The 106,586-nt window shown below is 40.1% G+C and overlaps 4 protein-coding genes, 1 long non-coding RNA gene and 2 other non-coding genes across 8 annotated transcripts; 3 read left to right on the top strand and 4 right to left on the bottom strand.

Moving 5' to 3' along the window:
- Positions 1-14,962: 14,962 nt before the first annotated feature.
- Positions 14,963-35,003, bottom strand: LOC122665679 (cyanidin 3-O-galactoside 2''-O-xylosyltransferase FGGT1-like). Its single transcript, XM_043861828.1, has 3 exons — positions 35,000-35,003; positions 28,736-28,737; positions 14,963-16,381 (listed from the first exon to the last, which is right to left on the bottom strand). The coding sequence occupies exon 3, from the start codon at positions 16,379-16,381 to the stop codon at positions 14,963-14,965; it is 1,419 nt and encodes a 472-aa protein (XP_043717763.1). The 5' UTR covers positions 28,736-28,737; positions 35,000-35,003.
- LOC122666428 lies at positions 17,374-17,464 on the top strand. The gene has a single exon (XR_006333618.1). It is a non-coding gene; the product is annotated as a small nucleolar RNA Z157/R69/R10 (small nucleolar RNA).
- Positions 17,603-17,768, top strand: LOC122666438. Its single transcript, XR_006333627.1, has one exon. It is a non-coding gene; the product is annotated as a small nucleolar RNA snoR80 (small nucleolar RNA).
- A 15,979-nt stretch (positions 35,004-50,982) lies between the features above and the next one.
- Positions 50,983-70,585, top strand: LOC122664558 (ribosomal RNA small subunit methyltransferase NEP1). Of its 2 annotated transcripts, XM_043860423.1 has the most exons (7): positions 50,986-51,315; positions 51,501-51,593; positions 51,874-52,018; positions 52,142-52,252; positions 52,331-52,413; positions 52,551-52,608; positions 70,090-70,585. In XM_043860423.1, the coding sequence occupies exons 1-7, from the start codon at positions 51,037-51,039 to the stop codon at positions 70,167-70,169; spliced, it is 849 nt and encodes a 282-aa protein (XP_043716358.1). In that variant the 5' UTR covers positions 50,986-51,036; the 3' UTR covers positions 70,170-70,585. The 2 variants fall into 2 exon arrangements, with proteins under 2 accessions (XP_043716359.1, XP_043716358.1); XM_043860424.1 differs by lacking the exon at positions 52,551-52,608 and having other exon boundaries at positions 50,983-51,315.
- LOC122664560 lies at positions 56,198-77,590 on the bottom strand. The gene is made up of 4 exons (XR_006333352.1): positions 77,428-77,590; positions 75,700-75,707; positions 56,396-56,400; positions 56,198-56,210 (listed from the first exon to the last, which is right to left on the bottom strand). It is a non-coding gene; the product is annotated as an uncharacterized LOC122664560 (long non-coding RNA).
- LOC122664557 (pentatricopeptide repeat-containing protein At4g39530-like) lies at positions 67,712-75,562 on the bottom strand. Its single transcript, XM_043860422.1, has 2 exons — positions 73,159-75,562; positions 67,712-67,911 (listed from the first exon to the last, which is right to left on the bottom strand). Exon 1 carries the CDS (start codon positions 75,497-75,499, stop codon positions 73,166-73,168), a length of 2,334 nt encoding a protein of 777 aa, XP_043716357.1. The 5' UTR covers positions 75,500-75,562; the 3' UTR covers positions 67,712-67,911; positions 73,159-73,165.
- On the bottom strand, positions 76,870-77,314 carry LOC122664559. Its single transcript, XM_043860425.1, has one exon. It carries the CDS (start codon positions 77,311-77,313, stop codon positions 76,876-76,878), a length of 438 nt encoding a protein of 145 aa, XP_043716360.1. The 5' UTR covers position 77,314; the 3' UTR covers positions 76,870-76,875.
- Positions 77,591-106,586: the final 28,996 nt, after the last annotated feature.

Raw genomic sequence — 106,586 nt, 5'->3', positions numbered from 1 at the left:
CATGCTCGTACCTAGAAAAATGGAATCGATCAAACTCGGGTTCCTCCGAAGAGGAATCATCCCTAGGTGAAGATGGAGGTACCGTAGATGAAGATGATGATGAACGTTCAGTCTCAACTCGGAGTCTCTTCTGGGCTACCGATTTCCTAGCTGTACGGTGACTAGTAGACATTTTGCTGCAAGAAGAGAAGAAAAAGTGATTAGGGCAAGGAAATCTAGCAAAAACCCTAGCTAGGGTAAGATAGAATAAAAAGAAAACCTAAAAAGGGAATGTAGCCAAGGAATCTTACCTAGGCACACGTAGATTCGCAAAGAACTCGAAGAAATGCGAGGATTTGGTGTGGGAATAGTCACACTACCCTCCAAGAACCTTTCCTAGGTGTTTAGAGGAGTTTGGGAGAAATTAGAAATGAAATGGGCCCCTCTCGGACTCATATACCTGCGCCCCAATTCTCTGGGCGATGGCACTGGGCGATGCAGGCAACGCCCAGAGACATCGCCCAGTGAATGTATTTTGCTGGATTTTGTGTTTTAACGCATAGGAACTTGGGTTTCATCTATATTAACCTTGTTGAATATAAAAATAAAAAAAAATAAAGATTTTTATTAATGATCAATAAAATATATATATATATATATATAATTAATTAATTAATTAATTAAACGAACATAAGTTTCATGGAAATAAGGGAATACAACTCTTACTAGGGGGCCTTAGTTAAGACACATAGGAAGTTGAAAATTCTTTGCTACATGTTTAATCTAATTACCTAAATTATGTAAATATATATACATACTTATGGGAATTGGTGTGTGTGTAATTTATTTAGTTATTATGTGTTGATACTGTGATGTACAAACTGAGTGGTTTGGTGCTATGTAAAACTGGACATAGATATGTAGGTATGTTGTAATACGTATTTACTACGTGCAGGGAGTGTAGATCTTACCCTATCCAAAGACTAGGTCAGCCAAGAATAGGGTTTAATAGGTTGTCTAGCCAATCAAAACACTTTAGACGCTAAGGTACCTCAAGCCAACCCAAGTATATTCTTATTGATTCTTAGTCATTTAAATTCCAGTAGACATGTACTTAATTTTTTTAATTAAGTATGACCTGAGGCCTAGAACCAATTTCCATGACAGGACCTATTACCTCAGCCAAGGCTGGAGACCCCAGTATCATGATCTACATTAGACAGCTACGAGAGAGACTAAGACGGATACGACTAGTACTACCCCGAGCCGAGAACCGATTGGACTTTTATTTAGCTCTTGCTGCCATTAGTGGACCGGGAGAGCGAGACTATTTTATGTCCTTAGCTACAGAAGTAAGAGCCGACATAGAGTACCTACTTGCGATGGAGTTTGTAACCAAGAAGAAGCTGGAATTGCTCGCTTGTTAGACCAGGTAAATAATTAAAAGCCTTCTACTTAAAAATTTGAAGTCTCTCATATAGTGTCATGCATAGCAGACCATTACATAAAATACGTAAGAAAGAGAAACAAGACACAAAGCGAAAGAAACACCTCATAATAAACGAAGAAAAAATATCTAACAATCCACCTTACTGGTGCGACTCATGAAATTCACTGGAACTATGGACTAGGTTTGTACCTGTACTAGCTAAGAAATAATTGTTGACCCCGATGAGCGATATTGGATTATTGAACATGCTCCTCTTTTCAGAGAAACAACAATGGTCAACTCCAGAATAAGTTCACATGGTGGTCGCAAGGGAAAGCAACCTCGAGTTGTACCGGAGGTTGAACTGCCAAATGGGACTGAGGCTCAAAATTCTGGAGCATCGGCTGCTTCGTCAGAGGCACCAACGGTTGCATAAGCCACTGCTACAGCACCTCAGCCAAATGTGGCAGCCGGTGATGTGACTGCATTCATGACCACAATGATGCGGACCATGCAACAACAACAATAAGAATTGCTTAGTCAGATGTCTACACAGTTTGCAACCATGATGCATGAACGTGTTGCACCACCACCCCCACCCAATCGGCCCGTACTATTTCCACCACCAGTGCCTCAACATTTAGTGGAGAACTCTACCACCAAGGTTATAGAGAGATTCAAGAAACTCCAACTGCCTACGTTTTCCAAAATAACCTCCGAGGCAATACAGCCGGAACAGTGGATCAATGCCCTAGAGAAGGCATTTAAAGTACTTGAGTACACAGATGCACAGAAGTTGATATGTGCGGGTTATCAGTTGCAGAATGAAGCTGAAGCTTGGTGGAAAGCTACCAAGCCTAACTTGGAAGCTACTCACCCGAATCCCACGTGGGAGCAATTTAAAGAAGTTTTCTATAAGAACTACTTCCCAGAGAGCTTCAGGGACAGGAAAGAAGCTGAATTCATCGCATTGGTGCAAGGGACCAAGTCAGTATTGGAGTACCAACAACGATTTGAAGACCTGTTCCATTTTGCTCCAGAGCACCTAAAAGGGGAATTTAGTAAGGCAAAGAAATTTGAGAAGGGACTCAAGACTGAGATCGGGTCAGTATTGTCAATCATGGACATCCGGGATTATGCTCAAATGGTTGACAAGGCGAAGACAATGGAAGATAGATTGAAGGAAAAAGAGAAGGAGAAGGCCGTGACGTCGCCTGGGTTAAACAAAAGGCTAAATAATTTTCAAACTTTTGGGTGGCCAAACAAAGTTTATCGAGGAACAAGTTCAAGCCCAAATCCAACTCCTTATCGTAGGCCGAACGTGGGTCAGAACCCTTTCCACCCCACATTCAATCGACCTGCTCAGCCACTACGAATCAAGCGACAACAGCAGCTTCACCAGCCCGACCGGCAACAAGTCAAGCGAGCCAAGCCTCAACACCTGCTGTTCCACCCTATAAGTGCTATGTGTGCAATGAGGAAGGGCACATGGCCAGAGATTGTTGATCACATGGGTATAGCAGCAACTCGCCAAATCAGCCCTACGCTAGACCTTTTCAGCCACGAGACAATCGAACGCGAGGAAAGGAGTTTGCGATGACGAATGAAGAAGCTGAGGCGAACCCCGATGTATTGATAGGTAAGTTTGCTGAACACTACTAAATCATAGGGAATAACTGGCTTGCTTTAAGTAACCTAAACTATTTACAAACCCTAGGTACCCTGAATGTCTCAACCATCCCTGCACGAGTATTATTCGACTCAGGCGCAACCCACTCTTTCGTTTCTACCACTTTTGCGAGTAGGATGAAAGATCAACCGAGAGACATCGGGCACGAGTTAGTAGTCAGCACACCGACAGGTAGTGTTGTAAGTTTGAAGGAGGTCTATGACCCTTGTCAGATTGAGATATATGGGAAGAATCTAGCCGCACAATTGATAAAGTTGGATATAAAGGATTTTGAAGTAATACTAGGCATGGATTGGTTGTCTGCCTATGGTGCGAACGTCTTGTGTGCGGAAAAGAAGATAATGTTTAAGTTAAAAGATGGGTCAATTTTCACCTATAAGAGTGAACCAAGAAGGAAACCCAGAAGGATAACCTTATCAGCCCTTCAAGTACGAAAGCTGCTTGATGATGGATGTCAAGGCTTTTTGGCCACGGTGATAGACACGAAGGCAAAGATAAAACCCTTGGAAGAACTTGAGGTCGTCAGAGAATTTCTTGATGTTTTTCCAGAGGATCTGACGTAGCTACCTCCTGACCGCGATATAGAGTTCGCGATTGATCTGATTCCTGGTGCAGTACCGGTATCTAAGGCACCATATAGAATGGCGTCAATCGAACTGAAGGAGTTGCAGGTTCAACTTCAAGACCTGTTGAAGAAGGGATTCATACGACCCAGCGTATCACCCTGGGGAGCACCCGTGTTGTTTGTTAAGAAGAAGGATGGTAGTATGCGGCTGTGTATCGACTACCGCGAGTTGAATAAGTTGACTATTAAGAATCGATATCTGTTGCCACGCATCGATGACCTATTTGATCAGTTACAAGGAGCAAGAGTTTTCTCCAAAATCGATCTTAGGTCGGGATACCATCAATTGAAGATCAAGAACGGTGATATTCACAAAATGGCGTTCCGAACTCGATATGGATATTACGAATTCCTAGTTTTGTCGTTCGGACTAACCAACACCCCCGGCAGCATTCATGGACATGATGAATAGAGTATTCCATGATGTGTTGGATAAGTTCGTCATTATGTTTATTGACGACATTCTGGTGTACTCCAAAAATGAGGATGAACACGCTCGACACCTTACCTTCGTGTTGCAGCGGTTGCGTGAGCACCAACTTTACGCCAAGTTCAGTAAATGTGAATTCTAGCTTCACCAAATTGGATTCTTGGAACACATCGTCACCAAAGACAGCATTCAAGTGGACCCAGGAAAGGTGAAAGTGGTACTCGAGTGGGAAACACCAAAGAGTGCCACTGAGATTCGAAGTTTCTTAGGTTTGGCCGGTTACTACCGATGGTTTATTGAAAATTTCTCGTGAATTTCGGCACCCATAACAAAACTTACAAAGAAAGGAGCCAAGTTTGAATGGAATGAAGCGTGCGAGAAAAGTTTTCAGGAATTGAAAAACCGATTGGTGACAGCTCCAGTCCTGACCATTCCAGACGGCACCGGAGGAATGGTAGTGTATACTGACGCATCTCGGACAGGATTAGGTGGCGTCTTGATGCAGAGAGGTAAAGTAGTTGCCTACGCCTCTAGGCAATTAAAAGAACACGAGAACTACCCCACTTATGACTTAGAATTGGCGGTGGTGGTCTTCGCGTTAAAAATATGGCGACATTACCTATATGGTGAAAAGAGTGAAATTTTCAGTGATCACAAAAGTCTGAAGTATTTCTTCACCCAGAAGGAGTTGAACATGAGACAGAGGTGGTGGTTAGAACTGGTGAAAGACTATGATTGTGAAATCCAGTACCACCCTGGGAAGGCCAACGTTGTAGCTAATGCATTAAGTAGAAAATCTCAAACTGCATCTCTCGCTTCCTTAGCCGTAAGTGAGCAATTGATAGAAGAAGTTCAAAAGTTTGATCTGGAACTCGTGATTGAAGGAACGGCTATACAGCTAGCGGCCATGGATCTACAGCCGTCGATACGAGAAGAAATAATTGCAAAGCAACCATTGGACCCCGAGCTGGCCAAGATCATTTGGGAAGTACAACAAGGTGTTCATAAGGACCTAGACTTTTCTTTGGCCCAAGATGGTGCATTGAAGTTTCAAGACAGACTGTGCGTGCCTGACGATTATGATATCCAAGACTGAATTCTTAAAGAGGCGCACAACTCACCCTATACAATCCACCCCTGGAATACAAAGATGTACAAGGATTTGAAGAAGTATTACTGGTGGATAGGAATAAAAGAAGCCATAGCAGTATACGTGTCCAAGAGTCTCACCTGTCAACAGATAAAAGCAGAGAGACACCGACCGTACGGTTTATTGCAGCCACTTCCCATACCTAAGTGGAAGTGGGAAAGAATCACTATGGACTTCGTGATAAATCTGCCCAACACCAGGAAGGGCATGAATGCGATTTGGGTGATCGTGGACGGACTAAAGAAGGCAGCTCACTTTATACCAATCAAGATAAGTTACTCTATGGAGAAGCTTGCCCAACCATACATAGAAAATATAGTCCGCTTACACGGTGTGCCTGTCAGTATCATGTCTGACAGAGATCCTCGGTTTACCTCAAGATTTTGGAGGAGTTTGCAAAAGGCATTGGGATCTCAACTGAACCTTAGTACAGCTTTTCATCAGTAGATGGACGGATAGTTAGAAAGAACTATACAAAGTTTGGAAGATATGCTTAGAGCCTGTATTTTAGAAATGAACGATAGTTGGGATGCCCACATACCTCTGGTGGAATTTGCCTACAATAACAGTTATCACTCCACCATTGGCATGGCACCATTTGAAGCTTTGTATGGGCAGAGATGTTGAACTTCGCTATATTGGGATGAAGATGGCGAACGAAAATATCTCGGACCCGAGATGATCCAAGCGACCTGCGACAAGGTGGATGTCATAAGAGAAAAGATCAAGGCAGCCCAGTCAAGACAGAAAAGTTATGCGGATAATCGAAGGAAGGACATTGAATTTAAGGTTGGAGAAAAAGTATTCCTTTGAGTGTCTCCAACTAAAGGATTGCTACGTTTCAACAAGAAGGGCAAGTTGAGCCCAAGATTTATCGATCCTTATGAAATACTCAATAAAGTGGGACCCGTAGCATATCGACTGGCACTACCACCATCTTTGTCAGGCATCCACGATGTTTTTCATGTGTCAATGCTACGGAAGTACATTAATAACCCGACACATGTACTATCAACTAAACCTGAACAGTTGGATGTGGATATGACCTACGAAGAGCAACCTACGGAGATATTGGACAGAAAGGAGCATAACCTCCGTAACCGCACTGTCGCTTTTGTAAAAGTTCATTGGGGAAACAACCTAGTGGAAGAAGCTTCATGGGAACATGAAGAAGAAATGAAGGAGAAGTATCCTCAACTCTTTGGATTGCAAGGTAAGCAAATTTTAAGGACGAAATTTTTGTAAGGTGAGGAGAAATGTCAAACCCTGCTCCTGACAGGCTGGAATTTTGATTGAAGGACAGGAACCCTGACCAGGCAACCAGGAACACTGTGGAGCATCACTCCAGTGACTTGGATCAATGAGGAAACTTTGTGCATGTCCTCTTATATACCTATCAGAAGGTGGATAGCAGACCCCTGCAGTTGCACAGCTCATAGCATGATGTATGGCCTGGACTCCAGGTAATCTCTCTCCTCCCCATAATTGTGGGACCCACCTCTGAAAAAGTGTGTAAAAACCTATAAATGGCATGTGGGGACAATGCCCTAGCCAAGGGTCAAACCCCTGTGCAAGCCCCACTGAGATTCAGCTTGCTGAAATCTCTAGGCGATGGCACTGGGTGATCCAGAAAAGGCCTAGAGGCATCGCCCAGTGGGTAAAATAGCATATTTTATTGGATTTAAATTATGGGGACCACCCATAATGGACATGGGCACCCTCCATAGATAGAGGGGAGTCTGAGGGACCACCTCATACCCTTGGTTCACTGTGGACCCCACCAATGTGCCCAGAATCACTGAAAAATAGTTTAAAAACTCATTCTCAAAAGGGGCCTTAGCAGCCAAACAGACCCTAGTGGGGGCTGGGCCTATAAATAGGTGAACCATGGGCTCATTTAGAGCTCTAACTACTGCTCATTTAGTGGGAAAGAAAAGGAGAGAAAGAAGAGAGAAAAGAGAGGGAAAGAGAGCAAGAAGGAAGGACTGGGTGGCAGCTTTGCATCCAAGCTTTGGATTGAGCTTCTCAGACCTGGGCAGGTATAAACAACATTGTTCCTACCTGTTGCTACTTTTAAACTCATATAGTTGATGTGTTCTTGCTCTGTGGCAGCCTAGAGCAGTTGGGAAATGCTATGGATGGCTCCAAATCTGCCATGCAAGCATAAAGCATGGGAGATCTGAGGTATTTAGTAAATTTCACAGGTCTGATATGCTATTCTTGGAGTCAAAATCTGGCTGTGCACAGCTGCAGCAAAATGGTGGGCCCAATGGGGAATCCACTTGGACCAAAAAGGAGATCACCCCAGGGGCCACCTTATGCCCTAACATAAATGGGGTGATGATTTGATCACTGCCCATGAAGACCAACCTTGGAATCTCAGCCCTTTGTCAATTTGAAGACTCTGGGCGATGCACCCAATGCCCAGAGCCATCGCCCAGTGAGTGAAACATTGCTGTTTTGGCATTCTGACCTGGGGAACCTTACCCAATGGCCTTAGAACAGTGTGGGAAGGTGGGAAATGACCTAAATGCTCTTCCCCACATCTGTCCTTATATATGGAATGCTTGGGAACCCAAGTGGGCCCCGCAGGTGATGGAAACCCTACCTGTGCTTGGTCCTGCAGCACTATCAGGCTGTGGACAGCACAGTAAGCCTATTATGACCTAGGGTCAGGTATAATTACTGAGAATGACCATTTTACTTTTAGACCACCATCTCTGGATGATGCATTGGGACATAGTCCTAAGGCCCAGAGAATTCCAAGTGAGAACCAACTGAACACCGGGTCAACCCAGTGGGCTTAGGTTAACCCTAGGACTACCAGAGATAGATTGGAAACTTAATATGACAATTTCTGATTTACATCTAGGATTTGATCCCGCGCTCGAGGTCAACAACCAGACTGCTGTTGGAACTGAATTTGCAACCGAGTTCCTAGAACCAAACCCAGGTGAGTGAAATATTATCATAAATGTACATGTAACTGTGATGCTATGCTGGCTATTAAATTTAAATCATAAATGCTGTGTTATTTAAATTCTGCTCAATTATTCAAATATTACACATTGGTTGTTTGTTGATCAACACTGTGAATCTTATCTGATGATTGTGATTGTTAGTCTAGATGCCGTAGTCGGCTTGGAAATGAGGCTTGTGGTAGCCCGTAGTATGGGATGCTGTTGACGCCACCTAACTCATACGATGCCATATAGACATGGGGTTAGAGTTTCATCACCCGTGCTACGCACCCTTGCCAACAAGGGTTAAGGTGTTGGATGCCTGTGAGGTTGACCATATGTGTATATGAGAAAAGAAAAGACATGAAATGAAAAGAAATGAAAAGAAATGTGCTTGCACCGGAATGGTGATTATGAGCTATATGCCGGGCTATGTGCCAGAAAAGAAAAGAAATGAGAAATGTGATGGATTACCCCCACAGGTTAATCACAGAAGGTTGGTCGGGCTGACCTTGGTGAACGAATGCGAGAGCTGACTGGTCCTCTCCGACAACTCAATGGGTGTATCGCGGGAAGGGGTAACCAAGCCCGCACCAGGGATACATGTATTGGGGATTGTAGTAGCACAGACCTAACTTAGTTGTATTGCTAGGTGGCTAATAAATAATCTGGACTTGCATTTCATGTAGGATCATGTGGATTGTGGTTGTACGTGCACGCATGATGATATGTTTTGCACACGAGCTCAGTGGGGCTCATACTCTGTTATACATTGTTTTGCTTTAGATGATTTTGCAGATCGATGCCACTGTGGCATGGAGGCTCATTGCGAGGAGGAGAGCCCTGGTTATTATGATGATATTGGTGTGGACCCCGACGGAGGTCGTGCCGATGATGCGTGCATTCTCGGTGGTCATTGATGAAGACCGTTGAAGAGTGCTCTTGATGCTTTTTGTCTTGGGGACTCCTTTTTGCTTTTGTTAGGAGTTTATCCCCGTCTTGCTTGTGGTTTAGCTGTAGTTTTCTTACTTCCTTTTTGGGGTTGAGCCAGTTCACCCTGTATATATATATATATATATATATATGTATGTATTTTCTTTGGTTTTGTTTCTCGTCAGCTTTCCTTTTCAGTTGGTGGGTAGTTTGGGAAATGTACCAGAACAATCTCATGTATGTATATATTATCATCATTTCCTGTATCGCTATGCTTCTTCTTTGCTATTATAATTTTAGTTTATCTGCAGCACTCTGATCTTACCTGTAGTAATGAGATGAATGTGAACCCATGAATGTAATAATTGCTTCTAGATCCATAGGATTTGGCGGATTGCCGATGCGCAATTCGGGTCACCTACCTAATCCTCCCAGGGGGTGGTTTGGGGTGTGACAACTACGGCAACAGTCACATACTAGACCCCACAAAATCCGCCTAGACACTTAGGCGATGCCTTGACGACTATAGTAGGAGCACCAGATGGAGGGAGGACACCGATTAAAGGGATGAGAAAAAGGGATAGATTTCCACTTCCCGCCCCTCCTCCTCCTTTCTTAATGCTAGTAGTACGGTTGAGTCCTAAATTTTGTCAACATGTCCAAGTCATCATCCTTGATAAGAGTTTTAGACCAATTTAACATCCCCAAGTGTCATTATAGAGGCTTCTCAAAAGCTGATGTATGAAGTAAATTTGACCACAATTGTTTAAAAATCAAAGGGTAAGCCCTACGGGGTAGGGGTAGGCTATACATTACAGATAGTCAGATCTCAAATGCTGAAGAATGTTATTATCTATATAAAATTTTCAAACACTTTGATTTTACCTCATGTAGCAATATTTAAATCAATCAAAGGGATGGTTTAGAGTTACCTATTAATCCCTAAACGCAAATTCTCCTTAAGATTTTAGTACTTGATCAATCTAGAGATTACATGATTTGTAAAACACCTACCTTGAGCAACTATTGAGTAGACAAAACAATTTTTCTCTCCAGAAAATCTTTGGTTTCAAAACCTAACTGACACTTTTTGTATGAACTGGATGTTGTAAATACCTTGTTCATTCCCTAGTTTAATATATTTTTCTTTTCAAATAAAAAAACAAAGAGAGAGAGTGATAGAGAGCAGAGGAGAGACAGAGTTTGAGAAAAACATGGGAGAGAGGGGAGAAAGTTTTTCCTGTGTTGGAATTCCCCCTCTCGTCTCCTTATGTTTTTATTTATAGAGAGTGGTGTGTCTAGTTTCCTTGTATCTCTTAAATTGTCTTGTATTGGGAATTGGGATCCTATTGAGTGATCTCGCCTAGATTTCTTTGTCTGACTTAATATTTATTCTTAAAATAAATATAATTGCAAACAAGGACATCTAATAACACTAAAGCCTCCAAAACATGGTTTTCTAGCGATTTAGTTCCTCCACTTTACAATGTTGCATAATGGACAGGTGAGCATTCGAATTTATTACTTTCTCTACCTTAGTTCATCAAGTCGCCATATACAAAGAATTTGGACCATCGATTAGACATAAAAATAATTTCTAAACCTTTAAAATGATTATAATGAATAATAATTTAAACATTTTGTATTCAAAAGAGTTACCCTGGACGCCAAAATGCGAGGCAGCTTTTGCCCACCTCAAGAACTATCTTTCATTACCACCCTTACTCTCTAAGCCCGAGCACGGAGATGTGTTACAGCCTTACATTGCAGTCTCGAACACGACTATAAGTGTGGTCCTCCTCCGAGAAGACCAAAAAGTCCAGAAACCCATTTATTATGTTAGCCACCTCCTACTTGATGCTGAGACCCGGTACAAGAAGATTGAGAAAGCAGCCTACGCTTTAGTCATGGCGGCCCAAAAATTGAGGCCATACTTCCAATCAGACACAATTGTTGTCTAGTCATCTCTGCCCCTAAAACGCATTCTACAGAACCCTCATCTTTCTGGGCGTCTTGTCAATTGGGCGGTCAAACTTGACGAATTTGATATTCAATATAAGCCAAGGACGACCATCAAAGCCCTGGCCTTGGCAGATTTTGTGGTCGAATGTACTTTCCCACCAGAACAACCCCTCATTGACACTCCCACGCCTACTTGGACTCTCCATGTAGACGGATCGTCTGGTCCTTCTGGGAGCGGTGCGGGCCTGGTCCTTACAAGTCCTAACGGTTTCAAGATTGAATATGCTCTTCGCTTTTCCTTCTCGGTATCCAACAATGAAATTGAGTATGAGGCACTCCTAGCCGGTATCTGTCTGGCCAAATCTAATATGGTCACCTGACTATCCGTATACAACAATCTCCAACGTGTTGTTCAACAGTTCAACGGGGAGTACGAAGAAAAGGAAGCACGCATGGCTGCTTATCTTTCTGAGGTTCAAGCTCAGGTTGTCTCTTTGGACATTTTCACTCTCCACCAAATTCCTCGGTCAGAGAATTCCAGTGCCGACCTGTTATCTCAGATATGTAGCTCATCTCCCGATGAGATTGGCCGCGCAGTATATACAGAAGTTTTGCCTCACATCAGTATCTCAGTCCCTCATCGTGTTCTTCCAATCCAGGATGAACCATCCTAGGTAGACCCGATCTTGGCTTACTTAACCAACGGCACTCTTCCAGAGTCTAAGCTGGAGGCTGAAAAGCTTCGTATGCGTTCGGCCAACTTTACTCTCATCGGTGATGTACTCTATAAGAAGGGACGAACCTTGCCCTGTCTACGCTGTCTCCGCCCGTCCGAAGCCGATTATGTCCTCTGTTAGATCCACGAAGGCATTTGCGGCCAACACTTGGGAGGCCGCGCCCTCGCATAGAAGATCCTTCGTTGTGGCTACTACTGGCCCAAACTACAACAGGAGGCTATTGCTTTTGTGCGAAGATGCACAAAATGTCAACTTTTTTCCTCTATCCCCCATCAGCCTGCCATTCCGTTGCTCCATCTCGCCAGCCCTCTTCCATTCGCCATGTGGGGCATGGACATTCTTGGCCCTTTTCCTATTGCCTCCAGGCAACGCAAGTTCGTTGTCGTCGTGATTGATTACTTTACAAAATGGGTAGAAGCCGAACCATTGGCCACCATCACCGAAGCACAGATGGAATTTTTTTTTCGTGAATTGGTTATCTTTCGGTTCGGCATACCCCATATCCTCATCACTGACAACAACAAACAATTTGCTAATCCAAAATTCAATACATTTTGCTCCACCTACGGCATTCAGCATCGCAACACCTCGGTCGGTTATCCACAGGACAACGGTCAAACTGAGGTGACAAATCGTATCCTTCTGGACGACATAAAGAAAAAGCTGGACGATTCAAAGGGTCTTTGGGTTGAGGAACTACCCAGTATTCTCTGAGCATACCGTACCACTACTAGAGAAACCCCATTTCTTTTAGCATATGGCACCGAGGCAGTCATCCCCGTGGAAATTGGCATGCCTTCCTTCCGCGTTCAACAATATGACGAGCTAATCAATTCTGATGGCCTCCGGACTAGTCTTGACCTCCTTGATGAAGTACGCGATCAGTCTCAGATTCGTCTTCAGATGTATCAACGATGCACAACTAAATATTACAACTCGTGTGTCAAGGAGCGAATTTTTCACACTGGCAATCTGGTTCTTCGAAAGATAGGGGTCTCTGATCCACGATACCAGAGGAAGCTCCTCTCCCCAATTGGGAAGGTCCTTACAAGATTGTGGAAATGCTTCAACCTGGTACTTATCGGTTGGCTACCTTAGAGGACACACCTATTCCTCACACATGGAATTTCGAGAATCTTCGGCGCTACTACCAATAGTTGTCTTACGTTTTCTTATTTTTTACTTATTTAAAGGTTCACCTTTCCTTTTTGGAATGTAATCCTTGTTTCTATTTAAGCTGCTTGGTTTGGCATATACAAATCTCAAACTCTACACTGCTTCGGCACTTTAAGCCGAGCAGCGTTTATTAGTTTTCTTGATATTTTTGTTTATATGCATATCTTTCATGCTGCGGCACCAAAGCCGCGCACTATCATCCGGGTATACAAACGCTCGATTCAAATTCTTTCACATGTTGCGGCATCGAAGCTGAGCATTATCTACCAGGCATACAAACTCTCGGCTCAAACTCTTTCATCTGCTGCGGCATTGAAGCCGAGCATTATCTACCGGGCATACAAACGCTCGGCATCAATTTCTTTCACATGCTGCAGCATCGAAGCCAAGCATTATTTGTCGGGCATACAAACGCTCGGCTCAAATTCTTTCACATGCTGCGGCATCGAAGCCGAGCATTATCTATCGGGCATACAAACGCTCGGCATCAATTTCTTTCACATGCTACGGCATCGAAGCAGAGCATTATTTTTCGGGCATACAAACTGCTCGGCTCAAATTCTTTCACATGCTGCGGCATCGAAGCCGAGCATTATTTGTCTGGCATACAAACGCTCGGCTCAAATTCTTTCACATGCTGCGGCATCAAAGCCGAGCATTATTTGTAGGGCATACAAACGCTCGGCATCAATTTCTTTCACATGCTGCGGCATTGAAGCCGAGCATTATTTACCAGGCATACAAACCCTCGGCTCAAATTCTTTCACATGCTGCGACATCGAAGCCGAGCATTATCTGTCTGGCATACAAACGCTTGGCATCAATTTCTTTCACATGCTACGGCATCGAAGCCGAGCACTATTGGTCGGGCATACAAACTCTCGGCTCAAATTCTTTCACATGCTGCGGCATCAAAGCCGAGCATTATTTGTCGGGCATATAAACGCTCGGCTCAGATTCTTTCACATGCTGTGGCATTGAAGCCGAGCATTATTTGCCGGGCATAACCTGTATGTCCAAACATCATCTCTTTTTATTGTTCTTCCCTATAATCACCAATACCTTCAACAAATTTTCTAAAATTTTAATTTCATTACCGACCATTTCCTACCGAGCATCCAAACGCTCGATCCAGCACAACACTCAGTCATCAGGTAATCTCACTACCGCGCATTTCCTGTCGAGCACTCAAACCCTCGGTCCAGCGAAATACTCGGTCATTATGTGAACTTAACTACCGAGCACACAAACGCTCGGTCCAAACAAAAATGCTTGGTTGTTCATAAATAATAATGTTTGCCGGCCAACGTTTGTTCGAATTTCCTCCTTATACTCCCTTACCCTTATCTCACATAAGTCTAGGGAGTGGGGGACATTTGATATACATAAATATATACCCATACAGGTGTCAATACCATCACAAAAATCACCGATACCGTAGAGACTGTGGGTCCCCTATCATAATACACCTTCAAATATCTACGTCAAAGGAGACCGACATAGCAACAGTGTCGGTCTATTATAGCTCACCATCCACTCAAGTCGGATCGTAGGAACAAACCAACCTGGACTATATAAAGAACAGTACCTGACAGAAGCAGGTAAGAGACATTACTGCTAGCACCCTTATTTTCACTACATTGCTCATTGCTCATTTCTGACTTTACCATTAGAGTTACCACGAGTTAGCCTCGTGGTTGCCCAACCACTTATTGTCTCCTTTACAGGTCATCAATTTCACCTCGGTCAGAACAAAGCAGCAACAAATACCATTTATAACTCTTGTAGTTTTCTGATATGGGACTAAAGCACTTTACTAAAATAACACAATATTTATTTAATCTCTCATCTTAATACAATCTATTGCGCGTAACAAATTTATTGTTGAGCATTATGTAGTAGTGTAAGGGTGACGGAGGGGGTTTGTTATATCAAACAGGTTCTGCACGAAACTGTCTAGATAGGAAGACTCGAGGGCTGGCCTTAACAACACGTCCTTCCACCTGGAGTGGTTGGCTCTCACTTCACTTCCAATCGTGCTATTTTCTTCCATCACGAGATTCACCGCCTTACACACGTCCTTCTTGGTGTACCATCCATCCTCTTCCCTTCTCTCCACCTCCACAGCGACCTTCAGATCTCCACTCAACAACCTCGCATTAAAAAACTGATCCGCTATTTGAGGTAACACCACCACTTGACAATCATTCATCAATGATTCCCAAGTAGAAGATCCCCCACAATGTGTTATAAAACACCCCACCGATGGGTGCCCTAATATCAACGTCTGTTGTACCCAACCCCCATGAACCACTCCTCTTCCTTCCAACCTTTCTTTGAACCCTTCAAGCAATGCTTCTTCCACCGTCTCACAACCAAATGGAGGTTTCAGTGCAGCTAAGAAAGGAAGCCCAATGGAGTCTAGACCCAGCACCAGCTCTTGTAACTCCTCCTTCTTGAGAACCCACTCGCTCCCAAGTGCGCAATACACCACAGATCCATTCTCGAACCCTCCCAGCCATTTCTCCCACTTTTCTTCTAGCTTGGAGATGGGTGGGTCAGGCAACGACGGTCCGGCCAGTAAGATCCGCTTCCCATGCTGGGTCTTCAAGTAGTCGCAGTAAGGACCCTCAACCTCGCTACAAGTCCTAAAAGAGATGGCATCACAATCCCTCATGGAGGCCATGATGACGTCATAGAATGTCATTTCATGGAGGTAGTCTCTAGTCATCATTTCCATAATTTGGCGACCCTCGTATGTGTGTAGTTGAAGAGATGAAGAAGGGAAGCCAGGCAAAAGATGCATCAGCTCGGTGTAGTATTGACCTTCTCTTATATTACGTGTGGGGACCAAATGGTGAGCCACAGACGAGGCCCAAACGGTGCAGTGGTGGATGGAGGCAATGCCAAAGCGGTGGGCCAAGGGTGGAATCCAGTGAGCAATGTCAAAGAAGATTAAGTTGGGTTGGATTGAGTTGAGAGCAGCTTCGACCTGGTCTTGCATTCGAGACATGGCAGTGAGAAGTAGAGGACCCATGGCAATGGGGATGTCGGACATGGTTGCGGCCCCAGGTGGAAGGCCAGGGACTTGAGGGACAACGAGAGGTACGAAGGTGATGAGGTGAGGGTGGTGGTTTAATTGCTCCAATTGAGGTTGGACTTTGGATGGGATCAAGAAGGAGATGCAGTGGCCTCTCTGGGCAAGCTTGTCTGCAAGGTGAAGGAAGGAGTGAAAGTGGCCAAATGCAAACCAAGGAAACATGGCTATGGTTAAGGAGGAAGAGGAGTTTGTCTTTGTAGTAGTCGTCATCTTCCGAATCACAAAACTGTATGAAAAGTTAAAATGTGAAAGCTGCAACAACTGTCAGCTACTATATATGCCCTCCCGGCCTCTTCCAATCCTTGATACGAGTAATATTGGTGATCGATTTTTATAAGAAAACCGAGAGCTTCAACTTTGAGGATATCACAGAAAAAATATTGTGTGATAGGCGTTAGGACATGTCACTACAAGACTCCCCAATTGTACTAGACCCCCCCCCCCCCTCTCTCTCTCCCACCGACATAAAAAGACTTCGGAACAAGAGAATATGCTGGCTTTGATACTCACCATCATCTTTTCGAATTAAATTGGCTTAAACGGGCTATAAAAGGTTGGTCATTGGTCATAACTCATAAGGGTGTCAATTTGGAGGATTTTCCTCCTCTCCATTTCCTGATTGATTATTTCCTAATATTTCCACCTTGGGAGTGCGACAAGTGACACTCTCAAATCCAACGGTCCATATTTGAAACTCTCAAATTAATTAAGAATTAATCAGTTGATGTAACCCAGGGACTAACTAGGGTTGGTAATCAAACCCACCCTTCAACCATGGTTAACCCAAGTTTAAACTCAATCGCCCCATCTTTTTCTCTCTCCTATTTTTCCTCATTCACTCAACCCTAACGGAACATTCTTACGATTTCTGCATTTTTCCGGCGACAACTATATCCCAAAGTAAGTTCAACGGTTCAACCTCACCTCCTCTAACTAAAGACTCACAAAACCCTAATTCTATTGTCGAACAGAAACTCTATAAATAAAGGCCGATCCCTCCTCTTCCATATCTTCTCTGTTCTCAGCCTCTGCGGCTCTTCTTTGTTCTTCGAGGTTTTTCTCTCTTCTGGTTGATTTTTCTTTTTTGGTTCTCTCATTTTTGAGATCTTAAATTATTTGTTTTTCTTCCTTCTGATTAACCCCTCAGCATCAGCGTTTTTTCTCTCTGTTTTTGTGTTCAAATTTGTATTTTTTTTTCGTATATCTGTGCGGTGATGAAGCTATTGTGGACTAGAGTTTCTGATCTGGGCATTGCCCTGAATCTGAAGACAAACCCTTGGCTGTCTGAGCAATCTCTTTTCCATCTCCTCCGTATCTGTTCGTGCCCTATTCTTATCTATTCTATAAACCCACCAGCTCTAACAGTTGATGATATTTACTTGAACTTTTTTATCTTTTTTTTTGGTTAAAAGGAAAGGAATTGCGCCCATTACCAATTTTGGGGGAAAAAAATAATCCTCTTGGTATAATGGCTTGGGCGCTAGATCCAAATTGTGGCTATCCTGATCTTTGGCTTCATTTTTCATGCCATTTTTTTTTTTTTTATTTGATAAAGCATTTTTCATACCATTTGATCGTGGAAACACCTCATACATTTTGAACATCATTGGGAGAAGTAAATAAGAAATCCACAAAACAAGTTCCCAACTTTTCATATCTTGGGCTAGGAACGAGATTGAGATAGGGATTGCCCTATCCTTCAAACCAATCAAATTCACATGTCGTAGATGTCAAAGGAGTTTCAGTTCCCGTAGAGTTCTCAGTGCATCAGAATGATTCTCAAAGGCATTATTAATATTCTTAGTTGCAACTTTCTCATTCGTTTCCTTATTGATAGAAGAGCACACTCTAAGATAAGCTCCTCTTCCAATGGGCTTAATAGGCACATATTTTGTGTCAAACTCAAATAAGGTAGCTACATCGAGTAAGTAAATGAACTACAACCCACAATACTGAACTTGACCTTGAGACTATTCCCTCACTCAGGCATATATTGAGGTAGAGAAATGATTTCAAAAATTAAATTGAGAGATAGTGCTATTAAATTGTCAACAGTTGGATCTTGATCAAAACGGCATCCATAACCATATGCTTCTACATAAATTCCCTTCAAATGCCTACCCAACTGTTGACGATTCGACAAAACCCACAATGGTGGTGATTACAGAGTCGATCACTCTTGGAATGTAAATATATCAGTCTAGTTTCTGTACTTGGGAGTCCAGCCAAATCAATATAGAGTCAACAGTCCCAGTTAGAACATCAAATAATTTTTCATTAGTGTAGAGTGTGGGACGGCTTTTTTCAGTCATACAAAATTGTTCTGAAATGGTTTTCACAAAAACAAAAATTTGTGGAAGAAATAAAATTGCAACTTGCAATGAATACAAAATATAAATTACCATCCACAAGTGGGAAAAAGAAAATGAGAAAATACTAAACTTCACATATTTCATAGACGGAGCATATGTTGACCAGTCGCATCGGATGGCATTAGGATTAGGATTCTTCCTACTATAATAGCAACAGTGATAGAGGGATCCTCTTTGTTGCAATTCCCATCTAGCGGACACAGTAAAAGATGGACATAACTTTAATCGCATGGTTGCAATGATCCTCCATTAATGATACGAGCTCAAACTAGCTTTTCCTCTCAAACCTGCTTGTCACAATCAAAAAGGATATAGGAGAGTCAAAAAGGATATAGGAGAGGAGAACAGCGACAATTATGGAGCACTAAACTCTCCGTCATCACTCTCCTAGAGTACAAGACCGATCACTAAAGGTATTTGAGAACCATGAACCACTAATATCAATTTGTAACCAATCTAAATTTTTTAAACAAAATATAATGTGGAATTGCCAACTCTTATTTCTAACCACATTTAGAATTGTGACTACGATTCAAGCAAAGAGCCAGTCCAAGTGGAACATAGAATCGACAAATCATGGGAGGAGATAATGAGTAAAACAGCTTACCCTTAAATTGGAGCGTTCAATTAGACAAATAAGAAATCCTGTGAAATAAAGTCGACGATCGAAAGCAAAGCAGAATCCAACAAACCCTAGTGCAAAATCAAATGTATCCATCAAACATAACAACTCGATAACAACAAATGCAAACGTTAGGAGAATTAATCTGGTGATATAACAGAGAACTACCAGGTAAAGAAACAAAAAAACACTTATGAACCAAAGGATCTAATAACAAGATGGACAGGATCCTACGCATGAATTTTTTTATTTAAAGAAAAACATTGAAATCCAAAGATCAACAGAAATTGACCGTCATTAATGGAATAAGAGTGACAATACCTGGTTACTGGTTCTTAATTTGAGTAATATAGGACGATGCATAAATCAGCAGGAGATTCGTATATTTAGTTTTAGGGAGAGAGAACGAAGGAAATCGTGTACAGAGGGAGTGGGAAGAGGATTGGATTTGGAAGATTTGACGAATAAAGAAAGGATACGAAAGGAGGATTTGGAAGTTCTGATGAATAAAAAAGGGTACTTTTGATAACCAATAAGAAAAAGAAAAAAAAGAAACATTCTGTTCGATGGAGATGAAGTTATATACTTTTTATTAAAAACAATACAGATGGATAATATTATAAAAATAAGATATTTAAATAAGAAAGAAGGATAAAATAGTCAAGTGAAAAAGTAGCCAAGAAACATGAATTCATGCATTTATATAATAGTATGATATATATATATATATATATATATATATATATATATATATATATATATATATATATCATTCCAATTAATATATTTTTTTTTTTAGTAAAATATAGATATATCTAAAAAACATTTAAAAAAAATGTATTTTGAAAGTGGAATCCGATGACATTGAAAACAAGTCAATCGGAGTTCCAGGGAAAAATATTCTATTTTGAGGGCCGCAATTGGCTGACAATGATATGACCAAAAAATTGTTTAGGGACCGTGGAACATTGCTAAACATAAGTCTAAGCTACCTATTTTTGAATATGATATCTGATGACATTGAAATCGGGCAAAAAAATATGTAAGAATCAAATTTTCAGTTCAACTCAATTAGGGTTTATTTCAACTACTTTGGCTACACAAAATCTGTTTTGCCATTTCATTCTAAGCTAAAGTGCCCCCCTTGCAGAATGTCAAAAGGTTAGAATTCCAAGATTTTAGTCCTGGAATTTAGAATATAAAGATTGGATAGAGTTGAGTTACAATGTAGGACGACGAGAAGGGAATTATATTATATAATCTAACATAAAACTAACCAAAATATTCATGGAATAATATGAGATTAATACCTGAATGCTAACACTTCCACAAATTTTGTGTTAATCTGCCACATCAAGAAACAAATTACTTAAATGCATCATCTATATTGGTCTGAAATTTGGGTTGAATTTTGAATGAATGTAAGATTGCAGGTTCACTTCAGACAAAAATTTGAACATTGGTCACTTACTCCAGTCTCTTCTTTGACTACCCTTACTGCACCCACACAAATATTCACACCCTGTACCATCAAAGTTCAGAAAATGGTGGGAAATTTTTTTTTCCAGAATATTCTTTATGCAAAATCTAAAGAGCACTTGCACATACTTCATTGATCACTCTAGTTGGGTACTTCCATAGATATGCCCTATAACTTGCCAATTTCTTTCTGGGATAATCAAATTATGGAGCAAAAACACAAAAGCTATCTAGCACTCAGTGTACTATAATAATTAAATCAGGTAGAAAGGTAGAAAGCTATACTCCTAACTCCCTCCCACTGTTGTATACAATGTAGCCATCAAGCAAGTTGGGTCTTCAAGGCTCCTACAAAGAACATCTTCTAGTTCAAATGTTGATGCATTCTTAAAGTAACCATAAAGTCTAATGCAGCTGGAAGAAAATCCAAATAATAGAGCTAGACTCTTCATAGAAGACAAGAACGAAGACAATTAATAGAAGACATGTTGGCCAAACAACGGTCCAGGGATCAAACCATGATTTTTTAGGGGGACCAAGATATTTATTCTTAGGGTTTTGCACGCCCTGGGTTAGCCCATGGTGTCCCATGGGTGCCCCATTTTAATTTTTAGGGCTTCCCATGGTCGCCCATGGGAACCCTGGTGCATCCCTGTTAGGGTTTCTCCGTCCCTCATGTGTCCCATAAAATTTATTATCACAGTAGGGACGAAGAAACTCATCCCTAGTCCATCACATGACAAGGGGGATCCATCCCTAACTCGAATGCGCAGAGGAAAAGGTCGATTCGAGTTTCTTTCTCATCCCATAAATATTAATAATCAATAAACTGAAGGAATTAATGAAGAACTGCTAACCTGGTGAGCCTCAAGTGTTGCTCCTCCAATAGACAGTGGTTCTTCCTTCAACGAGCGCTCCAAGCAAACAGATCTTAACCTCCAATGGTGCTACCAAGGTTCTACATGCCAGTCTCAGATGCCCTCAAACTCCTCAACACAGATCTAGGGTTTCACAAACCCTAACTCTCAAACACAGGTGAGAGAAGCAAGAAGAAGAAGAGAGATCACAAGAGGGAGAGAGAGAAACCAAAAACGTAGGAGAGAGAGTGTCTGCTCCAAAAACATGGAGGGCTACCTCTTCTGCATTTTTTGGTCTCCTATTTATAATAATAGGGTTTAATTAAATCCTAGATAGATTTAATAGAGCCCTAGTGAGAGTCTAACTCTCTCTCTCTCAGTCTGGCAGTTCTGTTTAAACTCAAAGTGCTACACAGGTGAAGAAGCAGAATCTAATAAGGAAAGTATTAATTAGATTTTTTATTTAATTATTAATGGATAATTACAATTAGCACCAAATCCATTAATTAAATAAAGAGCCAATTAAATTAGCAAATTTCAAATAACTCCCTATATGATAACAATTTATCATATACAACCCCCCCCAGTAATCAACACCATCATTATGGAATCTAGGGCATGTACACATGTACTGCCAAACCCCAATCCATAGTACATGTCCATATAAGAGCGTCTGTTCACCCGATCGAGTCCCGTAAAACTCGATAGAACACTTTATTTGAAATAACTATAAATAATGTAAAATAAATTTTGCAAAACCATTTCCAAAACGGTACTGGATCCAGATTCTGATCCGACCATGAACAGACAGTTTCTATCTTGGTGTTCCCCAATCGGGCAGTGGTGACCGTGTTGTTTAACTCCTTCACTCACAAAGTGTTCACGCATTCCCAGAACACCGGCTTTGACTCGCTTGAGTCTCAGTCATTGATGAACCAACGAATGCGATCTCACTTTGCGAGTGACGGTTCCCTCAGTACAAGGTGTCGGTGACACATGTCTATCCCTTCCTACATCCGGCGAATACATGAGGGAATCGACAAAGTAGATTCTTCGCCAATGCACACATCAAACATGTGAGCACTCGCATTCGTACCCTGACATCACATGTCTAGGCATACCCAATGCGACGATCATATGATAAGGGTGCCCAGCCCAAACCCTAGTCGTGACTGCCATTTTAAGTATAACTTACGGACACATAATGCTTAAAAAGTTTATATTGCATGTGACAATATTAAACTAAAATGTATAAATGTTCAATACAAAGGTGAACCGGGTTGAACCGGACTGAATCGGGTTTGATGGACACACACTTGTCCAACAATCTCCCACTTGTACATCAAAACCAATTCCCCATACATTTTAAACCCATGCCCTCCATGTGTTTCTCAAACACACCTGGTGACAAACCCTTTGTCATGGCATCAGACACATTTTTAGTTGTGTCCACTTTGGAGATACTCACGTCACCCTATTGGATAATCTCTCTGATGAGGTGATATTTCCGCTGCACGTGCTTGTTCCTCTGATGAGCCCTAGGCTCCTTAGCTTGTGCAATGGCCCCTCTGTTGTCACATAACAGGGGAATAGGGCTCTTGACAAGATCGGGGACTACCTCCAAATCTGATAGGAATTTCCTCAGCCAAACACCTTCTATTGCTGCATCACAAGCTGCAAGGTATTCTGCTTCGGTAGTAGAATCGGCTGTAGACTTTTGTTTCGCACTCCGCCACACAATGGCACCTCCACCCATTAGATATACCATCCCAGACGTGGATTTTCTGTCATCCTTGTCAGTTTGGAAATTCGAATCTGTGTATCCCAATACTGACAACTGATCAGATCCAAAAACCAAGAAATATTCCTTAGTCCTTCTCAAGTACTTGAGGATATTCTTGACAACACTCCAATGCTCGCGTCCAGGGTTAGATTGATAATGACTTACCATGCCTACTGCATAGAAAATATTCGGCCTCGTACACAACATGGCGTACATAAGACTCCCTACTGCTGAGGCATAGGGAATCCTCTTCATCTCTTCAATGTCTGTCTGAGACTGAGGACATTGAGATCTGGAAAGACTGACTCCATGTCTGAAGGGAACACTTCCCCTCTTGGAGTTCTCCATACTAAATATGGCCAGGACTTTGTCTATATAGGTAGCCTGTGACAAGCCTAGCATCCTTTTCTGGTGATCTCTTACGAGTTTGATCCCAAGGATATAGCTAGCTTCACCAAGGTCTTTCATCAAAAATGTTGTGGATAACCACTGTTTTACTAATGGAAGGAATCCTACATCGTTACCAATCAGCAATATGTCATCTACATATAAAACAAGAAAACATACTGCCCTCCCACTGATCTTCTTGTAAACGCATGGTCCATCCATGTTTTGATCAAAACCAAACGATTTGATTGATTGATCAAACCTGATGTTCCAGCTCCTGGAAGCCTGCTTCAGCCCATAAATGGATCTCTGTAATTTGCAGACCTTTCTTTCTTCCTCCAAGGAAGAGAACCCCTCTGGCTGTTCCATGTAGATTTCCTCTTGAAGGAACCCATTTAGAAATGCAGTCTGCACATCCATCGCCAGATTTCATAATCAAAGTGTGTTGCGATAGCCAATAAAATCCTGATGGATTTCATCATCGCTACTGGTGAAAAGGTTTCCTCATAGTCTATACCCTCTTTCTGGGTATAGCCCTTTGGTACCAGTCTCGCTTTGAATCTTTTGACCTTTCCATCTGCGCCCTTCTTCCTCTTGAAGATCCATTTGCATCCAATTGGATTGACGCCAAGTGGTGGATCGACTAGAGTCCAGACCTTGTTGGAATGCATCGAATCAATTTCAGAGCGCATTGCCTCCAGCCACCAAGTGGCATCAACATCCTTTAGAGCCTCAACATATGTCATTGGATCATCATCCGATTCAACCGATACCATATGGAACTCTTCCACAGTTTCCTCTTTGGTTAGAAGAGTTAGCCTGGTGGGTGGTTTAATAGTCCTCCCACTGTGTTGAGGTTCCTCAGGTGTTGGTATTTCAGCGGGTATGTCAGTTGGTCTCACTTTTGGAAGTGACATTTCTGAGCCATCTGATAGCTCTTTTATGACTACTGGTTCGAACCTCTGGGTCATCATTTCTTCCTCCAAAAATGTGACATGTTTACTTACAATGACCTTTTGGTCAACTGGGTCATAGAATAGCCTATCGTGCCTTTGGGGTAGCCTAAGAAATAGCATCTCGAAGTCCTGGATTCCAACTTGTCTGTTTGTTGCTTTCGCAAATGTGCTATGCAACCCCATACCCCAAGGTGTTGAATACTGGGCTTTCGCCTCTTCCACAACTCAAAGGGTGCCTAGGCTACAGACTTAGATGGAACCCTATTCAAGATATGCATCGTCGTCTCTAAAGCGTACCCCCAGAAAGAAAGAGGCAGCTCACTATAAGTGAGCATCGTCCTGACCATATCCAATAGGGTCTGATTGCGTCGTTCGAATACACCATTTTGTTGTGGTGTGCCTAGATTAGTTAGCTGACTAACTATCCCTTGGGATATGAGATGTTCTTTAAACTCATCCGATAGATACTCCCCTCCACGATCTGATCGTAAGGACTTGATGCGTTTATCGAGCTGTCTCTCGACCTTAACTTGGAATTCTTTGAATTTATCAAAGGCTTTCAATTTCCTACACATCAAGTATATGTAACCATATCTAGAGTAATCATCGGTGAATGTGATAAAGTACTCATACCCATATCTTGCTTGTATGTTTATGGGTCCACACATGTCAGTGTGTATCAACTCTAACAGATCTGTGGCTCTAGCACCTTTATTGCTAAAGGGTTTCTTGGTCATTTTGCCCTGAAGGCATGACTCACAGGTGGGGAATGGTTCCACCCTCAGACTCTCTAAGGACCCATCCCTCACCAATCTACTGATTCGGTCCACATTAAAGTGACCCAATCTTAGATGCCACAGATATATTGAGTTCACTGGAGCTGCTTTCCGTTTCAAATCAACATTTGAAACAACATTCGTTCTAATAGGGCAATCTAGAAAATACAAACCACTTTGCATATATCCGAATGCCACACAGGAATTATTAAAACGAATAATCAATTTAGAATTAAAGGAAAAACTATATCCGTCCAAAACAAGTTTTGAAACTAAAATTATCTTTCTCTTGAAAGAGGGTACATAATAGCAATCCTTTAAAACTAAACTAGCAGAACTAAAATTTAAAATAAAAGTTCTCACAGCCAACGCCATGGTCTCAGCTCCAGTGCCCATCCGAAGACGCACTTCATTTCTTTCTAGGTTCCTTGTCTCCTTGAACCCCTACAAATCATTGCAAATGTGAATAGTGGATCCACTATCCACCAACCAAGAATTGGTCGGTTCAAAAGATAAATTAGACTCATAAAGAACGTGAATATCATATGTACCTTCTTTAGTAGCCTCTATTTCATCCGGCTTCTTATCTTTCAAAGTTGCCAGATAAGCACAATAGTTTCTTTTTCAGTGACCATCCTTCTTGCAATAGAAGCACTTGCCTTTGCCTTTATTGCCAGACTTCCCACCCTTGGCTTTCAGGGTCTTACCCTTACTTCCCTTTTTCTTCTTCTTCCCATTTGAAGAAGGCTTTGCCTCAGTTGCATTGACCTCAGCCTTGTCCTTTTTCAAGGACGCTTCAGCCTCTACCAGTGCATTAGCAAGCTCGGTGAGCTCCATCTCCTTCTCAGACATCTTGTAGGACATCCTAAAAGGTGCGTAGGCAGAAGTGAGTGACGCTAAGATCACATCAGTCTTGTATCGTAGGCTAAAATCAGTCCCCATAGATTCCAGTTTTTCAAACTGATTGATCATTTTCATTACGTGATCCATCACTGGAGTCTCCTGGGACATCTTGGAGTTATGGATTTGACTCACCACATCAAAATGTGAGTGTGTCAACTGCCTATTGAACAATTCAGCAAGCTTATTCATTATACCCCCAGCAGTGTGTATATCCTTGACTGAGTCTACAACTGACTTTTTCAACGATCCTAGGATATAGAGTGATGCCTTGGAATCCCTCATGAGGAATTCTTGCATCTCTTCATTTGCATCAAAATCGTTCGGGTCGGGTTGAGGAGGAACTTGTTCATCTAGAATCGTGTACAATCCTTCAAGATCAGAGCAACTTAATGCTCCGGTACCAATCGACATAGTTTGTACCATTAAGTTTGTATTCGCTAATGAGTGTTAACAGGTTGGAATTAACGGCAGCCATCGTATATTAATCTACACATGCACAAGTAAATAACCACATGCTAATTAATGACCATTGAAAATAATAAATTGAGCACACACATCAATGGTCTTTCATGATTTGGGTTTCCCTCATAACCCAAAAGATGAATTGGATACCTACAACCCTTGCATGCATAACTTACCCTGTCGGGAGTCATTATACACACCATGGTAGTGTGGACTAAGCTATCCGCCTCATGGGCTTCCAATATTTTTGGCCACCTGGGTGTCATGTCCAGATCCTGTCGGCTGACATACACCCAAGTCATGTACTTACCTATTGCATTAGTTAGAATCATGGAATCATGAAAGATGGCCCACTGTCGCAGTGCCCTCTCACTATCCATACCCTAACGTATCTAGATAGAGGTAAATATAGATAAATGTGTGACAGAGGTCCTGGCAATGTTCTGTCGGCTTATGCGGGGTCATGTCACACACTTTCTACATTTATCTTCAATAGGAGGCCATGGACATGTCTACCGATTAAGACTAGTCCATATCATACATGTATTGTGAATAAAGAGGGATTAATTAACTCTCACATACATGGATAGATTTAAACAACATAATTAATCAACATTAAATAAAAGTGATTATGGGATGGCGGCATTTTTATTAGAAGCAATTAAAGAACCCTCCCAATAAAAATAAAATTAATAACTTTGGATGCATTTATCATGCCATGGATGCCACGCCTCGATCATCTCCTCCGCCCGATTACGACTTCAAAGTAGGTGACTTGCATCTCAATAAGCTTTGAGCACCACATGTGGATCACCATCAACATGCCCTGGGAGTCCTAACTCCTCTAAAATTACAATGGAAACCTAGGAAAAATTCTACACACTTTCCTTTCCATAATAATAAAGAAACCCCACATGGAGAAACCAACCCACCATTTGGGCTGCCCATGGGGTGGAGTACATTTGTTTATAAAAAAGATAGGGGGAGAGAAAGAAAGAGAGAGAAGCATCACATCCACCCACAACCCCATGTATCACATACATAAACAATCCATCCATTTATTAGAATGCCATTCCCATAATAACATCATAATATAATTTCATGCATGGGCATTAAAGCAAGTAAACCAAAAATTAAAACATGGATTTCTTCAATTATTGAACCACCACATCGCATGTGATAACATGTATCCAAGCCCATAAATTTAAAATCACATTTTAATTGCAAATGGGTAAAGAGGGAATCTCTTCACCCATCATCATCCTCCAAAAAGAAAAACAAAACAAAATAATAAAATTTTGTTTTGAATTTTTTTTTTTTGGTTAAACTAGAGGGAAAACAAGGGGGGTGCATGCAGCCCACATGCGCAGGCTGCAGGCACTCCCTGCGCAGCCCATAGGCACAAGGCCCACAGACAGCAACCTTGGGTTGTAGGCCGCAGGCTTGCTGCCCGTAGGCTAAAGCCCACGGACAGCAGTCTGCAGGCCTGCAGCCCACAAGCTTGCTGCCCACAAAGGGATGCGCACATAGGCTGGCAATAAGGGGAGGGCGTGTGCAGAGGCTTGGCAGCGTGCGCTCCCCCCCTCCCCCCCCCCCCCCCCCCCACATATAAATTATGATTAAAATTTTAAATTACTAAAATTAATAATCACCCCTTAATTGGATACATGCTTCAACAATTGGAATAAATAAAACAAACCAAATCCATCATCACATGGGTAGGTTGTTACACTAACAACTTTGTAACTACCCATGTGCACATGGGAAGGTTGTTACAACAACCATAATTTTAACCACCCATGTGCCAATTTGCATCCCACTCATGATAATCATATTAACCATTAATTATTCAATATTCATGGGTGGGAAAGGTGGCTCTGATACCACACTGTTGGCCAAACAACGGTTCAGGGATCAAACCATGGTTTTCTAGGGAGACCAAGATATTTATTCTTAGGGTTTTGCACGCCTTGGGTTAGCCCATGGTGTCCCATTTTAATTTTTAGGGCTTCCCATGGTCGCCCATGGGAACCCTGGTGCATCCCTGTTAGGGTTTCTCCTTCCCTCATGTGTCCCATAAAATTTATTATCACAGTAGAGACGAAGAAACTCATCCCTAGTCCATCACATGGCAAGGGGGATCTCTCCCTAACTCGAATGCGCAGCGGAAAAGGTCGATTCGAGTTTCTTTCGCATCCCATAAATATTAATAATCAATAAACTGAAGGAATTAATGAAGAACTGCTAACCTAGTGAGCCTCAAGTGTTGCTCCTCCAATAGACAGTGGTTCTTCCTCCAGCGAGCGCTCCAAGCAAACAGATCTGAACCTCCAATGGTGCTACCAAGGTTCTACACGCCAGTCCCAAATGCCCTCAAACTCCTCAGCACAGATCTAGGGTTTCACAAACCCTAACTCTCAAACACAGGTGAGAGAAGCAAGAAGAAGAAGAGAGATCACAAGAGGGAGAGAGAGAAACCAAAAACGTAGGAGAGAGAGTGTCTGCTCCAAAAACATGGAGAGGTACCTCTTCTGCGTTTTTTGGTCCCCTATTTATAATAATAGGATTTAATTAAATCCTAGATAGATTTAATAGAGCCCTAGTGAGAGTCTGACTCTCTCTCTCTCAGTCTGGCAATTCTGTTTAAACTCAAAGTGCTACACAGGTGAAGAAGCAGAATCTAATAGGGAAAGTATTAATTAGATTCTTTATTTAATTATTAATGGATAATTATAATTAGCACCAAATCCATTAATTAAATAAAGAGCCAATTAAATTAGCAAATTTCAAATAACTCCCTATATGATAACAATTTATCATATACAACCCCCCCCACTAATCAACACCATTATTATGGAATCTAGGGCATGTACACATGTACTGCCAAACCCCAATCCATAGTACATGTCCATATAAGAGCGTCTGTGCATCCGATCGGGTCCTGCAAAACTCGATAGAACACTCTATTTGAAATAACTATAAATAGTGTATCATTTTATGTAAAATAAATTTTGCAAAACCATTTCCAAAACGGTACTGGATCCAGATTCTGATCCAACCATGCACAGATAGTCTCTATCTTGGTGTTCCCCAATCAGGCAGTGGCGACCGTGTTGGATAACTCCTTCACTCACAAAGTATTCACGCATTCCCAGAACACCGGCTTTGACTCGCTTGAGTCTCAGTCATTGATGAACCAAAGAATGCGATCACACTTTGCAGCGGGGTCCCTCGTGCAGGGTGTGGGTGACACATGTCTATCCCTTCCTACATCGCGTAATACATAAGGGAATCGACAAAGTAGATTCTTCGCCAATGCACACATCAAACATGTGAGCACTCTCATTCGCACCCTGACATCACATGTCTAGGCATACCCAATGCGACGACCATATGATAAGGGTGCCCAGCCTAAACCCTAGTCGTGACTACCATTTTAAGTATAACTTACGGACACATAATGCTCAAAAAGTTTATATCGCATGTGACAATATTAAACTAAAATGTATAAATGTTCAATACAAAGGTGAACCGGGTTGAATCGGACCGAACCGGGTTTGATGGACACACACTTGTCCAACAAGACAATCAGAGTGAGAACGAAGAGATGTCGTGGACATAGCGGAAGCATCAGCCTTTTCCAAAAGAACCAGAACCTTTAATGAACTCACAGATTATAACTAAGAATACTGTAATAAAGACAAAAAAGACTAGAGACGAAAATAATATGAAACTACTTAGGAGCTGTACTGTAGGAGCAAAGCCTGGAGAGAGAGAGAGAAAGGGAGGTGAGGAACACGTGTTGGAGAAGGAGAGTGCGTGCCCTGCCACCACATTTCTACTAATTCCTTTGTTCTCTATCACTCAAAAACTCAAAACCTGTGTGGATCTTAAAGGAGATTGCTTAATTTCAGGTGAGGATGTCTGGCCTGTAGCTGCACTCACATCTAAGTCATTTAATTATGAATTTTTCCAGTTTTTCACCCACTGGGTTAAACCCAATGCCAGACGTTTCATTTAATGACATTACCAGGCTTACAATCCAATAGGAATGTACCATATTTGCTGAAAAGGGCTGAACATTACTGTAGTCAAGAACTTTGAAATTTGGCTACTTATGGAAAACAACATAACCAAAATACATAGCAAAACTGATGGAAATCCAAGACAGGAAAGCCCAAAAACAGGGCTGGACCCATTTGAGAAACAATATGAATGCAGGGCCATAAAATGAAGCTAGTTGAATGTGAAGGATCCCATTCAAAAATGCTTTAAAGGTGGAAAGAAATGGAGTTCAGATGACAGCAAAATGCTTATCATCCTTTACCTCTAAAACCATTCTTGCTTTTCTTCAAAAAGAGATTTTAGAATTGTTTATGAGTTGGAAAGAAATGGTTTGGGTACATGAGACAAAGAGAAGTAATACCCTATCCCCCAATCCTGCCAAAAAGACAAAAAAAGATAAAAAAAGAAGAAGAAATATTCCTATCTAACATATACTAATATTCCTATCTAACATATACTAATATATCCATGATAGAAATCCTAATCTGATGGTGTTGAGAACCATGCTAAAGATGGTTGCATGACTTGACTAAAATGTTCCTAAGACCAAAAGAAACTCAACTAAAATTACCATGGCGGGTGGGAGACACCTTACTTGCAGAGAGCGGGAAGAGTGAAGGAGTAGAAATCAGAATGGGCAAGCTAGAAGTGCATGTGGGGAAGGCTGGAAAGCAATCAACTCAAACACTACATGTGGTAGTAAAGATGCTTCAGCCAGGAAAGAAAGTGTGACTCAATGGTAGCACTTGAAATCTAGTCAAAATAAAAATCCATAAATAAATCGAACATATCATGTGACCAACTATGTTACTTTTCTTTGATATCTTCCGAGAAGGCATTCAGTAATGGAGGAGAAAAGCCCTAGCAAGAAGTGGGGGGAGAAAGAGTGAAATTAAAGAGGGAGTAAGAGAGACATGGACAAGTGAATGAAAGAGAGTGTAGCTAAGGTCAACTTTGAAGTCCCTACATCCATCAACAACCCATGTCAAATTGGTGATAGGATCATATTCTCATGTCCAAAAAAGTCAAAGAAATAGCAATGGGATTGAGATCATACTTATCATTCACAGAATAGTTTATGCATACTTGATTACCTAAAAAAAAAAATCAATTAATCCAAATTAACTCTATAAGTGAAGAAAATAAAATATCCACAGAAATCAATATAAACCCTTACCACTTTTGGGCTTCTGGTTCAACTCTGAGGACCCTTAAACTTGGAAGAAATCAATAATCTCAGTTTCGATTAAGCAAAGTATAAAACTCTGCAAAATTTGAACAATAAAAAATGAAGAAATAACTGGTTATATCAACACGATCTAAGTGAGGGCGGGCATTGGTGCAACGGTAAAGGTTGCTCCATTGTGACCAAGGGGTCACGGGTTCGAGTTTGGAAACAGCCTCCTTGCGAAAGCTATTGGTCAAACAACGGTCCAGGGATCAAACCATGGTTCCCTAGGGAGACCAAGATATTTATCCTCAAGGTTTTGCATGCCCTGGGTTAGCCCATGGTGTCCCATGGGTGCCCCATTTAATTTTTAGGGCTTCCCATGGTCGCCCATGGGAACCCTGGTGCATCCCTGTTAGGGTTTCTCCTTCCCTCATGTGTCCCATAAAATTTATTATCACAGTAGGGACGAAGAAACTCATCCCTAGTCCATCACATGGCAAGGGGGATCCATCCCTGACTCGAATGCGCAGCGAAAAAAGTCGATTCGAGTTTCTTTCGCATCCCATAAATATTAATAATCAATGAACAAAAGGAATTAATAAAGAACTGCTAACCTGGTGAGCCTCAAGTGTTGCTCCTCCAATAGACAGTGGTTCTTCCTCCAGTGAACGCTCCAAGCAAACAGATCTGAACCTCCAATGGTGCTACCAAGGTTCTACACGCCAATCCCAGATGCCCTCAAACTCCTAAGTACAGATCTAGGGTTTTACAAACCCTAACTCTCAAACACAGGTGAGAGAAGCAAGAAGAAGAAGAGAGATCACAAGAGGGAGAGAGAGAAACCAAAAAACGTAGGAGAGAGAGTGTCTGCTCCAAAAACATGGAGAGCTGCACTCTTCTGCCTTTTATGGTCCCCTATTTATAATAATAGGGTTTAATTAAATCCTAGATAGATTTAATAGAGTCTTAGTGAGAGTCTGACTCTCTCTCTCTCAGTCTGGCAGTTCTGTTTAAACTCAAAGTGCTACACAGGTGAAGAAGCAGAATCTAATAGGGAAAGTATTAATTAGATTCTTTATTTAATTATTAATGAATAATTATAATTAGCACCAAATCCATTAATTAAATAAAGAGCCAATTAAATTAGCAAATTCTAAATAACTCCCTATATGATAACAATTTATCATATACAACCCCCCCCCCCCACTAATCAACACCATCATTATGGAATCTAGAGCATGTACACATATACTGCCAAACCCCAATCCATAGTACATGTCCACATAAGAGCGTCTGTGCATCCGATCGGATCCCGCAAAACTCGATAAAACACTTTATTTGAAATAACTATAAATAATGTATCATTTTATGTAAAATCAATTTTGTAAAACCATTTCCAAAATGCGTCTGGATCCGTTCCGATCCACCATGCACTGAGCAGTCTCTATCTTGGTGTTCCCCAACCGGGCAGTGGTGACCGTGTTGGATAACTCCTTCACTTACAAAGTGTTCATGCATTCCCAAAACACCGGCTTTGACTCGCTTGAGTCTCAGTCATTGATGAATCAAAGAATGCGATCACACTTTGTAGTGACAGGGTTCCCTCAGGTACAGGGTGTCGGTGACACATGTCTATCCCTTGCTACATCTGGAAATAATACCTGAGGGAATCGACAAAGTAGATTCTTCGCCAATGCACACATCAAACATGTGAGCACTCGCATTCGTACCCTGACATCACACGTCTAGGCATACCCAATGCGACGACCATATGATAAAGGTGCCCAGCCCAAACCCTAGCCGTGACTACCATTTTAAGTAAAACTTATGTATACATAATGCTCAAAAAGTTTATATCGCATGTGACAATATTAAACTAAAATGTATAAATGTTCAATACAAAGGTGAACCGGGTTGAACCAGACCGAACTAGGTTTGATGGACACACACTTGTCCAACAATCTCCCACTTGTACATCAAAGCCAATTCCCTATACATTTTAAACCCATGCCCTCCATGTGTGTCTCAAGTACTCCTGGTGACAAACCCTTTGTCATGGCATCAGACAGATTTTCAGTTGTATCCACTTTGGAGATACTCACGTCACCCTACTGGATAATCTCTCTGATGAGGTGATACTTCCGCTGCACGTGCTTGTTCCTCTGATGAGCCCTAGGCTCCTTAGCTTATGCAATGGCCCCTCTGTTGTCACATAACAGGGGAATAGGGCCCTTGACAAGATCAGGGACTACCTCCAAATTTGATAGGAATTTCCTCAACCAAACACCTTCTTTTGCTGCATCACAAGCTGCAAGGTATTCTGCTTCGGTTGTAGAATCGGCTGTAGACTTTTGTTTTGCACTCCGCCACACAATGGCACCTCCACCCATTGGATATACCATCCCAGACATGGATTTTCTGTCATCCTTGTCAGTTTAGAAATCCGAATCTGTGTATCCCAATACTGACAACTGATCAGATCCAAAAACCAAGAAATATTCCTTAGTCCTTCTCAGGTACTTGAGGATATTCTTGACAGCACTCCAATGCTCGCATCCAGGGTTAGATTGATAACGACTTACCATACCTACTGCATAGCAAATGTCTGGCTTTGTACACAACATAGCATACATAAGACTCCCTACTGCTGAGGCATAGGGAATTCTCTTCATCCCTTCAATGTCTGTCTGAGACTGAGGACATTGAGATCTGGAAACACTGACTCCATGTTTGAAGGGAACACTTCCCCTCTTGGAGTTCTCCATACTAAATTTGGCCAGGACTTTGTCTATATAGGTAGCCTATGACAAGCCTAGCATCCTTTTCTGATGATCTCTTACGAGTTTGATCCCAAGGATATAGCTAGCTTCACCAAGGTCTTTCATCGAAAACGTCATGGATAACCACTGTTTTACTGATGAAAGAAAACCTACATCGTTACCAATAAGCAATATGTCATCTACGTATAAAATAAGAAAACATACTGCCCTCCCACTGATCTTCTTGTAAACACATGGTTCATCCACGTTTTGATCAAAATCAAACGATTTGATTGATTGATCAAACCTGATGTTCCAGCTCCTGGAAGCCTGCTTCAGCCCATAAATGGACCTCTGCAATTTACACACCTTTCTTTCTTCCTCCAAGGAAGAGAACCCCTTTGGTTGTTCCATGTAGATTTCCTCTTGAAGGAACCCATTTAGAAATGCAGTCTGCACATCCATCTGCCAGATCTCATAATCAAAGTGTGTTGCGATAGCCAATAAAATCCTGATGGATTTCATCATCGCTACTAGTGAAAAGATTTCCTCATAGTTTATACCCTCTTTCTGGGTATAACCCTTTGCCACCAGTCTCGCTTTGAATCTCTCGACCTTTCCATCTGTGCCCATCTTCCTCTTGAAGATCCATTTACATCCAATCGGCTTGACGCCAAGTGGTGGATCGACTAGAGTCCAGACCTTGTTGGAATGCATCGAATCGATTTTAGAGCGCATTGCTTCCAGCCACCTAGTGGCATCAACATCCTTTAGAGCCTCAGAGTATGTCATCGAATCATCATCCGATTCAATCGATACCATGTGGAACTCTTCCACTGTTTCCTCTTCGGTTAGAAGATTTAGCCTAGTGGGTGGTCTAATAGTCCTCCCACTGCGTCGAGGTTCCTCAGGTGTTGGTATTTCAGCAGGTATGTCAGTTGGTCTCACCTCTGGAAGTGACGTTTCTGAGCCATCTGATAGCTCTTTTATGACTACTGGTTCGGACCTCTGGGTCATCATTTCTTCCTCAAAAAATGTGACATGTTTACTTACAATGACCTTTTGGTCAACTAAGTCATAGAAATAATAGCCTATCGTGCCTTTGGGGTAGCCCAAGAAATAGCATCTCAAAGTCTTGGATTTCAACTTATCTGTCTGTTGCTTTCGCACATGTGCTATGCAACCCCATACCCTAAGGTGTTGAATACTGGGCTTTCGCCCTTTCCACAACTCAAAGGGTGTCTTGGCTACAGACTTAGATGGAACCCTATTCAAGATATATATCGCCATCTCTAAAGCGTACCCCCAGAAAGAAAGAGGCAGCTCACTATAAGTGAGCATCGTCCTGACCATATCCAATAGGGTCCGATTGCATCGTTCGGATACACCATTTTGTTATGGTGTGCCTGGATTAGTTAGCTGACTAACTATCCCTTGGGATATGAGATGTTCTTTAAACTCATCCGATAGATACTCCCCTCCACGATCTGATCGTAAGGACTTGACGCGTTTATCGAGCTGTCTTTCGACCTCGGCTTGGAATTCTTTGAATTTATCAAAGGCTTCTGATTTCTTATGCATCAAGTATATGTAACCATATCTAGAGTAATCATCGGTGAATCTGATAAAGTACTCATACCCATATCTTGCTTGTATGTTTATGGGTCCACACACGTCAGTGTTTATCAACTTCAACAGATCTGTGGCTCTAGCACCTTTATTGCTAAAGGGTTTCTTGGTTATTTTGCCCTGAAGGCATGACTCACAGGTGGGGAATAGTTCCACCCTCAGACTCTCTAAGGGCCCATTCCTCACCAATCTACTGATTCGGTCCACATTAATGTGACCCAATCTTAGATGCCACAAATATGTTGAGTTCACTGGAGCTGCTTTCCGTTTCAAATCAACATTTGAAACAACATTCGTTCTAATAGGGCAATCTAGAAAATACAAACCACTTTGTATATATCCGGATGCCACAAAGGAATTATTAAAACGAATAATCAATTTAGAATTAAAGGAAAAACTATATCCGTCCAAAACAAGTTTTGAAACTGAAATTATCTTCCTCTTGAAAGAGGGTACATAATAGCAATCCTTAAAAACTAAACTAGCAGAACTAAAATTTAAAATAAAAGTTCCCACAGCCAACGCCATGGTCTCAGCTCTAGTGCCCATCCAAAGACGCACTTCATTTCTTTCTAGGTTCCTTGTCTCCTTGAACCCCTGCAAGTCATTACAAATGTGAACAGTGGATCCACTATCCACCTACCAAGAATTGGTCGGTTCAAAAGATAAATTAGACCCATAAAGAACATGAACATCACATGTATCTTCTTTGGCAACCTCTGTTTCATCCGGCTTCTTGTCTTTCAAAGTTGCCAGGTAAGCACGATAGTTTATTTTTCAGTGACCATCCTTCTTGCAATAGAAGCACTTGCCTTTGCCTTTATTGCCAGACTTCCCACCCTTGGCTTTCAGGGTCTTACCCTTACTTCCCTTTTTCTTCTTCTTCCCATTTGAAGAAGGCTTTGCCTCAGTTGCATTGACCTCAGCCTTGTCCTTTTTCAAGGACGCTTCAGCCTCTACCAGTGCATTAGCAAGCTCGGTGAGCTCCATCTCCTTCTCAGACATCTTGTAGGACATCCTAAAAGGTGCGTAGGCAGAAGTGAGTGACATTAAGATCACATCAATCTTGTATCGCAGGCTGAAATCAGTCCCCATGGATTCCAATTTTTCAAACAGATTGATCATTTTCATTACATGATCCATCACTGGAGTCTCCTGGGACATCTTGGAGTTATGGATTTGACTCACCGCATCAGAATGTGCGTGTGTCAACTGCCTGTTGAGCAATTCAGCAAGCTTATCCATTTTTTCCCTAATAGTGCGTATATCCTTGACCAAGTCTACAACTAACTTTTCCAACAATCCTAGGATATAGAGTGATGCCTTGGAATCCCTCATGAGGAACTCCTGCATCTCTTCATTTGCCTCAAAATCGTTCTAGTCGGGTTGAGGGGGAACTTGTTCATCTAGAACTGTGTACAGTCCTTCAGCAGTCAGGAGTAACTTAATGCTCCGGTATCAATTGACATAGTTTGTACCATTATGTTTGTATTTGCTAATGAGTGTTAACAGGTTGGAATTAATGGCAGCCATCGTATATTAATCTACACATGCACAAGTAAATAACCACATGCTAATTAATGACCATTGAAAATAATAAATTGAGCACACACATCAATGATCTTTCATGATTTGGGTTTCCCTCATAACCCAAAAGATGAATTGAATACCTACAACCCTTGCATGCATAACTTACCCTATCAGGAGTCATTGTACATACCGTGGTAGTGTGGACTAAGCTGTCCGTCTCATGGGCTTCCAATATTTTCGGCCACCTGGGTGCCATGTCCAGATCCTGTCGGCTGACACACACCCAAGTCATGTACTTACCTATCGCATTAGTTAGAATCAAGAAAGATGGCCCATTGTCGCAGTGCCCTCTCACTATCCATACCCTAACGTATCTTGATAGAGGTAAATATAGATAAATGTGATAGTGGTCCTGGTAATGTCCTGTCGGCGTATGCAGGGCATATCACACAATCTCTACATTTATCTTCAATAAGAGGCCATGGACATGTCTACCGATTAAGACTAGTCCATATCATACATGTATTATGATTAAAGAGGGATTAAGCAACTCTCACATACATATCATGGATGGAATAAAATAACATAATTAATCAACATTAATTAAAAGTGATTATGGGATGGCGGTATTTTTTATCAGAAGCAATTAAAGAACCCTCCCAATAAAAATAAAACTAATAACTTTGGGTGCATTTATCATGCCATGGATGCCACGCCTCGATCATCTCCTCCGCCAGATCACATTTTCAAAGTAGGTGATTAGCATCTCCATAAGCTTTGAGCACCACATGTGGATCACCATCTACATGCCCTGGGAGTCCTAACTCCTCTAAAATTACAATGAAAACCTAAGAAAAATTCTATACACTTTTTTTTCCATGACAATAAAGAAACCCCGCATGGAAAAACCAACCCACCATTTGGATTGCCCATGCGGTGGAGTACATTTGTTTATAAAAAAGAAAGGGGAGAGAGAGAAAGAGAGAGAAGCATCACATCCACCCATAACCTCATGTATCACATACATAAATAATCCATCCATTTATTAGAATGCCATTTCTATAATCACATCATAATATACTTTCATGCATGGGCATTAAAGCAAGTGAACCAAAAATTAAAACATGGATTCCTTCAATTATTGAACCACCACATCGCATGTGATAAAATGTATCAAAGCCTATAAAATTAAAATCGCATTTTAATTGCAAATGGGTAAAGAGGGAATCTCTTCACCCATCATCATCCTCCAAAAATAAAACAAAATAATAAAATTCTATTTTGAAAAATAATTCCCTTTATTTTTTTTTTAATTAAACTGGAGTGAAAACAAGGGGGTGCATGCAACCCACTTGCGTAGGCTGCAGGCACTCCCTGCGTAGCCCGCAAGCCCAAGGCCCACGGGTAGCAGCCCATGGCCAAGCCCGCAGGCCTGCTGCCCATGAACAGTAGCCTGTAAGCTGCAGCCCGCAGGTAGCAGCCCACAAAGGGAATGCGCACACAGGCAGACAATAGGGGGAGGGTGTGCGCAGAGGCTTAGCAGCGTGCGCTTCCCCCCACATATAAACATGATTAAAAAAATTTAAATTAATAAAATTAATACTCACTCCTTAATTGAATACATGCTTCAATAATTGGAATAAATAAAACAAACCAAATCCATCATCACATGGGTAGGTTGTTACACTAACAACCTTGTAACTACCCATGTGCACATGGGAAGATTGTTACAACAACCTTATTCTAACCACCTATGTGCCAACTTGCATCCCACTCATGATAATCATATTAACCATTAATTATTTAATATTCATGGGTGGGAAAGGTGGCTCTGATACCACACTGTTGGTCAAACAACGGTCCAGGGATCAAACCATGGTTCCTTAGGGAGACCAAGATATTTATCCTCAGGGTTTTGCATGTCCTGGGGTAGCCCATGGTGTCCCATGGGTGCCCCATGTAATTTTTAGGGCTTCCCATGGTCGCCCATGGGAACCCTGGTGTATCCCTGTTAGGGTTTCTCCTTCCCTCATGTGTCCCATAAAATTTATTATCACAGTAGGGACGAAGAAACTCATCCCTGATCCATCACATGGCAAGGGGGATCCATCCCTGACTCGAATGCGCAGCGGAAAAGGTCGATTCGAGTTTCTTTTGCATCCCATAAATATTAATAATCAATGAACAGAAGGAATTAATAAAGAACTGCTAACCTGGTGAGCCTTAAGTGTTGCTCCTCCAATAGACAGTGGTTCTTCCTCCAGTGAACGCTCCAAGCAAACAGATCTGAACCTCCAATGGTGCTACCAAGGTTCTACACGCCAATCCCAGATGCCCTCAAACTCCTCAGTACAGATCTAGGGTTTCACAAACCTAACTCTCAAACACAGGTGAGAGAAGCAAGAAGAAGAAGAGAGATCACAAGAGGGAGAGAGAGAAATCAAAAATGTAGGAGAGAGAGTGTCTGCTCCAAAAACATGGAGAGCTGCACTCTTCTGCGTTTTATGGTCCCCTATTTATAATAATAGGGTTTAATTAAATCCTAGATAGATTTAATAGAGTCCTAGTGAGAGTCTGACTCTCTCTCTCTCAGTCTGGCAGTTCTGTTTAAACTCAAAGTGCTACACAGGTGAAGAAGCAGAATCTAATAGGGAAAGTATTAATTAGATTCTTTATTTAATTATTAATGAATAATTACAATTAGCACCAAATCCATTAATTAAATAAAGAGCCAATTAAATTAGCAAATTCTAAATAACTCTCTATATGATAACAATTTATCATATACAACCCCCCCCCCCACTAATCAACACCATCATTATGGAATCTAGAGCATGTACACATGTACTGCCAAACCCCAATCTATAGTACATTTCCATATAAGAGCGTCTGTGCATCCGATCGAGTCCCGCAAAACTCGATAAAATACTTTATTTGAAATAACTATAAATAATGTATCATTTATGTAAAATCAATTTTGTAAAACCATTTCCAAAACGGTATTGGATCCAGATTCTGATCCGACCATGCACAGACAGTCTCTATCTTGGTGTTCCCCAATCGGGCAGTGGTGACCGTGTTGGATAACTCCTTCACTCACAAAGTGTTCATGCATTCCCAGAACACCGGCTTTGACTCGCTTGAGTCTCAGTCATTGATGAATCAAAGAATGCGGTCACAGTTTGCAGTGACAGGGTTCCCTCAGGTACAGGGTGTCGGTGACACATGTCTATCCCTTCCTACATCTGGCAATAATACATGAGGGAATCGACAAAGTAGATTCTTCGCCAATGCACACATCAAACATGTGAGCACTCGTATTCATACCCTGACATCACATGTCTAGGCATACACAATGCGACGACCATATGATAAGGGTGCCCAACCCCCCTAGTCATGACTACCATTTTAAGTATAACTTATGGACACATAATGCTCAAAAAGTTTATATCGCATGTGACAATATTAAACTAAAATGTATAAATGTTCAATACAAAGGTGAACCGGGTTGAACCGGACAGAACCGGATTTGATGGACACACACTTGTCCAACAAAAGCAGGGGTAAGGCTGCGTACATTATAAACCTTCATAGACCCCGGAGTGGCTTGAGCCTTGTGCACTGGGAAAACTCTTTTTTTTTTATCAATATGATCCAAGTAAAGCTCAACAACAAAAAAAAAAAAACAGTTGTAATCAAAGAAAACCATCTGTTAGTCATTAAATCTTCTTTAGTAGCAATAGCAATTACCCCCACCCAAAAAAAGGCACAATAACAGGCAGGTATTAGAAAATGGACTATAAACCTCTCTAATCCATCACAACAAATTTTGCAATAGGCATTCAGATTTAAACAGAAGGGCGATTGGAGGAAAACATTACTACCACAAAAGAAAGAAAAGAGAATGAATATCGAGTGCAAGGAAAGCACTATCTATTAACATCAGATCACCTTCTATTTCTTCACCACCACCACCACATGTTTCATGAAGTTTAACCATATAATTTTAAAAGCAGAAGCAAACAGACCTGTTGGAACAGTAGACTTACTACGTACTCTATTATTATCCACCAACCTTGATCAACAACAACAATCCTTGTAAGTAAATATCAAGGACATGTACAGAAGACAGACAGTTGAGAGAAGAGAGATTGGATTACTAAAGATTTTGGTCTCCAAATTCTGATTTGCCACTAATTAAAAGAAATAATAATTAATACTAAGGATACCTAAAATTATGAAATTATAAGAAAAAATGACATAAAGATTAAGAATTTAAGAATGGAATTTTAGATAAGAATGAAGGGTAGAATAGGTAACTGAAAGATTTGCCACAACGTGCTTTTATATAATAGTATGATAGTATGATATGATATGATTTACAAAGCATGGCACTGGGTCCTGAAATTTCATCCAATCATAATATGATATTTCTCTCTTGATATTCTCCCAATATGGGTAGTGGATTCCTTATCAAACATCTCTTTCATTCATAAGTAAACACAAACATTTTTTTTGGAACAAAATATCATAAACTCACTACAGTGATATAAAGAATACTGTGGAAGGTACTGATGTTGGAGTTGAGATTTTTAAAAAACTTTGTTTAAGGGATAAGGTACCTACTTGTGAATTTTGATGAACTCAGAAGGTATTTAAGTAGGTGAATCTTAAGACTTTTCTGGGCTGTTACCAAGGTACCTACCGACAGAATTTTTATTAGACTATAATGGGGAACTTAGGGGGTATAAGTGTTTAATTGATGAAGGATCATGTTAGGCAAAAAGTAATGAAAGTAGTTACATGTATGTGAATATAGGTAGCTGATATTTTTTTTTCTATGGGTAGTGAAATTGTATTTGAGTAGAACTGTGAAAGCCCAGTAGACACTAGGTGAAGGGAATTCTATCATATCCTTGCATGTTTTCCCAGTAATAGTATGTTTATCATTTCCTCTGAGATTTGTATTATGTTTTTATTAAATGAAATGTGATTTTGTGAATTTTATAAAGTAAGATGAGGAATGATAAACTAAGAGAACAGTAAAGAGAATAGAAAAAGACTCAAACTGAATGTTTCATCAAAATCTACTTTAATAAAAATAAATGAGAGGGACGATGGGGTCCCCTAAGGTCCACTTCACCAGCTGGGAGAGGACAACAGGGAATCCATCAATGTCCATTTCATCCTAGAGTTGAGGTAGCCAGTGTGAACTAGAAGTAAAGTTGGTTTATATAGAAAGCAAAGGAGCACTAGTGGCTCAAGAAAGTAAAGCACAGAAAAGTACAGTAAAAATTCTATGGTTGCCACCCCTTTCCAGTAGGGGTTAGGTACTGGATGAGGTACACAAAGATAATTGGATCTTCTCAGATCCCCATAGTACAGATTGTTGTATCCTCTCCCTTACAGAGCTTAGCGATAGTTCACACAGATAAACAAACAAAGTCAGCCATAGAAAAAGAATAACAGATAAAGGATGTTTTTATTATTTAGAGTAATCATGCATGCCAACTAATGTATGATCAGATATAATATATCAGTTTTTATTAATTATGATAGTAGCATGTTCCTAGCATGATTTATCCAACATAACATGATTTGTTACATTCATGAGCATGATACGAACAACGTTCTTTCTGACTAAGCTAGTTGAACTCACCACATAGTTTATGATCTTTTTAAGTGCCAGTGTTCGGATTGCATAAGGAAAGCCAGGGGAAGGGTACCAGACCCTTTGAGTAGGTGATCAGAGAGAGATCACTGATTTGAGATGTTTTGATACACTTTGAGATGGATAACTTCAAAGATGATATTTTGATGTTTTAATATACCTTAAGGTGTATCTTAACAGATAGTATTTTGGTGCGAAGTACAATTGTACTAACAGACCAATGTTTAACGTAAGATGAAACCGGTGTTATATAAATGTTTTAATATTACCGTTATGATATTCTAATGTCATTGACATATTTAGAGTTTTAGCACATAAAACAGAAACTAAAGACCAACTGTTACTTAATGGCAGCTCGTGAGGGCCAGCACTCATATCCTTTACTCGGATTTGGGGGGCTACAAATAGGCTTGCATAAAGCCACAAAATTAGCCATTGTAGAAAACTCATTAACCTCACAAGATGAAGAACCATAATTAGCATCATTCTTTGAATAAAAACTATGAACATCTTCCCCTTGCTTTGGATGCAAATCCAATACATGTTGAAGAGGCCGACCCTAGTAGATAGATGGGGGGGGGGGGAAATCCTCTACAGTGCCTTGCAGTTCAGGCCTGAGAGCTCAACATGTGGAAGATGCGACATCCAATAGTGCTAAGCTCGAGAAGAAAGGAAAAAAAAAACTGGGTCAATCGAGCTCGCCCCGTTGGATGAAACATCTTCCACATGTCAAGCTCTCATGCTTGAACTTTAAGGCACTGCAAGATGAAGGAATTGTAGAGGATTTTAATCTAGATAGATAAGGCACCAAATAGTCTTCCAAATCAAAAGAAATTGGGCCTCGAGAAAACCATCAGATGTTCTATGAAAAATCTTACTACAAATCTCAAATAAATTGTGTAATGCATACATATTAACAAAAAAGCCTGCACCTTTGTAGATTATAGATTTTTGTAGTGCAAGGCTCAAGGTTTCACTTAAAATGGATGATTTTCACTTTAGTAGAGTAGGGAGAGAGCCCCCTTCCCCCCCCCCCCCCCACCACAAAAAAAAAAACTCCAATCTATTACAATAGAAAGAGGGTGGTCTAGATGCTTTACAACGTGCCATTTAGACATTTCAGAGAAACAAGAGTCAAGAATACTCAAAATGTGAATCCAAATTAGAAGAACCTCCAAATCAGAGTTTATATGATTGGAATATCTAGGGAAACTTGGAGAAAATGAAGTAGGTGGTCGTTAAACCACCACGGGTAGCTTCCAAAACTATATCACTGTCCTCTGCAGTTAAGAAACATTGGTGAAAGAACCACCGCACTATGAAACCATAAATGTTGAATGGCTTCCCTTTCACCACTTCAGAGTCACAACACAATTAGAGACTTAGATTTCGATCGTTGGGAAAAAAAATCAAACCCCTCGAGTATTTCATCAACCACAGCCATGAGCCACCAGACACTCTATCAACAGGGCTTGCTACCAGTTTGGAGAGGAGCCATGAATGTTTACTTGACTGGGTTTGATGAAACCCTAATTTAGAGTTTTATTTCTTGCATTCATAATACGATCGACATTGCCCTAGAAAATCACTCTCCACTTGACAAGATGCAGGAACAACTATTGAACCAAAATCATCCGCGGGGTAGATTATTCGACACTGGGGAAGATGATTTCCTCAGCCTCGAAGTAGATCGAGATGGACTTAGCATGCCATGCTGGAAACGGTTGCTAATACCCCGTAGGCTGAGGAGCAAAAGGAGGAATCCGCCCAAGGAGGGGCTTGCGTCTGATTAGCTAGTTGGTGAGGCAATAGCTTACCAAGGCGATGATCAGTAGCTGGTCCGAGAGGATGATCAGCCACACTAGGACTGAGACACGGCCTAGACTCCTACGGGAGGCAGCAGTGGGGAATTTTCCGCAATGGGCGAAAGCCTGACGAGCAATGCCGCATGGAGGAAGAAGACCCACGGTTTGTAAACTTCTTTTTCGGGAGAAGAAGCAATGACGGTATCTGGGGAATAAGCATCGGCTAACTCTGTGCCAGCAGCTGTGGTAATATAGAGGATGCAAGCGTTATCCGGAATGATTGGGCGTAAAGCATCTATAGGTGGCGGACTTGCTTCGATTCAGAGAAGGAACAATAAGTGTGAGCTTTGCGAGCTCCACCTAGAAAAAAAAACCTTGTTTACGAGATAATCAAGTTGCCTAGTATTAGAGACCACCAAGAGATTGAATCATTGGTTACGAGATGACTCCTATAATAGAACTACAAATGAAGATAAGGGAACCTCTAAAGAAAACTTCTCAAAAACAAACCTAAAAATAGGAAAAGAGATTGAAATAGAGAAATAGAGAAGGAGGGTTACCAAAAGAAGGACAAAGCACATAAAGAGTTAAAAAGAGAAATGAGAAAAAAGTGTAGAACCCCATATTCGTGATACTTCCATGCCCCAAAAAAATAAACGTTAATACTAAGAAACTCTTCACAAGCACTAGCTCTGAATCTTTAAGGTTTTCACTTGTGGGATTCTGATTGAGAGTTCTTTAGCTCTCAATTGAGCATTATTTTGTTATGCATCAATGTTATGCCCCCAAGTCTTTGGCGATCTAAAGAAAAATAATAGTTTTTTTTTTTTTTGGAACGAGGAGATTTTATAATAATAAGAATAAAGAATGGGATTACATTCTCTAATAAACCTTCCCTCTGGCATCATCCTGAATAAGGGAGGTCAAACCATCAGAAAGGCCATCAATAGAAAAATGGACTTCATTGTAGGAGCTGACAAACCCGATAAGAAAATCAACACGTGTTTAACTCTCGCATATGATGCATGAACACAAAACTTCTAAACCATCTCTGTGTGTTGTGAATCTCCTCAAGAATCCCAAGAGTATACCAAGGGGTTGGTAGGTACCTAGAAAAGCTTGGATAGCAACAAGGGAATCAGATCGAATCTAAATCTGAGAAAACCCAAGAGAATTGGCTTTGAGCAAACCGTTCTTGATTGCAGGGAGCTCCATTATTAAACTATTGTCTTCTCTCATTGCCCCTCCAATAGCGAAGAGAGCCCGCCCTCTCTGATCACGACCAATAACGCCATATCCTCCAACCTCGTCCTTGATAGACCCGTCACAATTAACTGCAATCCAACCGATGGGAGGATGAGGCAACGTGAGGGGGAGAGACTGACCAAGGGTGAAGGCGATATGAATCTTCCATCTGGAGATGAAAACCCTGTGAGCAGCTGAATCAAGAACATTAAGGGCCAAATCCACGAATCTAGCATGGGTGCCATGGATTAAGCGGTAGAGAACAACATTTGAATTATAGTCCTTCAGCTGAAAGATCTTCTCATTACAGGCTGTCCATATGCGATAAATTGTTGCAATCATGCTAAATTTTTGAACTTGGCTGCATAAAGAATTGTCAGCAAAGTGTTGAGGAGCCCACATGATTTCTTCATGCCATGATCCCAGGGGATTTCTATTGAAGCCGTTAATCTTTAGAACATCCATCCAGATCATCACTGTGAAGCTACATTGAAAAAAGAGGTGATCCAGGGTTTCCGCTGCTTCTCCATACAAGCAATAGGTAGGGTCATGGGTTCCACCCCAGGCAGTAAGGCGAGCCAGGGTTGGGAGACGTTGACGGTAAGCCAACCCAGCGATGAATAAGAAATGAGGCTAGGCATTAGGGAACCAAACCAGCTTGTGCCAAGCAACCTTTGTATCAGGTTCTCTAGTCGCCTCCCAGGCAGACTTGAGAGAGAAGATTCCAGTAGATGTGGGAATCCAAACAACCAAATCCTCTTGAAGTTTGAGATGGGTTTGAAGCTGGATATTTCCTCCGTTCTTGAGGCGACTGTAGGGTCTTGAAAGGGCAAGTTCTAGCCATCCTCGTTATTTGCGTTGCGGGTATTGACACGATCTAAGGTACGACGACCAATACCCTCAGCAATCAAGACGCCAGGTTTGAAAATGGGGCCTCCAGGTAGCCATGGGTCGAATAAAGCAAAGTGTTTGGCCCCCTCCTTTAGAAGATGACGGACACAAGTCGAGGCAACCAGTCTGGTTTTCAGAATGGATTTGAAGGTGGGAGAGCAAAGGGTTGGGATTGATAATGACCAAACCGAATGCTTATGTAACCACCGATGCTTGATGAAAGCCATCCGATAGTTAGGGATATTACCAGCCAAACTATACACATGTCTCATCAAAGCAGCCCTGTTCTAGTCATCCAATCGTTGAAGTCCAAGCCCACCCTCATCTTTGGGTTTGCAAACTGATTTCCAATCAACCTTGTATGATCCCGTATCCTTGTTCCCTTGCCATAAAATTTTTTCCATTAATCTTTCTATGGAATTGAGGATGCTTTGAGGTATACGCAACACATTTAACCAATATGCCACAATTCCCATGACCATCGACTTGATCAGAGTGAGGCGGCTAGCATATGACAGAGCCTTAGCCTTCCAGGAGGTGAGGCGTTGTTCAACCCTCGAAAGTAATTCAGCAAAGTCCTGAGGGCACAGATATTTGGATGTCAGAGGGACACCTAAATACTTGATTGGTAAGCTTCCTTTAGTGAATCCCAAAGTTATACAGAAATAATCCTACACTTCCAAAGGATTGTTGGCAAAAAAGACTCTGGATTTGTCCTTATTTATAGTGAGGCCTGAGAGAGAGGAGAATTGCTGAAGGAGCTGATCTAGCATCTTAACATTAGAAATGGAAGTTCTTCCAAAGATGAACAAGTCTATTGCATAAGTAAATCTTAATAATAAAGATTTCAGTAGGTGTTTAGAGCTTATTTGATCCTTTAACCATGTAAGTTTTAGTTTCTTCTTTTGTATATTGCGTGTCTACTAAACATTGTTTTGTGGCAATTGGATTCAAGTGAGTCTCCTTCCTTCCTTTATCTTTCATATTTTATAATATCTTATGTTGATGTTTAGGTTAGAATATTATCATCTTATAAAACATACCAAATAAATATGAAGATAGGTTTAATCAAGAGTAAGGTGCCTAATTCCTTCCTTGATTCACAATTTTGACATGTTCCCATTCTTTGGATAGGCCTATGTCTCTATTGGAGTCATACTTTGAATCAAATTAATGGGTTCTAGACTTTAATCTATGCGACGACTCTCAATTCAATCCATTATTTTCTGATAGTAAGATGTTTCCTACGGGGTAACAATTTGCTGTTCCCACACCTAAAAGACTTGGTATAGCTTAGTGCGCGTGCCTAAGATTTTTTCTTGTAGTAGAGATACAAGATTATTTCAATATAGCCCATAGACTTAATTACCCCAGGAAATTGAAAGCAAGAACTACCTAGCATGGGAGACCTTATTATGCATCTATTAAAAATAGTGCCATGGACATTTTCATTATTGTTTTTTGAGGAAATATTTTCTACAGTGGGGGTATATGGTGCACCTAGACACATGGGAAGTAAGCGAAATGATTGCCACCCCATGAATGGCCGAAATGATCTACGCATCCTGTTGCATGTGTTTGGGCACAACGTGCACCCCCTCGCGCTCCTGGGCTTTTTGGTAATGCATTTTCATTATTGTTGAAATCCTTTGGAAAAATTGTCGTTGCTTATCCAATTACTATAGTTTTTAATTATTTTGGGAGAAAATTTCTTTGTGAGGGAGTGTATTGGCCATGCCTAGACACATAGGTAGTGAAATGGTTTCTCGTCTCCTATAAAAGGCAAAAATCCCACCCTCATGATACCAACACGCATGTCCTTATTGACCTACAAACATGCGCAGAGAGTACACTCCTCCACAGCTAACGCAAACCCTAATTTTTTATGCCTTTCCATTTTGTAGTAGGGTTTACGACCCTAGGTTTTTATACACAAATATCACAGGATGCAAAAAATAATGTCCGAACCTTAGTTAGTAAGTTTGCATATTATATGCATATTAAATGTGTATTTGAGCGTTTACTTCAAAAAAACGTATTATGCCGTATCTATTCATATATTTGCTAAAAACACGTTTTTTGAGTGTTGCCGTTTTATACCCGTATAAATATGTATTAAACGCGTATAATATGTTAAAAAAAAGCTAAAGGTAAAGTGAGAAAACACACAAAACCCCTTCAGTTCGCAAAAAGGGCAAAAAGCTCTGGTCTATTCTTCACTATTCGAACCCTAGCCGTCTGCTGCAGTGCTGCTCGATCACCTGCTTCGTCTCGGTCTCCATTCAACGGCGGCCGGCGAGACTTCATATAAGGTTCAATACCCCCTAGCCCCTGCTCCCTTCCTATTCTCCGTCTCCGTTCAAGGTTAATTGCAGCGGTGGAGTGGCGGACAAGCTCTGTTCCTCTGCCATTCTTTGCCCCTTTCTCCTCCTCTCGCTCCTGTAAGTTATACTATCTGCTGTGTGAATGTAAATAGCATTATTGAATGTTAAGCCCTTTGTATTTTTTATTTTGGTCTCATGTGACCATGTCGTCCTGCCGCTTCTTATTACTTTACTCCTCAACCCCCTTCTTTTTTCTCTTGGTTCCATTGTTGTGTTAATCAATATAACATCTTTTGTATTTTTCAATTCGAAACCCAGATGTGAATTAATGAAAGAACCCAAGTTCTGATCATCATTTCAAACCCAATAAGTTCTTCAATCTTAAAACAGCTTTCCGTTTTGGAAGTATTTGAAGCTTAAGTGGCCTGAGTGTTTTGACTAATTTTTAATCAATTATACTCAAATCAAGCACCATTGCTTTAGAGATTTGGAAATGGGAATTGCAGATTTGAAGATTTATATAGAACAAATAACCCTGCTAAGCTATGCTACAGGACAAAGATCTAAAAGAACCACCTACTTTAACCCAGAATAAAGGTGTACTTGCATTGGTTCGATTTGCTTTTTTTTTTTTTTTTGAAGTACATTGAATGTTAATCTGAAGATTTAAGCTTAGCTCTCTGATTAAGGCTGTAATTAGTGGAAGTAACACAAGTTGAGAACAGAGAAGGATAGAAAATTCTGGTTCCCCAATGCTTCAAGTATCTTGGAGATACGACGATTGTTTCTGATTTTGGTTAAAAGATTCTAAAAGAACCACACACTAAAATCATTGTGTATATGCTATTATTTTGTTTATTAGGTGGTAAATGTCTGTTACATAGTGAATATATGCCCGTATTTTTACTTATAGAATGGTCGTATTAAATATGTATTAAACGCATATCGTATTATTGCCGAATGCGTTTTATTACGCCGGATTTTTTAAAAGTATTATTGCCGTTTAGTCCATTTAATTGTCGTATGTATCCATTCCTGTTCAATTGCCGTTCCCGAACTTACTAACTAAGGTCCGAACTCAAGGTGAAAGGGTTTAAGCAGGAGTGAGAAATAGAGCAACACAGCGGCCGCGCAGACGCATATACAGAGACAGAGAGAGAGAGAGAAAGAAGGGAAGGATGGTGAGGCCTTACAAGGTGAAAGGGTTTAAGCGGAAGAAGAGAGAAGAAGAAGAATACTACGAAGAGAAAGAAGTGAAAGAGGAGGAGAATGAACGGGAGAAAACAGCAGCAGAGGTAGAGGAGGCAGAAGGAGAAGAGGAAGAAGACGAGAGGAGAGCAGAGGAGGCCGTGGATGAACTTCCTGGGATTCCAGTAGTGCCCTCCAATGCAAACGCTGGGGCTGGGGTTATAATCATTCTAGAGAGGGCTTCTTTAGAAGTCGCGAAAGTGGGAAAGGTTTATATAACTACCCACTACCAGCTTCTTTTTCTTCTTCAAGGCTTTTGGTTTTAAGGATTAGGTTTTCTCTTTTGAAAATTTGGGTCTTCCTTTTGTGGATTTGATTTTTCTACTGGATGCTAAGTTTTACCTTTTTTTTTTCCCCTTTTGAAAATCATTATTATTTGTTCTTGTTTACGCAGACTTACCAACTTCTAAATTCGGACGATCACGTCAACTTTTTGCTGAAACATGGGAAGGATCCTAAAAATTACAGGCCTGACATTGCTTTCCAGGTTTGTTTGAATTTGGTGTTACGAGTCTTCATTTGTTCATCTATTTTTTTTTTCTTTGTTGTTGTTTTTTAATGAGTACCAATTTATTCAAAGTGAAGAGACCGAATTCATACCTCTAATGTGGAAATATTCAATTTTTGGAACTAAGTTTCAATGCTTCCTCAAGTGGTTTTCTTTAATGTGAATTGAGTATTGGATGATGTTGGCTGAATTCTGTTTTCATGAATTTATAACCGTTTCTGAGTACTCATTATACTTTGGAAATTGTCGAATTCTTTAGGCTATCCTTATGATTTTGGATAGCCGACTCAACAAGGCTGGAAGACTAAAAGCCCTCTATGTGAAGACCGAGAAGGGAGTGCTTTTTGAAATTAAACCCTATGTTCGTATGCCAAGGACATTTAAGCGGTTTTCTGGCTTAATTTGTAAGTTCAGTTGATTCAGCTACTCTTTTTTGTGTCTGTCTGTCTATGTACAGTATCTTAGTTCTGCTTTGTTTTACTTATTATTCATTAACTTCTTTGATTTGTATCTTAAATTTGTTGCAGTGCAACTACTGCAAAAGCTCACTGTAAATGCTAGCGGTAAGCGTGATAAACTTTTGCGTGTGATTAAGAATCCTGTAACACAATATTTACCTCTCAACTCTCGCAGAATAGGTAAGTCTCTTATTTTGCAAGTATTTTGACTAGACCCGAGTATCTTGGTTAGGATCTGAAAAGCTCTTGATATTTCAGGACTCTCACACAGCGCAGAAAGGATGGTTAAGATCCAGGACTATGTTAATGCTGCCAACAATGATGTTAACCTCGTTTTTGTGGTACATAAAAAATTGTTTTTCTTTGATCAGGTTCCATCTTTTTGTATTCCTTAATTTTTCTCTAATGTATATGCAAGTTTTCGATTTTTTGGTTGAGACGATGTGTCATTTACTTAGATAATCCTATGTGTGTTCAGGTTGGTGCAATGGCCCATGGGAAAATTAATACTGAGTATACTGATGATTTTATATCAGGTAATTTCCGCTTTAGATACTTAATTTCCTTCTTTTATAGAATATTCTCATAATTAATTAATGGACACAGTCGGAAGTTTTTTATTTTTTTTTGAGAAGTTAAAAATACAATTTGCATTGAAACATACTGTAGACCTTTGATATGATTTTAGTAATCGGAATCATTTCCGATGAATTGTGATTCGAATAAGAATTCGCGGAGCCTGCATTTTCAGTGGTTGGTTTCGTTTGACCATTTTGGTGGTTAATGACCATATTTTGGCTTGAAACTTCAGACGGGCCCTAATTAAACATCTCCAAACATAATAGAACCTTTAGATTATTAAAAAACATCCAAAATGCTAGTTTGGTTTCATACCCTGGGTTGGTATTGTTCTTAGCTGTATACTTTTTCAAATACTCGCCAACCCCATTAAGTTGGGATAAGGCTGAGTTTTTTGTTGTTGTTGTTGCTGTATAATTTTTCAAATATAGCCTATACTACATACCCTAGGTTGGTAGTGTTGTTGGTTGTACACTTCTTCAAATATAGCTTATGCTACACTTAATTTATTACTAGAACGCATAAAATTCAAAAAAAACAGCTAAATATGCATTACAATTTACAAATGAAGAAAAACCATTTAATATTAATAAATGTCAAAGTGTTACAACTTACAAGTATATGTACAAGTGTTACAACTATAAATGTTCAATTGTCAACCAATGTGAAATTCAAAAAGACCCCTACAAAGTCGTTTTTCATACTATATGTCAGTACCACATAGAGTTTCGGGTGGGCTTGAAAGATGAGGAAGATTGCTGCCACTGCAGATGAAATCATTCCTCCGACTCTATCACAAAAGAAGACCATGTCATGCTATGTTTGAGGAAACGCTCAAAGTCCATCACAACTGCCTAATAGGCCTCATCAACCAAAGGTGTCTAACATACATAAAATTGAGCCCTAACCAATGTAAATTTACCCTATCTTTTTTTGTTTAAAGAAAATCAATTTTTTCAAACCAAAAGTTTAAACAATAATTTTAAAAAGGCGTACGCAATACACAAGGCTCCCGCCACTGCGGGGTCTGGGGAGGGTCATAATGTACACAGTCTTACCCCTTCTTTCACAGAGAGAACTCTCCTTTAGCATCAAACGTTACTTCTCTTCTTGAGGATTCCATACTTGCTCTGTACGATCTTCATCAGTGGCATCGTTGGTTGGGTCATCCTTCTTTAGGGACTTTATTTAAATTTTTTCCAGCTTTATTTAAGACATGTAATCCAAATAGTTTTGTTTGTGATGCTTGCACTTTGGTAAAGCAGACTAGACATATTTATCCCATTTCTGATAATAGAAGTTTATTTTCGTTTGGTGTGGTTCATTCTGATGTATGGGGCCCTGCCCGTTGTATGTCTATTTCTGGTTTCCGGTGGTTTGTTACATTTATTGATTGTTTTAGTCGCACCACTTGGATCTACTTAATTCATCAGAAGAGTGATGTTTCTCATTGCCTTAAGTCCTTCCATAAGATGGTGCACACTTAGTTTGGTGCAAAGATTAAAATTCTCTGCATTGATAATGGGCGAGAATACATGGTGGGAGATCTCCAGTCAGTCATATCTTAGTGAGCATCGCATTATCCACCAGACTAGTTGTGTTGACACACCGGCTCAGAATGGGGTAGCTGAACGCAAGAATCGTCATCTTCTGGAGGTGGCTCGCTCACTGCTATTTGCAATGTTTGTTCCTCCATGTTTTTGGGGTGATGCGGTTCTCTTGGCTGCATACTTGATTAATCGAATGCCCTCTTGCATGCTTGATGGTCGTTGCCCACTGGATCTTCTCATGGGTTCCTCTACTTTTACTATACCCCTAGAGGTGTTTGGCTGTGTAGCTTTTGCACGCAATCATCCTGTGCAAGGCAAGCTAGATCCCAGGGACTTCGTTGCATTTTCTTGGGCTAATCTGCCACTCAGAAGGGTTACAAATGTTATCACCCTCCTTCGCGCAAGCTATTTGTTACTATTGATGTCGTCTTTTAAGAAACAATTCCTTATTATTCATCCCCTGCACCTCTTCGGGGGAGTTTGAACCAAATTGATTATAAGGAGACATTTGCCCTTGTGGTTAAACACAATTCGATAGGAGTCCTCTTAGCAGTAATAGCCAATAGAGACTGACCATTGTATCAGTTGGATGTGTAGAGTGAAGAACTCCTGGTGACTTGAAAGAGGAAGTGTATATGCAAACCCCACCAGGTTTCAAGTTTCCCTCGGTTGAAGGGAAAATGTGTCTTCTCAAGAAGTCTCTATACAACCTCAAATAGTCCCCAAAGGCTTGGTTTGAGAGGTTTAGACGTGTTTTTCACAGTTATACCTATGGAGCTGCCCATGATGGAAGATGATAGAGAAATTGTAGATAGTTTAATTGGGCAGGAACAACATCAGCCCATGGTTTAGGAGGAACCGGAACCACTTGTTAACCTCAGCCCACGGATCAGGGGGAGCAGGCAACAACATCACGTATACTCCTTTGAAGGTGTTTGTTCGCTCTTGAAAGAGGAAAAACAAGGAGCAAGCTGTGAAGATCTCCACCTTCTCTCCTCACCAATTGGCCTACCCAGAGTCTAGTCCTACATGTGCTCCACATTTGTCTGGTAAGTCTCTTCCTTCTAGTGTCCTAACTCTTGTTTTACCAATTGCAACTAGAAAAGGAAAAAGAATGTGTACTCAACATCCCATCTCTAATGTGTTATCTTATGACTTTCTTTCTCCTTCCTTCCATGCTTTTGTTTCTTCCCTATCGTTTGTTTCTGTTCCTAACAACTGGCAGGAAGCACTGGTTAATGCACAATGGAAAGAGGCAATGATTGAAGAAATGAGAGCCCTTGGGAAGAATAACACGTGTGAATTGGTGCAACTTCCTCCTGGAAAAAGAGTTGTAGGATGTAAATGGGTGCTCGTGGTGAGTCAGAAGGCTGATGGGACCGTCGATAGGTATAAAGCAAGGTTGGTTGCTAGAGGATTCACATAGACTTGAGGAATTGACTACCAAGAAACTTTTCCCCTGGTAGTCAAGATGAATACCGTTAGGGTTATATTATCCTGTGCGGTGAATCAAGAGTGGGACGTCCAACAACTAGATATCAAGAATGCTTTTCTGCATGGAGAGCTTGAGGAAGAAGTATACATGGAAATCCTACCAGGTTTTGCTTCTCAAAAGACTCAAGGGAAAGTTTGTAAACTCAAGTGGGCATTGTATGGTTTAAAACAATCACCCAGAGCCTGGTTTGGTTGGTTTCATAAGGCCATGGTATCTATCAATTACAAGCAAAGCAATGCCGATCACACCCTTTTCATCAAGAGAACTTCTTCCCATATCACTATCTTGATTGTTTATGTTGAAGACATTGTCATCACTGGAAGTAGCATGAAGGAAATCTCTTCCTTGACAGAAATCCTAGGATAGGAGTTTGAGATTAAAGACCTGGGAAAATTGAGGTATTTCTTGGGCATAGAAGTTGCATATTCTGCTAAAGGAATTTCTTTATCACAGCAGAAATATATTCTTGATCTCCTGACAGATACAAGAATGATGTGTTGTAAGCCTGCTGACACTTCTATGGAGCCTAATTCGCATATTTGTAGTAAGGAGGGTGAACCAGTTGACAAGAGCAGCTATCAAAGGCTAGTTGGGAGACTTATCTATTTATCCCATACCTGACCAGATGTTGCCTTTGCTATCAGCATGGTCAGTCTATACATGCATGATTCATATTCATCTCATTTGGATGCTGTCTACAGGATCTTGCGATATTTAAAGGCTGCCTCAGGGAAAGGTGTTCTCATCTTCTCTAATACTCATCATTGTATTGAGTCATATACAGACGTCGATTGGGCTGGTTGCCCTGATGATAGGAGATATACTTTTGGCTCTTGTACATATGTTGGTGGTAACCTAGTTACCTGGAGAAGCAAGAAGCAGGCAGTAGTGGCTCAGTCCAATGCAGAAGTAGAGTTTTTAGGCTATGGCCCACAACATCTGTGAGTTGATTTGGCTACAGGGCTTACTTCAGCATCTTGGAGTATTAGTTTAGGTACCCATGCATCTCTACTCAAATAACAAATCAGCAATTAGCATTGCCCGTAACCCAGTTCAGCATGATCAAACCAAACATGTGATCTGATGTATTTACTAAGGGTTTACCTGTTGAGAATTTTATTTCAGTGGTTGGCAAGTTGGGCATGATTGATATCTATGCACCAACTTGAGGGGGAGTGTTGTATCTTGGGTACAAGGGTATAATGGTCCAGTAGGGTTTATCTTGTGTTGTCCTAAGGGTATTATTTTAACTTGTACTTCTCCATCATTATTATAAATAAGAGTGGGCTTGTGTCTCATCGACATAAGTTCAATTCCCCAAATATTGCATCAGAATAGAATGTCAGTACATAGTAATACTAATGCAGATCAAAGGTACTCAAAGAATTACCAAAGAAGAGAAAGAATCTGAGTCAACTCGGCAACTCTACTCAATAAAACGCATCTGAGTTGACTCAGTTACGAACTCGGCTGTGGGACTGGTTCACCTGCTTTTGGGTCAGATATGAACCAGCAATAGTTTCCCATCATGAGAGTTGAGACACCTTTTAAGTAGTTTATTTGAGATAACATTCTTTTTGTTTTTTTATCTTGTTAATTGCAATAGCTGAGTTCCAACCTGGTGGGACTCTTACCTTATCCTCTATTTGTTAGAGTTTAAGTTGGTTAAGACGCCCTAAATTGTAGGTTGACCTACGGGTTTTCTATTGCTGTTTTGCCTCCCCCCCTTTTTTTATGAAGTTGTTACTACTTGTTTCCTATTGGCTGAAAGGTTTTCCTAAGGCCTATATGATTCAGATGTACTAGTAGTCTATTTAAGCACTTGCAAGGCTCAGGCTCTTGCCTTCTATTTCTGTGATGATTCAGATACTTGGTGTAGTGATTCCAGCCTAGACCTAGGGTGGTGATTCACCGGTCATATCCTCTCTTCTTTTTTCTTTTCTCTGTTTTTTTTGGTGCAAATCTGATTTCAAGTACTTTGTACTTTATTCAATCATCGATTTCAGTAAACCTTATACCTTCAATTTGATCTTCAGCTGTTGTTTGTTATACTATTTGGTCATTGCTTTCTAATTACCTTACTTTCTGAATTGACATCTACTGTTGTTCTGTTATCTACAGTGGGAGATTAATATATCCCAGAATTTAACCTTTGGATTAATCTGAGATTTGGTGATTCTGTTCTCTCACACAAGAGTAGCCTTCATCTAGTTTTATTGTTCATTCTGGATTCTGGTTGTTGAGTTACATATTCTCCCCATTCGTTTAGCAAACTGCTGTTATCAGTTTCATATTTCCATTAGGACTTGTTCAGATTTCACGATCCGACCTTCCGATTAATCTGAACTTTTGGTGTATTATCCTCCTATATCTGATTACTATCTGTTGATAATTTTGTTCACATCTAAGTCCTTAATTCTGTTTATTGGATTTCCTTTGAATCAGGTATATTTCCTTCATCTACAATTCTGGCATGTGGTTGGTTTTCTAAAACCAAGTGTTAGTTGGATTTAAACCTCATGAAATACTTTGAGCTACATTGTGATACAGACTAAATAAAAGGGCCAAAGCCAAAAGTACCCTTCCAAAAATTAGGTCTCACAGCCCCTTGCTTTTTCAATTCATCTACAACCTTAAATGCATTTCTTGGCTTTCACTGAAAAAGGACATCTGGCTGGCCCCACATACAAGGTTTCTTTGCATTCATGATTTAGGTCCTATAGATTATTATATAAGGATTGTAAGGTTATACTAAGGGAGAGCCTAACCGCACAACATAGATTAGTGGTTATGGATATGTGCCTCACTACACAAAATCGTAAGAATGGTGAGCTTATTTGCCCTAGGATAAGGTGGTGGAGCTTAAAAGGAGATACTTTGAAATCATTTACTAATGAAGTAGTCAAATAAAGATAGTGGGACTTTGAGGGAGACTAATACAATGTGGAATGAGATGACTACTTGTATTAACAATGCTGTGAAAGATGTCCTAGACGTATCGAAAGGAAAGCGTCATTCCTCTGGAGAGACTTGGTAGGGGGGGATGATGAGGTTCAAATAGTCATTGAGACTAAAAAAGCTAGTTTTAAGACATGGCAAAGGACGAAGGATGTAGAGGATCTACAAAGGTATAAATTGGCCAGAAATGAAGCTATGAAGATGATGCAGATTCATCAGCAAATAGGGTTTGTTTCATTGGGAATAAGTCTAGGGTTGGGTTACATGTTGGGCCTTTGATCCCATGGGTTTCTAATGTAATAGGCCACTTTTATGGGCCTAAAATATGGGTATATAGGTTGCATACGGGATTAGTCCAATACTTAGTTTATTTTTATGTTTTTTAATTGAACCGGTTCAAATTGGTTGCATCCAATTGGTTCAATTCAAGTGATCATGTGACTTGGCTAAGTGGTCATGTGACAACTTAAGTGGTCATGTGATGTAAGTTGGGCTGGATTAGGAGTCTATAAGTCCAGCCATGTTTTGAGTCTATTTCCTTTAGTATTCTAGTTTCCTAGTCAGTTTAAGTTACCGAATAGGTTAGGGATAGGGTTAGGTCATTCCTTTTTAGTGTCTAAGTCTATTTTTGAGTCTTCTATATAAGTTTGTAATGGAGGCCAGCATTACATACGAATTTAATTAATGAAAAAACTTTTGTTTGCTGCCATAACTGCTGCTCTGCTCTGTTGAGTGAACCTTGTGAGTAATATTAAGGCTACCTTATAGGTAATATCAAGGTGAAGGGATTGGTGGACTCCGATCGACTCCTTGCATCTTGTAGATCGGGAGGTCCTTCTTCTTATTCAATCGAGTTTCTTCAAGCTGCTACTGCTGCCTTTGAAGGAGATCAAACCAGTTAGTAATCTTAGTTTCCTGCATATATCCTTCCCCTCTTCATCCTCTAACCTAATCCACACCCCCCTCCATCCATCAAACCCTAATTTCCATTAAAACTGCAAATCCTACCTTAACTAGGACTCCTTCATAATTTCAGATCTGTCCATCAGTTTCAGACCAAACTTCCAGCATACAACCCCCACACCTCTCCCTACACTCAACCTTAAACCCAGTCCATAATCCCCACTATATCCCCTCCATTCCTCCACTCCATTAAAACCCAAAACCTGCAACTCAATTCTGTCCAAAATTGCAAAATTTTAAAACCTTCCCAAATCCAATTATTTTTATCCCATAATAACCCCCTAGAGCTGCATATTAAAGCCATATAAGACCCATTCCCAAATTCCCATCCTAAACCCTAGAATGAACCTAAAACCTAGTGCTGTCCAATCGAACCAACAACTCCTTTTGCTATTGATCCTGTTATCTGGCTCCTAGTAGGTCTCCTACCTATCTAGGACTACATTAGAAGATTGTGGGAAAACCGGGGGAAGAAATATAAAGATCTTTATTACAATCTAAGCATAAAAGAAAAGATAGCTAAAGCGAGGGAAAGGAAGAGTAGAGATCTTAACCATGTTAGATGTATCAAAAGTGAAGACGGTAAAGAATGTAACAAAACTGAAGATAAAACCTAACCTGTAGCAAGAGAACTAGAAGAACAAAGCAAAGAAGAAAGAAGAAGATTTGAGAAGAGAAGAAGTAAAAACCGAGAGAGAGAGAATAGACTTCTCACGATTTAGTTAAGTTACTAAATCGTGAGAGGCATGTTTTATTTATAATCAACCTTAAGTGAATTACAATGAGAAACACCCAAAATACCCTTGAGACATAAAACTAAATAGAACTAACAAGAAAGAACCATAAAAGACAGAAATAACCCCAAATAACTAAACACGATAATCTTAACACTCCCTCTCAAGCTGGAGCGTAGACATCACCAAGATCCAGCTTGGAATGGCCACTTGCAAACTGTGGTCGAAACAAAGCTTTGGTAAACATATCTCCAAGTTGAAACTGGGATCAAACAAAAGGAGTAGTAATCAAGTTCTTTAGAACAACATCGCGAACAAAATGACAGTTAACTTCAATGTGCTTGGTTCGTTCATGAAACACTGGGTTGTTGGCAATATAGATAGCAGCCTGGTTATCACAGTACATCTCCATGGGCTGATTACTGCAATAACCAAGAGCATGAGTAAAGGAACCAACCCACATCAATTCAAGCAGTGTGAGCCATAGCTCAGTACTCGACCTCCGTGACCGAACGAGCAACAGTAGTCTGTTTCTTGCTCTTCCAAGTAACTAAGTTACCACCAAAGAAAGTACAATAACCAGTAGTAGATCTACGATCACCATCAGACCCAGCCCAATCGGCATCAGAAAATCCAATAATGCTAGTGTGTCCATGACGGCGATAGACAAGCCCCTTGCCAGGAGCACCCTTAAGGTAACGTAAAATACGACACGCAACCTCCCAATGAACTTGCTTAGGTGTCTGCATGAACTGACTGATAACACCCACAACAAAAGAGATATCAGGACGATTAACTGTAAGATAGATAAGTCTACCGACTAGGCGTCGATACTGGTGTGGATCACTAAAGACTGTGTCATCAGAAGCACTAAACTTGACATGAGGATCCATGGGAGTATCAATAGGTTTACAACCCGTCATACCTGTCTCATCAAGTAAATCAAGAACATACTTCCTTTGGGACAAGCTTAGACTGCGAGAACTGCGAACAACTTCAGTGCTAAGAAAATACCTGAGGTTACCCAAATCCTTAATTTGAAAATTGTCGAGTAGATATGTCTTCACCGTGCAATCCCGGAAGCATCATTGCCGTGATAATAATATCATCAACATATACTGCTAAGATGACCACATTAGACCCTGTCGCCTAACAAAGATAGAGCGATCGAGTAGTACTAAGAAAATCCACAACTAGCAACAACACACGCTAAATTTATCAAACAAGGCACAGGAGACTGCTTTCAGTCCATAAATTGCCTTATGAAGGCGACAAACTCTGACACTATCCTCCCCCGAGCAACATACCTGTGGAGGTTGCTCCATATGCACCTCCTCCCGCAGTCACCATATAAGAAAGCATTCTTCACATCCATCTCAAACAGGGCACTCAAGGTTAACAGCCAAAGAAAGCAAAATACGAACTAATTCAGCCACGCAAGGGGAGAAAGTCTCACAAGAATCGACCCCATAGCTCGGGTAAACCCCTGGCAACCAAACGGGCCTCAGGCCGCTCCACAGCACTATCGGGATTGTACTTCACCGTGTACACCCACCGATACTTAACAAGATCCTTACTAGGTGGGAGATCAACCGAAGACCAAGTCTTACGAGAGATGAGAGCCTCCATCTCCACATCCATAGCATTTTTCCACTCAGGGTGAGACATAGCAAGGGTATAAGAAGTGGGAATAAAAGTAGAATGTAATGCAGTAGCAAAAGCACGATAATGAGAGGGAAGATGAGAAACAAACACATAATTTGCCAGAGGATAAAGGGGACGGGTAGTGCAAGACGAGTACCTTTTCTTTGAGCAATAGGGAGATCATCAACCATAATTGTCACGGCGTCACGGTGATCCAAGTCGTGGAAGGGTGTCACGTCGATATATCGACATGCCATGGCGAGCATGTCGACCATGTTTAATTTTTTATTTTCTCTATTTTTAATGTCATTTAGTATGCTATAATATATGTCCTATAACATCAAAAATCAACATGAAAAGCGTACTACACTACTACTAATATACTATGCCACTATGGTTTAATTCATGAAAGTGTAACTAATATCCATTAGTGTATATGAAAGTATGAAAAATTGAAAATATAGATTAACCTATCAAATAATTGAAAGCAATAGTAAAAATCAAATGATAGGCTAACCTGTTTCAAGCTTGATAGCAATAGTCTTTCTTCAAAGTGTGTGATTTGGAGCAAAGCATCTAAGCTATTAAATGGTTTAAAAAAAAAAAATTTAAATTTAACTTTTATATGTACAAATATCGAACGATATATTTACATCCACCATGGCGTAGCTCGATATGCCACCTCTCCCAGCGCCAGGACAACTATGTCATCAACAGCAACAGGAGGATCTGCAGGCAAAGAATCAGCTAGTGGCGGTAGAGGTGGGGCCGCAATAGGTTGAAGTGGGAGTAACGGCTGCTGTTGGTGACGACGCACATAAACCTGTACAAGTGGGGCAGCTATCGGCAGAGGAAGAGGAGGAAGAGGAGCAGGGGCAGCAACCCGACCAACTTCATCAAGATTAACATCAACAGAGGAACCAACAAAATAAGGGGAACTCTCAAAAAAGGTAACGTCAGCAGAAATAAACTGTTGGCGAGTAACAGGGTCAAAACAGCGATACCCCTTCTGGGTACGAGAATATCCAAGAAACAAACACTTAACATCCCGAGGAGATAACTTATCAAGCCCGGGGTGAAGCACATGAACAAAACACTAACACCCAAAAACACGAGGAGGAAGAGAGAAAACAACCTGATTAGGAAACACTATTGTGAAAGGAATTTGATTATTTAGAACAGATGAAGGCATACGATTAATTAGAAAACAAGCTGTCAACATCGCATCTGCCCAATAGAGTTTGGGAACATGCATATGAAACATCAAAGAACGAGCGACATCTAACAAATGGCGATTCTTGCGCTCTGCCACACCATTTTGTTGGGGTGTATAAGAGCAAGAAGTTTGGTGAAGAATGCCATTGTCAGAACAAAACTGAGAGACCGCACGCTGAATTAATTCAAGGGCATTGTCAGTACGCAAAGTTTTTAAAGGAACACCAAACTGAACTCGAATTTCATTATAAAACTGTTTGAAGACAGATACAAATTCAGATCGATCCTTCAAGAGGTACAGCCATGTCATCCGAGAATGATCATCAATAAAACTAACAAAATAAGAAAACCCTAACTGACTTTTGGCCCTACAAGGACCCCAAATATCCGAATGAACCAACTGAAATAAAGAAGTACTCCTAGACTCTGGACTCAAAGGAAAAACAGTACGATGATGCTTGCCAAGCTCACAAGCTTCACACTCGATATGGGAGACAGACTTGCAACTTGGAACAAGGTGCTGCAGCTTGGAGAGAGAAGGATGTCCTAGCCGATAGTGCCAATGTAAAGGAGATACGCCAGGAGAAGTAGCAACCGCTGTAGTAGATGTAGTTCCCAAATCAAAGTAATAGAGGCCTCCCTTCTCATACCCGCCACCAATCTTCTTCTTTGTAGCAAGATCCTGAAAGACACAATAAGAAGGGTGAAAGGTTATAGAACAATTCAAAGTTTTAGTTAATTGACTAACAGACAAAAGATTAAGAGAAAGCTTGGGAACATGAAGAACATTAGTTAAAGATATGTCAGAAGACAAGGAAACTTTCCCATAACCAGTGACTGGTATGGAGGATCCATCTGCAATAGAAATCCGAGAGGACATAGAAGGCTGTGTGTAAGATGAAAACAAATTAGGCTTACCGGTCATGTGAGAAGATGCTCTGGAGTCAATGACCCACGGAGAGGATGAGGACGCAAAACAAGCAATAGTACCTGAGTGGGCAAGGACAGTAGCATCAGTAGAGATAGGCTGGTATACATTAAGTTCTTCCCACATCCCCTTCAACGAACTGTAATACTCACTAAGGGATTTTCCATCTTGTTTAAAAGAGAAGAATTTCTCATTGAGGTCATAAATTCGGGACAGATTTGTATCTTGAGAGTAGCTTTCCTTGAGTTCTTCCCAAACACCCTTGGCAGTTTTATGAAACATGACATTAGAAGCAATGGAGGGTTCCATGCTATTCCAAAGCCAGCAAAGAAGGGTTGCATTCTCAGCCTTCCAATCATCATATTTGTCATCAGTAGATTCCAGAGGCGCCATGGTAAGGTATTTCATCTTCCGGCGAGCAGTGATATAGACCTCAAAGGCTTGAGACCAAAGAAGATAATTAGAAGCACCATTCAGCTTCACACTGGTAATCTGAATATTAAAGTTGTCGGTAGAAGACTTAGAATCAGCCATTAGGGAAAATAATAAATGTAAACACCAATGTCGATAACAGCCCAAAAGAAAACCCTGATCAGGGTAAAACCGATAGCCTTGAAGAATAGGGCAGAACAGCCCAATACAAAAGTATAATCTTTGGTGAAGATAACCACCAATAGTGATGTATAATTACTGTAAATCCAGTAGCAAGAATGAAGAACAGATCCCAGAAGAAAAACAAATCGATTTCCACAGGGTTTTGGAATATCGATTGTCAAGGTTTTAGACAAGCAAGGAACCAATCTTCAAGGGCTTCAACAAAGAACAGAACATACACAATCGCATGCAAGATAGCAGTGAACTCTAGTCCTTCATGAATATATGACTAGAGTTCAGATCAATATAAGCAACATATGGTTGTTGTAGACCACGATAGAAATAAAAGGATGAAAACCTTCAAAGCAGCAGCAGCAAGGAGAATCTTGTGGATCAGAATTCAATGTTCTGATACCATGTAACAGAACTGAAGATAAAACCTAACCTCCAGCAAGAGAACTAGAAGAAGAAAGCAAAGAAGAAAGAGGAAGATCTGAGAAGAGAAGAAGTAAAAACCGAGAGAGAGAGAATAGACTTCTCACGATTTAGTAACTAACACCCAAAAATCGTGAGAGGCAGGTTTTATTTATAATCAACCTTAAGTGAATTACAATGAGAAACACCCAAAATACCCTTGAGACATAAAACTAAATAGAACTAACAAGAAAGAACCATAAAAGATAGAAATAACCCCAAATAACTAAACACGATAATCTTAACAAAGAACTAATAAGAAATGAGGACATTAAGAAGAGATGGGAAGGTTAATTCTGTAGTCTATTAAATGAAGACACTTCGAGTAATAGTGTTTCAGAAGACTGCATTATTCATCAAGACATCACATATCGTAGATATATATGAAGAATTAGGGTGTCTGAAGTAAAAGAAGCCTTAAAGAGGATGAAAGTAGGCAAGAAACAAGGCTCATATGAGATCCCATTAGAAGTGTGGAAGAGCTGAGGCATCTATGGTTTATCTTGGCTAACCAATTTGTTTAACAAGATTATGAGCACGAGGAAAATGCCAGATGAATGGAGAAGTATCATGGTTTCAATTTACAAAAATAAAGGTGATATTCAGAGTTGCAACAACTATAGAAGCATAGTACTAATGAGTCATACTATGAAATTATGGGAGAGGGTTATTGAAACTCACTTGAGACAAGAAACTACTATTGCGCCAATTTGGTTTTATGTCAGGCAGATCCACGATGGAAGCTATTTACCTAATTAGGAGACTTATGGAAAGATTTAGAGATTGCAAGAAGGATTTCTATATGGTCTTTATTGACCTAGAAAAAGCGTATGACAGAGTCCCCAAAGAGTTAATCTGGGAAGTACTAGAGAAGAGAAGTGTTTCAAGTAAATATGTGGACATATTTAAAGATATGTATGGTGATGCAATTACAAGTGTAAGAACTATGGGGGGCCAAGGTAGTGGATTCCCAATTACAATTGGGTTACATAAAGGATCAGTTTTAAGCCCTTATTTGTTTGCGCTTATCATGGATGATTTAACTAGAGACTTTCAAGATGAGGTTCTTGGTGTATATTTTTTGCTGTTGATATTGTTTTGGTGGATGAGACAAAAGCAGGGATTAACGCCAAGTTGGAGTTATGGAGATCAACCTTGGAATCAAAAAGTTTTAAGTAAGTACAGAGACGGAGTATATGGTGTGTAACTTTGGTTATAATTCACAAAGTGATTATTTTAAGTATCTTGGCTCAATTATAAATAAAGAAGGTGATATAGAAGATGATGTTTCATATAGAATTAAAATAGGATGGATGAAGTGGAGAGGTGCGTCTGGAGTATTGTGTGATTGGCATATTCCATTAAAATCTAAAGGAAAATTTATAGGACAGTCATACGACTAGCTATGATGTATGGTGCAGAAAGTTGGGCAGTTATGAAGCACCATATAGATAAAAACTCCATATAGCAGAGATGAGGATGTTGAGATGGATAAGTGGCAAAACTAGGAAGGATAAAGTAAGGAATGATCATAAAGTAGCTCAAATACGTGATAAGCTACAAGAAAGTAGTTTGAGGTGGCATGGCCATGTTCAATGGAGGCCTTTGGATGCTCCAGTACGGAGAAGTGATTTGATTCAGATTGAAGGAAACTAAAAGAGTTAGGGGTAAACTTAAATGGCCTTAGGAGAAGTGGTGAGGAAAGACATGCATAGCTTAGGCCTTGTGTCAAGTATAACCTTTAATAGAGCTGATTGGAGGGCAAGGATCCATGTACCCAACCCCATTTAGTTGGGATAAGGCTGAATTGTTGTTGTTGTTGTATAATGCATTGCTATCTGTGGCAGAAGTTGGAAGGGGAGAGAGAATTGTATGCGTTTTAGGATAATATTTTTATCATTGAGAAGGTGGTGGGGAGATGAATGGTGTTCCTTTTGCATTGGTCGTCAATTCTTAGAAGAGTACCTAATTTATAAAGAGAGATATTCTTTGGGACTTTGAGTTAGTCAATTCTACCCAATCAAAAAAAGCAAACCCTCCAATAACTAAAATTGGGAGAAAGAAACTTTTTCTTTATTGAATTAAGTTTCTATATATTTTTTTCCATTAGCAAAAGAGAATGGCATAAAAAAATACTTCCAGTTACAATTTTCTGCGCAAATAACTTTCCAAATGCATTTTCTTTTAAGTGGCTTGTTCATTCTTTATATGTCCCAAGCCCCAAGAGAAGACATGTTTGCGGGGGGGGGGGGGGTTTGGCTCGAGTCAAAAGAATTAGCAGAAGAGATCATTTCCTATTCTATCAGGTAACTGAGAGTGAAGTTACTTAACTACAACTAAACTCCACGATTGCAACAGAAATAGGAGACCAGCAACTCATCTCAAATGAACAAAGATATAAAATAGCTGAAGAAATAAGATAAAAATGGCATTGGGAAAATGTTTCTTTTAAATAGAAAATTGGATTGCATTTGGTATCCTGATTTTCTCAGATGATTCTTTCGGGAAGCACTTCTTTGATTCGTAGAGGTGTCTTATTGTAAATGAATACTTACATAGGTTACCCCTACAAAATGTAAAAGCATATGGGAGAAGTAAAAAATGTTCTATTCAGAAAGACCAGTCCAAAAGAGCAAAAAGATTGAAGGGTCCATTTAATTGAAATTAAAAATCACTCAGAATCATACTAAACATTTCTTCAGCTCCTACAAAGAACAAAAATATAAGTGAAGACCCCCTTCCCCCCCCCGCCCCAAAAAAAAAAAAAAAGAAAGAGAAAAAAACCCATGCTATAGTTGTTAATTCCTACGCTGAATAAGCCAACTTTGTCTAATTACAGAAGCACCCTTTACAATAAAAAAGAGAGTTTTAAGTTAAACTAAAGGGAAAATCTTGTTGTGACCTTACTTTTTTTGCCCTTTGTCTTATGCTCAAAAGTTATTTTAGTCATGGGTAAAAAAAGGTTTTCAAAATAAGTTGAAAGTGACTTATCATTATGTCATTTTCTAAAATTGTCATTGTCCATGTGAAATGACAAGATTACCCATGCATTAGATAACTTTTGGGAATAGAACAAGGGGCAAAAATTAAGGTTACAACTTAGTTCGCCTACTTGGTGACAACAAGATGCACCCTAAACTAAAATATCCAAAAACCATTTTACATTTTTTTTTAGGGGGAAGAGGGGAGTCTTATCAAGGGCTAACTCCAATATCCTACATCACCAGACCTATTAAAGAGAAAATGCCACGTTAACAGAGTACCCTAGGGTGAAAATTATCGGACAGCCTGAGGCCTTGAGGAGTTTAATATCCTCTCCATATGAACTTTTAAATCCTCTTAAATGGATATTTGTCCTTACATCCTCTGGGTGAGCTGGATTCCATGGCCTTGAGATGCCTTTGGTAATCCTTCAAATAAGGATTTAACTGAGCATTTCCTAGATTTTCCCATTTCCAGCTCCTCAAATCATCTTGTGCTGGAACCAAAACCCTCTACAGAATATGAATCAAAATAACCTGTTGATTCATTTAATCATTGCAAGTCCTTTTAAAGATCTACGTCAGGACCTCCATATGCTTTCCTCTGACATTTGGTGAATCCAATGTGAGGTCTGGCATTTGGTGAATCCAATGTGAGGATGTGAATGAAAGAAAAGGATCGAATCCAATGTGAGGATCTGAATGAAAGAAAAGGATGGAAAATGCCAAGTCACAGTTTAGACTTCTGAAATGCCATGGAAGTGAGATTAGGAGAAATACTTCTTAGAACAGGGAAGATCTTCTGCAAACATGCATCTTTAGGGAGCTGCCAGCATTTACGCACACCTGTGGCAATGCATGATTGAAATCAGGGGTAGGAATCACTATATCAAAGTGCAGGTGGCTAGTGAGGATAGGAAGGAGATCTTGATTTTGAAATTCTGTAAAGTAGTAACCATGGAAGATGATTGGAGGGCAAGGATCCATGTAGCTGACCCCAATTAGTTGGGATAAGGCTGAGTTGTTATTTCTAAATCAAGAAGTCTTTTTTAAACAGGGGTGAAGAAGATTTTGCAGGGTCTTTTTGTTTTTTTAAAGAAGTAGGAGGGTATTGAATTTGGGAAGAGAAGGATAGATGAATTTGATCTGACTTCAAATATTTGAAATCCATTTGCCAAATGTGGGACAGTTGAATGCTTGGACAGTATGGATCATGATTTATGACTTACTGATGTCTAGAATTATACCATAATCCAATTGGTTGAAGATCTGTATGGAGTTTTATTTGCCTAGACAATTTAAAGGAGGCAAAAGATGGACATGAATGATTGCAGATGGCTGACTTAGTTGTGGGTAAGCTTTGTATGTCGTATCCGTTGGGCTGGGAGGAAGGTTGTTCTGACAAAGAACTAATCAAGAGACGAGGTTTACAAGAGGATTTTAATAGTAAGATTACAAAATGTTTTCAACTATTAATTACATTTGGGTTTGTTATATACTAAGATTTGAAAGGAGTTTTTAGTGGTTTGTTCAGCTGATGTCCCCCCCCTCCCCCAAAGTTCCTTTTCCTTTTCCTTTTGTGAGCGTTAGAGAGATTATGTGGAAGTTCCTTTTCATTTGGTGTCTGAGAAACCATTCACCAAATTGAATTTCTCCTTTGCCTATTCCAACACCCCCCCCCCCCATCCCACGCCACCCACCCAAAAGAAGGCCCCAGTCCATGTTTCCACATACTTTGTGATTCATATGTTTCCATGGATTTTGGTTCTTGAAGTGGTTTTGTATCTTTCTATTTATTTTCATATTTCAATTATCCATAACAATTAATATTATGAATGATGATAATGATCCCTTCTCTCTCTATGTCTGTCTTATTTTTTATTATTTTTTTAATCTTTTCAGTTTCAGGCTACCAGTTGAGTGCTGCATATTGTTTAGGGATGATCTGCAATGCTTTGGAGCAGAAATGGAACATCTTGTAAACCTGAACCTAAATTTTCTCTATCCAAAATTTTATAAGGCCTGTCTTTTCCTTGGGGGTATTTTTGATCACCGAGAATGCAATATATTATGCAGTTCGGTGGACCTGGTGAAACATGAGGTAAGAAGTTGTATTTTCCACCTGCGATTTCAAAAAGTAAAAAAATTGTTGTGCAATTGGTGAAAGAACTTGACCATAGTGGATGTTGGAGAAATCAATACTTTTCAACATGAATCAAGAAGTTTATTTTTCTGGTTGGGTTTTCATCATTATCTAACTGTCATGCCCTTTCTTCATCTGAAGAACTTGACCACTCTGATGCAGTGAATGCTGATAGAAATCAAAGCTATTGTGCAGGAATCACAAAGTTTATGATTTGTTGGGTAAATTAAGGCAAAAGATGCCATTAATGTAAAACACCATGCTCTCCTGCACTCGTCATCAATGAAGGGAATGTTGCATCTAATGGTCATTAGGGTCCTGCTAGTTAGAAGGGAAGGAAAGTGCAGAGAATCGTTATCAAGAATGATTTTTTAATTGACTCAGTAGTGTAGTATATAATAATTTGTAATTCACTTTTTATCCAAAATATCATTGAAATTTTTTTAATAGAATATTAAGATTTATTTTTGGTCGAATTGGAATATTTAGATTTAGTTCAATATTTAGTATGTAGTTGTGTTAGTTGTTTAGTTAGTATTTGGTAGTGATTGCTAAACATTAATTTATTTTAGTTTTGTTCTAATTTTACTCAACGTCTAGACAAATGGGGCTATGGATTTTGTTTTAGGGAGAAGTCTTAGATTAGAAGTGCACAAAGCTGGAACCCCATCATAACCATCTGCTTTAAAAGCTCCTTTATTGAAAATATCCTTCATCTTAAATTAGCTAGACTAGTCATTTGCAAGGGGATGTTTAAAACAGAATTGTTACCCTTTGTCACTCCAAGGTTTTTAATGAATTTCTCACAATAAACAAAAACATCCTTATGCTCATCATGTGATGGTAACGAGATTAACATCTCATAATGAGATGTCAGGAGTCAAAAATCCAAATTCGATTCACATTTGTATTCGTTTAGGAATATTTGTATTAAAAAAAACATTATCCAAAAACTATCTAATTGGATACGAATTTGAATATCCTATTTATTCGGGTGGATTTTATCTGATTCGTTTTAACTCCCAATATAAAAACCAATATGCGGTTTGTTCATATCAGTATACCCTGTTAAAAAATAAATAATTAATAAAGAATATTAACTTGTCTTTTGGCAGAGAACATTGTCAAGTATAGATAATTTATTAAAATAGGGATAAAGAACGCGATCGTGTTCAAGGTGTGGACATTGCGCTTAGACACAGCTGGCCGTGGAATGACCTCCCAGCCCCCATTTCAAGACGAAAATTTCAGGTGCCATGGCAGTGGGCTGGGTAGTCATTTCACAACCAACTGTGTCTAGACGCAGTGTCCGCACCTTGGACACGATCGGGTGAGGATCTTTTCCCCAATTAATATCGACTGTTGCCAAAGGTGTGAAGCATTTAACAGGGTGTGGCAAAGCCCAATTCTCAAGTAATTCTTAGACGGTCGGGAAGGCAAGTAGATAAGAATCAAGACATTCTGATAACAAAACAATTTAGAATTGGAAACGAAATAGTGTCTCATGTTCCAGGAATTTAATCCTCTCAAATTCTTAAAAGTGTGCAGTGCGGCAGTACTCGGTGGAGATGTTGACACCTGACAGCTCGGACATCCAACGGCGGATGTCAATGAGTTCAGACACCAAGCAATATATATTTTGATATAAATGCACACCAAAGCCATATATCTCATTGAATTTGGAATCCAAAACCAAGAGTGATAGGGGAACGAATGACACTAAAAATTATCCTACTTTGCTGGAATAGGGGATCAAAGTATGTTTTCTTAGGAGATTCATTTTGGTTGAGAGTGGCTGGAAATGTTTTTGGTAGTATTCAAATTAACTACTTAGCCCTGCTTGTGGAATGATGGTATCCTCCCAAAAAAGGATCAGTTCTGTTCTTGAGAAAGATGATTCAAACCCTGAAACAACTTACATTGTTTTCATCAATGACATTCTGTTTTCAGTAGATAGATGGGTCTTCTTTGAAGCCATATCTCATTATGGTGACATTGCAGCAAAGGGTACATTTCCAAGTGACTTCTGCATATGATCTTTAAATCCATCTACGTAGCCATATTTAAGAAACAGTAACCACTTTTTGCCATGATTATGTAATCAGTAACAAATATCAGGTATTTGCTGGAAATTTGGAATATTACATGCCAATATACCTTCCATTGTAGAAAAAAAAAGTTTGATAATACTATTTCTTGGAGCAGGATATTTTTCACTAAATGCTAACCAGAAGTGATTCTGTCATTGAATTTCAGTGCAGAACTCAGGAAAACTGATTTCTGATTCTAGGCATTCATTTTTTGTGCTCTTTGTTTTATCATTCTGGGGTTTCTTCTGGTATGAGGTTTTAATTATACAAAATATATTGATTCCAATACTTAAACTAACTCATGGCGTTCCGTGGTTCAAGCATTCAAATTCAATTGAAGAAAATAGGCTATTCTTTTCTCCTTTTGACCCTCAGTTCTGATAATCATACATTTTGAATACATATTGTAATACATTATTGTAAGTAGGAACTCCAACTAATTCAGATGAGGAGCCTATTCCAATACTTATGAGCCAGTTTTGACCATCACATGACCAAATAACATCAGTAGAAGTTGGCACAAATGTTCTTACCCAAAAATAGCACTATTGGCCCAAGCCCTCCGCTATCATCCTCACTCAGATCATCTGTAAGTTCACCCACAAGTAAGCTGCTGTCAGTTATTTGATCACAATAAATAACCAACAACAATACAATCGCCAAAAGGAAATAGTTTTCATTTGTTGATTCAATATGTCTAGAGATCCTTATGATTTTCGAGTGCGTAAGTTTTTTTACCTTGAACTCAATTAACTTGATCTCTGATTATCAACCAGCTGTTTCCTGGATCCTTCTGGACTCCAATATTTGCCATTTTCTGCCTCAAAACCATAGCTTCTTCCCATCTTCCAGCCTCAGAATACACATTTGAGAGAAGAACATACGAAGCATGATCATCGGGCTCCAATTCCATGACCTTTCTTGCTGATTTCTCTCCAATCAGTAAGTTCCCGTGATTCCTACAAGCACTTAGAAGTGTTCTCCATGCTGAAACACCAATGGAGTTTTGTAGTAATTGGCTTGCTTCCTCAAGCCTGCCAGCACGACCAAATGCATCAACCAAGCAAGAATAATGTTCAGGTTCTGGCTCAATTCCGTAACTCTGACACATCAAATTGAAGATTAATATGCTCTCCTCAACGAGACCCACATGGCTACAAGCTGATAAAACAGCTAAGAAGGTGATTTTGTTTGGGATTATGTTCATCTTCTCCATATATTTGAATACCTCAATTGCCTCCAAGGCTCTTCCATGCTGTGCAAACCCTGATATGAGAGCATTGAAAATTACTACATTTAGGTCATGTAGTTCGTGAAAGACTTTGATGGAGTCCTCTATGTTACCACATTTAGCATACATGTCTATTATAGAGCTCCCAACATAGACATCTCTATCAAAACCAAATTTGATAACAGATGAATGGAACTGTTTTCCCAAATCCATGACTGCCAAGGCTGAGGAAGCAGTGATGCACAACGGGAGACTGAAGCAGCTTAAAGACATACCAACAGCTAACATCTCCTTGCAAAGCTTAAGAGCTTCCAATTGGATCCCATTCTGAACATAGCTTCCAATTATGGAATTCCATGTGGCTTCATCCTTGTGAATCATGGTGTCGAAGGCTTTCCGAGCATCATCAACTGCCATGCACTTAGAATACATGTTGATAACCCCATTTCCTACAAGAGTCGCACAACTGAGGTTGAACTTCACAATATCCGCATGGATCTGAAGTCCCAAGTCTAAATCTGTTTGACTTCGACAAGATTTTAGAATCGCAATTACAGTGGCTTCGTCGGGTTTCAATGTGAAAGTTTGCCGAAGTTCCCGGTAGAGTTTGATGCAGGCAGTGGATCCCTCTGGCACGAAAGCGTAACCCATGATCATAGAATTCCAAGCAACAAGGTCTCTGTCAGAAATGCTTCTGAAAACCTTTTCAGCCTCATCCATATAATTAAAATCAGTATAAAGATTTAAAAGAACACTTGAAACAAAACAATCTGCATGGTAGCCATTTTTTATCATCTGGGTATGGATTTGCATTCCTGTTTCTATTCCTCTGATCTCAACGCACGCCTTTAAAGCACTCGACAAGGCATGCTGATCAGGCTTCAAGCCTTTCCTACACATATCTCGGAACAAAACCACTGCTTCCTCCCCACAGTCATTTCTTGCATAACCAGATATAACTGAACTCCAAACAAAACCATCTTTCCCAGCCATTGAATCAAGAACTTTTCTGCCTGAACCCATATTGCCACACTTCCCATACAGATCAACTAATGCACTACCCACAACAACATCAGATTCATTTCCGAATTTGAGAACAAGGCCATGGATTTGCTCGACCTCTCTAAGACAACAACAGCACTTGAGCAAACTTGTAAATGTAAAATCATTAGGCTTCAACCCATCAATAACCTGCATTTCTGAAAACAATCTACAAACTTCAATGGAATCATGAATCTGAGCGAAACCGGAAATCATGACGTTCCATGTAACTGTATCTCTTCGAAACAAGCCATCAAAGATTCGGCAAGCATCATCTAAACATCCACCAAATTTGAAGTACATGTCAACGAGAGAACTCCCAGCGAATTCATCTTTTTCCAGGCCAAGATGGATGACTAAGCCATGAATCTGCAGACCCAATTCAATATAACTGAGAGCGGTACACGCCCGAATCACTACCGAAAGGGTGAACTGGTTTGGGTTCTCGCCCGAGTGTATCATTTCTACAAACAAATGGAGTGCCCTTTCGAAGGACCCACGATGCACGTATGCCGTAATCATGGAAGTCCATGTAACGACATTCTTCTGTGGTGTTTGATCGAACAACTGACGAGCGTGACTTAAATCCCCACACTTCGAGTAGAAATTCAAAAGGGTATTTGTTAAATAAACCTCCGAAATGTTCCCTAAAACTATAAGGTTCGCCTGTATCTGTTTGCATTCTCTGATTGATCTTGGCTTTGAATAATTTTGTAATAAACATTCGGCAAGAGTGGTGCTGTGAGTGTGACTGTAATAAAACCGGCGAACAGCTCCGATTATAGAGCGACAGACAGTTCGAATCATACGGCCCACATTTCATTTCGTCAACGACGACCTGTAAATAGTAATCAGCTGCAACTCAAGTTGGCCGCCGTTCTTGGGAGTTGAAAGTCCCTCCCTCTCTCAGTTATTGGGTCAATTCTACACTTCAAAAGGATGATCATCATTGAGGAGGGAGGGTCTTGCTCTGCAATTCCTTCCAAATTGGTGATTGTGCTCTGCACTGCAATTCCTTGGTTCAAAACACTTCAACCGCTGTAACAAGGAAGAGGAAGAAAAAAAGAAATTGAGTAGGATACAGTTTAAAGGAGAGTTTTTCCACCAGGCCCTCCACCGTGTGTTTTGTTTTTTGATGAAAAGGACCTCCACCGTGTTGGAACGAGAACATCACACCATCCCACGGTTCATACTTCCTGCACGCTTTGAACTAAAGTGTCAAAACCTGGAAAATTATCACCACAATTTGCTTGCCCGTCAATTTCCTCGGTTCCTCTAGAGGTGGACCTTATTCAGGTAGTGTGTCATACCCTTATTAGATGAAATTGAGGAAATTGAGGAGCAGACAAATTGAGGGGATAAAGATCCATCAAAACCTAGCCTGAACCGTTAAGACCGATCGAGAAAACCCATATTGAACTGAACCTATAAGGATTGGTTTTGGACTGGGGTATGATAGGACCAGCTAAAAACCTGATAGCACCAGACCATCCGATATCCAAACAAAAAATCGAATCGAATGAAACCAATAAAAATCATTGATTATAAGGTTATGAATAGGTGAATTGATTCATTACCAAAAAAGAATAGGTGAATTGATTATCCATTGATTTCAATATTAGTGAATAAATTTCTGATTATAAGGGAAATTGTCACAAATCAATGAGTATGAGGTTATGAATCAATAAAAATCCTTTGTCATACGGCAGGGTGCACATCCATCCTGTGGCATAATAGAGGCCATGTGTGTCATGTGTGCTACGTGGCTTTTGCTATGTCACAAGATGTGCACCGCACACCCTGTAATACAGCAAAGGATCCGGACTCAGTTAGGAATAAGGAAATTGATTTGTAACAATGCTTCTTCCATTGATCTCTTTGTTCACTGTACAAAATTAGTTGAATTGTCAAATTATTTATGGGTTTTTTTCATGTACCCGGGCTTGACGTAATTATGAAAAAATCCCTCAATTTTGAAAAATTCCACGTGCCCACCCCCATTCTGTTAGTCTAGGTCTAATAGTGTTAAAATCTAAGGGTGAATTGACAAAAATGCCCTTACAAAAAAAATAAAATAAAAACCTACAACTCATCTTCCCCAAATCGATTTGGGGAAAGATGAGTTGCAGTAACACCATTGTAGGGAACACCATTGATCTTCACCATTCTCTCTACACTGTACTCTATGTTCTATAGACAAATGTAAAATGCTTCTTCACAAAATAAAAAACCCAGGTGTGAGAGAGGTTTCGAAGATCGGTCTCCTGTTCCACAAATTCAAAAGGAGCACCACTCAGGATACGAGCCAACCACTCGTTGTCAATCTCCCCAACCTCAAACTCATAGCCATTGTTCATCCCTTTCTCTGCAACGGTAGAAACAAAGACCTCCTCGATTTCTAGCTGCAACTGCTCCTCTTCCGCCGCTGCCGCCTGTAAATCTAGGGTCCCACTAGGGAAAGGGAACCCCTTATCGGGACCCATGAAGTATGACATGTTAATACCACTTATGTTGAAATTCGCCATCATGGTTGAGGATGAGTCAAAGAAGGAAGGTCCACAACTCTCTTCGTTGCCGTTGATCGTCACAAACGACGACGATGGCAGAGAGAACATGTACATCGCTGAAGACGACGACGAAGGATTGGCATTGGTAACATCATTATTAGCATTAGCAGGGCAGTTTATCTCCTCTTCCAACAGTTTCATCACCTGCATCAACGTCTCTTCTTCCACGGAATGGCTGGGAAACGCAACCCAAAACCTAGAATTGGTGCAGAGGACACGACATAGCTGCTTGGTACAAAACCTGGATGTGGCTTCTGAGACTCCAAATCTACTGGAGATATCAGCATAGGTAGAACCAGTAGCCAATCGGAGAAGACCGATGCTGAGACGAATTTCGGGAGAGAGATTGAAGGGAGACCCAACAGGGTCACGACACTCCAATAAAGGCTCCAGCAGAGCAGAGAGCCATTTGCAGGTGGAAGATGTCATCCAGAAATACAATTTAAAGGAATCAAGATGCGGAAGTGGAACCTGCGATGACATTTCAAGATCTCGATCGTCATCAACATCGGTGAAACCCTCATCGTTAATCTCTTCTTCTTATTCTGTAGAAAATTCAAATGAACCGTATCTTTCGCGTTTTCTAGAGGGAGAGAGGAGGGAAATGGAAGTGAGGAGTTCAGAGGATGAGAGGATATGGAGAATGAGAGGAAAGAGAGTTGAAGTAAAGATATGGTCAGTGGTAGAAGAAGGAAAGAGAAGAAGGCAAAGTAGGACCTGTGAGATCACAGAAGTGATTAAACCAACAATGTTGAAGATCAATGGTGAGTTGCAGGATTTTTATTTTTATTTATTTATTTTTTTTAATAATTATTTTTTTTTAGAAGGATATTTTTGTCGATTCACCTTTTGATTTTAACACTGTAGACTTAGACTAAGGTATCTGTTAATTGTTAAGAACCTTAAGAGGGCACGCTGAATTTCTCAAAACTAAGAGATTTTTTCTTAATTACGTCAAACTTCAGGGGTACATGAAAAAATCCCCATAATTATTTTGTCATGTATTTTTCCTTTTAAAATATGGGATTTTCTTCTTGAGACCCAAAAGGTGTGAATAGAGTTGTAACCTCAACAGCTCGACTTATAGAATCAACCTCAACCTCAACTTATAAAATCTCTCTCCCGTTCCTTTTGAGTATAGGGAGGATTTATTATTTTTTCCTTTTTAAAATGATGCAAATTATATTTCAATGAGGGTAATAAAGTCATTTATATGTATAATTTAAAAACCATTATGAAAACCCTTTAATACCCTTATCTTAAAGAATTGTTAGAAATAAAACAAAGGGCAATTAAAAGAAAAATGTGCCAAATTCTAAATACACCTATAAGTCTTCTTCTCAAAGCCCTGTCGAAGTAGTCAGTGCCTTCTCCCTTCAAACGTCCCCAAGTCGTCCCCAAGTCTCAAGATTCAAACATCTTAATTATGACGATCTGAGGAGATTTGAATCTTACAGTTTGGGCACTCATCTTTGAAGAACAAATCAATGCAAAATATCATGATTTTTTTTTTAAAACCACTATATTTGAAGAACGATTTCATGGTTGCAAATTTCAGGGGGACACTATTAATATTTGGTCAGTCCTAAGGATTCCCAGTTTATTTCAAATGTGTTTACAATATCTACCCTCCAAATGGTTCAAATAGGTTACTTTTGTAGAGAATTTTATTTAGTCTAGGGTTCATCTCAAGTAATTGGGGTCAATTACATAAGTGCTATCTTTATCAAAAATAAAATTAAAAAAAAATATATAAGTCCTATTAAAAAATTATAGTGTTAGACATTGCAAGCTTAGCGTAGGATTTTTCTAATAAATGAGTTTTTTTTTTATTTATTTCACAATTATAGAATACGAACACAATTGCATGATTCCATCAATATGGGTTGGACAGGCGGGAAGGGTGGCCCAAATCCCTACCCAGAGTTTAGGAGGCTAAGCACAGACGGAGCCCAACAGAACCTCTGGTTTGGGAATGTTGAGCCCAAGCCCAAGTCCAAACCAACCCATAATTACTAAATCCCATAGCCAGCGTGACACGGATTTTAATCTTTTCCAATTCCCTAAAATGTGCAGTGCGGCAGTTCAGGGTGAAGATGTTGACACTTGTTAGATCGGACATCCAATGGTTCGAATTGCCAAGTTTCAACATCTCCACTCCCAACTGTTGTACTGGACACTTTTTAGGCCCCATTGGTTTAGCGGAATAGTTTGCAAGGGGTGGGAAAGTTGTGGTAAAATGCTGACATGGCATTGCAACAATCCCACCCCAGGCTGTTTGTTTGCAAGGGGGTGGGAATGTTGAGAAAGTGGAGGGAACCTAATCATTACCATCGTCTACTGATATGGCATTGCAAATCCCATAATTTTCCCACCCCTTGGCTTTACAAAGTCCCACGAAATACGTGGGATTTTGCAACTTTTCCATGGAATGCTACCATGCGTCAATAATCCCACAACTCTCCCACCCCATAAACCCCTCTAAACAAACAGGCCTTAGAAAATTAGAGAGGATTATTTTCAGACTAATGGGTTTTAGATTACAAAAAGCTTTTAATCTTAGGATCCGGATCCTCTCCAACTACTTAGTCAAAGTCAACCATAGGTTTTCTTCTTTCATATCAAAATCTCCTAAAATTCTTTTTTTTTTTTTTTGGTGGTAAACTCCTAAAATCTTTCTTACCCTATATTTTGTCATAAATCCAAATTAAAATTACCATAACTTATAAAATCTCTCATCTTCTATATATATATCATTCTCTTGTCACACACCCCTACTACCTCCAACATGAATTCTGAGGGGATCTGTAAGCTACTGCTTCTTTTGATGCAAACATCCCCAATTAAGTTTCAAGATTGGACATCTTTACGTCCGTCACCATCTACATCTCGGAATAGTGAGGACCGGATCCATATTCAACTATTCGATCGTTGGCCTTATACCCTATACCGAGATGTAGATGGTGATGTACGTGAAGATGCACGCAATCATCCTACAAAAGTATGACCAGAGCAGATCAGAGAGATTCCGGGGAGGACATAGAGATTACTTAAAGGTGAGAAGGGCAGAGGAATTTCAAAGAGTAAAGAAGAAGAGATATTAAGCATTCTTGATCCTTCTTCCCAGTTTTCAATCTCTTTTTTTTTTTCTTTTTCGGTCTCTACTTTTTTCTGTATGTGGTTTTATGTTTTTCCCTTCCCAATTCCAATTTTTAAGGTTCCAAAGGTAATTCCATTTTTTGGTCATGGAAATGTGTTTTCCTCTACTCGTGGAATTATGAATAAAGGATTTTTTTTCACGTACCCTCCTTGAGGTTTGACATAATTATGAAAAAATCCCTTAATTTTGAAAAATTCTGCGTACCCCCCTTGAGGTTCTTAACAGTTAATAGATACTCCCATTCCATTAGTCTGAGTCTAACAGTGTTAAAATCAAGGGGTGAATTGACAAAAATACCCTTACAAGAAAAGAAAAAAAAAAAACCTACAACTCATCTTCCTTAAATCGATTTGGGAAAGATGAGTTACGGGTATCCTTGTAGGGAACACCATTGATCTTCGCCATTGTTGCTTTAGTCACTTCTGTGATCTCACAGGTTCTACTTTGCCTTCTTCTCTTTCCTTCTACCACTGACCATATCTCTACTTCCACTCTCTTTCCTTTCATTCTCCATATCCTCCCATCCTCTGAACTCCTCACTTCAATTTCCCTCCTCTCTTCATCTAGAAAACACAAAAGAAACGGTTCATTTGAATATTCTACGGAAGAAGAAGAAAAGATTAACAATGAGGGTTTCACCGATGTTGATGATGCTCGTGATCTTGAAATGTCATCGCAGGTTCCACTTCCACATCTTGATTCCTTTAAATTGTGTTTCCGGATGACATCTTCCACCTTCAAATGGCTCTCTGCTCTGCTGGAGCCTTTATTGGAGTGTCGTGACCCTGTTGGGTCTCCCCTTAATCTCTCTCCCGAAATTCATCTCGGCATCGGTCTTCTCCGATTGGCTACTGGTTCTAGCTATGCTGATATCTCCAGAAGATTTGGAGTCTCAGAAGCCACATCCAGGTTCTGTACCAAGCAGCTGTGTCGTGTCCTCTGCACCAATTTTAGGTTTTGGGTTGCGTTTCCCAGCCATTCTATGGAAGAAGAGACGCTGAAGCAGGTGATGAAGCTGTTGGAAGAGGAAGATAAACTGCCCTGCTAATGCTAATAATGATGTTACCAACGCCAATCCCTTCGTCGTTGTCTTCAGTGATGTACTCTCTGTCATCGTCGTCGTTTGTGACGATCAACGGCAATGAAGAGAGTTGTGGACCTTCCTTCTCTGACTCATCTTCAACCGTGATGGCGAGTTTCGACATAAGTGGTATTAACATTTCATACTTCATGGGTCCCGATAAGGGGTTCCCTTTCCCTAGTGGGACCCTAGATTTACTGGCGGCAGCGGTGGAAGAGGAGTAGTTGTGGCCAAAAATCGAGGAGGTCTCTGTTTCTACCGTTTCAGAGGAAGGGATGAACAATGGCTGTGAGTTTGAGGTTGGGGAGATTGACGATGAGTGGTTGGCTCATGTCCTGATTGGTGCTCCTTTTGGATTTGTGGAACAGTGAGACCGATCTTCGAGGCCTCTCTCACACCTGGGTTTTTTATTTTGTGAAGAAACATTTTACATTTGTCTATAGAACATAGAGTACAGTGTAGAGAGAGTGTTGCTATACAAGGCATATACTGTAAGACAAATCAGGTATACAAAAATAGAGAAATTCCTGTTATCGAACAACAGTTGCAGAGTGAAACGAACCAGAAAGGAAGAAGCATGAACAACCGAGTTGAGTCGTATCTGAAAGATACTTTCTTTAATGATTTAGATGCCCCCTCTTCTGCAACGGGGTTGACCTTGCACTTTACCCTCCAAGATAAATACAACTCCTAAACGTATATGTTGCAGAACCTAATACGAGTACTGTGGATACCAAACGGTTGTACAAGCCTCTTATTACTTAAACGAAAATACACTAAGTACCTGTCTCTGGAACGGACTGTTGCAGAGACAATACGTTTTTGTTGTGTATATGAAATGCAGGCATGACATGGTGTATATATAATGTTGGAGTACCCTTTCATGAAGGGATACATCCGTATGAACACAGGTGATATACGTACAGGGGTGTGATTCTTACAAGAGAGGTATGACCATATGTATACCCTCTACGTACATGGACACGTATGGTTCAGCCGTATAGATGAACCAAGATGCAAAACTTTTACTTATTAAAAAATAAGGTTTTGCCCACACCTACACCCACACCCCAACCTCGACCACGGCTCGGCTTGGCGCGTACGCGCGAGATTCAAAAGCACCCTAAGGACCCCCCACACACTAGAGAAGAGGGTGATCACCTCTCCAAAGGGCTCACACCTTAAGGAAACAATCCTATATATATACCCTTCAAGTAACTCTCCCACAACCAATGTGGGACTATTCTTGAGCTCAATTATAGCCTCTTGCACACAAGAGAGCACAACAAAAAATTCAAACAAAATATTGGAGGGAAACGAAAAGGAGGGAATGAACAAAAATACACAATTTTGAAACTTTGACTCATAATGAAAAAGTGCTTTTTGAACTAGTACTATTTTTTACTCAAAAGTGTATTTTATAAAATAATAATACAACAATTCCCCCACAAGTTTTAAAATATCGATACATAACGAGTGATAAGTATATTAGACATAGTAGGATACATCGTTGCAGGTGTCTTCAAGACTTGAACCTACACTAGGTCTGATAAACTACGCTACAGAGTACAGGTGAAGTCAGACTTCTTAAACCTTTCCTCATCGATGTAGCCGACTAGTTCACCAGCCATATCCTACTAGTCGACCGTTTGAGATATCCCTTTTATAAATATGGACATTTTTAACTGGCCTTGTCCCCTATCTTGGTCTCATAGACGTTTAGAGAATTCGCCTATAAAATTCTCATTGGTAGGCGGCCTCACCCCTACATCTATTTAGGTCAGTTCATAGTGTGCACCACAGTTAACACACCCCCACATTTCATGAGATCCAACTTGATTAAGAGTCTATAAAACTCATCCTCTTTTCTTTGTGGTGGTACTACTTTTCCTATTTACCTAGAATGAGCTAAAAATATAATAGTACTAGACAGGTCATCTAGTGACTTCCTTTGTACCCTTTGAACCTAATTCAGGAATTTACCTCTTCACATAGGTTGGAGGTTGGGTGTTCATCACATGACCTATGTCACAGGCCTCAAGCTCATTCCCTTAGACGAATCATGAATTATTTTTGTAGGCAACGATTTTGTGAAAACATCAGCTAAGTTTCTTTCAGATTTCACAAAGTCAATAGCTATTGTCTCTTCATTAATATACTGCCTTACAAAATTATGTCTTAGGCGGATGTGGCGCATTTTTTCATTGTACATTTTATTCTTAGCTTTAGCTATTGCCGCTTGATTATCACAATGAAGTGATATCGAGGGCAACGATTTTGGCCACAATGGAATATCTGCCATCAAAGTTCTGAGCCACTCTGTTTCAGTTCCCGTCTTTTCCAAAGCTATAAACTCAGCTTCCATAGTGGATCCTGTACCACAGGATTGCTTTACCGATTTCCACGAAATCGCTCCACCTCCTAGTGTGAAAACATATCCACTAGTTGCTAACGTTTCCTTGGTATCCGAAATCCAGTTAGCATCACAATAGCCCTCTAACATGACTGATTTTCCGCTATAGTGAAGACCATAGCCTATTGTTCCTTTTAAATATCGCAATAGTCTTGTCATGGCATGCCAAGGCTCTATACTTGGATTATGAGTGTACTGACTCAATTTTTCAAATGCTAAAGCGATATCTGGTCTAGTGCAGTTCATTAGATATGTAACTGAACCAATAATTTGTGAATATTTCTTTTGTGAGACAGGTTCCCCCAAATTCTTTTGTAAAAAACAATTAATGTTCAAAGGTGTTTTAACTGGTGATAAACCATAATAATCATACTTCTTTAGTATGTTTTTGACATAATGGGATTGGGATAATATAATCTCCTGTTCTTTTCTGATGATCTTAATTCCAAGAATTACATCAGCCTCCCCCATGTCTTTTGTATCAAACTTAGACATTAAGAAACCTTTAGTTTGCTTTACAATGTCTAAACTTGTTTCCATTATCAACATGTCATCCATAAAGTACGATGAACACACCTTTGCCTTTATAGAACTTACTATACAAGCATCTATCAGCATCGTTTATGAGAAACCCATTCGATACAAGTACCGAATCAAGTTTTTCATGCTACTACTTTGGAGCTTGCTTTAGTCCATAAAATGATCTAACCAACTTACACACCTTGTGTTCTTGTCCAGACACAACATAACCTTTCGGTTGGTTGATGTATATTTCTTCTACCAAGTCACCATTTAGAAATACTGTTTTTACATCCATTTGGTGTATAACCAAATTATACATAGACGCAACAACCATCATTACTCGTATAGTAGTTATTCTTGCTATCGGAGCAAATGTGTCAAAGTAATCTATATTCTTCTTTTGTCTAAAGCCTTTTACTACTAAACGGGCTTTAAACTTATCTAGTGATCCATCTAGCTTCAATTTCTTTTGAAATATCCACTTAGTATCCAATACTTTGGAACCTTTAGGTAAGTCAACTAATATCCATGTGTGATTGGCTAGAATGGAATCTAGTTCACTTTTGATGGCCTCTTTCCAAAACACGGCATCTAAAGATGTCACTGCTTCTTTATACGATAAAGGATCATTGTCTAAAAGATAGACAACCCAATCACCATCCGAAAAAGTAGTTTTCTTTTGCCTTTTACTTTTCCGTAATTGGCTTGAATCACTAGATATAGGCTCAATTTTCTTTGACACTTCTTGTCCAAAAGATGATACACTACTACCAACTTTACTTTTTAGTAGATTAAACTTAAGAGGAAATACATTCTCAAAGAATTATGTATCCCTTGACTCAATGATGTCATTTTCTTCAAACACATCATCTATGGTTTTAATAACCATAAATCGATATGCAGTACTGTGTGCTGCATATCCAATGAAAATACAATAATATATCTTTGGTCCTAGTTTTCTTTTCTTTGGCTCTGGTATAGCCACTTTGGCTAGACAATCCCATACCCTTAAATGCTTTATGGTAGGTTTTCTTCCATACCATAATTCAAAGGGTAACAATCCCGTTTTCTTGTGTGGAACTCTATTTAAAATGTAACATGCCGATAAAATGGCATCCCCCCTCCCATGTCTAGGGGTAACCCTGAGCTTATGAGCATTGAATTCATCATATCCTTCAATGTTCGATTTTTTCTTTCTGTCACCCCATTAGACTCAGGTTGATAAGGGGGCGGTGGTCTCATGAATAATATCACGTTCCTCACAAAACTGAGCAAGATTAGAGTATTCAGTACCTCTATCAGTCCTAAGCCTTTTCACTTTCCTCCCTAATTGATTTTCCACTTCTGCCTTATAGGATATAAAAGCATTACTTGCTTCATCCTTGGACTTAAGAAGGTAAACCATGGTAAACCTAGAGTGGTCATCTATGAATGTAACAACTTATTTTTTACCTCCTCTGGATTCTAGTGACTTGTAGTCACAAAGATCACTATGCACCAAATCAAGAAGGCCACTTTGCCGTTCCATTGACCTATGTGGTCTTTTAGTGAATTTTGCCCCCACACAGGTGGGACCCTTTGTCAATGGTTGCTTAATGAGGTTGTCAATTAAGCCCTTTTTATACATATAAGAAATGTAAGATGCATTGCAGTGACCTAATCTACCATGCCATAAATCATAGTAATCAATAAGGTAAGCAGAAGAAGCATTGGGCTTATCTTTTATTATATCAGAAATACTTAGTACAAACAGTCCATCACTTAAATACCCCTTGCCCACAAATACATCATTTTTTAGAATTACAAGTTTGTCAGACTCAAAATAACTTCATTCCTGCCTTGTTGAGAAGTGGCCCTGAAATAAGATTGTGTCTTATTTCTGGCACATGCAGTACATTGTCCAAAACAAGTGTCTTTCCTGAAGAGAGCTTCAATGTAATTTTTCCTTTACCGATAATCTTGGTTAACTGAGAGTTGCCCATATAGACCTTATCATCCAAAGTAGAATAACTCAGAAAAGAGTTTCGGTCCCCACAGATGTGCCTTGTAGCACCTGTGTCAATTATCTAGTCATTTGGTTTTTCAATCAAAAATACTTCGGTTACCATTGCTGCAAAGACTTCCTCTTCAACAAGATTGACTTTTGCCTTATCTGGCAAAACCTTCTTTTTGTTTCTTCAGTTTTTCTTGAAGTGACCCGGTTTGCCGCATATGAAGCAATTTCCTTTCTTCCTCTTTGAGTTTGAACTCTTCTGGACAGGATTGCCTTTCCTCTTGAGATTTGGTTTCTTCTCTGTTTCCACCAGATTAGCATTGGATCGAATGTATCTAATGGGATTTTCACCTTTGTCCTTGATGCGGTTCCGTTCCTCTATTTTGATGCGAACTACCACCTGATCAAAAGACCAGTCCTTCCTCTTGTGTTTCATAGTAGTTTTGAAATCCTTTAAAGAGTCAGGTAGTTTATCAATCAAAGAACTTGTGACAAACAGATCGGGCAAAATCATGTTCTCCTTAGCCAAATTCCCAACCATAACTTGGAATTTGTCTACTTGAGAAGAGATGGTTTCACCTTCAGTCATCTGGAAGTTCAGGAAATTTGACACCACATACTTCTTCAAACCAGCATCTTCCAGAGTATATTTGTTGACCAGAGCATTCCAAATCATGTAGGCATGATCAAAGGAATTGTAAACATTGTACAGTTCATTCGACAGAACATTCAGAATCCTATTTTTGCATTGAAAGTCTGCTTCGATCCAAGCAACCCTCTTCATATCAAGATCAATATCCTCGGTTTCTGGAGGCTTGGGATCAATCAATGTAAATGCCACCCCTATTTACGTCAAGGCAAATAGAATCATCTGCTTCCACCGTTTAAAATTCTGCCTGGTGAACTGTGCTATCTTATCAAACTCGGAGACTATTCTCAGTTTCTCCATACTCGGTTGTATGGTAGCAGCAGTAGCTTGGGCAGCGGCAGCAGTAGGTGGAGTGTCCATAGTATTATTCTCAGCCATAGTCTTACACAGAAAATAAGCCAAATAAATTCTAAATCCTTAAGATTGTTATACAAGGCATATACTGTAAGACAAATCAGGTATACAGAAATAGAGAAATACCTGTTATCGCACAACAGTTGCAGAGTGAAACGAACCAGAAAGGAAGAAGCACGAACAATCGAGTTGAGTCGTATCTAAAAGATACTTTCCTTAAGGATTTAGATGCCCCCTTTTCTGCAACGGGGTTGACCTTGCACCTTACCCTCCAAGATAAATACAACTCCTAAACGTATAGGTTGCAGAACCTAATACGAGTACTGTGGATACCAAACGGCTATACAAGCCTCTTATTACTTAAACAAAAATACAGTAAGTACCTGTCTCCGGAACGGACTGTTGCAGAGACAATACGTTTCTGTTGTGTATATGAAATGCAGGCATGATATGGTGTATATATAATGCTGGAGTACCCTTTCATGAAGGGATACATCCGTATGAATATAGGTGATATACGTACAGGGGTGTGATTCTTACAAGAGAGGTATGACCATATGTATACCCTCCACGTACATGGACACGTATGGTTCAACCGTATAGATGAATCAAGATGTAAAACTTTTACTTATTAAAAAATAAGGTTTTGCCCACACCCACATCCCGACCTCGACCACGGCCCGGCCCGGCTCGACGCGTGCGCGCGATTCAAAAGCACCCCAAGGACCCCCCACACACTAGAGAGTAGGGTGACCACCTCTCCAAAGGGCTCACATCTTAAGGAAACAATCCTATATATATACCCTTCAAGTAACTCTCTCACAACCAATGTGGGACTATTCTTGAGCTCAATTATAGCCTTTTGCACACAAGAGAGCACAACAAAAAATTCAAACAAAATATTGGAGGGAAACGAAAAGGAGGGAATGAACAAAAATACACAATTTTGAAACTTTGACTCATAATGAAAAAGTCCTTTTTGAACTAGTACTATTTTTTACTCAAAAGTGTATTTTATAAAATAATAATACAACAGGTGTTCCCTACAATGATGTTCCATACAAGGATACCTGCAACTCATCTTCCCTAAATCGATTTGGGGAAGATGAGTTGCATGTTTTTTATTTTATTTTTCTTGTAAGGGCAATTTTGTCGGTTCACCCCTTGATTTTAACACTGTTAGACCTAGACTAATAGAATGGGGGTATCTGTTAATTGTTAAGAACCTCAGGGGGGCATGCAGAATTTTTGAAAACAAAGAGATTTTTTCATAATTACATCAAACCTCAAGGGGGTACGTGAAAAAAACCCATAAATTATTGGGAAATTTACGAAACACCCCCTAAAAATGGGTCGAAATTCAGATCACCCCCTAAAATTTGAAAATACTTAGATCACCCCCTCTACACTAACGGTATTAGTCTACTATTAGTTATTGGTGTAAAAGGACTATTTTACCCTTGTACTAAATCATTAGAATTAAATTTACAATACTGCCCTTTCCTTCATCTTCAACCTAAGATACCCCACCCCTTCCCTGCAACTTCGCTGGTAGCACCGCCACCACCACCGTCGCCGCCGCCGCTACTTCTCTTTACTTAGGGTTTCAATAACCCCACGACTTAGGGTTTCAATAACCCCGCGAAGAGAAGCTGAAAAGAAATCCTGCGCCCTTTTGTTGCTTCATTTGGGAACGAAAATCGCACGATTCCTTCGAGAATGGTGACTCAAAAGAAGGCATTGCCATGAGAGATGGGAACTTAAAGAAAAATTCACAAAATTTAATTCCTGAGATTTAAAATGGAAAACCCAAAACGAGAAGGTTCTAGGGTTTTGGTTCTGCCGATTTCGATTTCTGCAATTCTTGGGTTGGGAATTTGTTCTGTTTTGGAAAGGGTTATGGGTTTTCTGATTTCTCATATGATTGTCTTCATCATTTTAAGGGCTTCTAAAAATTTGGTTTGTGCGATTAGGGCAATGCTTTGGTCTTTTTGCATTTCAATTTCTTTTCTTTCCATTATCAATAATTTGTTTGATTTTTCTGTTAGTGCTAATTTTTTTATTTGCGATTTTCGTCTAAATTTTTGTGTATGGTGAGCCTAACCGTGACAGGAGAGGTGGAGTTTGGAGATCTTGCTCAGTTGGGCTCTACAGTGGCTGGTCCTTGGCTTTGTTTGGGTGATTTTAATGAAGTTCTCAAGCCTGATGAAAAGTTTGGAGGTATACCAAAAACTATGTCTCAAATTTCTGATTTCTACAATACTATTCATGCTTGCAATTTGTTTGAGTTACCTTTTTCGGGCCCTGTCTTCTCCTGGTCTAATAACCGCAAGGATAGTGATCTAATAATGTCTAGTATAGACAAATGTTTTGGTAATAGTGCTTGTTCTGATGTTGTGCATATACATAGGCATGCCATGCTTGGTTCTGATCATATGCCTGTGTCTATTAATTTTCAACCTCATGCTTCAAAAATTTTCTATTGTTTTAAATATGAGGCTAAATGGGAGGATCATCTTGATCTAGGTAAAGTGATATCTAATGCTTGGATGAGTAGCCCTTTAGGTTCTGTTTCTTTTAAACTCTATAAGAAAATGAGAAAATGCAGTGATCATCTTCGGGGCTGGAATAAAAGGAATTTTGGTAATGTTCATATAGAGATTTGCAAGGTTAGGGAGAGTTTAGAAAGAATTCAATCTGATCCTTTGCAGGCTTCTTATTGGAATGAGGAACTTAGTTTGTCCTTGAAACTTGAAGGCCTTTTGAAACAGGAAGAGGCTTATTGGGCACAAAGGTCTAGAATTAAATGGTTGACTGTTGGGGATAGAAATACATATTTTCCCACACTTCTACGACTAAGAGAAGGCAATTTAATAGGATCACAAGGTTAAAGGATGAGAATGGGTCATGTAGTCAACTATTTTCAAAAGGCCTATTCTTCTTCTCAACCTTCTCTTATTGATGAGTTTCTCCATAGCACACAACCTCGTATTTCTGCTGACCAAAATAGATCTCTTTGTAGACCTTTTACCCCTTATGAGATTAGATGTGCAGTTTTCCAGATTGGGGCTTTTAAGGCCCCTGGGCTGGATGGGTTGTCTGGTCAGTTCTTTCAAGCTAATTGGAATACAATCGGGTCTGATGTGGTAAAAGCTGTTCAACATTTTTTTTGATAATGGTTTCATGCTTAAAGAGTTTAATAAGACTGTTATTGTTTTAATCCCTAAACATGGCTGTCCGGAAGAAATGTGTCATTTTTGCCCTATTAGTTTTGTTCTTTCATTTATAAGGTCATTGCTCAATGTTTGGTGAATAGACTGAAACCAATTCGTAATTCTTTAGTCAGTCCTTTTCAGAGTGCATTTATTCCTTCTCGTGCAATTTCAGATAACATTTATGTTGCACATGAAGTTTTGTTAAATATGAAACATTCTAAGAAAAAGGAAGGGATAATAGTCTTAAAATTAGATCTAAGCAAAGCCTATGATAGGGTTGAATGGATTTTTCTAGAGAAGCTTCTTTGTAGGCTCAGTTTTGATCATGTTTGAGTGAATTGGATAATGCAGTGAATGTCTACAATGGAGTACTATGTGAAATTTAATGGGGGAATTATTGGTCATTTTACTCCATGTAGGGGCTTTAGGCAGGATGCCCATTAAGTCCTTACTTGTTTATTTTGTGTCAAGAAGCTTTATCTTGTGCTATTTTGAATGTTGAGGCCTCAAATTCTATTTTTGGGAGTCAAAACAAGCAGGTCTGGTCCTACTATTTCTCACTTGTTTTCTGCTGATGACTGTTTATTCTTTCCCAGAGCTAGGATTAATGATTGCCATGTTGTCTCTGATAATCTTGAAAGTTATTATTCTACATCAGTTTAAGAAATAAATATGAGAAAATCTAGTATTTCTTTTAGTTCTTCTACCAATGTTACTATTAAGATTGATATCTGTGCTTTGCTCAGATTGTCAGAGGTTGGGAATTTGGATAAATACCTTGGAGTTCCTACTAGTTTTGGTAGATCTAAGAAATTAATTTTCTCAGATATTATGTCCCGTGTGCAGTCGAAACTTGTTGGTTGGAAAAGCTCTTTGTTATCGTCAGCCGGGAAGGAAGTTCTAATTAAGGCTGTTGCAACAAGTTTTGCATCTTATGTGATGTCTATGTTGTCTCCCAATATCTGTTTGTTCCGATCTTTCCTGTATAGTGAATCAGTTTTGGTGGAAGGACAGTGATGATAAAGGGTTTTTTTGGAAGAAATGGGATCACCTGTGCCAAGCAAAGAAATTAAGGGGCTTAGGTTTTAGAGATTTTAGAAGCTTTAATTTAGCTTTATTAGCTCGGCAGACTTGGAGGATATTGCATAATCCCAATGTGCTTTGGGTTCAGGTTTTTAAGGGCAGATATTTACCTTCTTGCAGTTTTTTAGATGCCATTCCTCATCGAGTATGTTCATGGGGTAGGAAAAGTATTTTGTAGGGTCGAGATTTACTTCTCCAGGGTCTGAGGGGGAAGGTGGGTAATGGTGAGTCTATTGAGGTGTTTAAAGATGCTTGGGTTGCAGCCTAAATAAATGGTCGCATTTTAAGCCCAAATGGAGGCTTGTTTTCTCATGTTTCAGATTTGATTATACCTTAGATCCACCAATGGAATGCCCCATTAATTTTTAAGTCTTTTATTCCTGTTGAGGCTCAGGTGATTCTTCGGATTCCTCTCAGTACTTCATTGGTGGAGGATTCTTGGCTTTGGAGCTTTTCTAAGGATGGTATTTTTTCTGTAAAGTCTGCATATCATCTTGCCCTATCTGTTAATCTTTCTAGTTCTCCTAGTAGTTCCTCTTTGTGTCCTGATCATTTGGAAAAAGTTGTGAGCTCTGCCAATTCTTCCTAAGTTGAAACATTTCTTATGGAAGTGTTGTTATGATATTATGGCAGTTCGTTTTTCACTTGCTAACCGATGTATTGCTCATGATAGTATTTATCCTATTTGTGGTTTAGTTGAAGAATCAATAGTTCATGCTTTGTTTCTTTGTGATTTTGCATCTAATTGTTGGTTAGCGTCTCCTTTTAGAATTTGCATTCAATCTTTTCAAGGTAAATCTTTTAAGGATATTCTGTTAGATTTTTTTTTAAAATTTTTCTTCCAAGTTTCCTAATCGTACTAATTCTATCATCCAATGGGTATCTTTAATCTGGCAGATTTGGAAAAGCAATTCTTATGTTTTTAGGCATACTAACCTTTCTCTTCATGACACTATTTAAGCTTTCTATTACAGCGTTCAAGAGGGAAGATTGGGTTTTTTGCAGGGAGAAGGCTATCTTTTTCAACCCCTGTTGCCTTAAATATTAATCTTCCTTGTAATATTTCTCTTTATTTTAAAATCTATACTGATGGTGCTTGGAACTCTTCTTCTTTTCTAGGTGGTAGAGGAGTAATCATACGTGATCATAAGGGTTCTTTTGTTGGTGCCAAATGTAATTAGCATGGGTCCAGTGACTCAGCTACTGCTATGGAGGCCGAGGCAATCAGGGATGCTCTCTTGTTAGCAAGAAGCATTGGGATAGATGGGATATTAGATTGTCAACCTTTAGTTGCTTTCTTGAATAGTTCTTCAGCTATCTTAGATTGGGTAGTGACTGTGATAGCTGAGGATATTTTGCGTTTGAAAGTTTCTTTTTCTTCTGTACTTTTTCTATATGTGCCTAGGTTGTTAAACAAAGAAGCTTATATATTAGCTAGAGGTGCTTCTTTGTTATCTTTGTCTTCTGTTTGGTGGGTCAATACCCCTAGCTTTGTTGTAAACCCGGAACCTTTCTTCTTTGTTCCAATAAATTGTTTGAGTCGAAAGGCCTTTTGATGGAGAAAAAAATAAATCCAAAGAAATTTTCTTCAATATAACTAATTTTAAATAAATAATCCCCATATGAATCAATTGAATGAAAAACATGCATTTAAAAATAATCTTTTTAAATCTTAAATTTTTCAAAATTTTAACCATTCAAACATCATACCATAAGAAATATATTAAAATTTCTAAAATCTCACATTCGGGTAAACTTATCAATCTCCAGGTCCTGTCAAAGTCCAAACCCGCCAATACTTGGTAGTACCAACAAGTACTTTATAAGACAAACTGGGTATGCGATATTGATAGGTTGTGCGAAGTCTCGCGATGTTACAATTGCATTCAATTTTCAGTATTTATATTCCAATTCATTTTTTAATGACTTTTGAATTAGCATTCTAAATTGGAACCAGTCACTAATCTAAGTGTGGTGAGCATTTCCTAATTTTCTTTCTGTTTTATAAGCTTACAGAGCGCTTTCTATGCCATTTTAGCATCTTAGGCTGTATGGTTGGCTTAGGAAATTTTAAGGCTGTGACAGTTGGTATCAGAATCAGTCTTAGGTTAAGCAAGTATCATAGCTAGTATCATAGGTCGTATAGTTGGGTTAAGAAATTTTAAGGCCATGATAGTTGGTTCAATTTCGATTTGGACAATTGTAGGAGAATTATAATTGATTTTGCTTGATTCACTACAACAAAAAGGGCTTATAACTGTGCTTTTTTTCGCAGTAAAAAGTAAAAAAATCCGTAGTAATAGCCTGTAGCTGCGGATTACCTGCGATTTTCAAACTGCGGGTACAAGTGTCGTCGCTAGTTCTGTAACTACGGATATCCTACCGCAGGAAAAGGGTACTCTATATGTCACACCCCCCTCCCTGAACCACGGGAAATGCAACCGGAGCATACAACTACGCTCTCCAACCACCAGAATCACTGATGTAGTACCCAAGACTTACTCATTCACAACGACAGATAATAGGTAAAAAAAAAGAAAGGATTAATATTAATAACATCGAGTTAGCGGGCTAGGTGATAGCATATAAAATATCATCTATTCAAGTTTACCCCTTCAAGTACAATTCGTTCTAATCGGGACCTATGTATTACCTACTATATAAATAATACATCTATCATGAAAGGAATCAAAAGAATACACCTATAATTCAAAATGAATAATCAAGTGCATCAAAAGATGGCCACCGCCATAAGTCACCGTCTCCGCCAAGGAACACACATCGCAAGAAACACTCGGTCCATGCTCCACGATCTCCGGAGCCCACCAATCAACGTAACCAGCCTCGGGAGTCTCGACTCAGGCCACTGCTCGAATGTACCGCATCAACTAAAAATATGTTTCCTCGAGGAGTGAGCTCCAATCGAGCCCAATGAGTGGCTAAGCCACACAAACATACACAATAATAATAATGAATGGGGTTGATCGCAAACCATACATGATGGACGGATACCAAGGTGTCCCATACCACCAAGGTAGACCGTACATCACATACAATTTACAATCATGCTACATGAATGAATGATGATGTATAGTTTTATTGTTATCCACCTAACACACAACTAAGTCGGTATAGTACTATAGCAACACCTTAGGTAGCATCCCGACATCGGTACCATAAACGGATGGTATACGGCGATGACAAACCCGAGTCGCGCTGGAAGCCTTGTCTGCACGGTCTCCACCAAGAGATATACGCAAACCCCAAGTCAAATCCCGTCTGGCGTTCGCCCAAAATACGGTTGGCGCCCGAACTTCCCGGTGGGTATACCCGAATAACGGTCGGAACCCACGGATTTGACCGACACCTAACCCCCGTCGGTAAGGGTCATAGTACTGGGTAAACATTTATCCTAGCCAAGATTCACCTATTGTATGAGTGAGGTGCGCATGTGCATAAGCCGGAGGCCGAGTCCATAGATACCGAAATACGATCGGCTATCCTCTCGCCCCTCTAGCCCATAAGCGTATACAAGTACGAGATGTGAATACCGAAGGTAGTCGGTCGGTCACCATCCCGTTTCCACCTAATGCAATGGACAATTCTAATGCAATTTCAAGTACGGTAATCTCAAGCCCAAGACCCACCGGCACTTGGATCCCGCTCAAGCCCTAGATCTACATGCCATGAGTGAGTCCATATTATGGAATCCCCAGGTCCAAGACCAACCGACCCGAGTCCCATAACTAAATCCAACACCATTCGCACCATAGTGCGTAAAATAAATAATATCGCAAGACAAGAATGTAAAGTCCTATCAACATCTAAACATTTATATCGTCCCATATCTTACTAATAATTATATATTATAGCACACATGCATGAATGACATTCGCAAGACACGACACACAAACATTCCATAAATTAAGACGTTTGCTTAACTCACTCACCTTGATTCTCGATCAATCGTCGAGCACGAGCTCTTCAAATCGGCGTTCGATGCCAGTACACGCCCCACGTACTAATACGCCCGAGCCGGGTCACCAACCTAAAGAGAGTGTACAACGTGGGGAGAGATTAGTGCCTTAGGGCTAGAAGAGTTGGGCCCCATAAGTTATCAAACAAGGCTAAAATAGGGGACCGCACATACAAGAAGGCTATATCATGTGCTGTCCATGTGCCTGTCCATGTGCCTGTCCCTCTCGGACTTTCCCACCGCAGATCTAGGTTCTCGGGGACATGCATGTGCTGTCCATGTGCCTGTCCCTCTCGGACCTCCCACCGGCAGATCTTTCTCGTGGGACGCACTTGCATGTGCCTGTCCATGTGCCTGTCCCTCTCGGACTTCCCACCGCAGATCTACTTTCTCGTGGGACAGGCACTTGCATGTGCCTGTCCATGTGCCGCTCTTGCTGCTCATACCATTCCGAGAATGGTTTTGCAGCCCCAAAGTCTTGGGCTAAAATGGGGTATTCTTAGGGGTTTTTAGGGGTCTCTTTGGCCATGAGAACAACTCCAACCAAGGTGCCATAGCATACACCCAACATGGGTTTGTAAACCCCATGATCGATTAGGTTTTCTTCCATTAAAATACATATGGAAAGAAAACTCATGGGTTTGGGTATTGGGGTTTTGAAAGGGTCTTTAATCAATGTTATTTAACACCCCTCAAACCCACACATCTACGGTCTTCCATGAGGGTTGGTAAAACCCATAAATGGAGGTAAATCCCCAACTTAGGGTTCATAAATGGAGAAGGGTGAATGGGCTTAAGGTAGGGTTAGGTGCTTCATAGTTAAACATCAAGGATTTGCCATTAATGGCTCTTCTAATTGAGTAGATGGAGCACTCAAGGTGTGCTCAACCAATTCAAACCCTAGGTAATAGAATTAGGGAAAGAGAGATGGAGAGAGAGAGAGAGAGAGAGAGAGAGAGAAGAGAGAGAGAGAGAGAGAGACTCACCAAGGGTTGATGATGATAGCTTGTGCTCCACCATACTTCTCCCTTCTCCTTCCTTCTTCCTCTTCTTCTTTCTTCTTCTTTCTTCTTCTTCTTTCTTCTTCTCTTTCTTCTTCTTCTTTCTTTTTCTCCTCTCCTCTCCACGATTTAGGATTGAAATGTGAGGTGAATAGTAGTTTTGGGTCTTTAATAACCCATCTAGGCATTAGGTCTTGTTTGGTTAGTCTCAAGTCCTTAGGTCCATTTGTTTAGGAGCTTATTTGGTTAGGTATAAGCCCAAGGTCTAGTTTAAGTCATTGGGCCATTGGATCCACTTGGGCCCATGGCCCATGGCCCATGTCCTAAGTTCTAGTTACAATTAGAAAGAGACTAAGCTCCTAAGCCCAAGCCCATTCTAGTTCTTATGCTTATTAATGGTCATGCATAGGCATGAATTATTCGGATAGTGACTTACTCCCAATCATCGCTAAGTGGATAAGGGCGATTCAGGTGCGGGCCCGCGGATCCCTATCATAAGGGAATTCCAAGAATATGCTTTCGTGGACGATTTTCCCCTTTCTCTCGACGGTGGATCTTTCCTCGAGGACTTCCCTGTTTCGCGGTCGACAATCTCGTGTGATGGCTTGAGTGTTATGACCCACGTTCACGAGCGTACTCCACTCTTGGTTCTACACAAAAGGTTTAAACCGGACGGTGGTCAAATCGCGTTTCAAACCGGGTTTTGGGCACGGATTTAACATCCTCCCCACCTTATAAGAATTTCGTCCTCGAAATTGAGACGCGTACCTAGGTATCCGCATAGGTGAGGATACTTCACCGCACTTCGCCTTCTCATTAACAAGATGCCCCTTTAATCAATGAGATTACTGCGCATCGGTAGGTTGGACTTCCTTAATCTTCTCGCCAATGAGGGTTGTCTTGTCAGGGCGAAAAATAACATAGTAGCATCATCAATTAACACTTCCAACCCCATTCTTTTGGCTTCCTCTATAAGTCGCTCATTGATCGTTAAAGCCGGCAAGGAAGGGTTTGTGATTTCCTACTAAGTGCATCTCGCCACCGCATTGGCTTTGCTTAAATGGTATTGGATAGTGCCGGATAGAGGGGTTAAAACCGTGCTCAACTTCGCTCCAGGATCGCTTAGTTATTTAGCTTAACCTAAGTTGTATTGATTTGTCCTCTAATAGTATCCACCTTACACAATGGTATAAATCAATTCGATTTAGTTAATATAAAGTCCAAGTGTATATAAGGACCCAAGAAAATCAAACTCGAGCTTATACTTCTAGAAATAGAGAGATGCAACTATTTCCATATACTTCGCCCAAAGATTCGTACTCCAAAAATTTTGGGTTGAATGACACAAGGTCGTACTACTTTGCTTACCTGGTTGTTCCTATGAGGACTTTCACTTCCGATCCTCCACTACCTAACTCACTTTAGAATGAATTGGAATATTGATGGAATCCCTACTATTCACTCCCAATAACGGAGGGGACATTCAGGGACCCATTACTCCACTCATATCTATTGTTGAGCAAAGTTTTGTCGAATCCTTCGATTCCAGTTCCTTTTAGTTCTTGATCGCACTTGGCTACACTAACACCCGATATAATACTGTTCATCAACTTAAATTGCTAGATCTATCATTCTCTTCCAACTACATGATATAATCCATACGTCCTAGCATCCGTCCTAAATTATCCTTTCTAGATATCCATCGGTTCGTGGGTGTATAGACATATCGAGATTCAACTACGTGCCTATATATATATATATATATATATATATATATATATATATATTTTTCACCGTCCCTTCGTAATCTAGACACAAATCTTGGGTTTCCTCTTGACAAGGTCCCGAACGTATCGAGCCCATACACCAAGCCAATCCCAAGATTCCTGTAGATTTACCACCAAGTCCTAAAAATGGCTCTCCTGAGAGACATGTGGGGCCATAGGCTTACCTAAGGGTACTTAGGACCAATACTCAAAATTTCTAGGTGGTTCCCAAAGAAAGCCCGCACTACTAAGGCCACGAGAAAAATGAAAGATAATTTCCCCAATCATTAGCTTACGTAATAAGTCCTGCGGAAAGTCTCTCACCGACACTAGCTTACGCAAGTTGGAATTACAACTAACGACCGTGGGTGACTAAATTGAGTCGTAAACTCTAAAATCAATAATGCGTGCACAGTGATAGGTATAGACATAAGGTACCACATCGCTCCGATGATGACTCGCCTCATCTGCAGCATGTTGAATACACTCCCCAGGGTTGCATGGGACCGATGGCTGCGGGTTTGGTACATACACTGCCATCGCACGAGCAAGTCTTGGACATATGCCCCGCTTGTTGCGGTCGTAGCAACGAATGCCCAAGTGATGAGTTTGAGGTGTTTGTGAAAAGGCTCGGGTGAGCTTTTCTTTTGTATAAATTAGCTATTTGCTAATCCATCTCAATGTGTAAGCTTCTTCCCGTTCCTATACCGCTATGGTATGATTCACTATTCAAAATGTTATTCGTAATGTTCCTAACCACAATTTTTCTTCTTTTTATTTTTTATTTTTTATTTATTTATTTATTTATTTTTATAGACCAAGGGCCCCAATTTTTTATTGGTATTGGTGTATCTTGAAGTCGTTGGGCTTATGCAACAACAATCCTATAATGTATAAATTTTCCTAATATATACAATAGCTCTTTATGGTTAGGCTAATCCCGTTATCATTATATTTTACATCATTGTCCATGACTTTACCCTCATAAACCTTAGTATATATCCTTTTTCTTTTCTTTTTTTTTGTAACTCCTAGGGTTTAGTATGTAGTTTCTCATCTTTTCTTCATTTCTAAACTGGTTTATGTTCTATAGAAGTCTCCTACCTTTATTTGTATTATCAAAGCATTGTTCTATCAAGAAAATTTATATATTCTCCGTTGTTGTACTTCGATTCTTGTTTATGGTTAAGGCTTTTAATATTTAACCCTAATTTAGAGTAAATCGGGTCGTGTGAACACCGAGTTAGTCCATGAGGTAGAGCATCACGCTCGATACCAAGTCATCACACCCCCCCCGAACCACGGAAATGCAACCGAGCATACAACTACGCTCTCCAACCACCGAGAATCACACGATGCAAGACCCAAGACTTACTCATTCACAACGACTGATAATAGGTAAAAAAAAGAAAGGATTAATATTAATAACATCGAGTTAGCGAAGCTAGGTGATAGCATATAAAATATCATCTATTCAAGTTTACCCCTTCAAGTACAATTCGTTCTAATCGGACCTATGTATTACCTACTATATAAATAATACATCTATCATGAAAGGAATCAAAAGAATACACCTATAATTCAAAATGAATAATCAAGTGCATCAAAAGATGGCCACCGCCATAAGTCACTGTCCCGCCAAGGAACACACATCGCAAAGAACACTCGGTCCATGCTCCACGATCTCCGGAGCCCACCAATCAACGTAACCAGCCTCGGGAGTCTCGCACTGCGTGCCACTCTGCTCGAATGTACCGCATCAACTAAAAATATGTTTCCTCGAGGAGTGAGCTCCAATCGAGCCCAATGAGTGGCTAAGCCACACAAACATACACAATAATAATAATGAATGGGGTTGATCGCAAACCATACATGATGGACGGATACCAAGGTGTCCCATACCACCAAGGTAGACCGTACATCACATACAATTTACAATCATGCTACATGAATGAATGATGATGTATAGTTTTATTGTTATCCACCTAACACACAACTAAGTCGTGTATAGTACTATAGCAACACCTTAGGTAGCATCCCCGACATCGGTACCATAAACGGATGGTATACCGCGATGACAAACCCGAGTCGCGCCCGGAAGCCTCGCTGCACGGTCTCCACCAAGAGATATACGCAAACCCCCAAGTCAAATCCGTCCCGGCGTTCGCCCAAAATACGGTTGGCGCCCGAACTTCCGGGTGGGTATACCCGAATAACGGTCGGAACCCACGGATTTGACCGACACCTAACCCCTCGGTAAGGGTCATAGGGTAAACATTTATCCTAGCCAAGCATTCACCTATTGTATGAGTGAGGCACGCATGTGCATAAGCCGAGGCCGAGTCCATAGATACCGAAATACGATCGGCGGCTATCCTCTCGCCCCTCTAGCCCATAAGCGTATACAAGTACGAGATGTGAATACCGAAGGTAGTCGGTCGGTCACCATCCCGTTTCCACCTAATGCAATGGACAATTCTAATGCAATTTCAAGTACGGTAATCTCAAGCCCGACCCACCAGGCACTTGGATCCCGCTCAAGCCCTAGATCTACATGCCATGAGTGAGTCCATATTATGGAATCCCGTGTCCAGCACTCAACCGGCACCGAGTCCCATAACTAAATCCAACACCATTCGCACCATAGTGCGAAAAATAAATAATATCGCAAGACAAGAATGTAAAGTCCTATCAACATCTAAACATTTATATCGTCCTATATCTTACTAATAATTATATATTATAGCACACATGCATGAATGACATTCGCAAGACACGACACACAAACATTCCATAAATTAAGACGTTTGCTTAACTCACTCACCTTGATTCTCGGTCAATCGTCGAGACGGAGCTCTTCAAATCGGCGTTCGATGCCAAGTACACTTGTCCCACGTACTAATACGCCCCGAGCCGGTCGGTCAACCTAAAGAGAGTGTACAACGTGGGGAGAGATTAGTGCCTTAGGGCTAGAAGAGTTGGGCCCCATAAGTTATCAAACAAGGCTAAAATAGGGGACCGCACATACAAAAAGGCTATATCATGTGCCTGTCCATGTGCTGTCCCATGTGCCTGTCCCTCTCGGACTTTCCCACCTAAGCAGATCTAGGTTCTCGGGGACGGGCACTTGCATGTGCCGTCCATGTGCCTCGTCCCTCTCGACCTCCCACCGGCAGATCTTTCTCGGGATCGCACTTGCATGTGCTGTCCATGTGCCTGTCCCTCTCGGACTTCCCACCTGCAGATCTACTTTCTCGTGGGACAGGCACTTGCATGTGCCCGTCCATGTGCCGTCTTGCTTGCTCATACCATTCCGAGAATGGTTTTGCAGCCCCAAAGTCTTGGGCTAAAATGGGGTATTCTTAGGGGTTTTTAGGGGTCTCTTTGGCCATGAGAACAACTCCAACCAAGGTGCCATAGCATACACCCAACATGGGTTTGTAAACCCCATGATCGATTAGGTTTTCTTCCATTAAAATACATATGGAAAGAAAACTCATGGGTTTGGGTATTGGGGTTTTGAAAGGGTCTTTAATCAATGTTATTTAACACCCCTCAAACCCACACATCTACGGTCTTCCATGAGGGTTGGTAAAACCCATAAATGGAGGTAAATCCCCAACTTAGGGTTCATAAATGGAGAAGGGTGAATGGGCTTAAGGTAGGGTTAGGTGCTTCATAGTTAAACATCAAGGATTTGCCATTAATGGCTCTTCTAATTGAGTAGATGGAGCACTCAAGGTGTGCTCAACCAATTCAAACCCTAGGTAATAGAATTAGGGAAAGAGAGATGGAGAGAGAGAGAGAGAGAGAGAGAGAGAGAGAGAGAGAGAGAGACTCACCAAGGGTTGATGATGATAGCTTGTGCTCCACCATACTTCTCCCTTCTCCTTCCTTCTTCCTCTTCTTCTTTCTTCTTCTTTCTTCTTCTTCTTTCTTCTTCTCTTTCTTCTTCTTTCTTTTTCTCCTCTCCCTCTCCACGATTTAGGATTGAAATGTGAGGTGAATAGTAGTTTTGGGTCTTTAATAACCCATCTAGGCATTAGGTCTTGTTTGGTTAGTCTCAAGTCCTTAGGTCCATTTGTTTAGGAGCTTATTTGGTTAGGTATAAGCCCAAGGTCTAGTTTAAGTCATTGGGCCATTGGATCCACTTGGGCCCATGGCCTGGCCCATGTCCTAAGTTCTAGTTACAATTAGAAAGAGACTAAGCTCCTAAGCCCAAGCCCATTCTAGTTCTTATGCTTATTAATGGTCATGCATAGGCATGAATTATTCGGATAGTGACTTACTCCCAATCATCGCTAAGTGGATAAGGGCGATTCAGGTGCGGGCCCCGCGGATCCCTATCATAAGGGAATTCCAAGAATATGCTTTAGTGGACGATTTTCCCCCTTTCTCTCGACGGTGGATCTTTCCTCGAGGACTTCCCGCTTCGCGGTCGACAATCTCGTGTGATGGCTTGAGTGTTATGACCCACAGTTCACGAGCGTACTCCACTCTTGGTTCTACACAAAAGGTTTAAACCAGACCGGTGGTCAAACCGCGTTTCAAACCGGGTTTTGGGCACGGATTTAACACTATAGCTGCGGGTTTTTAGCTGCGGATTTTTCCGTAGTAAATCTATAGCTGCGGATGTTTGGATGCGGACTTTTCCGCAGCAAGTCTATACCTGCAGATGCTGCAGATGTTTAGATGCGGACTTTTTCGCAGCAACTCTATAGCTGCGGATGTTTAGATGTGGAATTTTTTGCAACAACTCTATAGCTGCGGATGTTTAGATGCGGACTTTTCCGCAACAAGTCTATAGCTGCGGATGTTTAGATGCGGACTTTTTCGCAGCAACTCTATAGCTGCGGATGTTTAGATGCGGACTTTTTCGCAGCAACTCTATAGCTGCGGATGTTTAGATGCGGACTTTTCTGCAATAACTCTATAGCTGCAGAGTTTTAGGTGCGAACCTTTTCGCAGCAAGTCTATAGCTGCGGATTTCTTTGATGCGGATTTTTCCATAACAAATCTATAGCTACGGATTTTTTGATGCAGATTATTCCACAACAAATCTATAGCTACGGATTTGTAGTTGCGAATGTTTTCGCAGCAAATATAGCTGCAATTTTTTAGCTGCGGATATTTCCACTGCAAATCTATAACTGTGGATATTTTGATGCGGATTTTTCCACAGTAAAGTTATAGATGCAGATATTTAGCTGTGGATTTTCCTGTAGTAAATTTATAACTGCAGATTTTAGCTACGGAATTTTGTGACTAAAAATTTGTGATTGCGATTTTCTAGTTACAGATTGTTGTGCTACGAATATTAACTACATATATATATACACACACACACACACACACCTATTTCTTGCATCCACATAATCCATTTAATACAAACTAGATAACAACTATTTATCATCCCAAATACATATAAATGCATAAATCTTGTTTATCATCCCAATCACTTAAACTCAAAATACATCTAAAATTAAAATCATGTTCATCATCTGAATCACTTAAATTCAAAATGCCTGATAAATTAACAATCTTATCCTATAAAACTCAACTCCAATAATTCATATTGTTTGCCCCCAAAAAAAAAATACTAGACTCGACTAGTAGTTGAATGCTCCTTGTTCGGATCTTGACTGGGTCCGTGCCTCCCAAGTATTTTACTATTAGGGAACTCTGCAATTGTCTTACTACCTCCTTGATTGACTAAATTTTGAGTTTGTTGGATATTTCCTGTAATCAATATTAATAAAATTAACAGTTAACAATTATTTAGTAAATACGGATGACTAAATCATAAATTGTATATCAATTTACCTTGTTGAGATGAAGTAGCATTACGACTTGCTACAGAAGAGTGATTCCCTTGTAGTGTTGACTCATCATGACCACTGTAGGGATTAAGTACCCATCACACAAATATAGATAACAAATGATTATTCTCGAAGTAAATAACAATTAAAAATAAAAAGGGAAATTATCAACGCCACTCCCTGACGTTTACCTATATTTTGAAGCACACCCACTTACAATATATCAATTGTTACCCATTTTTGACCCATAATCTCTGAAGTTTAATTATTCAGCTTAGTTTTTTGTATGCAATTCTCAGTGTGCTGAACTGGTCTATGGATGGTTAGAAAAAAACTTGAAGGATTTGGATTGGCAGTGCTTGAAGTTGGGTCCAACAATAATGACCAATAAATTATAATAGACAACAAAAAAAATCTCTGAAATAAAAGAAACTCTTAAAATATTTATATACCTGTCCCTCTGGTCGTAATGGATCGCTTGCAAGATCTACCATGTGAAATCCCGGACGTAATTCTTGAACGGTTGATAATAGCATACTGATTTGGGTTGAAGTGCTGAACTACATCAAGTCCTCGCACAGGAGAACCTTGATAAGCTGAGTTTGAGCTCCTCTACTTTGGCTCCACAAAGGACAAAGCCAAACCTATTCTTCTTTCTCAGAAAAGGGGACTCTAAAAAATAAATAAAAGATTACTTCATTCCTGATAGTCATTTCTTTAATAAGTGGATAGGAAGATACTCTGAATCGGGATCATGGGAAAGAACTTCTTGATAATTTCTAAGGCTGGTAGCATTGCTCAGCAGGCCATATCTTCTATAAAGACTGTTTACTCATTTGTTGGAGAGAACAAGATCATGTCTGAGTTCTCTGAGGCACTTCAAGGGTCGGTGGAGTTAGGGTTGAAGCAAGGTTTGGCCAAGGGTTTTGCTATTGGAAGCAATGGTATTATGATTTCTATTTGGGCTTTCATGGCTTGGTATGGAAGCACTCTAGTTATGTATCATAATGCAAAGGGAGGGACTATTTTTGCTGTTGGCCTCACAGTCCTCTTCGGTGGCATGTAAGTCTCTCTCTCTCTCTCCACACACAAACACAAACACAAACACGTGGTAGGTTCAAACTGGAGACCACTCTTTACCAGCTGCACTAGGCAATTGTCCTGAAGCTCTGGGTTTTTAAATTTTTTTTTACATATATACAAAATTCACAGAAGTTGCTATCAAATTTTTTTAAAATTTGAACTATATGGATATCTAGATTGCCCTTGTATCGAATTTCAAACTTAGATTCATCCTTTAACCCCCCCATGTATTGTTGGATCCTCTTATATGTTTACCTATCTGTTTCTTTTTAAAATTCAATTTGTTTTGCTGATTTTTTACAGCTTTACTTTGTCACATGGCCAACTATTTTTTGGCTGAAACTTGAGTTATAAATAATTAACCTTGGGGTCTATTTATCCACAAAATTTCAGCTCTATCTAATATGTCACATGGCATATATTTGCACTAGTCTAGTAACACTCTCTAGGCCTAATAGACTAGAAAAACTTCTATGTACTTTGCCTAATTCATTTAGAGCTGTACACTATGGAACCATACAAAATATTGGGCTTATTATAGAATTATAATAAGTCCCTTATGTTCAATCATATGCCCCTCTCAATTTTTTTCCTTGCACCCTTTTAATTTGGTAGTTTGTGCACCCTCTCTGTCTGGCCGCCTTTAATCTTTGAATACTTTATTTTGGCACTTAACAAACACAACTGGGGCTGAAACTTGACACGTGAGTAAAGGATTTTGGGATCTATTTGTCTATTACATTTTGGCATATCCCACTGATGCAAAATCCAAATAAGATGCTAATCACATCCTACTCACATTGGGATCAGGAATTCTAGTTCTACAAGGGTTAGGAAAGCAAAGTCCCATTCCTACGCGGAAGAGGAGAAGCAAATAATAACTAGAAGGAGAATAAAATTGAAATTAAAGCACAAGAAATAATACTGAAAATGTCAGCAAACAAGATTTTAGAAGAAGATTAAAAAAGTAATCCAATATAGATTAGAAATGCACCAGACTTGAAATAAGTGGTCTGCACTCTACAGGTCCCAGTAGCTAATGCAGTTGAGAAAAGTAAAGGTAAGTCCCAGGTCTAAACAGAACCAATGGAATAGGTTTTGACTGCAGTTCAGCAAAACAAAATTCTAATATATGGGTAACCAGAGCAAATAAATGAGCTCCAATGATGTCGATTAAATTATCACAGGCTGAGATACCAATAAACAAATCAT

This window comes from Telopea speciosissima, chromosome 6 (assembly GCF_018873765.1).
Source record: "Telopea speciosissima isolate NSW1024214 ecotype Mountain lineage chromosome 6, Tspe_v1, whole genome shotgun sequence".
NCBI classification, from domain to species: domain Eukaryota; kingdom Viridiplantae; phylum Streptophyta; class Magnoliopsida; order Proteales; family Proteaceae; genus Telopea; species Telopea speciosissima.
Note: the sequence above shows the minus strand (reverse complement) of the source record. Positions and strands in the feature narration are given on the sequence as shown.

Bases quoted from the DNA above. Each gene is read 5' to 3' on its own strand.
- LOC122665679 (XM_043861828.1), bottom strand. From the start codon at position 16,381: ATGACGACTACTACAAAGACAAACTCCTCTTCCTCCTTAACCATAGCC.
- LOC122664558 (XM_043860423.1), top strand. From the start codon at position 51,037: ATGGTGAGGCCTTACAAGGTGAAAGGGTTTAAGCGGAAGAAGAGAGAA. The intron at 51,316-51,500 runs GTTTATATAACT...TTGTTTACGCAG, and splicing joins AAGTCGCGAAAGTGGGAAAG to ACTTACCAACTTCTAAATTC. The intron at 51,594-51,873 runs GTTTGTTTGAAT...CGAATTCTTTAG, and splicing joins GGCCTGACATTGCTTTCCAG to GCTATCCTTATGATTTTGGA.
- LOC122664557 (XM_043860422.1), bottom strand. From the start codon at position 75,499: ATGATTCGAACTGTCTGTCGCTCTATAATCGGAGCTGTTCGCCGGTTT.
- LOC122664559 (XM_043860425.1), bottom strand. From the start codon at position 77,313: ATGTACATGTTCTCTCTGCCATCGTCGTCGTTTGTGACGATCAACGGC.